Source organism: Oncorhynchus tshawytscha, linkage group LG01 (assembly GCF_018296145.1).
Source record: "Oncorhynchus tshawytscha isolate Ot180627B linkage group LG01, Otsh_v2.0, whole genome shotgun sequence".
Lineage (NCBI taxonomy): Eukaryota > Metazoa > Chordata > Actinopteri > Salmoniformes > Salmonidae > Oncorhynchus > Oncorhynchus tshawytscha.
The window spans coordinates 36,382,966-36,527,144 of record NC_056429.1 but is presented as its reverse complement, the minus strand read 5'-3'; the positions used below and the strand labels follow the sequence as shown (position 1 = coordinate 36,527,144).

At 42.0% G+C, this 144,179-nt stretch overlaps 2 protein-coding genes across 5 annotated transcripts in view; one reads left to right on the top strand and one right to left on the bottom strand.

The window, feature by feature from the left end:
- Positions 1-49,367: 49,367 nt before the first annotated feature.
- Positions 49,368-118,937, bottom strand: LOC112250079 (myosin light chain kinase family member 4-like). Of its 3 annotated transcripts, XM_024419945.2 has the most exons (15): positions 118,611-118,937; positions 100,283-100,577; positions 59,747-59,840; positions 59,180-59,528; positions 58,810-59,036; positions 56,368-56,473; positions 54,855-54,948; positions 54,124-54,233; positions 53,725-53,866; positions 52,908-52,978; positions 52,092-52,220; positions 51,723-51,875; positions 51,513-51,591; positions 51,297-51,347; positions 49,368-51,166 (listed from the first exon to the last, which is right to left on the bottom strand). In XM_024419945.2, exons 1-15 carry the CDS (start codon positions 118,664-118,666, stop codon positions 51,104-51,106), a joined length of 2,019 nt encoding a protein of 672 aa, XP_024275713.1. In that variant the 5' UTR covers positions 118,667-118,937; the 3' UTR covers positions 49,368-51,103. The 3 variants fall into 3 exon arrangements, with proteins under 3 accessions (XP_024275713.1, XP_024270892.1, XP_024275720.1); XM_024415124.2 differs by lacking the exons at positions 100,283-100,577; positions 118,611-118,937 and adding an exon at positions 66,157-67,421; XM_024419952.2 differs by lacking the exons at positions 100,283-100,577; positions 118,611-118,937 and adding an exon at positions 81,650-81,990 and having other exon boundaries at positions 49,369-51,166.
- Positions 118,938-137,834: 18,897 nt separating this feature from the next.
- LOC112250068 (leukocyte elastase inhibitor-like) overlaps positions 137,835-144,179 on the top strand; it is an 11,449-nt gene continuing 5,104 nt past the window's right edge. Inside the window, exons 1-6 of one of the 2 annotated variants that reach the window (XM_024419922.2) lie at positions 137,835-138,037; positions 139,776-139,954; positions 141,048-141,185; positions 141,448-141,565; positions 142,870-143,012; positions 143,317-143,484. In XM_024419922.2, coding sequence (XP_024275690.1) covers positions 137,935-138,037; positions 139,776-139,954; positions 141,048-141,185; positions 141,448-141,565; positions 142,870-143,012; positions 143,317-143,484 — 849 coding nt within the window. In that variant the 5' untranslated portion in view covers positions 137,835-137,934. Of the gene's footprint in view, positions 138,038-139,771; positions 139,955-141,047; positions 141,186-141,447; positions 141,566-142,869; positions 143,013-143,316; positions 143,485-144,179 lie in introns of both variants that reach the window. The other variant, XM_024419928.2, reaches the window with a different exon arrangement.

The following is a 144,179-nucleotide window of genomic DNA, read 5'->3' as shown; positions in this document are numbered from 1 at the left end:
TCATTACAATGAACGAGTAAGTTTGCAGCAATCGTTAAATTGCCCAATAATACGCCCACACACCCACAATGGAACAAAGCCGTTTTAACTAAGAAAGATTACACAAGAGTTACAACACTGGTTTTACCATTTACCATTTACTATTATACAATTTACTATTATACAGTATTGTAGCTTAATTAATATACACCAATTCTCTCTCTCTCTCTCTCTCTTGTTTTTTTGAGAAATACTCACTGATCCAAAGAGGTGAGATCATAGGTCATTACAATGAACAAGTAAGAATGCAGCAATCCCTAAATTACCCGATAATACACATACGCACGCCCATGCCCGCCCACAAAGGAAGAAAGCATTTTTAACTAAGAAAGATTATACAACAATTACAACAATGATTTACTATTTTACAGTTGTATTGCAGCTTAGATTTTAGATTTAAGATTTAAGCCATGCAGTAGTAGGGCTCAGTTAGCTCATGTGCTGAGTGTTAGTATCATGATGTAGCCACAGCCCACACTCAGAAGGAAAACCCAAAACAAACTAGAAAACTACACAAACAACCCATTATGCCTCCTCAGTAAAGGAAGCCTTGGTGTGTATTGTATTTATGATAGTGTGTATAAAGTGTGTCAGCTTCAATGAGAGAGAGAGAGAGAGAGAGAGAGAGAGAGAGAGAGAGAGAGAGAGAGAGAGAGAGAGAGAGAGAGAGAGAGAGAGAGAGAGAGAGAGAGAGAGAGAGAGAGAGAGAGAGAGAAAGGAACAGAAGTTAGGCCTTGAGGTCACAGATTAGCAACAATGTTTACACTTCTCCCAAACAAGCTTGTGCCACTGTGTGTGCATGTTAATGAATGAATGAGTCTCTACTGATGATAGACAAGGATGCTATCAATATACTAATCTGTTCCATACTGCATGCCATGCTATGCATACAGAACAGGTATCAACCCAGCTGACAGTGTAAACTTCTCCTTAAATCACACACCTACTATTTTTAGAATTAAAATTAAAATGTACACAACAATCAAGCACTGCCCTCCTCCATTTGCTGTGTGTGTGTGTGTGTGTGTGTGTGTGTGTGTGTGTGTGTGTGTGTGTGTGTGTGTGTGTGTGTGTGTGTGTGTGTGTGTGTGTGTGTGTGTGTGTGTGTGTGTGTGTGTGTGTGTGTGCGTGTGCAATAAAGCCCTGTGTGTGTACTCATCTCTATATCCCTGAGTAGACAGAGAGTAAGCGCTGTATAAACACCTTTGTGTGTGTGTGTACACAATCTGACAATGCCTGTAAACTCTATGTCAACTGCCTTGTGTAAATAGAGCACTCATTGTGTAAACTCTTTTGGAGTTTAGTATGTTGGTTCTGTGTGTTTCTTGATGCTAGGTGTGAACATAAGCTCTCTAACTGAAAGAAACGTTGGCAAAGTTCGCATCAACCCTTGTGGATTGCTATGATAACTGACAGCCAAAACACACACAAAAAAAACATACACACGTATGCAGACAACCATTATGCGCAACCTAAATGTTACGTGAAGTGTTGCATTGGCATGCATGCACACATATCAAACAGTCACAGCATTGAAATCTATCAAAAGTGAAAGTTGGAAGTTCAGTGAGTTTGACAGATAAACTTAATACCGACTCGTCTCTGCATGTGAAAGGCCAGGACATCACATGCTCTATGAACATGCTGTATATCATCAACGATAACACCACCAGAAACCAGAAACATCACCAATAACTCCAGCCTCAAGGCACTTCCTGTGAAACTGTTTATCATTTCCAGAGTCAAAATGTCATGCGGGATAAGAATGTAGCAACAGCCTCCATGATGCATTTTCCTAATAGCTGGTTACTGTGGGGAATGTGGGCTCTCCTCAATATGCCTCCACTGTGTCCCTGCTACAATACTAATTAAAGATGGTGGGGAGGCTGAGTGGGGAGGTGTTTATCCAGACGACAAACACTGGCTCTCCCATACTAGCGTGCGACGCTAACACACTAGGCTACGCTAAATCACTTCACACTCCTCACTAAGAGAGGGGGAGAGAATGCTGACACTTCAGGAAACTAATATTCCCTGACCAACATACATACCTTCCCAAAAGTTCTCATTCTCTCTCTCTTTCACTTGCTTTGTCTCTCTCTCAAATCTTAATCTGCATAATTTAACAGTAGACATTGACTGAGAATCAAGCACCCTGAGAAGTAGTAGTACCCTCCCTGAAATCCCTCCTCATTCCTTTCCATCTATTCTAGCAGAGCGGTATGGTGCCATCTGACATCCTGGAGGCCCTAACATACTCTATTCTCAGACAGACCACCACAGCATACTATTCTACCACACTGTAGCACTCACATATATAATAATGAAGTGCATTGAAAGGCTGGCCATAGCACACATCCACTCCATCATCCCAGACACCCTGGATCCACTCATTTCCAACAGACGACGCAATATCAATTGCACTAAACACTGCCCTCTCCCACCTAGAAAAGAGGGATACCTATGTGAGGATGCTGGTCATTGACTACAGCTTAGTGTTCAGCTCCATAGTGCCTTCCAAGGTGGTCAACATGCTTGAGACCCTGGGACTGAACAACTCCCTCTGCAACTGGATCCTGAACTTCCTGACAAGCCGACCCCAGGTGGTAAGAGTAGGCAACAACACCTCAGCCATACTGACCCTCAGCACGGGGCCCCCCCTGGGGTGTGTGCTTAGCCCCCTCCTGTACTCCCTGTTCACCCATGACTGTGGCCACGCACGACTCCAAGTCCATCATCACATTTGCTGATGACACGATGATGGTAGGCCTGATCACCAATGACGATGAGACAGCCTACAGGGTGGAGGTCAGAGACCTGGCAGTGAGGACTTAACATAGTCCTCTCACGCCAGCACAGTCGTGGAAAGGCAGTGCCTCTTCTCCCTTAGGAGGCTGGAACGATTTGGCATGGCCCCTCAGATTCTAATGGAACTTTTACAGCTGCACCATCAAGAGTATCCTGGTTGTATCACACGTCTGGAATGGCAACTGCACCGCTCTCAACTGGTAGGCGCTACAGAGAGTGAAGCTCACCCGCATCACTGGGGGTGAGCTTCCAGCCATCCAGGACCCACGTGCCAGGCGGTGTCTTAGAAAGGCCAAAAAATTGCCAATGAAGACATGGACTGTTCTCCATGCTCCCGTCAGGTGCATCAAGACCCAAAACAGCTGCCATCCCCTGGCCATAAAACTGTTAAATGGTTAACAGCTACTGCTTCCCCTCACACCTACGCTGGTGAAAAAAGTTAGATTTATTACTACCATTACGCTGCTGTTCATTGATTATTGATTGCCATTAACATTATTATCTATTTATCACTTTCTCCTAATCCATGCCTACTGTACATTTACATATCTAACTCAATACTGGCATTGAACCTGTATATAGCTTCCTCTCTTATTTCTAATATTTATTTTTTATTTTTTTATAATTAGTTATACCTTTTTATATTGAATACTGCACTGTTGGGTAGGGCATGCAAGTTAAGTATTTCACTGTACTTGTGCATGTGACAAATACAACTTGAAACTCCTCTCTGAGACTTTTGAATATTTGTCTATTGAACCTGTTATGGTCCAACAGAAATGTCATAAGAGGAACCAAGTGTCTGTATATGTAATAGGTGCAGGGGGGTCAGCATTAATCTCTATCCTACGGTCCCTGTACTGTACACGCAGTATTGTCAAGGGAGGCCTTGGTGGCTCACGGCTGCCATCTATCTGTCACAGCAGGAACTACAGCCATTGGGGCAGCCCCTGATTCTCTACCGTGTTCACCAACTGCTGAGTCTGATTATTTATATTTTTTATAATTATTTTATTTGGGACATAAAAGACTGTAAAAACACCAGCAAATCAAATGAATAAAAATGTGGAATTTATTCCGAATTATTCGCACGCATAATAGAGAGATGTACACTGAGTGTATAAAACATAAAGAACACCTGCTTTTTCCATGACATAGACTGACCAGGTGAATCCAGATGAAAGCTATGATCCCTTATTGATGTCACTTGTTAAATCCACTTCAATCAGTATAGATGACAGGTTAAAGAAGGATTTTTAAACCTTAAGACAGTTGAGACATGGATTGCGTTTGTGCCATTCAGAGGGTGAAAGGGCAAGACAAACAATTTAAGTGCCTTTGAACTTACTACTTTCCATAGAGAATAAAACAGATACAAATTGGTTAAGATCGGATAAGACTATTTCATTTCTTTTCATGCTTTCTTCTTATTTCTGTTTTGTTTCATATTTTTGGTTTAAACACTGTGTAAATCATTTCCTTTCATGCTTTCGTTTTGTTTGTCTTCTTTGTTTTTTGTTTGGGCACTGTGCAAATAAATCCATCCCATAGAGTAGTACTACAAAACATCTCCCCTCATTCCAAAATACTGAGCACGGAAAGAGACAGACTTGCTCATCTTGGCATGAAGCTGTCTATTCTTCATTTAAAGTTCACTTTCACTTCAAATTAGGCAGCCAAGTCCGCTATAATCCCCAACCTTTCAAAACATGCCTCTAGGCCTGCCTGTCTGCCTGTCTGCCTGCCTGTCTGCCTGCCTGCCTGTCTGCCTGTCTGTCTGTCTGTCTGTTTGTCTGCCTGCCTGTCTGTTTATCTGTTTAGAGGCTTAGCTAGACTGAATGACAGAGTGAATAGACCGCCAGGGCAACTCTGGCCTATCTCTCTTGTTGTTCAATGTGAGCTCTGGAGTTGGGTAAAACTTCACTCTCTTTGCCTCTTTCTCTATTGGGCATAATCACCATGATCCAAATCTCCCGTGGGCAGATTCTGTGTGTAGACAGAGATAATCTGCCAGGACTGAATTGGATGCGTGAGATCCAAACAACATAAATTCGTTTTTTGGGGGTTTTCGTCATTGGTTATTTGGGCGTGACGGGAGTGCTGATAGTTTTCTTTCGCGAGAGTGGACTTTGTTTTTGCTGGAACTCTCAATTTCTAACACATATGAACACAGAAGGTAATCATGCAGCTGACCAAATTACCCAAGATTTGACTTCTGGGTAAACAGAGATTACCAAAATCCTGTTATAATCCAATTATTTAGACACAAAATAGTGCTATTTTACACACATAATATACACACACAGACACGCAATGACTCATCAGAGATAGAAAATAAACTTCATCACTTCACTGGGAATGTGCTGATTTGAGTCCAGATGAGACACGCACACACACACATGCCCACTTGCACAGGACACACACACACACACACACACACACACACACACACACACACACACACACACACACACACACACACACACACACACACACACACACACACACATACACATACACACACATATACGGAGAGTGCCACTGGAGGGGCTGGTTGGATGGTGGTAATGTAAACACTAATCAGAGTGAGGTTAAACTCAGCCAATGGGATGTTGAGGAGAACACACTCTTCACATTAAGCATGAGCTCTCATATAAAGCAGCTCGCACAATCACACACCACCACACCACACTATGCCCCAGGGCATGTCCTCTATAATCTCGGTGATTTGGTTTGGTGTAGTGAGGGGGGCTTTGTGAATATTCTATCTTTTCCCACAAGAATTCCACATCTGCTGGAGATGGCTAGAATTGCATAGGAGTGGGGCAGAGGTCTGAGGCACTGCATCTCAGTGCTAGAGATGTCACTACAGACCCTGGTTCAGTTCCAAGCTGAATCACAACCGGCTGTGATTTGGAGTCCCATAGGGTGGCGCACAATTGCCCCAGCATCGTCCGGGTTTGGCCAGGGTAGGCCGTCATTGTAAATAATATTTTTTTCTAAACTGACTTACCTAGTTGAAATAAAGGTTAAATAAATAATAGTCTGGGAGAATAAACATCTGCTGTTAGTCAATATCTGAGGTCTAACCCCAACATTCTCAGAGAGCCCAAAGGTGTTCCAAAAGACATACTAGGGGAGTTAGTAATGGCCAATCATACAGCAATTCTATAAGAGGTAACTGTACTGCATAATTGAATAGTACAATTAGAGAAACAGGGAAATGTGTAGGCGGATTAGGAGCTGTTTCTCTGTGATTAAACAAGGAGGTTGTTTGGCTCCTAAACCCTACTGTCTCTTCCAGGCCTCCTCCTTAGGGTGCATATTAGGATGCAGACGTCAAGAACAAAACAAAGCAAGTTATTCCCCAAATCACAGATAATAGAGCCGACAAATACTCTCTTCAACGCACTGGGAATACCAAAGCATGGGATTCAGTATACTGTTCACACAGAACCACATTCTGCCAACACACAATAGAGTACAGTACTTTCTACCACATGGTATTGCCAACACAGACATCACATTACACAATATGACTACTCACTATCAACAGTCAATACGCCAAAACCATGAATACACACAAAGACAGACACACACGCAAAACCAACAATAGACCGGGCTTTTTGAGAACCCTCCCAGGTTCTAGGGAAACAAGCTTAGTAAACCACTGGCGTGGGAGTTACTGTACAGTCAGGCCGGATGTGGGAAAAAGGGAAAGAACAAGGGATAAAGGAGGAGAGGAGGAGAGAAACTCAGGAGAAAGGAGGATGTTGAAAACACTTTCCTCTCCTGTAGGAGTTGAAATAGCCATTCTAAAAATAATGAAGCTAAGTATGAAACCCTGTCTATTTATGGAGTTCATGAATGGTATCAGTATGAGCTGTGGATTTTCTCAGCTGACTGAATGTGAGACCTGGCCTGAATCAGACACACCACATACTATACCCTCATTGGAGTGGAATAAATATCTCTCCGGGAAGAAGAAAGGCGGGGATGTATGTTTCATGATTAACAACGCATAATGTAATTGTGATAATATACAGGAACTCAAGTCCTTTTATTCACCCGACCTAGAATACCTCACAATCGACCGTATTATCTCCCAATATAATTTTCTTTGGTTATAGTCATGTCAGTGTATATCACGACAGCCCACAATGAACTTCACTGGACTTTATGCAAACTGGAAACCACATATCATGAGGCCGCATTTATTGTAGCTGGGGATTTAAAAAAAGTAAATTTGATGAAAAGGCTGCTTGATGTTCTATCAACACATTGACTGTAGAACTCGTGCTGCTAAAACACTTGACCCGCTGCTACTCCAACTTCCGGGATGCCTACAAGGCCCTCCCCCGCTCTCCCTCGGCAAATCTGATCACGACTCGATTTTGCTCCTCGCTTCTTATAGGCAGAAACTCAAATAGGAAGTACCTATGCTAAGGAATATTCAACGCTGGTCTGACCAATCAGAATCCACGCTTCAAGATTGATCAATTGGACTGGGATATGTTCCGTGTAGCTTCCGAGAGTAATATTAACGAATATACTGATACGGTGACTGAGTTTATCAAGTGTATAGAAGTGTATAGGAGACTATTAAAACCTACCCTAACCAGAAACCGTGGATAGACTGCAGTATTCGTGCAAAACTGAAAGCGAGAACCACCACATTTAACCACGGCAAGGTGACTGGGAATATGGCAGAATACAAACAGTTATGGCAGAATACAAACTGTGTAGTTATTCCCTCTGCAAGGCAATCAAACAGGCAAAACGTTAGTATAAAAACAAAGTGGAGTCACAATTCAACGGCTCAGCCACAAGAAGTATGTGGCAGGGTCTACAGACAATCACAGACTACAAAAGGAAAACCAGCCACATCGCAGACACCGATGTCTTGCCTCCGGACAAGCTAAACACCTTCTTAGCCTGCTTTGAGGATAACACAGTGCTTCAGATGGCCTCCATTGTTCCTGTACGCAAAGGTAACTGAACTAAATGTCTACTGCCCCGTAGAACTCACTTCTGTCATCATGAAGTGCTTTGAGAGACTAGTCAAGGATCATATCACCCCACCTTACATGTAACCCTAGACCCTTTCTGCCCCAATTGATCCACAGTGTCAGTGTACACATCACTGACAAACTGAAATGGTCCACCCACACAGACAGTGTTGTGAAGAAGTTGCAACAGCGCATCTTCAACCTCAGGAGGCTGGAGAAATTTGGCTTGGCACCTAAAGCCCTCACAAACTTCTACAGATGCACAACTGAGAGCATCCTGTCGGGCTGTATCACCACCTGGTACGGCAACTGCACCACCCGCAACCTCTGCAAGGGCCGCGGCTTTTGTTGAGCGATGGGTAACGATGCTTTGTGGGTGTCAGTTGTTTATGTGTGCAGAGGGTCCCTGGTTTGAGCCCAGGTTGGGGCGAGGAGAGGGATGGAACTATACTGTTACATTGGTACCGTGACCCAGATCATTGGTTGCTGCGGAAATGGAGGAGGTCAAAAGGGGGCTGAGTGTAACTGATGTGAAATGGCTAGCTAGTTAGCGGTGGTGCGAGCTAATAGCGTTTCAATCGGTGACGTCACTTTCTCTGAGACCTTGAAGTAGTGGGTCCCCTTGCTCTGCCAGGGCCGAGGCTTTTGTGGAGCGATGGGTAACGATGCTTCGTGGGTGTCAGTTGTTGATGTGTGCAGAGGGTCCCTGGTTCGAGCCCAGGTTGGGGCGAGGAGAAGGACAGAAGCTATACTGTTACACTAGCAACATCAAGCTAGCTAAATAGAACAAATTAGCTAGCGACTGCAAGCTAGCAGTCTTCGGGTATTTGGGTATGGTGTAAGAAAGATGTTTTCCTCCCTTGTGTGACCGGAGGAGTGGAAACGTCTCTACTGTTTCCTACCAGTAATCTCGATGGCCCAGCCATTAGCCAGATAGCCAGTGACTCAGGAGTCTAGGATGGCATAGGCTCACTGGTGAAGGAACTAATAAATACAGAAAATACTCTGTATATGCACCATATTTGGTCCAGGAAGGATCGTCCCACGTAGGAGGTTGAGAGCAAAGTCATGGTCTTCAGGACCACAGAGAGGATGTGGTGGTGAGGGTCAAGAGTGGGAGAGACACAGAGGCTAGTCTTCTCTCTCTATGTGTCTCTAGCTGTGTCCAGATGACAAGCATAGGAGTGAAAGCAATATAACGGGTAACGGGGTACAGTGTGCTTTTCTCTCAGCCTCGTTCACTTTCTCTCTTTCTCTCCCATACACAAACAGAGACCCCCACACACACCACAGGCACAGTGTATACACACTTCACTTTATTTCCCACACATACAGTCACAGAGAGAGTGGTTCTTTGTGTTGTCCGGATCCCAGTGAGGCTGCAGAGGCAGACAGGAGGTGGAGGCATTACACAGGGATCTCCTGGGATCCACTGGAGGAGATTGCCAACAAAAGGGACATTGTGTCACAGACACAAACACAGACACACACACACATCCAAGAACCACAGCATCCTGCCTCATCCCCCCCCAATATCCTCTAAAGCACCGATTCCCAATGTTTATGTTCTTATCTACACATGTAGCAGTCAATACAAACTGAAGAAATCTGAGTTATAGTAAATCTAATTCACAAAGGGAATTTGAATGCACCACGTCAAAATTCAGGCCTATTTGTACTGTGCTCGAACAAACGTGAGGAATGTTTCAGCATGTTTTACCAAAGACTACAGCAGAGAACATCCTCTTCCTACCCTCTTCCTACCCTCTTCCTACCCCACGCTGAACACACACTTATTACACATAGAATGAGTCCATGCAACTTATGTGACTTTTTAAGCACATTTTTACCAGTGAAGTGGGATGATTACTTATTGACTTAAGAAATTTCAGCTTTTCATTCATAAATCATTTGTACAAATGTCTAAAAAGTTAATTCCACTTTGGCATTATGAGGTGTTGTGTGTAGGCCTGTGACACAAATCTCATTTTAACACATTTCAAATTCAGGCTATAACACAACAAAATCTGGAAAAAGTCCATTCCTTTCTGAAGGCACTGTTTATAGGGATATGGGAGATGGGGAAGGATCATTTTTGGAGATGGTATTGGACCTAATGAATCAAGACTGAAACAGGAAAATTATTGTCTTCTGAACAGTAGCCCCCACTATGGCTACTTTGATTATACCAATCTTTTCAGTTTGTCTCTAGTTTTTGGTGTTGATGCTGTCTCATTCACTGTAATACTGACTTTTTTTTAAAAATTGAATGGTGGAAAATGCCATTATTGTGTTTATATTGAGATAAAAGTCACATAAAAAAAACAGACATTGAGTTTGGCTTTATAGCGCCAGCTGTGTGTAGATACTTTTAAGGTGAAGAGCCGTTTTCCTCTCTGTGATCTCTCTGACAAGCTTTCAGATTTCAGTTATTTCAAATTCTCAGAACACTCAGACAGAGGTGATTGGTGAAACCTGACAGCTGTTGATGATGTTACTATCAGCCATTTTATCTTCAGTTACTGTAACAAACACACACACAAAAATTGTGCTCTTTTCATTTGGTTCATGGATTTGACCTACGGACTGTGTATTATCATCATAAACAGTATCTATTAATTATGTGAATCAGATCGGTGAGTATCTCTAGTCTTTGCCCAGATCAGAAAAAACTCCATTGAGAAATGTTTCAATGTATCCAGTGCTTGAATCCAGTCTTAAAGGGATACTTTGGGAATTTGGCAATTAAGTCCTTTATCTACTCCCCCTCATGGATACCGTTTGTATTTGTCTTACATCCAGTATGAAGGAATTTAGAGGTAGTTTCCCGAGCCAATGTTAACTAGCGTTAGCGCAATGACTATAAGTCTATGGTATCTACTAGCATTCGAGCAGTTACCAGGACTTCCAGTCATTGCGCTAATGCTAGTTATCAATTGCACTAACGCTAGTTAGTAACTTCCTTCAAACTGCAGGCATAGACAAATAAATGTTATCCACAAGTTCATCTGACTCTGGGGAAGTAGTTAAAGTGCCTCATTGCAAGTATCATTGAATTATCCCTTCAATGTAAATGACAAGATTCGCTCACCACATTACCGGAACATCAAGCCCGAATGGCCACCCAAATGATCTTCCCGCAAGCATAGTATCATCATTATAACCAACTTAAACTGTCGAGCTTTTACTCAGGAGTGAGCCCAGAGCCACGTCAAGGTAGGATATCTATTATCTAAAGACACAATTCTATACAGTAGACTTTATTTACACTATGGCCATGAATGTTTGAAATCCAAAGACCAGGGAGGTGTTCCATTGCTGCGCAAAGAAGGGCACCTATTGGTAGATGTGTATAAAAACTGACATTGTATATTTGAGCATGGTGAAGTTTTTAATTAGACTTTGGATGGTGTTTCATAAACACAGTCACTACAAAGATACAGGTGTCCGTCCTTCCTAACTCAGTTGCCGGAGAGGAAGGAAACCGCTCAGGGATTTCACCGTGAGGCCAATGGTGACTTAAAAACAGTTACAGAGTTGGCTGTGACAGGAGTGGCTGTGACAGGAGAAAACTGAGGCTGGATTAACAACTCCATAATACCAACCTAAATTCCAGAGTAAAAAGAAGGAAACCTGTACAGAATTTAAAAAATGCAAAACACTTATCCTGTTTGCAGTTCAGGCACTAAAGTAAAACTTCAGAAAATGTGGTGAGGAAATTCACTTTATGTCCTGAATACAGTGTTATGTTTGGGACAAATCCAACACATCACTGAGTACCACTCTTTATATTTTCAAGCATGGTGGTGGCTGCATCATGTTATGGGTATGCTTGTCAATGGCAAGGACTAGGGAGGTTTTATGATAAAAAATAAATGGAATAGAGCTAAGCACAGGCAAAATCGTAGAGGAAGACCTGGTTCAGTTGGCTTTCCAACAGACACTGCTTACCAAGACAGCATTGAATATTCCTGAGTGGCCTAGTTACAGTTTTGACTTAAATCAGCTTGAAATTATATGGCAAGACTTGTGTCTGTCTAGCAATGATCCACAACCAACTTGTGGACATTTTTAATATAATAATGTGCAAATATTTTACAATCCAGGTGTGCAAAGCTTTTAAAAGATTTAAAAGACTCACTGCTGCCAAAGGGGATTCCAACATGTATTGATTGAGGGGTGTGAACACTTAGGTAAATGTCGTATTTCTGTACTTCATTTTCAATTGATTTGCCCCACCCCCTAAAAAAACATATTTTCACTTTGTCATTATTGGGTATTGTGTGTAGATGGGTAAGATTTTTTAAAAATCCATTTAGAATTCAGGCATGGACTTTACAAAGTGTCAAAAGTGTTCCACACGGACGCTGGCCCATGTTGACTCCAGTGCTTCCCACAGTTATGTCAAGTTGGCTGGATGTCCTTTGGGTGGTGGACCATTCTTGATACATACGGGAAACTGAGCGTGAAAAACCCAGCAGCGCTGCAGTTCTTGACACAAACCGGTGCGCCTGTCACCTACTACCATATCCCGTTCAAAGGCACTTACATTTTTGTCTTGCCCGTTCACTCTCTGAATGGCACACATACACAATCCATGCCTCAATTGGCTTAATACTTAAAAATCTGTATTTAACCTGTTCATCTATACTCATCAAGTGACATAAATAAGGGCTCATAGCTTCACCTGGATTTACCTGGTCAGGCTATACCATGGAAAGAGCAGGTGTTCTTAATGTTTTGTATACTCAGTGTATATGTGAAGGTTGGGGTGTTGGCTTTGGGGAAGGTCTGGTGTTCTGGGGCTGCATAAGAAGCACTGTTGTGAATGAGATAACTGGGGACCACTTTACTGAGAGGACACTGTGTCCTGACCTCCCTTCCTTTATTCACTCTCCACTTCCTGCCTGCCTGTCCACCCCTCTATCATCCCCCCTCCCAACGAGTCCCCAGTCTGAAGCCTGGAGCAGAGCCACCTTCTGTGGTGCCTGAAGGCACTTCCTGTCCACTGTGGGGGCAGCAGGGCTGGTATGACAGGGGCGAGTCTTTTCTTTCGAGCACTGATTGTGCAGACGTCGGCTATTTAGAAGAAGGTTTTACTTGCAATGACGGGGATACTGTATGTGGTCTTTAACCTCCCATCTGCTAAATGACTTATGTAAATGTAAAAAAAACACCCAGGGGAAATGAATTCATTAGCATGGAGAGTGTGTGGGTATTTGTGTCTGTGTGATTGATATAAATGAATTTTAAGAAGTCACAGAAGTCTCATTATATCACCACAAGAGTGTTAGCTACATACTCATATACAGCACCCTGTAAAAATGTGTGGCCATGTTGACTTTCTGACGGAGCTGTGCTTCTGTGTAGCAGCAGAGGGTGAAAGTGATGGATGACCTCACTCAGGGTCGTATAATACAGTGTTCATTTCGTCAACAAAAATTGTCACTGCCGATTACCGACATTAGTATATAAATGACTAAACCCCCCCAAAAAAACTATAACTAAGGGAAGGATGTGGCACACCCAACACACACAACCTAGACTACATCAGCTGCAATGAGTGTGGGCAGAAGGGATAACCAGTCACCACCAGTACAACTAGTTAGATACCCTTTGCCTGGTTAAGAAACACAAGCTGCTTTATGAAATTAAAAACAATAGCAGCATTAAATGTAATAGTAAAACAACAGTCTAGCTATGCCTTTTCTCCCTTGAATATATCCTTTTTTTGAATTTGTAGTCTCGCTCAACCCTCGCACTTTCCCTACTGCATTTCATAGCCAGTGGTCTAACTGCATTCTGCCCCCTATCCATTTTTTAAAAAGCTTTTGGTGCCAGAGAGAAGGACACAAGAATGTAGTCAAGACGACTACCTTGATTAAGCCTCCTCCATGTACAGTATATCTCAGTAGGTCAGGATTTGTATACCTCCATATATCCACTAGTTATAATGTGTCCATGATGGCCGTAATTTGTGTATGAGGGTGATACTTTGTAGTGTGATTTTCTCAACGGTCCATTGAGGTACTTAAAACCTTATTATAATCTCCCACCATAATAATTGTTGCTTGTGAGCTTGATATATATGTGTGTGTGTGTGTGTGTGTGTGTGTGTGTGTGTGTGTGTGTGTGTGTGTGTGTGTGTGTATATATATATATTTTTTTTTTAAATTGTGGAATGTGGATCATCATTATTTGGACTGCATAGATGAACTAGATCAATCTGTTTATGATCCAATGACAGTCATGTTACCTCATTAGCTAGCTATAGCTAATAACCTGGTGCACGTTCAGCAGGAGGCAATGTTTTGGAACGTTAAGATAGCATATTTCTATGTAGAACAAACATGTTGAAGAAGGAAGAACATTTAATCATTTTTCTGCAACTGAACGTGGCCATGGTAACATTGCCAATAGCTTACAGTGCATTGCAAAAGTATTCACCCCCCTTGGCAATAGTCCAAATTGGTGAAGTGAAATTTTAAAAATTACTTGTTTCAAAAAATTCAAAAAATTCAAACGGAAAAGTGGTGCGCGCATGTGTATTCACCCCCTTTGCTATGAAGCCCATAAATAAGATCTGGTGCAACCAAGTACCTTCAGAAGTCACGTAATAAGTTTAATAAAGTCCACCTGTGTGCAATCTAAGTGTCACAGTTTCTGTCACATGATCTCAGGATATATACACCTGTTCTGGGTTATAAAAAAATATCAGAAACTTTAAACATCCCACGGAGCACCATTAAATCCATTATTAAAACATTTAAGGAATATGGCACCACAACAAACCTGCCAAGAGAGGCCCTCCCACCAAAACTCACAGACCAGGCAAGGAGAGGCAACAAGAGAGGCAACACAGAGGCAACAAAGAGACCAAAGATAACGCTGAAGGAGCTGCAAAGCTCCACAGCGGAGATTGGAGTAACTGTCTGTAGGAGCACTTTAAGCCGTACACTCCACAGAGCTGGGCTTTACTGAAGGGTGTCAAGAAAAAAGCCATTGCTTAAAGAAAATAATAAGCAAACACGAGTGATGTTCGCCAAAAGGCATGTGGGAGATTCCCCAAACATATGGAAGAATGCACTCTGGTTAGATGAGACGAAAATTGAGCTTTTTAGCCATCAAGGAAAACACTATGTCTGGCACAATCCCAACACCTTGATGGAATTATGGATGGCGCTAAATACAGGGAAATTCCTGAGAGAAACCTGTTTCAGTCTTCAAGATATTTGGGACTGGGCCGGAGGTTCACCTTCCAGCAGGACAATGACACGAAGAATACTGCTAAAGCAACACTTGAGTAGTTTAAGGGGAAACATTTAAATGCCTTGGAATGGCCTAGTCAAAACCCAGACCTCAATCCATTTGAGAGTCTGTGGTATGACTTAAAGATTGCTGTATACCAGCAAAACACATCCAACTTGAAGGAGCTGGAGCAGTTTTGCCTTGAAGAATGGGGAAAAAAACCCAGTGGCTAGATGTGCCAAGCTTATAAAGACATACCCCAAGAGACGTGCAGCTGCAATTGCTGCAAAAGGTGGCTCTAAAAAGTATTAACTTTGGGGGGTGAATAGTTATGCACCCTCAAGTTTTCAGTTTTATGTCTTATTTCTTGTTTGTTTCACAAGAAAAAGTATTTTGCATCTTCAAAGTGGTAGGCATGTTGTGTAAATCAAATGATACAAACCCCCCAAAATCAATTTTAATTCCGGGTTGTAAGGCAACAAAATAGGAAAAATGCCAAGGGGGTTGAATACTTTCGCAAGCCACTGTAAACGCAAACACTTGGTGGCATAGAAAGAAAGGAACATGTATAGCAAACAATTTATTGTTTAAAACCCTCTTCACAACATTATATCTGACTGGGTAAATAACTTTATTTTGAGTTAATGTGGACCCAGTGACTCAAACTTGAGCACATGGACCAGGACTTGAGCACTGGGACTCGGACTTCAGCCATAGGGACTCGTGACTCGACTCAACCATTGACGACTCTGACTCAAACACAGGGGTTTGGTGCTCCATTCGGACTTGAGGTTTAGTGACTAGACTACATCACTGGGCAAAACAGTCATCGGCTCCCGATCAAAGTCATTAGCCCCCATTCTGCTTTTGGACATCAATGTGGCTGCTGTGACTGTGAAACGTTGATAAAGTGCAACCCATACTACCTTGCGGCTTATCTCTCTCCCTGGCCCAGGAAGGATCATTCACATACTGTAGGAGGTTGAGAGCAAAGTCATGGTCTCTAGGACCACAGAGACTCAGTCTCTCAGTCTCTCAGTCTCTCAGTCTGTCTCTGTCTCTTAGTCTCTCTCTCTCTCGGAATTTACATGGCCAGATAACTGTTATATATTCTTATATATGTTTGTCATATTTCTGCTGGTGGGAAGATAAAAAATATGTTGGTGGAACAAGGCTATGTACTGTATGTTTGTGAAAATGAAAGTCAGTTATTTATGTTTACTATACTGTAGGTTAATGAGGCAATACAAATGTGATGTGACTAAAACAAAAAAAACAAAAAAATGTCCCACTGTTTTCATAATTTTGACAATAACTAGACTAAATCCACATTCAAATGAATTTTTTGTAACTAAGACCTAATTATATTTTAGTCAAAATGACTAAGACCAGACTAAATCTAAAAAAGAGTGTCAAAGTTCATTCACAGTGGTATAACAGCACTTTCCTGGTTAACACCGCTGGACCTCGATGGACTTCAAGCTAATTCTTTCTGCAACCTTCTAACAGTGTAATTATTATATTTCATATACAGTATACCATCACAAAAATAGTAATTTGTTTGTATTTATTATTAAGGCCTTAGGTAACATTAGAATATTTATTTGATTTGATTTCAAATAACACAATAGCATTTTCATTAGTTTATGTTACTGTAGGCTATATGTAAAAAAAATATATATATATATTTTAAGAAAGAAATGCCAAAATTCAAGTGTTCAGTCAATTTTATTCGTGGAGTGCCTTTGTTACAACTATGAAACAGAAAGCATATGTGTTAAAACACAGTAACAGCTTATTTTTATAACAATTAAAATACCCCAATCACCAAGAAGAACGGTCAAAAGACATGTGGTCAAATGATGAAAACAGCAGTAGCCTAAACATCATTACAAGCACCAAGTGGCCTTGATAAATAGTGACACAAAACCAATAATGGCACTATAATGAATATAAGTGTTGATATGACAGCAGTTAAAAATAGTCAAATATTGTCAGCTCATATATTGTGTGCATCATCACACAATGGCATCAGTTGGATTTCATTTAGCTATTATTCCTTGTCAAAACAGTTGACATCATTTTCATAACTTTCACTTGCTTGACACACTTTGACACACATTTGTTAGTGTCATGACTTTGGCCTGGGGGTAGGTTTATGACAGTCATAAATACCTATTTTCCACTTTTTCCTCTGTCTACCCTACTGATGTTACATTTGCAAACCCCTTGGTTAACATAGAGATTCTGGGAACATCAGAAGGTGGGGGGAAATTAACTATATTCTGGTAATTCGACCAATTGAACATATGCGGTGGTACTTAATGAATATGATGTCAGTTCGGTTGTCATCTGAGACATTCTCATCAATGATAAGATGACATAAACTCTACAGTGGAAAGTCTACACATCAGAGTTATCGGATTCACATGGAATTGTTGTTCAATTTAAATGTTTGAATATGAAATTATTCGTGATGGGATGAAATGTGATTTTAGCTTCTAATGTTCTAATGTTCTACGTTTAAACTCAGACAAAACAGACATGCTAGTTCTAGTTCTAGGTCCCAAGAAACAAAGAGATATTCAGTTGAATCATACAATTAATATTGATGGTTGTCTCAAATAAAACTGTGATGGACCTCGGCGTTACTCTGGACCCTGATCTCTCTTTTAACGAACATATCAAGACTGTTTCAATGACAGCTTTTTTTCCATCTATGAAACATTGCAAAAATCTGAAACTTTCTGTCCAAAAATTATGCCAAAAAATGTATCCATGTATCCTTTGTCACTTCTAGGTTAGACTACTGCAATGCTCTACTTTCCTGGCTACCCAGATAAAGTGCTAAATAAACTTCAGTTAATGCTAAACACATCTGCTAGAATCTTGAACCAAAAAATGTGATCATATTATTCCAGTGCCAGCCTCTCTACACTGGCTTCCTGTTAAGGCAAAGGCTGCTTTCAAGGTTTTACTGCTAACCTACAAAGCATTACATGGGCTTGCTCCTACCTCTCTTTCCGATTTTGTCCTGCTGTACAGAACAAGACGCAGTCCTCCTTACTGTCCCTAGAATTTCTAAACAAACAGCTGGAGGCAGGGCTTTCTATTTAGAGCTCAATTTTTATGGAATGGTCTGCCTATCCATGTGAGAGACAGACTCGGTCTCGACCTTTAAGTCTTTATTGAAGACTCATCTCTTCAGTAGGTCCTATCATTGAGTGTAGTCTGGCCCAGGAGTGTGAAGGAGAATGGAAAGGCACTGGAGAAACGAAATGCCCTTGCTGTCTCTGCCTGACTGGTTCCCCTCTCTCCACTGGGATTCTCTGTCTCAAACCCTGTTACAGGAGCTAAGTCACTGGCTTTCTGGTGCTCTTCCATGCCATCCCTAGGAGGGGTGCGTCACTTGATTGGGTTGAGTCATTGACGTGATCTTCCTGTCCGGGTTGATGCCCCCCCTTGGGTTTGTGCCGTGGGGGAGATCTTTGTGGGCTATACTCGGCCTTGTCTCAGTGGTTGAAGACATCCCTCTAGTGGTGTGGGAGCTGTGCTTTGGCAAAGTGGGTGGGGTTATAACCTGCCTGTTTGGCCCTGTCCGAGGGTATAGTCGGACAGGGCCACAGTATCTTCCAACCTCTCCTGGCTCAGCCTCCAGTATTTATGCTGCAATAGTTTATGTGTCGGGGGGCTAGGGTCAGTCTGTTGTATCTGGAGTGTTTCTCCTGTCTTATCCGGTGTCCTGTGTGAATTTAAGTATGCTCTCTCTAATTCTCTCTTTTTCTCTCTCTCTCTCTCTCTCTCTCTTTCTTTCTTTCTTTCTTTCGGAGGACCTGAGCCCTAGGACCATGCCTCAGGACTACCTGGCCTGATGACTCCTGTCATCAGCTGTCCCCAGTCCACCTGGTTGTGCTGCTGCTCCAGTTTCAACTGGAACCCTGACCTGTTCACCGGACATGCTACCTGTCCCAGACCTGCTGTTTTCAACTCTCTAGAGACAGCAGGAGTGGTAGATACTCTGAATGATGGGCCGACCAACCAGTGCTCCTGCACATTAGCTAACCGGGCTATCTGCATTGTGTCCCGCACCCACCACCCACCAACCCCTCTTTAACACTACTGCTACTCTCTGTTCATCATATATGAATTGTCACTTTAACCATGTCTACATGTACATACTACCTCAATCAGCCTGACTAACCGGTGTCCGTATGTAGCCTCGCTACTTTTATAGCCTCGCTGCTGTCTTTTTACTGTTGTTTTATTTCTTTACTTGCCTATTGTTCACCTAATATTTTTTTGCACTATTAGTTAGAGCCTGTAAGTACGCATTGCACTGTAAGGTCTACTACACCTGTTGTATTCGGCGCACATGACAAATAAACTTTGATTTGATTTGATTGGCTAACTGACATTTACTCCTGAGGTGCTGACCTGTTGCACCCTCTACAACCACTGTGATTATTATTATTTGACCCTGCTGGTCATCTATGAACATTTGAACATCTTGGCCATGTTCTGTTATAATCTCCACCCAGCACAGCCAGAAGAGGACTGGCCACCCCTCATAGCCTGGTTCCTCTCTAGGTTTCTCCCTAGGTTCTGGCCTTTCTAGGGAGTTTTTCCTAGCCACCGTGCTTCTACACCTGCATTGCTTGCTGTTTGGGGTTTTAGGCTGGGTTTCTGTACAGCACTTTGTGACTTCAGCTGAAGGGCTTTATAAATAGATTTGATTGATTGATTCACCAACCCTGCCATGACTAACAAGGTGAAAAGGACGACAGAAAGGACCACTCTTTTACTGAAACACGTTCCTGTGGGCGTTGTGTGTGTGTGTGTACATGTGTGTGTGTGTACATGTGTGTGTGTGTGTCTGTACATGTGTGTGTGTGTGTGTGTGTGTGTGTGTGTGTGTGTGTGTGTGTGTGTGTGTGTGTGTGTGTGTGTGTGTGTGTGTGTGTGTGTGTGTGTGTGCGTGCGTGCGTGCGTGCGTGCGTGTGTGTGTGTGTGTGTGTGTGTGTGTGTGTGTGCATGCATGTGCACACAGGTTCATGACTGTGTGTTTGGGAGTGTATGTGCACCCTCTCAATAAGGTCTTGTTCCCTCTCAACCATGTAGCCTAATTTCTCTTCTCTTTTTCCCCCCTCGGTCTTTTCCAACCGCACATTGTGGAACATTCCAAACTAGTCATGGCATTACCTTTCCCCAACCTCCACCCCATTCCCCTCCACCACCCCAACAGTTCTTCTCCAGGTCTGGGGGTGATTTGGCCACAGACCTCCAGTTCTCCAGACCAGAAGGGGAACAAGGGAGACAGAAAGTGGGAAGAGACACATATTTTAGTCTACCAACCAAAGCCAAGCCATGTTCGAGTAACCTGGTCCCAGATCAGTTTGTGCTGTTTAGCCAACTCCTAATGACAACTCCTAAGCCATGTTCAGAACCCTGACCCTGTTAAAGCCTTGGCCTGTAGAAGAGATCTGACCATTATGCTGAGTGTCTGCTGTGGGCTATGCCTATTGGATGTGTTGCCTGTCTGCACCCTACTGGCACGGGGGTGAGGGGTATATGAGGCAACGGCCTGATATAGACTCCATGGGAGAATGGACAGTATGAGGAGCTCTGACCTAAGCGTAGAATTAGAATGAATGTACCGGTCAAACTGCCAAGGTCAGAGGTTCCAAGGCTGTTGTAACGGTTGTCGTCTGGAGGAAGAGAGGAGGACCAAAGCGCAGCGTGGTAAGTGTTCATCGTTATTTTAATAAACTGAACACTAAATACAACAAGGAACAAAAGAAACAACCGAAACAGCTCCGTCAGGTGCAAAACACACTAAACAGAAAATAACTACCCACAAAACCCATGTGGGCAAGAGCTACCTAAGTATGGAGTATGGTTCTCAATCCGAGACAACGACAGACAGCTGTCCCTAATTGAGAACCATACCAGGCCAAAAACAAAGAAATACAAAAACATAGAAAAAAGAACATAGAACGCCCACCCAAAAAGCCTCTCTATGGCCAGGGCGTGACAGCTGTGCTATTCATTTCTATGGTCCACCACTCTAGTCAGAGGGATGTCTAGCTCATTCTACCATACTGTCCAAAGAGAGCCATATGAACCCTCATACTCATTGTGGGCCACCATAGTCCAGAATGAACCAGTATGGTAGAATAGAGTTCAGTTCAGTGAGGGTTCAGTGAGGTTGCAAGTGCGTAAATCCATTTGAATTCAATCACCATATTGACAGCATCCCTTTTGATTTGAACAAAACCTTCCATACACTTTAGCATTTTAGCATTTAGCACACATAGAAGTGCTCAGAAAGTGACTTTTTGGACCTGAATGCCAAAATATTCAGTAGATAAAAGTGCTCAAAGTGGATGCCTTTTGCATACACCACCATATCATGAGACATCCAGGTCTTCATCACTGGAAAAGATAACTGGTTGCAATTTACCTAATTTAAAAGCTTACAAACAGATTTGTTAAAACTATTTAATATTATCAACAAAAAAACAAAAAAAGATCCGTTTTACCATTAACGTAAATTATCTAAAAACGTGTTAACTCCGATTATTTTCCTATTCGCATATGTTGTGCGCATTTTTAGATAATTGAAGTTAAAGGTTGAAATACAGTAGTTTGAGAACTCTGTGAGCTTTCAAATCAAATCAAATTATTTTCCAGTGATGGGGTGGTGTATTCAAAATGTGTCAGCGTTGAGTACCTTTATCTACTGAATATTTTGGCATTCAGGTCCAAAACGTCACTTTCTGACAACTTCTTCCGTAGGCTAACATGTACGGAAAGTTTTGTTTAAAACAAAGGGATGGTGTCAAAAAGTGATTGAATTCAAATTGATTTAACCAAGTGGCTCTGGTCACCATAGAGCTGGAATATGAGGGACTAGCTATATTAGCCCCCCTCTTGGGTAAGGAGGGTTCAGTTAGGCTCAGGAAGTTGACTCTGGAGGTGGCTCTGTCTCTTCGGTTCTTTCTCTAGCTCTCTGGAGGGTGGATGGTGGAACTGAAGAACGACTGACACCAGCCTGACTGAGTCGGTCTTGGTACCAAGAGAGAGGTTAACACTGCCAGCCTGGTACTACACCATGTAGCCTCTCCCTCCCTGTTCAATGAGGCCCCGTCAAAAGTAGTGCACTATATATGGAATAGGGGGCCATTTGGGACATACCCCATAACTCCGTAACCTCACGGCATTCAAACCTCCGGCCCCTGGGTCCTGTCATATTTTCCTGCCCCAGTGCCAGGGTCAAACCTTGACGTGCCAAATTAATTATTGGAAAAAAACATAAAGACTTGGTTTTCTTTTTGAAAACAAGAGGCTCTTTTGAGGCTGTTTCAGCCCATAAACCCTGGCCTCACCTCTCTGTTTCCTGTTACGGGGAGCCAGGGGAGGGTGGGGAGACACAAACATGCATGCATGCACAAATCCAGGCACACGCACACAGACACAAGGACACACACACACATGCTTCAGCAACTAAACTAAACAACAATTCCATTGGTCAGAGAGGTGACAGGTCAGGGCTAAAGGGATTGGAGCATCTGACTGGTCTGTCACTGATATCTTTCCTTCCGGATTTGAAACTAAGGGAACAACAGATATGTATCTGTGGTAAGTCTGATTAGTTCATTACAATACAGTACATTCTGTTCTCAGGGTGCAGTGTGTGAGATACACATGCAGTAGGAGTCAGAGTCATGTAGAACACACCTGTATCAGACAGGTCCAGGTGAGATATATAGTGCCTCACCTCAAACTACACACCAGAGAAAGCAGCCAGCCAATCACAAGCCCCAGGTGTATGCTACTACGCACGTACAGTGACAATGAGACAATAATACATGTGAATGCTGAACTGAGGCTATTTTAGCACAGGGGGAGAGTAGACCTGCCAGATGTACTTTCCATGGTCCTCTGGCAGTGGAATCGAGGTCTACATCCCAAATGACAAACTATTCCCTACATAGTGCACTGCTTTTGACCAGAGCAATATGGACCCTGGTCAATAGTCGTGCAATATACTGTATATGAAATAGGGTGTAATTTGGGAGGAATCCTCACTTTCTAGTCGAGGACCAGGGGTATATAGTACATACCTGAACCTGATGATGTGTTATACACATTCTACTGTCCAACAATGGGATACAGAGGAACACGTTTCCCTCTACAGACACACACAGAAGCAGAAGCACATGTTCTATAGGGACAAGTTGTGAAGACGCGTGCCTGTGTGTGTTGTCCCACCAAAGATTCAACAGACCACCTAGCTTAACGAACAATCTCTGCCCTAACGAACAACGCCGAGGCTTGCTACACCAATCCAAATGTATGAAGTATGTTTGCTATGTTAGCTCATCAGAAACACCCCCAAGTCCATCATTAGATCCAATAATCAGAACCATCATCATCACCACTTTGTATGGTTTCAGTTAGTGAAAGCATTGACTTGGCATCGATGGGCATAGTGAAGGCATAGTGAGTCAATCAATCAATCAATCAATCAAATGTTTTTATAAAGCCCTTCTTACATCAGCTGATGTCACAAAACCCCAAACAGCAAGCAGTGCAGTGGAAACCTTTGGTAAGAACAGACAGAACATGCTACATTGTCTTCTAAAGGTTTCATATTATGGTAAAGCAATCCTTACTCCCATCTCCCGACATTCTTTCCAATAAGGTATCCAGTATCCACAACACTGCTTACATCTCAGTCTAGTGTTACTGTTGTACTGTGGGAAAATGTGACGTATTAGCAAGACACAGTGATTGTGTTTATTATTCCTATATAAGCATGGCCATGCCTCAGTAGAGAGAGAGAGAGAGAGAGAGAGAGAGAGAGAGAGGGGGGTGAAGAAGAACAATATGTGACAGAGCAGAACATTTGGGATGATAGACATAATAAGCGATGTGCCATAGAAAGCTAATCTGGCGTCCCCTGCTGGTCTAAAATTGAAATGACAGGGTATTATTGCATGGCATGCTCTGTGACTGGATTTTATTTCAAGTCGAGGGTATTTATTCACATGATATTTGTCTTTATGCTTGAGTGACACATATATTGGGGATGTAGAAGAACAATCTGTACAGAGACAGCTGAAATGTGTGTGTGTGTGTGTGTGTGTGTGTGTGTGTGTGTGTGTGTGTGTGTGTGTGTGTGTGTGTGTGTGTGTGTGTGTGTGTGTGTGTGTGTGTGTGTGTGTGTGTGTGTGTGTGTGTGTGGGTGTGTATTAAAAATGCGATGCTTGTGTGTTTCAGAGTGTGTATGTACTGAGCGTGCTTATTTGTCAGTGTGTATAAATTAATCAATTTAATGTGCTTTCTTTAGACCACAGAGAGGATTCCAAACACACAACTGGGCGTAATTAGAGCTGATAGAGTTTAATGAAGCCGCAATCAGAGACCACAGAATACATACAAACACATATACAGCGTAGCACACAGACACACACACACACACACACACACACACACACACACACACACACACAAGCTCAAAACCACACAGACACACAATAACACACACACAGACTAAAATAACATTATAAGTATACAGTATTCTCTTGCAGTGAGCACTCGTAATCTAACCCTCTCCTTTAGCCCACACCAAGCATGTCACTATAAAAAAAAGTGAATGACTGAGCATGTGCAGAATCCCTCACATATTCCAATGTGAGCTCTGAGGGGATTTCCTGTCCACACAGGAAATACATCACTTTACGTCTTCTCACAGTGGAGAGTGACATCGCACATACACACAGCTACTGTTCACACACACGTTTGTTTTACTATACTTGTAAGGAACAAAAAATGTATTCCCATTCAAATTCCTATTTTCCCTAACCCCTAACCCTAAACCCTAACCTTAACCCTAAAACTAAACCTTAACCCTAACTCTTAACCTTGACCCCTAAGCCTAAAATATCATTTTTCCTTGTGGGGACCGGCTAAATGTCCCCACTTGTCTGAATGTTCCTTGTTTTACTATCCTTGTGAGGACTTCTGGTCCCCACAAGCATAATAAAACCAAACCACACACACAGAGGGCTCTATTTGAACAAAAACCTAAGCACTGGCAGTAGCGCTATAGGTCAGGGGTTGTGTTAGAATTTTTTGTTTTGTGTTCACAGACATAAATATGAGTGCAAAAGCTGGCGGTGGCATGAAAGCGCTGGGTTTGATGAATAAAGTTTTGGGTGTGAGGAGGACTTGGCCACTCACTGGCCAATCAATGTGTCCCATGGCTTAATACTACATGCGTTTGTCTCAAGTTCTGTAGGTTATTGACGGTCTTTGCGTTGTCATCAACTCATATTCGGTTGCTGGCACTGAATATTCTCTTCCTGGTCCATTGTGGTTTGAGTTTATTAAATCAGAGTATCTGTGGTTCCAGATTTTTTTGGAACCCGACTTGCTGTTGCTAAAAATACGATGATTTCTGCACATGCGGGATCCACTCCCCTTCCTCCTTTCAGCTGTTGCTCCCATGCTCAGTCTCTCTGTGACTTTACTGCTGCATTGAACAATGTGGTTATTTGTCTGTTGTAATAGTAGGCTATTGCAAACATAAGCGCAACACAAACAGGTTGTCTAGCAATTTGATGTTCTTTTTTCAGGAGGGGAGTTACATGCAGCTATTTAGGAATGCTATATGTAGCCTACACAGCATGTTTTTTAAGGACACACCTCAAATATTGCCCCCCCACCCACCTCAGCGCAAGTGAGCTGATGTTAGGCAGGTAAATTGCCAAACCTGGCATTAGGGCTAGAAAATGCCAGTGCACCAGTTTTTTAATGACCAAATTGCAAAGTAATGTGCATTTGACACTTGCGGGGCTCTTTAGCGGCAGCCGAAAATAGAGCCTACAGAATCTACTACTGTTCACACACACAGTCTCTCTTATTTACAGTATACCTCTACTTTACAGGAGGTTGGTGGCACCCTAATCGGGAGGAGAACGGGCTCGTGGTAATTACTGGATCAGTGGAATGGTATCAAATACATGCTTTCCAGATGTTTAATGCCATTCCATTTGCTCTGTTCCGGTCATTATTATCGGTCATTATTATGAGCTGTTCTCCCCTCAGCAGCCTCCTGTGATCTACTTCTGTTATATTACAGCTCAGATTCATGGCAGTAGGATATAGGAGCAGACACATATAGGGGCATTAGCTCATACTTGATTAGCTTAGCACTAGACTCACTACCATAGTAGTCTCACAGGGAAAATATCTGTCTGGGAGAGACTAGCGCCAGATTCACACTATACGGCCGACCCGAACCGTACTGTGCTGGCTCTGATGTTTTATTTTTACATCAAAAAGGGCTCGTAGGGCATTTAAGTCCTGAATGACACCTGACAGACAGCTCTGTCTCCAAGGCTCCATGCCGGCCCCAAGACCAGAGACAATTACATGCAAGGAACAACACAACTGCAGGGTTGCTTAGCAAGCTGACCTAGCTAGCTAGTCTTTTGAGCTAGCTACTGTAGATAGATACTCAGCTAGGTAGTCCTGTTAGGTAGCTAGCTAGTTATCTATGCTGGAGGTTAGAATTATACACATATCAGTTATGGGACACTTCATGTTTTGTGGATAGTACTTAAATGCGAGCTCCTTTGTTGACAGGCTGATCAGATGAAATTTCAACCACAGAGCTTGATCCTTACAAAAAAAGATTGCAGTTTTGAAACTGCAATAAAAGTAACTGCACTCTGGCTGCAATCTGTTTTCATAAGGGGATTCAATAGCAGTCTCATGGTCTGATAAATCAGGATGCTGCATTGGTGCCTGTTTCATGAGCAACGTTTCTTGCAAGCCTATTATCTCTCAAAGTGCCTTATAGGCTGATGCATATGATCCAGCTCTGCGGCATGCTATTGAATGTGCTCAGCCTGTCAGGAATGGAGCTCACCCACTCTGTAAATTGTAATATTATCCACAAAACAAGACATGTCTCTTGTAATTATACACATATCAGTTAAGCAAGCTAACAACCAGCATACATAATTTGCTAGCTTGCTAGCTAACCAACAAGATGACCTAGCTAACTAACTAGTTAGCTAGCTAACAAGAATAGCTAGCCAAGTTAGCATGTTAAGCAGCCCTGCAGTTGCCGCTGTTCATGAGATTTGCTCTGGTCTTGTGGTCGGCATGCAGCCTAGGAGGCAGGGCTATGTCATGCCTCATTCAGGGCTGAAATGCCCCACAAGCGTAAAAAGGTGATGCTATAACTTTCCACCAATATGAAGTTAAGGTTTAGCCTCTCTGGATCGGCTCCAAACAGAACCTTTTTTCTTATTTATTGAGTCCTGTTGGATCTCCAGATAGATCTCATCCCAAGGCAGAATCAGCCTTGGAGGGGTGATCAGGAGCGATTACGAGCAACGGAGGAGAGATCACAGAGGATATGTGCACGGATTCTTAGTTTTATGATTATTATTCCTGGCATTCCAACAACTCTGTCTCCCTTGTGTGACCACTACTGAATGCAGTCTGTGGAACGGAGGGAGGGGGGAGCGGATAGGAGCAGTGTGCAGTGTAGAACTCCAACAAAGAGTTAAGGAGAGAGGTTGTAGGTTGCACATCAAATAGGTTGGGGGTGTATCAAAACACAGTGTTGTTTTCCTAGCAAGACCAGTTAAAGAGAGCAGTGTAGTGGAGTAATACCCTAAACCAAAATAAAGGCCCATTTTACTGCTGACCAGAGAAGAGGGGGGGGGGGGCTGAATCAGGCCTTTTAAGTCCTCACCTTCCTCCCCCTCCCTGTCCTGATACTAAGACAGCCAGCAGAGAACAGAGCACAGAGTGGTCCCCCAGCTCTTTGACTCCTGCAGCTCAACCAACCACAGTAAGAGGATCCTGAGGCCACCACAAGACAAGCAGCCTAATGTATCTGCCCAGTCACTATTTTTTAACGGTAGTTGGCCTGGCGATTTATGGTATCCCCTCTACCTATCGCCACACTGGTGTTAGAGAGCCACCCCCTGAGTCTGAGATGGTATATCCAGATGGTATATTCCTGTATGGAAATTCAACAGCAGGGTCTAGGGGCCTCAACATTCTACTGCTTTGTTAGGGGGGAGATATATCAAAGAGACAGAAGGGCAAAATAAAAAAAATTTATAACACTGGAGAGAGGGAGAGGGAAGAGGGAGAGGGAGAGAGACAGTGGGGGGGCAAGGGAGAATGCCACAGGAGTAATCTGGTGTTCCGAGCAGAGGGTGGCATGTGAGAGGTTGGAAATTACTTTTCAATATCAGGGAATGGTTAATGGGATGGCTCTGTCTCCAGGGAGGGCTTCTAGGAAGGAATATCTGGGCCAGATAACATGTTAGTTTGTTCTCTCTCTCTCTCTCCCTCTCTCTCTCTCTCTCTGCTAATAATCCATCCGCAACTACCCGACTATATGTGAGGCTCACACCCGACCTTAACCAATAAATATAGAAAATGTGCTGTAGGCTACAGTCAGAGAAGACGTAACCATTTTTGGGGGGTGCCTAATTTAGATATTCTGCTTATAATATCCAACATCTTGCCCTAAGAACTGCAGGGGCCTTCGACTCTACAAGGTGCCAAAAGTGTTCGACAGGAATGCAGGCCCATGTTGACTCCAATGCTTTCCACAGTTGTGTCAAGTTGACTGGATGTACACTACAGTTCAAAAGTTTGAGGTCACTTAGAAATGTCTTTATTTCTGAAAGAAAGCACATTTTTTCTCCATTAAAATAATATCAAATTGATCATAAATACAGTGTAGACATTGTTAATGTTGTAAATTACTATTGTAGCTGGAAATGGCTGATTTTTAATGGAATATCTACATAGGAGTACAAAGGCCCATATTCAGCAAACATCACTCCTGTGTTCCAATGGCACATTGTGTTAGCTAATCCAAGTTTATCATTTTAAAAGGCTAATTGATCATTAGAAAACCATTTTGCAATTATGTTAGCAGAGCTGAAAATTGTTGTACTGATTCATTTTTAAAGAATCAATAAAACTGTCCTTCTTTAGACTTGTTGAGTATCTGGAGAATCAGCATTTGTGGGTTCGATTACAGGCTCAAGATGGCCAGAAACAAAAAACTTTATTTTGAAACTCGTCAGTCTATTCTTGTTCTGAGAAAGGAATGCTATTCCATGCGAGAAATTGCCAAGAAACTGAATATCTCGTACAACGCTGTGTACTACTCCCTTCACATAACAGGGCAAACTGGCTCTAACCAGAGCTTCTTTCGTGGAGCATAGATCTTTAAAGATTTTCTGTGCAAAATGTCCAAATTACATCCATTTGACTGATTGTAAGGGAGTGTGTAATTGGCATGCTGACTGCAGGAATGTCCACCAGAGCTGTTGCCAGAGAATTTGATGTTTAGATAATTTGGCAGTATTTCCAACCAGCCTCACACGTGTATGGTATTGTGCGGGCGAATGGTTTGCTGATGTCAACGTTGAGAACAGAATGTCCCATTGTGGTGGTGCGGTTATGGTATAGGCAGGCAGGCAGGCAGGCAGGCATAACTTAGGGATAGTGGCATGTGTCAAGATCACAGATTTTAGAGAAACAAAAAATGTCGGTACATATAAGTGTCTTATATCGGCTGAAAGCTTAATTTCTTATTAATATAACTGCACTGTCCAATTTACAGTAGCTATTAGTGCAAAATAATGCCATACTATTGTTTGAGGAGAGCTCAAAACAACAAAACACTTCTTTCAATGTGATAGGTTTGATAAATTCACCTCTGAAGGTGAAATGTGAACTAACACTCTGAAATCTTGCTCTGATTTATCTTCCAAAGGGTCCCAGAGATAACATGAAGTTTTTATTTTATTTTATTTTTTTATTTCACCTTTATTTAACCAGGTAGGCTAGTTGAGAACAAGTTCTCATTTGCAACTGCGACCTGGCCAAGATAAAGCATAGCAGTGTGAACAGACAACACAGAGTTACACATGGAGTAAACAATTAACAAGTCAATAACACAGTAGAAAAAAAAGGGAAAAAAAGTGTCGTTTTCTTAGATAAAATCCTTTCTCATATCCTAAAAAGGTCCATATAGCATGCATGATCGATTTGGTATTTCCACTCGTTCAATTTGCAAAGAAAGGAATCTGTGAAAATCGAACCCTAAACGTTGTTTCAACCAGTCAAATCATGTTTGTATTTATTCCTCAGAGATCCTAGAATGTAACCAGACTTCACTATATCATTAAGGGTGTAGTATATCCTATAGGACACCACATTTGGTCAGAGAGCGATGCCTTCATGGCATGCCGATGACGTGGGCAGTCTTCACCTGATTGATTGTAACTTTGTCAAATAAGCACCAATCGGGATCAAACAAAGCTAGCTAGATAGCAAATGAGCTGGGATTTATGGGAGTATTGGGAAACCCTGTGTCTGTCACAATATATAGCTGCTAACCTTGTGCGACAGCAAGCCTTTCCTTTTGGACAAAAATTGAGAGTTATGAAGTTATGAAAACTGGGTATTTTGCAAATGTTGAACTAATAATATGGCTACTTATACTGGAAAAGCTAAATCAAAGTCCAAGTATACAGATTTGACTAAATTCTTCCAGAAAAATGTAATGTGAATGTATATGTCTCCTTCACGATTTGCCCAAATGTACCTGGGTGACGTCACACTAAATGTCATGCAGTTTGCCCATACTTCTAGTTATCCGTCTGAAATGTTGCACATACACTGCTGCCATCTTGCGGACACCATCAGAATTACAACCAGAGTGAAGGCTACATTTGGGACCTTTCTGTTGCATTTCAAAGGTGGTGGTGGAAAAACAATTGTTGTATTTTTCTTTGTATTTTCTTTAACCAGATATATTGTGTTATATTCTCCAACATTTAATTCACATTTCCACAAACTTCAAAATGTTTGCTTTCAAATGGTACCAAGAATATGCATGTCCTTGCTTCAGGGCCTGAGCTACAGGCAGTTAGATTTGGGTATGTCATTTTAGGTGAAAATTGAAAAAAAGAGGGCTATCCCTAAGGTATGGACAATGAACATAATTTCATGTTATCGATGGCAATTTGAATGCACAGAGATACTGTGATGAGATTCTGAGGCCCATTGGCGTGCCATTCATCCGCCGTTCATCATATTTCAGCATGATAATGCATGGCCCCATGTCGCAAGGACATGTCGCTGACCCTGTACACAATTCCGGGATGCAGAAAAAGTCCCAGTTCTTCAATGGCCTACACACTCACCAGACATGTCACCCATTGAGCATGTTTGGGATGCTCTGGATCAACATGGACGACAGCGTGTTCCAGTTCCCGCCAATATCAAGCAACTTCCCAAAGCCATTGAAGAGGAGTGGGACAACATAACCATTCCAACTCTATACAAAGGATAAGATATATATATCTGTACTCCCAGTCATGTGAAATCAATAGATTAGGGCCTAATGCATTTATTTCAATTGAATGATTTCCTTATATGAACTGTAACTTAGTAAAATCTGTTTTATATATATATATTGCATTTATATTTTTGTCAGTATAGAACACATTGATAATATCATAGACCGTTGCTCCTACACCACTTTGTAGGAGTTTTAAGAACATACATTCATGCCATATGGAATCAAAGGCTGCTTGAAATCTATAAAAAAAAAAGTAAAATATTTCTCCTTTGTGTTTTTTGAACAAGGTGTCTAGGGTACATACAGTGGGGCAAAAAAGTATTTAGTCAGCCACCAATTGTGCAAGTTCTCCCACTTAAAAATATGAGAGAGGCCTGTAATTTGAATCATAGGTACACTTCAACTATTACAGACAAAATGAGAAAAGAAAATCCAGAAAATCACATTGTAGGATTCTTTATGAATTTATTTGCAAATTATGGTGGAAAATAAGTATTTGGTCAATAACAAAAGTTTATCTCAATACTTTGTTACATACCCTTTGTTGGCAATGACAGAGGTCAAACGTTTTCTGTAAGTCTTCACATGGTTTTCACACACTGTTGCTGGTATTTTGGCCCATTCCTCCATGCAGATCTCCTCTAGAGCAGTGATGTTTTGGGTGTACCAATGATGAAAATTACAGGCCTCTCTCATATTTTTAAGTGGGAGAACTTGCACAATTGTTGGCTGACTAAATACTTTTTTGCCCCACTGTATACAGTACCAGTCAAAGTTTGAACATACCTACTCATTCCGGGGTTTTCTACATTGTAGAATAATATTGAAGACATCAAAACAATGAAATAACACCAATGGAATTATGTAGTAACCCAAAAAGTATTAAACAAATCAAAATATATTTAACATTTTAGATTCTTCAAGTAGCCACCCTTTGTCTTGATGACAGCTTTGCACGCTCTTGGCATTCTCTCAGCCAGCTTCATGAGGCAGTCACTTGGAATGCACTTCATTTAACTAGTGTGCCTTGTTAAAAGTTAATTTGCTGAATTTCTTTCCTTCTTAATCAGTGTGAGCCAATCAGTTGTGTTGTGACAAGGTAGGGGTGGTATACAGAAGATAGCCCTATTTGGTAAAAGACCAAGTCCATATTATGGCAGGAACATTTCAAATAAGCAAAGAGAAATGATAGTCCATTATTAATTTAAGACATGAAGGTCAGTCAACGCGTAACATTTCAAGAACTTTGAAAGTTTCTTCAAGTGCAGTTGCAAATACCATCAAGCGCTATGATGAAATTGTCTCTCATGTGGACCGCCATAGGAAAGGAAGACCCAGAGTTACCTCTGCTGCAGAGGATAAGTTCATAAGAGCTACCAGCCTCAGAAATTGCATCCCAAATAAACTCTTCACAGAGTTCAGACATGAACTGTTCAGGGGAGACTGCGTGAATCAGGCCTTCATTGTCAAATTGCTGCAAATAAACCACCACTAAACGACACCTATAAGAAGAATAGATGTGCTTGGGCCAAGAAACACGAGCAATGGACATTAGACTGGTGAAAATCTGCCCTTTGGTCTGATGAGTACAAATTTGATATTTTTGGTTCCAACCTCCATGTCTTTGTGAGACGCAGAGTAGGTGAACGGATGATCTCAGCATGTGCAATTGGGTCCTGAACTTTCTGACGGGCCGCCCCCAGGTGGTGAAGGTAGGAAACAACATCTCCACTTCGCTGACCCTCAACACTGGGGCCCCACAAGGGTGCGTGCTCAGCCTCCTCCTGTGTTCCCAGTTCACCCACGACTGCGTGGCCATTCAATCCTCCAACTCAAGCATCAAGTTTGCAGACGACACAACAGTAGTGGGCTTGATTACCAACGACAAGACAGCCTACAGAGAGGAGGTGAGGGCACTCAGAGTGTGGTGTCAGGAAAACAACCTCTCACTCAACGTCAACAAAACAAAGGAGATGATCATAGAGACTTCAGGAAACAGCAGAGGGATCACCCCACTATCCACATCGAAGGGACAGCAGTAGAAAAGGTGGAAAGTTTTAAGTTCTATGGCGTACACATCACAGACCAACTGAAATGGTCCTCTCACACAGACAGTGTGGTGAAGAAGGCGCAACAGCACCTCTTCAACCTCAGAAGGCTAAAGAAATTTGGCTTGACAAACTTTTACAGATGCACAATTATCACAGCCTGGTTATCGGAAACTGCACCGCCCTCAACCGCAAGGCTATCCAGAGGGTGGTGCGGTCTGCACAACGCATCACCGGGGGAATACTACCTGCCCTCCATGACGCCTACAGCACCCGATGTCACAGGAAAGCCAAAAATATCATCAAGGACATCAACCACCCGAGCCACTGCTTGTTCACACCGCTACCATCCAGAAGGTGAGGTTAGTACAGATGCGTCAAAGCTGGGACTGAGAGACTGAAAAACAGCTTCTACCTCAAGGCCATCATACTTTTAAACAGCAATCAGTAACTCCGAGAGGCTGCTGCCTACATTGAGACTCAATCACTGGCCACTTTAATAAATGGATCACTAGTCACTTTATACAATGCACTCTATGTAATGGCACTTTAATAATGTTTACATATCTTACATTACTCATATCACATGTATGTACTGTATTTTATACCATCTATTGCACATTGCCTATGCGTTTCGGAGGACGCATGGCTTTCGACCTTTGTCTCTCCCGAGCCCGTACGGGAGTTGTAGCGATGAGACAAGATACTAAAAATTGGATACCACAAAATTGTGGAGAAAAAGGGGTAACATTTTTTTTAAACATTTTTTTTTTATAATTATGTTGGGGGCAGTTAATTGTAGAGAAATTGACATCCAATTTTCTGCCAAGAGCTCTGGTGGACATTCCTGCAGTCAGCAAACCAATTGCACGCTTCCTTGAGACTGTGGCATTGTGTTGTGTGACAAAACTGCGCAATTTTGAGCAGACTTTTACTGTACCCAGCGCAAGGTGTTATGATCATGCTGTTAAATCAGCTTCTTGATATGCCACACCTGTCAGGTGGATGGATTATTTTAGCAAAGGAGAAATGCTCACTAACAGGGATTTAAACAAATTTGTGCACAACATTTGAGAGAAATAAGCTTTTTGTTGCGTATGGAAAATGTCTGTGATCTTTTTTTCAGCTCATGAAACATGGGACCAACACTTTACATGTTCCATTTATATTTTTGTTCAGTATATATAGATTCCACAAAGCCTGGTCTCGGCTCCACGCCATTGGTGAAGTTCATCATAAACTTCCTTCACCATGGAGTGGAGTTTGGTCCTCTAGCTGTTAACACGACTAACCACCGAGCCACGGAGATTTGATGAAAAATGTCTGTATGAACATCAAACACTGCTTTTTATTGCTGACCAGCCAATGTCACTAATGTGCCTTGTACAAAAAGCTGAGAGTTTTTTGATGTGGATACGCAGACCTGCAATCAACTGCGGCCCCTCATGATGAGTTCAGATTTTTTGTGGCCCCCACCCCCATAAAAGTTGCCCATCCCTGTTATAGATGGATATCCACTGATCTCCGAAGGCCTTGTAGAGAGAAACCTGCTGGTGAATACACACACACGTATGCACACACACGCACACACACACACAAACACAAACACTTATGGTGACTGTTCTCTAAAGGAGAGCCAAGTGTGTAGCTATGGCCAGTCATCTCACAGGGGATAGCAGCATGTGTGTGTGGCTAAAGTGCATGGATAGACGTAGGCCTACTCTAAATGAGCCAATGAAAGCCAATAGAGCCCAAAACCCCCCACTCTGGGAAGAATAGTAATGCACTGGAAATAATGCAAGTCAGTAAACGTCTTTTTGTTGTGTGTGTGTGTGTGTGTGTGTGTGTGTGTGTGTGTGTGTGTGTGTGTGTGTGTGTGTGTGTGTGTGTGTGTGTGTGTGTGTGTGTGTGTGTGTGTGTGTGTGTGTGTGTGTGTGTGTGTGTGTAATGTGTCCGGTATTCAAATCCTGTAACAGTGTGTTCCCGGATGCGGCCACAGATTCAGAAACCTTGGCAATAGTAATTTCGTCTGACGACCCTCTTCTCGGCAAACCCTCTGGCATAACAATAGTTCCCGGCAGCGTTGAGCATGAGCAAACATCTGGTCAGTTACGGAAACTACCCAGTAAGGGCCAGGCACGGCAATATTGACACAGTGCTTTATTGATCGAGATCAGGTATTCCCAAAATTGGCTACCACCAAGGGGTGCACACAATGCCGTCGGGGGTACGAGCAATTCCGTCGGGGGTACGCCAAATAAAAATGTGATTCTCATTAGTTTTTTTTACTTGTTTGTTTTTATTTCACATTTCCAAACGGAGCTATACATCTGGGTGAGGTTTTTTCTCGCCTGAGTAGCGTTGTTTCACTGCCAAAAATAAAACGAAACCATCTAGTGTTCAGGGAAATAACAGCACAATGTGAAATACAGGTAGCCTCGTCAAATAATGAACATCCAATCACATTAACCGTTACTCTCTCACGGGAATTCCACTAACGGTCCGTAAGTAGCCAAATGTAGCTGCTGCTCATGTTGGTATCTGTACTGATGGCGCAAAAGCCATGACAGGGAGTCATAGTGGAGTGGTAATGCGCGTGCAAGCAGTTGCTCCCGACGCCACTTGGATACACTGCAGCATCCACCAAGAGTCCCTTGCTGCCAAGGGAATGCCAAACAGCTTGAAAGACGTTTTGGACACTACAGTGAAAATGGTTAACTTTGTTAAAGCAAGGGCTTTTGACTCTCGTGTATTTTCTGCACTATGCAATGACATTGGCAGCGACCATGTAACGCTTTTACCACATACAGAAGTGCGCTGGTTATCAAGGGGCAAAGTATTGACACGTTTTTTTGAATTAAGAGACAAGCTTAAAGTTTTCTTTACTGACCATAATTTTCACTTGTCTGACCGGTTGCATGATGACAAGTTTCTCACACAACTGGCCTCTCTGGGTGATGTTTTTTCTCCCCTGTATGAGCGTAATAAACGATTTCAGGGACTCTCTGCAACTATATTCAACATGTGGGACAAAATTGAGGCTATGATTAAGAAGTTGGAGCTCTTCTCTGTCTGCATTAACAAGGACAACACACAGGTCTTTCCATCATTGTATGATTTTTTTGTGTGCAAATGAACTCAAGCTTACAGACAATGTCAAATGTGATGTAGTAAAGCACCTGAGTGAGTTGAGTGCGCAATTACGCACCCACTTTCCCGAAACGGATGAAAAAACAACTGGATTCGTGCCCTGCCTCCTGTCCACTTACAGATATCTGAACAAGAGAGCCTCATCGAAATTGCAACAAGCGGTTCTGTGAAAATTTAATTTAATCAGAAGCCACTGCCAGATTTCTGGATTGAGCTGCGCTCAGAGTATCCTGCCTTGGCACATCGCTCTGATAAGAAACTGATGCCCTTTGAAATCACGTACCTATATGAGATGAAAACTAAATGCAGGCACTGACTGTGTGTGGAAAATTATTTAAGACTGAGACTCCAACACAACCCAACATTGCAGAGTTATGTGCATCCTTTCGTCACACCCTTCCCATTAACCTGTGGTGAGTTATTCATAATGTTTGATGAACAAATAGGGTTTTATATGTAAGATGGCTAAATAAAGAGCAAAATGATTGATTATTATTATTTGTGCCCTGGTCCTATAAAAGCTCTTTGTCACTTCCCACAAGCCGGGTTGTGACAAAAACTCACACTCCTGCTTATGTTTAATAAATGTATAAATGTACAGTGTGTGTGTGGCAGGCTTACAATTATGGCAAAAAACAACAATTGAGAGTATGCTGACTCTGGTGCTAGAGGGGGTCCGCAGATGGAGGTTGAATGTTTGAAGGGGTACGGGACTATAAAAAGTTTGGGAACCACTGATCTAGATCAACACATTCAGAACACATCTAAAGGACAGCAGACGACTGAGTCAACATTGTCTTAACATGGTTCAGATAAGCACTCTCATTTAGCTGAGTGTTTCACCTGTTGTGTACTGCTTAGAGTTGGAGTCGATTCCCTTTCAATTCAAGGTCCAGGGTTTTCCATTCAGGCTTCTTGTCAAGCACTGAGTGTGAAATATACAGGCTTCTTATCAAGCACTGTGTGAAATATACAGGCTTCTTATCAAGCACTGAGTGTGAAATATACAGGCTTCTTATCAAGCACTGAGTGTGAAATATACAGGCTTCTTATCAAGCACTGAGTGTGAAATATACAGGCTTCTTATCAAGCACTGAGTGTGAAATATACAGAGCCTTCAAAAAGTATTTACAACCCTTGACCTGTTCCACATTTTGTTGTGTTACAGCCTACATTTTAAATTGATTACATTTAGCTTTTGTGTCACTGGCCTACACACAATAATGTCAAAATGTAATTATGCTTTTAGAAATGTTTACAAATGAATTCAAAATGAAAAGCTGAAATGTCTGCAGTAAATAAGTAGGGCCTATTCTACCCCTTTGTTATGGCAAGCCTAAATAGGTTCAGGAGTACGTTTGCTTAACAAGTCACATACTAAGTGTCATGGACTCACTCTGTGTGCAATCATAGTGTTTAACGTCATTTTTGAATGACTGCATCATCTCTGAACCCCACACATACAATTATCTGTAAGATCCCTCAGTCAAGCAGTGAATTTCAAGTACAGATTCAACCACAAACACCAGGTTTTCCAATGCCTCGCAAAGAAGGGCACTATTAGCAGATGCTTAAAAGTAAAAAAGATGACATTAAATATCCCTTTGAGCATGGTGAAGTTATTAATTCCACTTTGGATGTTGTATAAATATACCAAGTCGCAACAAAGTTATAGGCATCCTTCCTAACTCAGTTACCAGAGAGGAAGGAAGTGGCTCAGGGATTTCACCATGAGGCCAATGGTGACTTTCAGTATCGGAGTTTAATGGCTCAGATAACTGAGGATGGATCAACAAAATTGTAGTTACCTCCACAATACTAATTGACAGAGTGAAAAGAAGGAAGCCTGAACAGAATACAAATATTCCAAAACATGCATCCTGTTTGCAATAAGCCACTAAAGTAAACTGCAAAAAATGTGGCAAAGAAATTAACTTTATGTCCTGAATCCAAAGTGTTATGTTTGGGGGAAAACACAACACATCACTGAGTACCACTCTTCCTATTTTCAAGCATGATGGTGGCTGCATCATGGGTATGCTTGTCATTGGCAAGGACTAGGGAGTTTTTTATATATATATATATGTATAAAAAGAGACGAAATAGAGCTAAGCACAGGCAAAATCCTGCGATGAAAACCTGATTCAATCTTGCTTTCCAACAGACACTGGGAGACAAATTCACATTTCAGAAGGTCAATAACCTAAAACACAGTGGTGGAAAAGGTGCACTATTGTCATACCCAGCAAAATACTACTTGAGTAAAAGTCCAAAAGTATTTGGTTTTAAAAATACTTAAGTGTCAAAGGTAAATGCAATTGCTAAAATAGCAAATGTAAATGTATAAATAATTTCAAATTCCTTATATTAAGCAAGCCAGACGTTACAATTGTATTGTTTTTTTTAGCTTGCAGATAGCTAGGGGCACACTCCAACACTAAGTTACAAAGCATTTGTGTTAATGAGTCCACCAGATCAGAGGCAGTAGGGATGATCAGGGATGTTCTCTTGATAAGTGGGTGAATTGGACCATTTTCCTGTCCTGCTAAGCAATCAAAATGTAACAAGTACTTTGGGTGTCAGGGGAAATACATGGAGTGAAAAGTACTTTTATTTTCTTTAGGAATGTAGTGAAGTAAAAGTAGTTAAATATATAAATAGTAAAGTACAGATACCCCAAAAAACTACAACAGTAGTACTTTAAAGTATTTTTACACCACTGCTAAAACACAATGCCAAATATGCACTAGAGTTGCTTACCAAGACGACATTAAATGTTCCTGAGTGGCCTAGTTGACTTACATTGGCTTGAAAATCTATGGCCAGACTTGAACATGGCTGTCTAGCAATGATCAACAACCAACATCTTTATCCTCCTCGCAGGGACATTTATTTTGCAGCACAGACTAATCCCATGAGACCATTTCTGCATTCCAAATGGAACCTTTATTACCTGCATACCGGATTCTACAGAAGTGATGCAAATTGGAGGTTGTAAAAAAAAGTATCAGCACACGTCTTGCAGTATGTCAGATAGTTCATCTACTTCTCACACACTTTGCTTGTATTGTATCCTTGAAATATTTTCCTGAACTCCTTACCACCCCACTAAATACGGGCGACAGGTTACATCACCTCATTCTGCATCAGAAAGTAGGCTGGCCCTCTCTTCTTGTAGATCAATGCACTGCTCTCTTTTTTGTTTATAAGGCCCTCTTGTGCAAACTTCCCTCATACCTTACTTGATTGTTAAATTTCAGACATGCGAGTCACCAGACCTTATCACAGGGAAGGCTAACTCTGGAGATCCCTTCCATCTCCACTGAGTTAGGTACATCTGCTTTAATTCCACCTCACATGTGGAATGAACTCCAAAGCACTCCAACATTTGAGAAATTGATGCCCCTAGGGCAGGGGTATTCAACTATTATCCTATAAGGTCTGGAACCTGCTAGTTTTGTGTTCTACCTGATAAGTTTCCCATTTAATTGGAACATTTGGGGTGACAGAAAATACCTTACGGGGCAATCAAATACACTGAGCAAATATCATATCCCTTATTCATCTGAGTAAAATGTGACCCTGTCTGAAAACATCTATTCCCACAGTTAGTCGGTGTCTCGGTCTGTGTCCAAAATGATAACCTATTTAGTGCACTGCTCTGGTCAAAAGTACCACATAGGGAATAGGGTGCAACAGTTTGCAGGATGCAACCTCAGTCTGTCGGTAATATTATGAAAGCGCTCACTCTGACTTCCCCGAGTGCATTGCACAGCGTGATGACCGATACAATTCCATTACACCTAAATGTAAATACCGTCTCATTGGCTTTCCAAATAAAAACCACCTGCCTGGGGTCCTGAGAACCACAGAGGCTGTCCATCCACCCTTTCCGATCAAAAGGGAAAAGCTTAGAGCATTCATTTTTCCTGTGGTTTGATCTTTTCATCTCACTTCCTGCCTGTGTGTGTCTCACTGTGTGTGGCTAGGTATGTGAACCTCACTGTGTGTGTTTCATTGTATATCTGTTGGTATGTGAGTCTCACTGTGTGTGTGTCTTGCTGAGGAGAGGAGAGAAGCCCTTAACACCCTTACACCCTTGTTGTGTGTGTGTGTGTGTGTGTGTGTGTGTGTGTGTGTGTGTGTGTGTGTGTGTGTGTGTGTGTGTGTGTGTGTGTGCGTGCATGTTTGTTTGTGTTTGTAACTGTGTTGGCCACCCAAGTCTTCAGGCAGATAACCGCCCTCAGCTTCCTAACCGCACTCAGCTGCTAAAATATTTACAACCCTCGCCTCATATCAGACATATGATAAACTACTACGTATACTCAAATTTTCAGCTCAAATCAATTCATGCTAACTTTAATGAACAAAATCTCAATAGTTCTAGTGCTAAAAATGCTACACAAGAGGGGGTGCTGCTATTGGTAATGACATGTGACAAGCACGCCCATGTTCTGTGGTGGTCTCTTTCTGTCTCCTTCAGAGAGAATCCCCATGCTCTCTGTTTGTTGTGTTAAGCTCCAGCAAGTCCAGCTGGTTTTGATTCCACTCTCTAAGATCGCAGAGTAAAAGAGTGTGTGTGCACGTGTGTGTGTGTGTGGGGGTAGAGGATCTCTCTTTTTCTCTCGGGTCTCAAATGTAGTTTCTCACCAATTTGGCGTTGGGCCCCTGACAAGTGCTGGGTGTGGTTGTTCTGGGCGGCTGTCACACAGATATCCAGTAAGCCCTGCCCCCTAAAGCCTCAGACTCCTGAGGGCCGATGAGAGAAGAGAGGAGAGGGGAGGGGAGTAGATATGTGCTGTACTGACATGAATGCGCAGTACCCCACTGTGCACTCCACATCATTTCAGCATGGAAATGTGGGTCATATTTGGTAGAGGCGTTGATCAATGAGATTTCATGTTATATTCATTGTCACATACACCGGATAGGTGCAGTAAAATGTGTTATTTTACAGGGTCAGCCATAGTAGTACGGCGCCCCTCGAGCAAATGAGGGTTAAGTGGCTTGCTCAAGGGCACATTGATCGATTTTTCACCTTTTTATTCACCCACTAAAAAAGACAGCGAGAGGAATGTTGAATTTTTTGGTTTAGTTGTCATCAACACGTGTTATCACTGCGCTTTCAACCAATACACTTTGATTTGGATTTGATTTAAAAGCTTAGCAAAGGCCTAGATCAGATCAAGAGTTAACAGACGATAGCCGACACCCGCATAGCTGGTACTTTGGTAGTGTGGGTGGTGTAACAGCTGTCAAATCAGAGCGGCTGCTCGTGTGGTCATTGCCATAAAGCCACGCCCGCCCCAATCCCAGCCACTTGTGTTAAAAGTTCAGAATGAGAAAGTGTAGGCTATATGGAAATAATGATGCTCATATTGGAAGTCATTAAACGAAATAATGAGGATTTCTGTCAGCCTAATCGGGGGTGTAGATTGATGTAGATCTGTTCGAACTTGCAAATAAAATCAAACAAAATTAAATTGTATTTGTCACATGTGCTGAATACAACAGTGAAATGCTTACTTACAAGCCCTTAACCAACAATGCCGTTTTAAGAAAAAATAAGCGTTGGGACAGTATTTACTGAATTAAACTGTAAACAATCAATTTAAATTAAAATGAAAAAAATGATTTTTGGGGGGAAAAATAACAAAAAACTAAAGAGCAACAATAAAATAATAGTAATGAGGCTATATACAGGGGGTACCAGTACAGAGTCAATGTGCGGGGTGACAGGTTAGTCGAGGTAATTGAGGTAATATGTGCATGTAAGTAGAGGTAGAGTAACTATGCATAGTGTTTGGACCATGACATTTTGTTGGTGATGTGGACTCCAAGGAACTTAAAACTCTCAACCTGCTCCACTACAGCCCCATCGATGAGAATAGGGGAGTGCTCGGCCCTCCTTTTCCTGTAGTCCACAATCATCTCCTTTGTCTTGCTCACGTTGAGGTCTCTGACCTCCTCCCATTAGGCTGTCTCATCGTTGTCGGTGAACAGGCCTACCACTGTTGTGTCATCTGCAAACTTAATGATGGTGTTGGATTTGTGCTTGGCCACGCAGTCAAGGGTGAACAGGGAGTACAGGTAGGGACTGTGCACACACCCCCGAGGGGTCCCCGTGTTGAGGATCAGCAAGGCAGATGTGTTGTTGCCTACCCTTACCACCTGGGGGCGGCCAGTCAGGAAGTCCAGGATCCAGTTGCAAAGAGAAGTGTTTAATCCCAGGGTCCTTAGTTTATTGATGAGCTTTGAGGGCACTATGGTGTTGAACGCTGAGCTGTAGTCAATTAATAGATTCTCACGTAGATGTTATTTTTGTCCAGGTGGGAAAAGGCAGTGTGGAGTGCAATAGAGATTGCACCATCTGTGGATCTGTTAGGGCGGTATGCAAATTGCAATTGGTCTAGGGTTTCTGGGATAATGATAATGGTGTAAATAAGGCTGCATGGGATTTCTCTGAATACGACTCCGTGCAGCCAATGCCAATGTCTACATTAGGTATAATGCTGGCAGACTCTCTAAAGCAGTTCCACCTCAGACACCATCAAATCAACAGTTATTCGGGTGTCGGCTTAGCACAGATCTGATACAATCTAACCCAAAGTTCAAATGGGAAGACAATGTCAGATATGTTGTATTTATACAACAACATAATGTTATCGCTGTACTTCATCTAATAGCACAACAAAACCCGGATTGGAGTTGAGATCACATGAAAAGTACATAGTGCAAGTGATCAATGCTGTTTGAGATTCTGTGCATATTATAATAGAAATGGTGGTGATCTCCACAGACCTGCAACTTTTGCATTCTATCTCGAACAGGCATACTTTATATGATTACATAAGAAGACATTATAGTTACAGTAACCTCAAAATGTGAGTGTGTCACTATTTCCAAGGTTGAATAAATACTGTTACATTAGTTTGCAAGATAGCCTTCATTTTAGGCTATTTACTGTATATCACAAGTAGTAATGAATTGTGTTTGGTTGACAACACAACCAACAATCTAAATGTAGAAAATAAGACAAAATCAAATGAAACTTAATTTAAAGTGAATTTAAAGTTTGATTTGATTTAGTATTATTCTTGAACTTAGATTTTTGGTTGAGATGATGATGTGAATCCAACATACCAGACTGGGTCAGTGGCACAGACGGAACTATCCAAGCAGAAGATACATCTCCTTCAAATGTTGACATTTGGTTGTATTGACAACCAAACACAATTCAACATCCAGTTTGTCTACAAAAAAAAATAATAACTAATATGATGGATTGACGTCATATATATATATATACATATTTTTTTTCATCAATCTACACACAATACACCATAATGACAAAGCAAAAACTGTTGATTTTTTTGTTTTTGCTACAAGCTTGGCACACCATGCGTTATAACTGTTTATGCTTTGTCATTATGGGGTATTGTGTGTAGATTGATGAAAAAAAAAATCGAATCCATTTTAGAACAGGGCTGTAACGTAACAAATGTGGAAAAAGTCAAAGGGTCTGAATACTTTCAGAATGCACTGTATGAGTTGTAAAGGATGGTATAACGTTTCATTTGGTCCGTTAAACTGACCCTTTGGAATGACTTCAATAGCAACAGTGAATGTTATTACTATACTAATATTATAGAGTAGTCAGTCACAGATTTCAAAGCTAAGCAAGGCTTGGTTAAAACCTTGGCTGGGAGATCAAATGAATAGCTCTAGAAAGATCAACTCTGCAGTAGGCATTGCTGCCCAGCCTATTGTTTCTTTTTCTGATATTGTATGTAACGTTGAAAATCTGACTTTGTTTCAAAGGTACACATTTAACATACACCTTACTACTATTAACCCATACAACACATTGAATCACATTTTCACTGCAAGACATGTAAAAACAGATCGCACCATAGACAGTTAGTGAGTTTCACGTTTGGGGAAGCTTACAATTTATCCCACTATTTCAACTTATCTGCGTGCCAGTTACGATTATTTTTTATATGCGTATGTCCATGGAACACCCATTTCAATATTAGCGTTTTCTTTTCTCTAAAGTATTAGTGTCTCGTGTAGGTAGTAGGCCTATAACTTCTCTCCTCATCTAAGTAAAATACATAGGCCTAAAGCTGAAAAATTAAAAACAGTATAAAATATTCTGATGATAATGCAGGTTCCTTCAATCACATTAATCTCTCTAAGCCCCTTTCTATCGGCAACATTATATCAATTTAGCAGATTGGGGTGCTCACGCGCTCCCTCAACTGTATCAGGGCTGAGAAACCAGACATATACGCATCAATTTACTTTAGGGGAAGCCAGAATCCGAACAGTGCGCTGTGCACCCGCCAACTTTCCTTTCCAATTCGCAAAGGTCCGAAACCAAAGATCCTTATGTTATGACGAGATTGTTTCTATTTCCACCCTAACAATGTGAGTCATTGTCCCAAAGCCAGGTGACAAGCTTAGGTCTGCATATTATGCCCATAGAAACACATTGGGCTTATTCAGGACAGAATTTGGCGAGAGTGAGAGCTCTAGATTCGCCTCTTCCTCTTTGCTGAAACTGTGGAGAAAAACAGCGCCCCTCTGTCTTACCATATGTAACCCATGTATCTGATGCTTTCTGTCCAGATAAAGTATGACTTGCCATACTCCTTTTGTCCAGACAGCATCAGATACATGGTCTACACATACGGGAGGCGCTGTTTCGCTCACTCGGATGATTTATCTGAGATTGATGCGTCTTTCTGTCGGTGCACACCTCGGTCAAATGATCAATATTTCATAATTTTATTTGGACAAGCAAGGAGGTATGGTAGGGTGGGCCAGGCCCCTAAGGACAGCGAATGAACCCCCCACTACTGTACAAACCGACAATCGGTTTGGTGAGTTTTCTCCTTACCTGTCAGGAGCGACTCCTACCTGGCTGACCTCACGGAAAGTAATGCACACCAGGTGAAACGCAGTGAGAAAGAAGGAGGCATAAAGAAAAAAAGGACAGAGGACAAAAGAAAGGAGTGGTGGTTCTTTTGTCCTACAGACCCTGGAACTAAATGTGAGTGTAGGTACAACATGTGATTTCTTTGGCTTCTCCTGAGTCCTCTTCTCACCCTGAAGCAGCTGCTGTGTGTAAAGCCCCGCTATATCAGGCTCTATGGACCACTACGGACACTCATTATACGTCAATAAACACATCAGGTAGATTTCATTAAAATCAATTAGAGTTCATTTGTTTATGTTTCAAGGGTGACTGATTTCGTTTTTGATGTCGGTAGAAATAGATCAGATTCCACAGTTTAGCTATAGGCATATTGGAACCTCTCACACTGCTGGTTGACCACAGGGTGACCGACCAGCTCTGTTCTATTCTTTGACCTACCAAATACACACACACACTCTCTCTCTCTCTCTCTCTCTCTCCCCTCTCTCTCTACACGATCAAAACACCCCCATCAATCCCGCCATCCCTTCAGAGTTTATTTGTTCAGGTGAGCGTAGTGAAGTGAATATATTGGCTTCTCAGTTGGAGGGCCTAATTACATCTAGAACCTGCTGCTTTCATCTTGCTCTGCGTGACACGCATATCCCGCCGCCGCATCGCTCAGGGCCTGGTTTTAAGGTAAATACCTGGAGGCAGGGCACAAGGAGCACTAGCAGCACACCCATGGTAAGAAGTCAGGTCCTGTGGTCTAATCATGAGCCCACCACAGGCATCAAGCAGAGGTTAGACCTGTAGGTTTGTTGTCTAGGATCATGTACTGTAGGCCTAATAGAAAGTTATAATCTAGCCACCGTCTCACTTTTGTCCTATTGGACCAGCATCTGGTCTGACCAGCCAAGACATTTACCCCTTAGGCCAGGTTTTCCCAAACTCGGTCCTGGGGCCCCCTTGGGTGCACGTTTTGGTTTTTGTCCTAGCACTACACAGATGTGACAAATAACCAGCTTCTCATCAAGCTTTGAATATTTGAACCAGCTGCGTAGTGCTAGGGCAAAAAAACTAAACGTGTACCCAGGAGTGGCCCCAGGACCGAGTTTGGGAAACTATATGTTTCACAATGATTATGTCTGTGGGGTGAATAAAAAAAGGTACCTCTAAATAGGCATTGAAGAAGTAGTGTTAATGGTTTTGTTATAGCCTCTATCCAGAGAATATGTATAGGATCCATAAACAGCCCATCCAACTACCTCATCCCCATACTGTATTTATTTATTTATCTTGCTCCTTTGCACCCCAGTATCTCTACTTGCACATTAATATTCTGCACATCTACCATTCCAGCGTCTAATTGCTATAATGTAATTACTTCGCCACCATGGCCTATTTATTGCCTTACCTCCCTTGTCTTACCTCATTTGCACTCACTGTATATAGATTTTTATTTTTTCTACTGTATTATTGACCGTATGTTTGTTTATTCCATGTGTAACTCTGTTGTTGTATGTGTCGAACTGCTGTGCTTTGTCTTGGCCAGGTCTCAGTTGTAAATGAGAACTTGTTCTCAACTAGCCTACCTGGTTAAATAAAGGCGAAATAAAATACCATTTTAAAAATGTGTTTTCTCCATATTTAGGCAACTTGTCTTACTGTAGCCTATGTCGTCTTCAAAAAGAGATATAAAATACTAGAAATATGGTGTTGATTCACCAGGGACTATCAAAGCAATATGATGTGGACCTTAAACAAATCAAGCATGAGCCGCACTGCTTGAAATATGGGGCTGCCTCAGTCAGTATGAGGGTTGATTGTTGCCGTCTAATACTGCTCTCTGGTGGCCAGTATCAGACATAAACAAAAGTCTCCAAATTATTACTGATTGATATGCCCTGTACAACAGGGATCCCACAGGGACACAAAAGAGGGGACATTTGGTTGTGATTCAGCAGTTTTTCTCTTGTTATTTCAGTCACTCAAATAGCGCATGTCAGCAAAACATTTTTAGATTCATAAATTAGTCTAGCGGCCAGCTATCTGAACTTGGTCAAATTACAAACCATGGGCCCCCATTGCTTTTTTTACTCACTCAAATACCCTATTAAAAACTGTAAACATTTCCCTCAATCCTATGGCAAAATTTGCAAAATTGCAGGAAATGAACTCTAAACCTATATTTTTTCTCTCCGCTGTTAAAAGGGGGATGCTAAAATGTTTTGCTCGCAAGGTGGGGGAAACACAAGTTGCCCATCCCTGCTGTAGAAAATAGGAGGATTCTACAGCCTCACGATTTTCGATAACTCCTTTCAATTAACGTTCTCTATACTGTCAATTAAAGTATTGTTCACATTGTAGAGTAAAACCAGGAATAAATCATGTCAGGATTTGTATTTATTTATCTTTCTACATTTCTATCTAGGTATCATCACAGGAAAACAAACTTGGAAAAACAAATCACATATTTTGTAACAATTCACAATGCTTTTCCACTTTGAAAGGGTATAAAGAGAACAACTTGATATCATGGAGGGCACATCTGACCAAGAAATAATCTGACAATCAATCAATATCTGACCAAAAAATAATCAACCCACTCTCCATAGTTTGAGAATAGCGAGGCAATAATTCACACATTGTTATTTTATTTAGATCTACAGTAGAATTCCTCAAACACTTCAAATGTAATCAGTAGAACACAAATAAATAAATAAACTCTTCTTTTATGTGTTTTATTCTCTCCTGGGTTTTATATACTACTATATACCCTTCTCATGGACGCTAAGCCTTGCGTTTCAAGTAAAACCTGTTTAGGAAACAAGACAACTCATGAACATAAATTCTAACTTCATAGCCTGGTCCCAGCTCAGTTTGTGCTCTTGCCAACTTCATTGCTGTCAGTGTCAAGCTAATAATAATTGACATGACAATGAGTGACAAGAAGTTGGTGTGAGAGCACAAATAGACTGGCACTGGTTGAATCAGCGTTGTTTCCATGTAATTTCAACCCCAAAAATCTATGTGATGATGTTGAATCAACATGTAAAACTATATGGAACAAAAATATAAACGCAACATGCAAAAAATGTCAACAATTTCACTGATTTACAGTTCATATAGGGAAGTAAGTTAATTGAAAATAATAAATTAAACCCTAATCTATGTATTTCACATGACTGGGCAGGGGCGCAGCCATGGGTGGGCCTGGGAGGGCATAGGCCCGCCCACTGGGGAGTCAGGCCCAGCCAATCATACTGCCAAATTCTCTAAAACGACATTGGATGTGGTTATGGTAGAGAAATTAACATTCAGTTCTCTGGCAACAGCTCTGGTGGACATTCCTGCACTCAGCATGCCAATTGCACGCTTCCTCAAAACGTGAGACATCTGTGGCATTGTGTTGTGTGGCAAAACTGCACATTTTAGAGTGGCCATTTACTGTCCCTAACACAAGGTGCACCTGTGTGATAATCTAAGTGGGGGGGACAATAATTATGATTATTATTTTAGAACTTGTTTTCAGTTGGATAAACATTCCTAACAGCCTACCCGACCGTTCGGAGGCGTCTGCATGGTCCTAAATGGGGCGGCAGGGTAGCCTAGTGGTTAGAGCGGTGGACTAGTAACCGGAAGGTTGCAAGTTCAAACCCCTGAGCTGACAAGGTACAAATCTGTCGTTCTGCCCCTGAACAGGCAGTTAACCCACTGTTCCTAGGCCGTCATTGAAAATAAGAATTTGTTCTTAACTGACTTGCCTAGTTAAATAAAGGTAAAAAAAATAAATTTAAAAAAGCACACCGTTGCCTTGTTTAGTATCACATTCCAAGGATAAAACTGGGGGGGGGACAAAAATGCAATTTCAGAATGTGGGGGAGGGACATGTCCCTTGTTTCAGCTCATGAAACGTGGGACCAACACTTTACATGTTGTGTAAATATTTTTGTTCAGTATAATTGAATTTACGTTATCAACATGAGGGCATTTCGTCTTTTTTTCACCCAACTTTTAACATAAATATTTTAACCTAAATAATTATTGAATTCACGTTAGTTGACGACTGAACCAAATGTAAATCAAAACTAGACGTCGAACTGACGAATCTGTGCCCAGTGGATGGCGACTAACTTCAGTGATAAACATGAATTATTCAATCATATAGGTAGTGTTCAGTAGTATGCCTTCATGGAAGGTGAGAGGGCTACTCCAAATGGCCAAAGCAAAGCAGGGTCAAAGGTCATGCCAACAGCATGCAAGCACAGTGGTGGTTTTATAGTAAATTCACACCTGTGGTGCCAGGAGAAAGTAACGTTAGCAGCAATGGGAAGAGCAAATACTAAGGAATAATCTGTTAATGTTCCAATTTCAATCAAATAATACAACAGACTTCAATGGGGCAAATGAAAAAGAAATGGACAGTATTGTCAAATGTAAATAAGAAAGAAAGTACTCCTAACTCTAGAAACTATGCTAGGAAAATACAAGGAAAAGAAATGCTCCCACACCAGACTTCTAATTCAAAACCTCTCAAATAAATAAAAAAGCACTGGCATGACAAGACTTGGTAAACTAGACCTATGATAAGGTATTTCACATCCACAGTATGCTGAAAATGCACATAAATAATATGATGGGGGTTCCGTTTGTACTCGATAGTGATCCATTAAAGTTCAGGGCATGATGCTTATAACATGTGACTGTGCAAAATACCTTTTTTGAATGACACAAAACTATTATGACGGTAGCCATCCTATTAACACATACATTTCTTTATCAAGTAATGTCAAGTTTTAGGTAACCGTTACACCACATTCATTGCATTCAAATACTACATCAATACTGGATACAATTTCTACTAGGGGAAAACGGGCACTCGGTCCGAGGGGCTGTGCATGACGTCCTCTCAGACTAGAAGCCATCCTCCTAAACCTCAGCCCGGGGGCTGCACATGTCCGCTCTGTCCCAACGGGGTTCTTTCAGTTACCCAACTGAAGCTAGGAGAGCAATACACTGGCCCAGAAGGGACATTCAGCTGCTGAACAAACCGTTGTTGGCCACCCCACCTGCAATCCCCCCTTCCCTTGTCATGGCGAAGGTTCCTTCTTCTTGTGCTTGCTGGACTGAATGACCGCATGGTGAACCACGCGCCACTGTGGACATTGTTAGCTGGGTTGTTAGCTGAGAGTCTTTGGTGATGTTGTGGCCAGAGTAACAGAGTGGGAGGGGGCTGGGGTTGGAGGTAGAAATGTAACCCTAAACTTCCTGCCGGCCTCACGCCCTCCCATCTGTGGCGAGAGCTATAGCGAGCCGCGGTGCAAAGATAACAAATGCGAGGATGTGAGGCAGTGCAGAGAGTAATGATCGAGTAGCCATACAGGTACAGCAGTGTTGGTCCAGGTTGGGCCCCACCCCTGGCCCCAGTGTCAACAATAGGCACCTGCCCATGTCATCATAAGGTGCCCACAGGGTCTTGGGAGTCCTTTTGGAGGGGAGACTCATTCTGGATGGGGGACTAAACCAATAGAAAAGAAAGACTGAATAAGCCCCTGATGTTTGGCACCTACAGTATATTTGTGAATATAGATGAAAGGAAAGTCAACAAGGTTTGTGAGCTGGTTGGCTGGGTGGTTTTGAGGGCTTACCGGTCTAGATTTTCGGGGAGGGTGAGGGTGCGTTGAGTGGCACTTATTTTTCTGTAAGAAAATGTACAGTGTGTTTACCATGTTAGTGTACTGTGATACAAATGGGTTAAATGCATCATACCAAACAAATCTCAAGGATGGAAAGTAGTGTGTGTGTGTGTGTGTGTGTGTGTGTGTGTGTGTGTGTGTGTGTGTGTGTGTGTGTGTGTGTTTTACCTTCTGATGCAGGCGGTAGTGAAGATTACGGTCCGACAGCCAGGAATGTTTCAGTGACTGTGAGGCACTCATCCTCCAACTAGGGAACACACCCACAAACACACACATGCATGATTGAAACACACACTATCACAGGGATACACAGGTCTACAACTGAATAATAATACAACCTTAGACAGCACACAAAAAGTAACACACAGTAACTTTTACCTATTGCTCTTGATCAGCAGGCGCGCAATGAAGTCTTTGGCCTCCTCAGAGATGTCGGTGAACTCCTCCTCCTCAAAGTTCCACTGACAGGCAAGGATGTTGTTCAGTGTCTCGTTGTCATCGTCACCAAGGAATGGAGACAGACCAGTCAGCCTGGAGGCACAGCGAGAGAGGTGAGCCACAGTGATGACATTGAGGATAAGTGATCACAAAAGCTCTGACAAAGGCTAGGAGGCTGAAACGTTAGCTATTAATACCATGCAAGCTCCGTTGCGCGGGAGCTTGTTTCCTTTGAATAGTGTTATTTAGGTGTCAGCACATTGAATTAAAACCATGTCGCTGGAAATGTTATTGTTTATGAGGACTCACAGCATGTATGTGATGACCCCCAGACTCCACATGTCTGTGGGGAATGAGACAAATTCATAGTTGATGACTTCCGGAGCTAGGAATTCCGGCGTTCCAAAATTAACCCTCAACTTTTCCCTGGGCTTATACCTGAGACAGGGATAGAGGAGGGAATGAAGAGAGAAGAGTGTTAATAGGAACATGTCTCAGCCTCCAGTATTTATGCTGCAGTAGTTTATGTGTCGGGAGGCTTGTTATATCTGGAGTACTTCTCCTGTCCTATTCGGTGTCCTGTGTGAATCTAAGTGTGCGTTCTCTAATTCTCTCCTTCTCTCTTTCTTTCTCTCTCTCGGAGGACCTGAGCCCTAGGACCATGCCCCAGGACTACCTGACGTGATGACTCCTTGCTGTCCCCAGTCCACCTGGCCGTGCTGCTGCTCCAGTTTCAACTGTTCTGCCTTATTATTATTCGACCATGCTGGTCATTTATGAACATTTGAACATCTTGGCCATGTTCTGTTATAATCTCCACTCGGCACAGCCAGAAGAGGACTGGCCACCCCACATAGCCTGGTTCCTCTCTAGAATTCTTCCTAGGTTTTGGCCTTTCTAGGGAGTTTTTCCTAGCCACCGTGCTTCTACACCTGCATTGCTTGCTGTTTGGGGTTTTAGGCTGGGTTTCTGTACAGCACTTTGAGATATCAGCTGATGTACGAAGGCTAGGGCCTCTCTTCGAGGGCTATATAAATACATTTGATTTGATTTGAACATGTAGAGAATGCCCCTGAAGAGAGACAGAGAAATAGACCATATATACTGTAGATATTTGTATCTTACCTTCTTGCAAGCCCAAAGTCTATTATTTTGATCTTGTTTGTAGCTCTGCTCACACACAGAATGTTCTCCGGCTAGGAAAGGACACAAAAGAGTGAGACAAAGAAACTAGCTACCTATTCTAAGACAATGACCGAAAGGTGGTGATACAGGCAAGGTCTTCAATAAAGATAAATAGATAGAAGTGCACAGGTGGAGGAGAAAATGGGAAAGAGATGGATCCTCAAAAAGTTCTACAGCTGCACCATCGAGAACATCCTGACCGGTTACATCACCACCTGCTATGGCAACTGCTCGGCATCCGACCGTAAGGCACTACAGAGGGTAGTGTGTACCTCACAGTACATCACTTGGGCCAAGCTTCCTGCCATCCAGAACCTATATACTAGGCGTGTCAGAGGAAGGCCCAAAAAATTGTCAAAGACTCCAGTCACCTAAGTCATAGACTGTTCTCTCTGCTACCGCATGGCAAGCGGTACCGGAAAGCCAAGTTTAGGTCCAAAAAGCTCCTACCCACAAACCCATAAGACTGCTGAACAATTAATCAAATGGCCACCCAGACTATTTACATTTACCCCCCTCCCCCATATATAGCCTCGCTATTGTAAATTTATTGTGTTACTTTTTATTTTATTTAGTACTTCAGTTTATTTAGTAAATATTTTCAAAACTACATTTCTTGAACTGCATTGTTGGTTAATTGGCTCGTAAGTAGGCAGTTCACAGTAACTTCTACACCTGTTGCATTCGGGCGCATGTGACAAATAAAATGGGATTAGATTTGAATAGCAAACAAAGACCTAAAGTGTGTGTCATATACCTTGAGGTCGAGATGTAAGATGTACATCTTGTGCATGTACTGTAATCCCTCACAGATCTGTCTGATGAACAGCACCGTGTCCAGCTCTGTCAGGTTGTAGTTCTCGTCTATGATCCGGTCAAACAGCTCCCCTCCATCCACACTGTGAAGAGGTGAGAAATACAGTCACACACATTCTGGATGGTAGAGCGGAGAGAGATCCCGTCACACACAGGAATATAGACCGGTGATATATGGTGTAGCGCAAAGAGGAGAAACACACACACTTTAGATACTTTATTTGAATCTTCAAAATCACACTACAAACGGAAGGATTCAAACATTTCAAAGGCCACAGATACAAACTCATATATATACCCGTATATATACAGAGAATAAGAGAGAGAGAGGGAGACCCACTATTCCATGACGAGGATGATGTCGTGGTGTGACTCGAAGGCAGCGTAGAGCTGGATCAGGTTGGCGTGATTGAGTTGGTTCATCACCTGGATCTCATTCTTCACCACGTCCTGGGAAACAGGCCAATACTTTAGACACAGACACAGACACAGACAGACAGACAGACAGACGGACGGACGGACAGACAGAGACCCAACGAGGTCTGTTTTTGAGACCTACAGCACCACACAGAAACTTGAGCCAGCTACGGCTTTGAGCCTGGTTAACTACACTTTATGAATATCTGAAATGACAACGTAGCCATTCAGCGATGCACTGCCACAGACATCTGATGGCTATCTCATCTCACATGTCACACTAAGCTGAGATGAGACTGACTCATGTGCCGTGAGTATTAGGGGGGATTAAGCTATATCTATTTAAAAATGTTTCTCTATTCTTTATGGCGTTGTGCTGTTATAAAATATCCTTCCATCTTCATGGAGGGGACATTGGACACATACTGTACAACTGACATAATGGCCCCTTTCCAAATGGCACTGTACTCCCTATGTAGAGCATTGCTTTTGACCAGGGCCCTGATCAAAAGTAGTGCACTAGATAGGGAATGGGGTGTCGTTTGGGACATACGAATTCTTTACGACATATGCCATCGATTTCTGAAATATATACCTGGGAGGCCTCTATTAAAGTATCTGTTTCAGGTCTAATATTTAGATCAAGGTCTTTACCTTCTCTTTCTGGCTCCTGGCTTTGATAATCTTGGCAGCCAGCTTCAGTCCAGAAGAGTTCTCTACGCATTTATGGACTTGTCCAAAACGTCCCCTATGGACCCAAAGTCACAAACAGAGAAACACGTTCATAAATAGTGATGACACCCTGCTCTTCTTGTCTAGGCTAAGGATAGTACAGCAATAACCTTATAGTAATGTTTATTTTCTAAATCAGGCTTTTGGGGTTGTCATTGTAGGGCGTAGGCATGGCAAACACACTCTCTCTCTCTCTGTAATGACGTCAATCAGTAATATCAATTATGTGTCACTATTGCAGCTATCTGGGAGATGTGTTAGCGTGCAGAGCAGTAATCAGCAGATACAGAGCCTGGGTTTAACACTGGCTGACTGGCTGGTTGCATCAGAAAGGCCTGTCTCACTCTCACACACACACACACACACACACACACACACACACACACACACACACACACACACACACTGGCTTTAACACTGGCGGGATGCATCAGAGACCCCTGTCACACACACACACACAGTGGTGTAAAGTCCTTAAGTAAAAAATACTTTAAAGTACTAATTAAGTCATTTTGGGGGGGTATCTGTACTTTACGATTATATTTTTGATTACATGTACTTTTACGTCACTACATTCCTAATGACAATAATGTATTTTTTTACGCCATACATTTTCCCTGACACCCAAAGTACTCGTTAAATTTTGAACGCTTATAAAAAATGCTTCATTTGTAAATTATGTCTGAGTCTGAGTGTGCCCCTGGCTAACCGTAATTTTTTAAAAACAAGAAAATTGTGATGTCTGACATGCATAATATTAAGGAATTTAAATTATTTACACTTTTACTTTTGATACTTAAGTATATTTAAAACCAAATAATTGTATACTTTTACTCAAGTAGTGTACTTGGTGACTTTCACTTCCACTTGAGTTATTTTCTATGAAGGTATCTTAAATGTTTCTCAAGTATGACAATTGGGTACTTTTTCTACCACTGCGTGCGCGTACACACTCTGTCATTGCGTAATAAATGCCCCCTGGGCCGTCTAATCATCTGCCATGGAGAGGGCATTTAAAACAGCTCTGGAAAATACTGTAACTGGCCCCACCACAAGTGTGAGATTTCCCTGATTTCATTCCAACTGGGGGGGGTTGTTTCACATACTGTGGAGTAAAAATACATGGCCTGACTGTGATGTTATGAGAGCTGAGGTTGGGGGTTTCAGTGTAGTGTGTGTTTGAGGGTCTAATCGAACTGTGAGTGTATTATGGATCCCCTGCCTGGGCCTGCCATCCTCTCTCTCTCCATGTCTCTCTCTTTCTCTCTCCCTGTCTCTCTCCATGTCTCTCCCTGTCTCTCTCCATGTCTCTCACTCTCTCTCTCTCTCCATGTTTCTCACTCTCTTTCTCTCTCCATGTCTCTCACTCTCTCTCTCTCTCTCTCTCTCTCTCCCTTTCTCTCTCCATGTCTCTCTCTCTCTCCTCCCAACTCACCCTCCTAGGACCTCCTCTCTGTTAATGGTGTAGAAGGTAGTAACCTGGTGAGGTTTCGGAGTCACGATGCGGTGGTCAAAGGGGGCTGCTGGAGGAGGGCTAGAGTCTGGAGAGAAGAGAGAGAGATGGAGGAAAGGAGAGGTATAAGGGATATCATGGACATGGGGAGAAAGGGTGTGAGGGGACAGAAGTGAGGATAGGGAGGAGCATACAGAAGACACATTCCTTTCTGTTCTTAGTAACCAAACAGATCATATGGCGTAATGCCAGCATTTCATAATCCAATATGCTGTGTCATGTGTGTGAAGTACATACATGCATGGTGTTAAAGGGATACTTGGGGGATTCTGGCAATCCATTTCCAGAGTCAGATGAACTCGTGGATACCATTTTTATACCTCTGCGTGCAGCTTGCAGGAAGTTGCTAACTAGCATTAGTGTATAGTCTGGAAGTCTACAGCTACAGTTGAAGACAGAAGTTTACATACACTTAGGTTGGAGTCATTAAAACTCGTTTTTCAACCACTCCGCAAATTTCTTGTTAACTAACAAACTATAGTTTTGGCAAGTTGGATAGGTCATCTACTTTGTGCATGACACAAGTCATTTTTCCAACAATTGTTTACAGACAGAATATTTCACTTATAATTCACTGTATCACAATTCCAGTGGGTCAGAAGTTGACATACACTAAGTTGACTGTGCCTTTAAACAGAAAATTGTGTCATGGCTTTAGAAGCTTCTGATAGGCTAATTGACATCATTTGAGTCAATTGGAGGTGTACCTGTGGATGTATTTCAAGACCTACCTTCAAACTCAGTGCCTCTTTGCTTGACATCATATGAAAAGCAAAAGAAATCAGCAAAGACCTTAGAAAACAATTGTAGACCTCCACAAGTCTGGTTCATCCTTGGGAGCAATTTCCAAATGCCTGAACATACCACGTTCATCTGTACAAACAATAGTACGCAGGTATAAACACCATGGGACCATGCAGCCATCAAACTGCTCAGGAAGGAGACGTGTTCTGTCTCCTAGAAATGAACATACTTTGGTGCGAAAAGTGCAAATCAATCGCAGAACAACATCAAAGGACCTTGTGAAGATGCTGGAGGAAACAGGTACACAAGTATCTATATTCACAGTAAAAGGAGTCCTATATCAACATAACCTGAAAGGCCACTCAGCAAGAAAGAAGCCACTGCTCCAAAACCACCATAAAAAACGGACTAGTGTATCGTAATTTTTGGAGAAATTTCCTCTGGTCTGATGAAACAAAAATAGAACTGTTTGGCCATAATGACCATTATTGTGTTTGGAGTAAAACGGGGGAAGCTTGCAAGCTGAAGAACACCATCCCAACCGTGAAGCACAGGGGTGGCAGCATCATGTTGTGGGGGTGCTTTGCTACAGGAGGGACTGGTGCACTTCACAAAATAGATGGCATCATGAGGGTGGAAAATTATGTGGCTATATTAAAGCAACATCTCAAGACATCAGTCAACAAGTTAAAGCTTGGTCGCAAATGTGTCTTCCAAATGGACAATGACCCCAAGCATACTTCCAAAGTTGTGGCAAAATAGCTTAAGGACAACAAAGTCAAGTATTGGAGTGGCCATCAAAAACCCTGACCTCAATCCTATAGAACATTTGTGGGCAGATCTGAAAAAGCATGTGCAAGCAAGGAGGCCTATAAACCTGACTCAGCAGCTCTGTCAGGAGAAATGGGACAAAATTCACCCAAATTATTGTGGGAAGCTTGAGGAAGGTTACCCAAAATGTTTGACCCAAGTTAAACAATTTACAATGCAATGCTACCAAATACTGATTGAGTGTATGTAAACTGAGAATGTGATTTAATAAATAGATGCTGAAATAAATCATTCTCACTATTATAATTCTGTTATTTATGACATGTCACATTCTTAAAATAAAGTGGTGATCCTAACTGACCTAAGACAGGAAACTTTTACTAGGATTAAATGTCAGGAATTGTGAAAAACTGAGTTTAAATATATTTGGCTAAGGTGTATGTAAACTTCTGACTTCAACTGTATCTACTAGCATACTAGCATTGGCTATTGAAATGTCCTTTAATTTCCTGTATTCTGGACACAGAGACATAGACATGTTATACACAAGTTCATCTGGCTCTGGGAAAGTACTCAGAAGTATGCCTTTAATGTAATGTGATCTGTGGTGTGAGTGACTGAAAGTTTAATGTCCCTAACTAGAAAGACACTAGTAGTTAGAGTTTCTGAATGTTTATCAGACTGCTTGCCCATCCAGGGTAATATCAAGATACTTAACTTAATTTACAGAAAATATCTCACTACCCTATTTTATTTTAGGAATGTTGCCAGAATGGCAACAAAAGTCCAAATTAGCTTTGTTTTCAAACATTTGCCAGTTTCCCATTCTGAAAAAATGATGAACCTCACCAATGATGTACTCTTTTGGCTGTCCATCATCCACCTCCTCTTCCTTCTCTGTCTTCTCTGCCTCTGATTGGGCAGCCTGAAGCTCTGAACCCTCAGGAACTCCTTCTTCCTCCTCTTCCCCCTCTTTCCTTTCCTCCACTCGACTCTTCTTCAAGTTTTCTTTCACCCAATACTCCTCTTTGATTCCACGTTTACTGCTGGCAGCCACCTCACCTAACTCCGCAGAACTAAATAACGAACAAACATCAAAACAACTATCAATTGTGTTAAGTAAGTAACTGCCAGTAGTTATTTTGGTGAGCGAATACAGAAGTTGAGATTTACAGTCATAGTAATAATGTCATAAGATGGGTTGAGTGTCGAAAGGTACCTTTCTAGAGGTTCTGATGACTCTTTCTCCCCTCCTTCCCCTCTCTTCTCCCCGTCTTCCTCTTGAACGTGCTCCACCTTAATCTTCAGTGCCTCTCCCTCTCTTCCCTCCTCTTCCTCGGGGTCAGATTCACCAAATAAATCCCCCTCCCCTTCCTCTTCTCTGGCCCTCTGCTCTTCCTCCTGCTCAGGGGTTTTCCTCTTCTCCTCCTCCTTCCCCTCTAGCTCTTCCATGTATTGGACAACAGGGATGTGGGGCATGTCCAGAACCACCCCATTACCATGGGAACGCTCGGCATTATGCCTGTTGAGCTTCTCTACCTGGTCTAGAAGGAGGGCCTCTACAGAGTCTGAGGAGGGACAAACAGAGCAGACAACATCATGCTTTGGGGTAGATTCACCCCATCAACATCTTTATTTTCCTGAAACAATAATCCTTACTTTCAAAGAGCAGCCTTCATTGGATGTGTATTACCAAAGAGCACTCCTGCTCTAGTTCATTTACATTTATTTGACTGCTTCATTGTGTTAAAAGTTGAGGTGAAGTTTGTGTGTCTATCTCTGCTACCTGATGCATCTGGAGGCTTCTTCTTCTGGGCTTTCAGGCACTTCAGGCTGAGCTTGGCCTTGTCCTTCCCATCCCTCATCCCGTTGCCCTTCAGCTGACAGGGAGAGAGGAGGAGACATAGAAACATTAAACTCACATAGCAAACCGAAGAAATCCCCATGAAAAGCTGTCCGTTTAAGCTAGAGATATTTGTTGTTTTGCATGGGCTGCGTTTCAATCCCCCACATCCTCCAATGTCGGCCTTCTGCATCTTAGCTAGAAGGTGGCCGAGCTACATCTGTGTTTGTCAGACCAGAAGACATGTCCGAATGGTTTGGCCTACAAACTAATAGGGAAAGGTGAGACTCTCATGGACACTTACATGTCACCTGTTTTGCTCAAGAACACCAACAAGCATCACGGGACTCCTCTGAAGTCGGTGCCGCCGATCTGCCAACTTCTGTTTGTAACGTCCGAACAGTATGGGCTACATACTAATATGACCCCTCTATGGAAAAGGTGAGTCTTGTTTTGCTCTAGAACACCCACCAGCCTCAAGACTCGCCTGAAGGCAGCCTGGTACCACTAAACAAAACATGTGCGAAGTATACAGCACCTTCAGAAAGTATTCACACTTCTTGACTTTTTCCACATTTTGTTGTGTTAAAAAGTAGGATTCAAATGGATTTAATTGCCGTTTTTTTTTGTCGACATTCTATACAAAATACTCTGTAATGTCAAAGTGGACGAAAAATAGGAACATGTGTGAAAAAAATCATGAAACATAAAACACTAATATATCTTGGTTAATGCTATGAAGTATTCAACCCGCTGAGTCAATACATGTTAGATTCACCTTTGGCAGCGATTACAGATGTGGGTCTTTCTGGGTAAGTCTCCAAGAGCTTTCCACACCTGGATTGTGTGGAACATTTCCCCATTTCTATTTTTTGAAATGTTTCAAGCTCTGTCAAATTGGTCATTGCTAGACAACCTTTTTTCAGGTCTTGACATAGATTTTCAAGCAAAGTTAACTATGTGACTGTTTTAAAGTCACCATTGGCCTCATGGTGAAATCCCTGAGTGGTTTCCTTCCTCTCCGGCAACTGAGTTAGGAAGGATGCCTGTATCTTTGCGGTGACTGGGTGTATTGATACACCATCCAAAGTGTAATTAATAACTCAGAACTTCATGCTCAAAGGTATATTCAATGACTGCTTTTTTTTTACCCATCTACCAATAGATGCCCTTCTTTGCGAGGCATTGGACTCCCTGGTTTTTGTGGGTGAAATTCACTGCTCGACTGAGGGACCTTACAGATAATTGTATGTGTGTGTGGTACAGAGATGAGGTAGTCATCAACAAATAATGTTAACCCCTGTTAGTGCACACAGGTTGAGTCCATACAACTTATTATGTGACTGGTTAATGCTATGATAGTGAATATAAAGAGAAGGGAGTGATGGAAAGAAATTTAGAAGGGAAAGATTTGAGACTCCAAAAGTGTTGGCACATTCGTTTGCACCTCCCATTACCAACAATTTGCACATGTGGCCAGGGTGCTTTAATTATCTGTGAAAGCTATTAGTTCAGATTCCATGCATGTATTATATAACAGAGTGTGCATACAGCAGCACATTTCCGTTAGCAACAGTTAAGTTGTATCTTTCACTATTCATAAACAGATGCAGGTGTTTGTAGCCTTTGCTATGGTTGCCATCATAACTGAAGCATGGTTGTCATGTCATGGCGGACAGATCATCTCCTCGACAGGAACAGTAGAGGGCTATCATGTCATCTCAAAGTGTGTGTGTGTGTGTGTGTGTGTGTGTGTGTGTGTGTGTGTGTGTGTGTGTGTGTGTGTGTGTGTGTGTGTGTGTGTGTGTGTGTGTGTGTGTGTGTGTGTGTGTGTGTGTCTAACTAGACTTATGGGGACCAGAAGTCCCCACAAGAACAATTAACAAACAAAAACTGGAAAGAGTTGAGGTTAGGTTTTGAGTTAGGGTTAGAGGTTAGGGGAAATAGTATTTTGAATGGGAATCAATTGTGTGTCCCCACAAGGTTAGTTAAGCAAGCCTGTGTGTATGTTTGTGTGTGTCAAATGTTATTTTATTTTATTCGTCACATGCGGCGAAAAACAACAGGCGTAGACTAGCAGTGAAATGCTTCACTCTGGTCCTCCCCAACCATGCAGAGAGAAAGAAAATAGAGAAATAATAGAAAAGTAAATACGTAATAAAGAAATTTAAAAAATGCAACATGAGTAATGAGAACATGGCTATATACACAGGGTACCAGTCAGTGGTGGTCAGTGCCGTTAAAGATGAGGGAGAAAAATATTTTTTTATGACCATGGCCTTATTTCTATTACAGCATGTTGGATGACTGTCATTCACATTCCATTCACCCAGTTCAATGTAACATCGATAGGTTTAGGCTTCTACGTGATACTCAAATATTTCCTATACCCATCATGGGGTTGCTACAACCTAGCATATGTTGGTGACACACAGGTTGAGAGAAAAATGTGAGGTGGCAGACAGTGACACATTTAATGCAACTTTGCACACTCTTGCCTGCATCTAGCTGATATAGGGTGTAATCACTAGTTGCAGTTGCAAACAAGAGTTTCTATTGGACAAATTCAGGTATGTTTATCCCAATTTCATTCCACTTGCTTCCGTTTAAGAAATGTTTTTCAACAAAATCGGCAGGATGAATAGACCCCTGATCACACATAAGTACAGTTCACTTTCAAAGCAGCCATCTACGCACTCTCCTCCTCTCACCTTTTCCATTCATTTGTGGACTTCAATGCAAAAAACATCAGCGGTCTGGGACTAGGCAACAAAAAAAATCTAACAAAAACCTTGCTAACGTAACCGTACACACAGGCTACATTGTTGTCACCATATTAGTTAAAGTAACGTCATAGTCAACATAGCTAATAGAACTAATGCGTTAGTAAACCCGCTACAATCATGCAGTACAGTGTACAGTCAGTAAGCAGTTTAGCAGTTACACCAGCGGGCCCCGGTGGAAGTAAATTAGTAAAACAAAAGCTTACCTTGACTTGGAAGAGTTCCAGTGTTGGATAGTCATAGCCAGCTAGCTAACCTAGCATCCCGTCTGTTTGAGACGGGTGTTTGAATATTCTAAACTAGCAAGCTGCATTAGATAGCTAAGAAAATTAAAGTGGAAAAAATATTGCTAGCACCTTCTCGCTCTCACGCTCGCTCATCTTCTTAATTTCTGAAGAAATTGATTTGTTCAAAACTATTCAACTATTCTCTCTCTCTGTCTTTGAGTCAACTACTCACCACATTTGATGCACTGCTAGCTAGCTATAGCTTATGCTTTTAGTACTAGATACATTTTCTGATCCTATGATGTCAGTTCATGCTGCAAGATCTCTGATAGGTTGGAGGACGTCATCCGAAAGTTGTCATAATTACTGGGTAAGTTTATGGAATGGGGGGAGAACCATGAGCATCCTAGGTTTTGTATTGAAGTCCATGTACCCAGAGGAGGGCGGAATCTAGCTGTCCTCCAGCTACACCATGGTGCTACCCTACAGAGTGCTGTTGTGGCTACTGTAGACCTTCATTCAGCTCTTTTGTCTTGCTGATGCTGAGGGAGAGGCTGGGATGATGGTGTTGATGTGAGCCCTGACTTTCAAAGCATTTCATGACTACATATGTGATTGCTATGGGGAAATAGTAATTTAGACAGTGTACCATGGCATTCTTGGGAACAGGGACTATGGAGGTCTGCTTGAAACATGTAGGTATTACAGATTTGGTCAGAGAGAGTTTGAAAATGTCAGCGAAGACACTTGCCAGCTGGTCAGCGCATACTCTGAGTACATGTCCTGGTAATCCATCTGGCCCTGCAGCCTTGTGTATGTTAACCTGTTTAAAAGGTCTAACTCACATCGGCAATGAGCGTGATCGCACAGTCACCCTGGAACAGCTGTTGCTCTCATGCATGGTTCAGTGTTTCTTGCTTCAAAGCAAGCATGAAGGCATTTAGCTCGTCTGGTATGCTCACGTCACTGGGCAGCTTGTGTCTGGGTTTGCCTTTGTAATTCGTGATAGTTTGCAAGCCCTGCCACATCTGACAAGAGTCAGAGCCGGTGTAGTAGGATTCAATCTTTGTCCTGTATTGACGCTTTGTCTACATGATGGTTTGTCGGAGCATGTAGCAGGATTTCTTATAAGCTTCTGGATTAGTGTCCCGCCCCTTGAAAGCGTCAGCTCTAGCCTTTAACTCGGTGCTGATGTTACCTGTAATCCATGACTTCTGGTTGGGATATGTATGTATGGTCACTGTGGGGACAACGTCGTCGATGCACTTCTTAATGAAGCTGGTGACTGATGTGGTAAACTCCTCAATGCCATTGGATCAATCTTGGAACATAGTACTTCCGGTTGGAGTTTTTGCTTGTAAGCAGGAATCAAGAAGATAGATTTATGGTCAGATTTGTCAAATGGAGTGTGAGGGAGAGCTCTGTATGTGTTTCTATGTGGAGTAAAGGTGAGCTAGGGTTTTTTGCTTCTAGTTGCACAGGTGACATGTTGGTGGAAATGAAGTAAGACGGATTTCAGTTTTCCGTAATTAAGATCACCGGCCACTAGGAGCACCTCTGGATGAGCATTTTCTTGTTTGCTGATGGCCCTATACCACTCCTTGTATGTGGTTTTAGTGCCAGAATCAGTTTGGGCAGTGAATAAAAAATGGATGAAAACTCTTGGTAAATAGTATGGTCTACAGCTTAACATGAGGTTTTCCAACTCAGGCGAGCAGTACCTCGAGACTTCCTTAATATTAGAGATTGTGCACCAGCTAATGTTAACAAAGAGACACACACCTCCCCCCTTGAGATTACCCGACGCTGCCGTTCTGTCCTGCCGATGCATAGAAAAACCAGGTAGATGTACAGTATATTAAACATGTCCGTGTTCAGCCATGACTCTGAGAAACATAGGATATTACAGTTCTTCACGTCCAGTTGATAGGATAGTCTTGAATGAAGTGTGTTCTGCAGTGAGTGTGTGTATGTTTGCCAATAGAACGGAGGGTGGATGCGGTTTAAGTACTCGCCGATGTAGTTTTGTCAGGGTGCCTTCACATCGACCTCTCTAACGCCGCCTTTTTCTCTTCCGAGTCTTGGGGATTAAGGCCTGGTCCCAGGTGGGTAGTATGTCCTGGGCCTCTGATTCGTTGAAGTAGAATTCTTCATGCAAATCAAGGTTAAAGATAGCTATTCTGATGTCCAGACGCTCTTTTCGGTCATAGTAAACAGTGTTAGAATCATTATGCCCAAAAATAAAAAATCATGGTCAATGCAAAAAAATAAATAAATAGCAGAATTGTTCAGGAGCCCGTAAAACGGTTGCTATCAATTACAGGGGTACATGCCATGTTCCGACAAGAGCTACTGAATCAGCAGAAAGCAGGTATGAATGATACCGGACTCATGTGTGCACATCACGCACACAGACAGAGTACAGTATTGTTCAGTTCACACAAACTTACAGACACACAACGATAAACACACAATGTAAATATTGAAATTAGATGAAATTAAATGAAATTAGCCTGAATACATAAGCACAAAGAAAACAGACACATGGTATACGGTTCGACAATGGTTAAACCTAAAATATGTTGGCTGCTTCTAAAGTGTTAATAAAATCAACACCAGTCATCTAAAAAACCCACGAGCACTCCTGTTGCCTTTAGTTCTAGGTTGGGGCAATATTATCTCAGCCTTGAGAATAGGACTTCCATACAATGGTTGAAGGATAGTTAAATGACTAAGCATGGTTGACATGCACAGTGTAATGCTGGATATGTGGAGATGCCTCCACAAAGCCAACTGTCCAACTGGTAGACTGATGAATCATGAGAAGTCATGTCACACATTCAGAGAGTTATCCCCTAACACAATTATCCTTTATAAATGTCTGGCTCAGTCTCTGACTTCTAGACTCATTCACTGGACACTGAATTTAGCTCACATAATGCTAAGGAACCCTAATATTAACTCTCAGAGACCAATCATTTTTTTCTCATTTCTCAGACACTATAGTCCTCTCCAATGCTGTTAAGACGATATGACCAGGGTTGAATATGGACATTCAAAGTTTTGAGGGGTGATTCAAGCTAGCGAAGCCTCTAATGACGATACAAAGAGGACCAGCAATGGCGTGTGTCAGCCCTGATATTAAGATACAGAACCCTGGCTTCAATATAAAAATGGAGAGAAAAAAAGGGTCAGCACTCACGTGATTATGATTTACAATTGAAGCTTTTAATTAATTCTCTTTCATAGCAACGTGTCTTTATACACCACACACTGGCATGCGTTTCAGCTAACGCCTTCCTCGGGGCGTGTGTGGTGTGTGTAGTGTCCCATACAAACTCACCTTCCTGGCTTGTTTGGCCTTAGCCCCCTTACAGCCTCCAGGCTTATTAAACAGCAGCTCAGCCAGCAGAGAGCTCTTCACCACCTCTCCGATGAAACCGATGACCTGATGCATTCCCTCCACCAGCCTCTCCACTCCCTCCAGTCTCTTCCCCTGCTGCTCCACTCGCTGGCTGGCCTCCTGCACCACCCCCTGGAGCACCCTACAGGCCGCAGCCACCTCCTGGGTCTGACCCTCCACCTCCACCCCCTGGGTCTGGGTCTTACCCTGGGTCTGGCCCAGACTTCCAGCCGACCCCCAGGCCCCGGACCGGAGAGAGGCCACCTCCCTCCCCACGCCCCCCAGGTCCCGGGACAGGCCGTCCAGCCGGGTGATGACGGTCTCCTGGAGGTTAAGCAGACGCTCCATCTGGCTGCTTAGAGAGTCCATGCGGCTTTCAGTCTCAACGCACCATGTAACAATGACCGGAGAAGAGGAGGAGGAGGAGGAGGAAGAGGGTGAGGACTGTGTCTGGGGTTGTTTGTCAGGTCCAGTGGGTGAACGTATCAGCTTTGTCCCGGCCAGTTTCTGACCATGAAGAGGGTTGGGGTCGTACACCTTGGCAAGAGAGTTGACCAGACTGGAGCTCATGGTGGGTTCCGCAGCAGAGCGGTCAACCATGGTCAATGGCTGGTTAAACCGTAATGTAACCACCTGTGTTCTTCACGCTCAGCAGCTACGGTAGGTCTTCCCTGCTCTTCTCAAACACAAGCAAGTTCCATCCTTGGTTAAACAACAGTCAATGGTTGGTTGAAATTAAATGTAACCCTCCTCGTCCTGTACTTCCTCTAAATGGGAACCCAGGGTGATTGTTCCTTTTCCTTATCTTAAACCAGCACCTCTTTCTGAGTCCAGTCCACTAATTACAAGATGATACTCTTTCACTCCTTCACTCAGCAGCTAGCTCGTCTCTTCCCTGCTCTCCTCAAACACAGAAAACTCCCTCTGTGGTTATAGTCCAACCAGAAAACCGTCAGATCGTCCAACCAATTGACTGTTTGACCACTGAACCCTCTTCACAATGGGAATAACGTCCAATAAGTCCAGTTCCAGCTTGTTAATGAAGAACAATGAAATTAAAATAATTTCCCAAAGACAAAAATAGTCAGAGGAGACTGTGAAGAGAGACAGAGAACAGAGAGAGGTGCCAGTATGTCCTCTTTTCTACACAGCTCAACAGAGGTGGAGTTTTATGAATAGAATGGGGCAGAGAGGGTGTCCTCCGAAATACAGTGCAGCCCGCATCTGACGTCAGGACCTCACAGTGGTGAGTGGCTAGTGATGGGCACTAGAGGCTGGGGGTTGAGCACTGGTGGGTGCGGAGGGGGATGCATGGGATATCTGTGTGACATCTGAGATGCTCCAAAAGCTTCCAGTCAGATGTCACGATCCTGAGAATGTTCTTTTGAAACACAAGCCACGTCTAAAAGACAAATCAGCCAACATCCAAAGACAAAAAAATAGAAATACAAACAGCCGCTGCAGTGAAGAGTGAAAAAGCGAGGGACAGTTCAGACCATTTGAACCCTGTTGGTTTGAACACAGGAACTTGATTCTTTAATGGCTTGGTTGGTGTGTAGGTTGTTGCTCTCACATTGTGTGTATGTGTGTGTGTGTGTGTGTGTGTGTGTGTGTGTGTGTGTGTGTGTGTGTGTGTGTGTGTGTGTGTGTGTGTGTGTGTGTGTGTGCTGAATGCATGTGACAGGTGGGAGTGCATGCAAGGCCACTAAGACTCTATTAACTCTTCTGAACCTGTGTTACAAACACAACACATCGGGAGTATTTCTGAACCTCTCCAAATGCCATCCGGTCAGTTCCAGGGTCAAATCTTTCCTGGAGAGCCTGCCTTCCACTGATCTCAGCGCAAGCCTCGAGGCCTAATTCACGTTGACATTAAAAGTTCTCAATTAGCGACTATGATGAGACAAATAGTATAATTGCTGAGTGAATACAAAAATGAATAAGAAACAAGAGGGGTTAAGTAGGTTTCCAACTTCTTTACTGAAAGTGATAGTTCACCCAAATTACAAAATGACATATTGGTTTCCTCAGTTTGTAAGCAGTCTATGGACAAGGTATGACAGTAATCAATGCTTTGGTTTAGTTTCCCTGGCATTGTTTCCACATGCTAACGTTTGAGCATTCGTGGCACAAATCCCACTTTAAGTCAAGGGATGGGTATTAGCATTTTTCGCGTATCATATTCACATGATCTAAAAGTGACTTTGTTAAGCTTCACTGTCAATTTGAGATACTTTTGGATGATTTAGACATGTGCGAAAAATGTCATATCTGTCTTGTGACTACAATCGGATTTGTGCCATAAATGCTAAAATGTTAGCATGTGGTAAAAGTGCCAGGGAAACTAAACCAGGGTTACTCATCAACTAAACCAGAAACTAAACCAGTGTTGCTCATCAAGACCAAGAGACAAAGTCAATACACAATGGTTATTTTAATCTAGATCATCTGTATTCTGCACACCATCCTGTAACACTATACACCATCAGCTATCCCCTCAGTCAACCCACGGTAATAGACTGACTTCACAACATGGGAGGAGGGACTGGGAGCATACCTCAGCCTGAACACAAGGCTACAATAATAGCCTCAGATGAAGAGGAATAGAATTAAGCCGCGCTAGCTAGTCGTGCTAAAATAAAGGTATCTGTTACATTGCATAAAAGGTTCAGACTACACCGTAGGAGATAGCTTAGCATAGCCACTTGCTACATAATTAGAATTCAGTTTCGGGTTACATATAGGAGATAGTGTAGCATAGCTTAGCCACTAGCTACAATACATTAATAGCCATTGTAGATTACTTATCAGGTAGATGACTTGTCTAGAATGTGAAGGTAGAGAAGGAGATACATCCGTAAGAGTGGACAAATTATCAGAATATAAACAAACACACCCCACACACACACAAGCCTAACATCTCCTGTACACTAGCCCCCTCAACCCACAGCCCGTCTCTCAAGCCTGACGTTATGAGTCACTGGCTTGTTTATCTTTGTCACTAGTATGTATCGGTATGTCCTTTCATGGTCACTGGACTGTGTCAGTGACGTTCAGATATGACACGTTCTTCATTCTGAATGACCTCAGAATCTGATTTAGTTGAGAGATTGTTTCCATGTAGAGGTAGCTAGTGAAGTCAGCTTTGTGAGCTGCTCGCTGACCGATGGGCTACACACGAAATTGGCCACTCATGCGGGGGGACACACATTAACACACAAACATAAACACACAACGACCTGTTTCCCAGGATTATATTATGTAACGTTGCTTATGCCTTCAAGACAACTTTTTCGGAAAAGAAGTACCCGTAAGCCGGGTATTCTGGGTAAACGGTGCCCTCTGACCCTGTGGTATGAGCAGTGGGACTGACTTCTCCTCCTAGCCCCGACACATGCATGCACACATGTGCATACACACACAGACCAAGGCCACACTGAGAAGGCCAGGGTGTTAAAATAATAACTCCAGCCATCCTCAGTTACCCCTGGTGAAACTTGAGATACTTAAAAACCAAAACTCATAACAGGATATTATTTAGAAACGTACTGCACATACCTAATTTTACAAACTACCGCCAAGCAGTCCTCAAAGGACAGTCTAATGCAAGTCAGCATACTCTATCCTGGTTCTCACCTGTAATTAAATCTTAAGTGTCAATCAAACAGTAGCTAATTAGCTGGATTAGTCAAGAACCATCACTCATCTTTCGCTCCAACTGGAGTCAGAGAGGGTTACGCAGAATTAGAAGTCAGATTACATTTTAATTGAGTAACTCCTGTCCTTCCTTCCCCGACCACTAGAGATCAGGAGAGACACACAAACTCTCCAGGATGCTACAGAACTGGCCTCGTCAGTCACACCGACTGAATCATTTAAGTACATGGTAATCCATTGGTGTCCCTGGAAATGTTGTTAACTAATCATACATCAGAGGGTTATAGTTGGCTCTGTAGTCAAGTGGTTGAATAAGAATAGACTACAAACATCCCACTGAGTACAGACGTCAACATCTAGTTTTGATTTTACATTTGGTTGAATTTAAATGTGAAATTAACAAAACATGTCACCATGTCATTGGATTTAGGTTAAAAAAAAACAGGGTAAAAAAAAACGATCGAATAACTGCCCTTGCATTAATGACTTTTTGAAATTCCAATCAGTTTTCCACATTGATTCAATGTCATCACGTTGAATTTTTAGGTTGAAATAACGTTGAAACAACATTGATTCAACCAGTTTTTTCCCCAGTGGGTTCGCTTATCCATGTTCACTGATGTCTTCTTGTATATCCATGTCCTCTCTGAATTCTCTCTGTCTCTATCTATCGGTCTGTCTCTTTCAAATCTAGTCGTCTATCCGTCTTTAAAAGCCCAACGCGCTGACAGCCCATAAAGTGGGACTGCAGTAGAATAGCTCTTTAACTACCTACTGTAATTGTGTGTCAGTCAAAAGCTCAATTCAACTGTTTTCTCTCCTCCCTCTCTCCCTGCACTTCCTCCTCCCATCATCCCTCCTCTTTGTCCAGTGATACATGGGTGATGTAAGAAATAGACACTCTTCTGCCCCTTTGACACTCACCTTCCCTTCCCTCCCTCGAAACCCTCAAAATGTCTCCCTAGCTTCTAATCCTCCCACAATCTCGCTCTCCTTCACACTCACTCGGTATGTTTGCCCCTCCTCCATCCCTCCCTTCCCATCTCATCTCGCTATCATTGGCCTTAGGGAGACATGGGATGCGGCTGGGCTGGTCACATGACTCCGGGTTGTTGGGGAGACACACACACACACCCACACACACACACATAGACCACAGGCAAGAGCTACTAAACACACTCACTTTCACACACACGAAACACAACTGGCACAGTTTGCAATCATTATAATTTATTGCATGAGATACTGCAAGACGACATACATAGTAAGCGATAGAGGCACCTGTTTCTATGTGTGTGTGTGTGTATACGATTTCCTGTATGTGCATCTGCACAGGGTGCATCTGTTTGTGCTCTGAGTTCTGACCAAGTGTCAAGCAGCAAGCCAAGTAGGTGCCAGGCTGATCTGCGCTAGTAATGAGTTACACAAACGTCCCATTACCAGACACCAGAGACACACTGGCGTAACACAGTTACTCTGGACCCCCGCAAGCTTGGAGTTCGAGCCCTCCACCCCTCTCCCCCCTCCACAAAGTGTAGACTACCAATCACTGTCTATGGTGAATTGATAATATGGTTTCTTTAGTGCCTGGGCAAGTACAGCTTTTCTTTAGCTAATGGATAAATGTTGATTAACAGGCCTATTTGGTGGTCATATTCTTATGTTAAGCCTAACATTTCACAAAACTACAGTGGCTTGCGAAAGTATTCACCCCCCTTGGCATTTTTTCTTTGTTGCCTTACGGCCTGGAATTAAGACTTGGTTAAAACCAGTGAAGATCAACACAGTAAGACCGCCCTCACACAGTGTAGGAACATCATTTTTTCACATTGAGGTTTATTTTTCCTTATATAGTTAAACCGTATCTTATCTAATAGGGAGCAAATAGATTTCGGACTGTCCAGACAAGAGAACAGATAAGAGTCTCTAGACAAGACTTCAGCCTTAGTCACCAAAACTCTTCCTTGAATGGACAAATCTCTGCCTCACCATGAGTTGAACTTATTTTTCTATAGCTGAGACAACTGGGGAAAGATTAAAGGTTCTTCATTCTCTCCTTTTCTTTTGTAATTTGTATCCCTAAATAAGTCACTGTGCCTTTGACTGGAATACTGCAAGCTTCAGTGATATCAGTACCTTTCAATGCTAAAAATGTCACATCTTTTTCGAATTCAGATTTAAACCTGAGATCTTTGAAAAAGTTGTAAATACATCAAAGGCTGGAGAATGGACTATTTGGACAACCTTGCCTTTCTCCTCTGTCGACTTCAAATCTAGGTGATGCACCATTGGCAACTTTTACTATTTATTATTTAGCTGCTATTTATGAACAACATAAATAAAATACACATCAAATAGCCTAACAATGAGGGAAAAAAGTAGTCAGATTGAGGATAAATTCAGACACTATTTATTGTTGAACTCAGCAAATTTTGTCTGGCTAATAGCCTATGCAAAAGGGATGCATTATTCAAGGTAAATTAAATCGAATTAAATCTAACTTGAGAGACTCCAATGAAGTCCTCAGGAGACTAGATCCAGGTTACGACCCCCACTGTTTTCTATACTGAATATTGCCAAGCCAGACAGTCTTTGCAGAGACATTGTGCTATTTAACACACTATTTAAACTTAGTCTTGAATAATGCAGGCCAAGATATACCAGAGATAAGGAACTGTTTAAAGCCTAAAGAATCAAACACTTCCTAGCGCATATGGAAATGTAAAAATTTTATGAATGACTTTTTGCGCAGGTGTCCAGTACACCAGTACACAGAGAGAGAGAGAGAGAGAGAGAGAGAGAGAGAGAGAGAGAGAGAGAGAGAGAGAGAGAGAGAGAGAGAGAGAGAGAGAGAGAGAGAGAGAGAGAGAGAGAGAGAGAGAGAGAAGAAGCGTGCGAGAGAGAGAGAGAGAGAGAGAGAGAGAGAGAGAGAGAGAGAGAGAGAGAGAGAGAGAGAGAGAGAGAGAGAGAGAGAAGAAGAAGCGCGAGAGAGAGAGAGGGAGAGAGAGAGAGAGAGAGAAAGAGAGAAAAAGTGAAAGAGCAAGTGCGAGAGAGAATCGTGTCATTTTGGGGTCACCATTTTTTTCACAGGACCTTGCAAATACACATGTTCTATGGGCTTAATAGTAAAGACATGTCATTTAACTGTATATATTTTTAAATACCTTTTAATTTAACCAATCATGATGTTTCATCATTTTGTCAAACAAATCAATTCAAAAAGTAGGCTACCTGAGTGTAACACCTGAAAAGGTGCTGAGATTTGGGACTGTCCCGGGATGACAAGTGCAGCAACATTGATATAGTTTTCTTTTAACATGACACAGAGGTGGGGTGTAAACATTTTATTAATGTTTACCACTGTAGCAGTACAAGCTGCAACTTAAACAAATGGGAGAATGGTTCAATTAGCATTATTTAGAGATCCAATGTTTGACCCCCGTAATTCGCACTGGCTGTAGATGAAAACTGACTCTTCATAGAGAGAGTAGAAAAGAGAGAGGCAGACAGAGATCTTCACATCTTCTGGGTAAAAGTGAGAGAAGTCAAGCTTGTCCTTTAAATAATGTATCCGTGGTCACACTGTATTACCGGACACTAATGACACGCATAGACCTCACAGGACCACATGATGACATATTAAGCTGTGTTCTTTCGCCACTGACACATACCAACCACATACCCACTCAGTCTCTCTGACATACACAGACACGCTCTCTCTTTTTTTAACCCTTCAGCTCCTGTCTCTATACTGTAGCTGTTTGCCACCCTTGACAACCCAAATTGGATATCTCGTTCTTAGAATTCAGCCATCTTTTTGTTGGTCACTCTACCTATGACTGTGTCCTTCTTCCTTCCTCGCTCTCATTCATTTCTGAGTAAGCTAAATCAGTCCACCCAATGGGGAGCCAGACCCACCCAATCAGATTGAGCAAAACAATTCAATAAATGTACATCTAATTTATGATTTTTGGGGTATTTGCTGATTCTACCTGGATTATTTTGGAGAGGCTTCCATTAAAGAACACACTGTGTTCAGTTAGACAAGTAGCTCTTTATCTACAATATAACAGGGGGTGTAAAGCCGTAACACATGTTTTTCCAGCAGCAGACTATGATCGATAATGTCAAAAGCCGCACTGAAGTCTAACAAAACAACCCCCACAATCTTTTGATCATCAATTTATCTCATCCAATCATCAGTCATTTTGTGTAAGTGCTGTGCTTGTTGAATGACCTTCCCTATAAGAGAGCTGAAAGACTGTTGTCAATTTTTTTACTGTAAAATAGCATTGTATCTGGTCAAACAGAGTTGGTTACTGGCTGATTGGTTGGCTCTACTATTCTTAGGTAGCGGAATTACTTTTGCTTCCTTCCAGGCCTGAGCACACACACTTTCTAGTAGTAAGATATGGCAAATAGGAGTAGCAATATCGTCCGCTGTTATCAACAGTAATTCTCCATCCAAGTTGTCAGACCCCGCGAGTCTGAGTCAGGCTTATAACTGGGAGCATGTAAACAGTGTGCAGCAACTCCAGTGGCGGTGTTCTGACAACTCTCCATTTGACGTCAATCAATGATTTACTCAAGTTGTGCACACTTACTACCTCTGAATTGGACACAATGTCTTTGTCATGGTTTTGATCCTCACCAGATCTGTAGCTGCACCATAGAGGCAGAACCTTTTTTTTCTTCAGATCTCTCTGAGAGAAAGCTGCGTGTAACTAAATGCAGCCACTGCCACCCTCAGATCACATGGACATAGTTCAGATGAGAGATGGCCAGGTCTTCTTTCCAAGGCCTGTGACATGATCAATCAAACATATCACAGTCTACCCAGCACGTTGTCTCGCCAGGCAGTTTGGACATAGTTGTCTTTCCAACATGGTGTCAGAGCATTTTGTATTATTCTGTACGTAAATCTAAGAAACTCCATTTAGTATGATGTGTTATATTTCGTATGGTACGTACAGTGGGGCAAAATAGTATTTAGTCAGCCACCAATTGTGCAAGTTCTCCCACTTAAAAAGATGAGAGAGGCCTGTAATTTTCATCATAGGTACACTTCAACTATGACAGACAAAATGAGAGAAAAAAATCCAGAAAATCATATTGTAGGATTTTTTATGAATTTATTTGCAAATTATGGTGGAAAATAAGTATTTGGTCAATAACAAAAGTTTATCTCAATACTTTGTTATATACCTTTTGTTGGCAATGACAGAGGTCAAACGTTTTCTGTAAGTGGTGTAAGTGTAAGTACTTTCTATCTCTTCTTGATTTTTAATCTGTTTATACCTTTCCGGAAACCTGCCTCACCCAATGTGATACGGAATCGCTATTATTTTTAATTTTTAGAACACACTCAAGAACCTCCAGAAGCTAACCAGCTAACTTGCTACAAGCTATTTAGTCATTGTTAACTTTTTTTCAACCTGGATAACACTTGCCAGTCCAGCTTCCCTGCCCCATCCACCGCTGCCCCCTGGACACTGATCTCTTGGCTACATAGCTGATGCACTCTGGACTGTCCATTAATCACGGTACTCCATTCTGCTTGTTTATGTTTTATCTGTCAGCCCCGTTGCCTAGTCAACGCCATTTTACCTGCTGTTGTTGTGCTAGCTGATTAGCTGTTGTCTCACCTACTGTTTTAGCTAGCTTTCCCAATTCAACACCTGTGATTACTGTATGCCTCGCTGTATGTCTCTCTCAAATGTCAATATGCCTTGTATACTGTTGCTCAGGTTAGTTATCATTGTTCTAGTTCACAATGGAGCCCCTAGTTCTACTCTTCATACCCCTGATACCTCCTTTGTCCCACCTCCCACACATGCGGTGACCTCACCCATTACAACCAGCATGCCCATGCCCAGAGATACAACCTCTCTCATCATCACCCAGTGCCTGGGCTTACCTCCGCTGTACCCGCACCCCACCATACCCCTGTCTGCGCATTATGCCCTGAATATATTCTACCATGCCCAGAAACCTGCTCCTCTTATTCTCTGTCCCCAACGCTCTAGGCGACCAGTTTTGATAGCCTTTAGCCGCACCCTCATACTACTCCTTCTCTGTTCCGCGGGTGATGTGGAGGTAAACCCAGGCCCTGCATGTCCCCAGGCGCCCTCATTTGTTGACTTCTGTGATCGAAAAAGCCTTGGTTTCATGCATGTCAACATCAGAAGCCTCCTCCCTAAGTTTGTTTTACTCACTGCTCTAGCACACTCTGCTAACCCTGATGTCCTTGCTGTGTCTGAATCCTGGCTCAGGAAGGCCACCAAAAATTCAGAGATTTCCATACCCAGCTATAACATCTTCCGTCAAGATAGAACTGCCAAAGGGGGAGGAGTTGCAGTCTACTGCAGAGATAGCCTGCAAAGTAATGTCATACTTTCCAAGTCCATACCCAAACAGTTCGAACTACTAATTTTGAAAATTACTCTCTCCAGAAATAAGTCTCTCACTGTTGCCGCCTGCTACCGACCCCCCTCAGCTCCCAGCAAAGCCCTGGACACCATTTGTGAATTGATCGCCCCCCATCTAGCCTCAGAGTTTGTTCTGTTAGGTGACCTAAACTGGGATATGCTTAACACCCCGCCAGTCCTACAATCTAAGCTAGATGCCCTCAATCTCACACAAATCATCAAGGAACCCACCAGGTACAACCCTAACTCTGTAAACAAGGGCACCCTCATAGACGTCATCCTGACCAACTGGCCCTCCAAATACACCTCCGCTGTCTTCAACCAGGATCTCAGCGATCACTGCCTCATTGCCTGTATCCGCTACGGAGCCGCAGTCAAACGACCACCCCTCATCACTGTCAAACGCTCCCTAAAACACTTCTGTGAGCAGGCCTTTCTAATCGACCTGGCCCGGGTATCCTGGAAGGACATTGACCTCATCCCGTCAGTTGAGGATGCCTGGTCATTCTTTAAAAGTAACTTCCTCACCATTTTAGATAAGCATGCTCCGTTCAAAAAATGCAGAACTAAGAACAGATACAGTCCTTGGTTCACCCCAGACCTGACTGCCCTCGACCAGCACAAAAACATCCTGTGGCGGACTGCAATAGCATCGAATAGTCCCCGTGATATGCAACTGTTCAGGGAAGTCCGGAACCAATACACGCAGTCAGTCAGGAAAGCTAAGGCCAGCTTCTTCAGGCAGAAGTTTGCATCCTGTAGCTCCAACTCCAAAAAGTTCTGGGACACTGTGAAGTCCATGGAGAACAAGAGCACCTCCTCCCAGCTGCCCACTGCACTGAGGCTAGGTAACACGGTCACCACCGATAAATCCATGATTATCGAAAACTTCAATAAGCATTTCTCAACGGCTGGCCATGCCTTCCGCCTGGCTACTCCAACCTCGGCCAACAGCTCCGCCCCCCCGGCATATCGTCTGAGATCCCCAAGGATTGGAAAGCTGCCGCAGTCATCCCCCTCTTCAAAGGGGGAGACACCCTGGACCCAAACTGTTACAGACCTATATCCATCCTGCCCTGCCTATCTAAGGTCTTCGAAAGCCAAGTCAACAAACAGGTCACTGACCATCTCGAATCCCACCGTACCTTCTCCGCTGTGCAATCTGGTTTCCGAGCCGGTCACGGGTGCACCTCAGCCACACTCAAGGTACTAAACGATATCATAACCGCCATCGATAAAAGACAGTACTGTGCAGCCGTCTTCATTGACCTTGCCAAGGCTTTCGACTCTGTCAATCACCATATTCTTATCGGCAGACTCAGTAGCCTCGGTTTTTCGGATGACTGCCTTGCCTGGTTCACCAATTACTTTGCAGACAGAGTTCAGTGTGTCAAATCGGAGGGCATGCTGTCCGGTCCTCTGGCAGTCTCTATGGGGGTGCCACAGGGTTCAATTCTCGGGCCGACTCTTTTCTCTGTATATATCATTGATGTTGCTCTTGCTGCGGGCGATTCCCTGATCCACCTCTACGCAGACGACACCATTCTATATACTTTCGGCCCGTCATTGGACACTGTGCTATCTAACCTCCAAACAAGCTTCAATGCCATACAACACTCCTTCCGTGGCCTCCAATTGCTCTTAAACGCTAGTAAAACCAAATGCATGCTTTTCAACCGATCGCTGCCTGCACCCGCATGCCCGACTAGCATCACCACCCTGGATGGTTCCGACCTTGAATATGTGGACATCTATAAGTACCTAGGTGTCTGGCTAGACTGCAAACTCTCCTTCCAGACTCATATCAAACATCTCCAATCGAAAATCAAATCAAGAGTCGGCTTTCTATTCCGCAACAAAGCCTCCTTCACTCACGCCGCCAAGCTTACCCTAGTAAAACTGACTATCCTACCGATCCTCGACTTCGGCGATGTCATCTACAAAATGGCTTCCAACACTCTACTCAGCAAACTGGATGCAGTCTATCACAGTGCCATCCGTTTTGTCACTAAAGCACCTTATACCACCCACCACTGCGACTTGTATGCTCTAGTCGGCTGGCCCTCGTTACATATTCGTCGCCAGACCCACTGGCTCCAGGTCATCTACAAGTCCATGCTAGGTAAAGCTCCGCCTTATCTCAGTTCACTGGTCACGATGGCAACACCCATCCGTAGCACGCGCTCCAGCAGGTGTATCTCACTGATCATCCCTAAAGCCAACACCTCATTTGGCCGCCTTTCGTTCCAGTACTCTGCTGCCTGTGACTGGAACGAATTGCAAAAATCGCTGAAGTTGGAGACTTTTATCTCCCTCACCAACTTCAAACATCAGCTATCTGAGCAGCTAACCGATCGCTGCAGCTGTACAGTCTATTGGTAAATAGCCCACCCATTTTCACCTACCTCATCCCCATACTGTTTTTATTTATTAACTTTTCTGCTCTTTTGCACACCAATATCTCTACCTGTACATGACCATCTGATCATTTATCACTCCAGTGTTAATCTGCAAAATTGTAATTATTCGCCTACCTCCTCATGCCTTTTGCACACATTGTATATAGACTCCCCCCTTTGTTTTCTACTGTGTTATTGACTTGTTAATTGTTTATTCCATGTGTAACTCTGTGTTGTCTGCTCACACTGCTATGCTTTATCTTGGCCAGGTCGCAGTTGCAAATGAGAACTTGTTCTCAACTAGCCTACCTGGTTAAATAAAGGTGAAATAAAAATAAAAAATAAAAAAGTATTCACAAGGTTTTCACACACTGTTGCTGGTATTTTTCCTCAATGCAGATCTCCTCTAGGGCAGTGATGTTTTGTGGCTGTTGCTGGGCAACACGGACTTTCAACTCCCTCCAAAGATTTTCTATGGGGTTGAGATCTGTAGACTGGCTAGGCCACTCCAGGATCTTGAAATGCTTCTTACGAAGCCACTCCTTCGTTGCCCAGGGGGGTGTTTGGGATCATTGTCATGCTGAAAGACCCAGCCACGTTTCCTCTTCAATGCCCTTGCTGATGGAAGGAGGTTTTCATTCTTTCCTTTACACGGATCAGTCGTCCTGGTCCCTTTGCAGAAAAACAGCCCCAAAGCATGATGTTTCCACCCCCATGCTTCACAGTAGGTATGGTGTTCTTTGGATGCAACTCAGCATTCTTTGTCCTCCAAACACGACGAGTTGAGTTTTTACCAAAAAGTTATATTTTAGTTTCATTTGACCATATGACATTCTCCCAATCTTCTTCTGGATCATCCAAATGCTCCCTAGCAAACTTCAGACAGGCCTGGACATGTACTGGCTTAAGCAGGAGGATACGTCTGGCACTGCAGGATTTGAGTCCCTGGCGGCGTAGTGTGTTACTAATGGTAGGCTTTGTTACTTTGGTCCCAGCTCTCTGCAGGTCATTCACTAGGTCCCCCCGTGTGGTTCTGGGATTTTTGCTCACCGTTCTTGTGATCATTTTCACCCCACGGGGTGAGATCTTGCGTGGAGCCCCAGATCGAGGGAGATTATCAGTGGCCTTGTATGTCTTCCATTTCCTAATAATTGCTCCCACAGTTGATTTCTTCAAACCAAGCTGGTTACCTATTGCAGATTCAGTCTTCCCAGCCTGGTGCAGGTCTACAATTGTCTTTCTGGTGTCCTTTGACAGCTCTTTGGTCTTGGCCATAGTGGAGTTTAGAGTGTGACTGTTTGAGGTTGTGGACAGGTGTCTTTTATACTGATAACAAGTTCAAACAGGTGCCATTAATACAGGTAACGAGTGGAGGACAGAGGAGCCTCTTAAAGAAGAATACTTATTTTCCACCATAATTTGCAAATAAATTCATTCAAAACCCTACAATGTGATTTTCTGGATTTTTTTTCTAATTTTGTCTGTCATAGTTGAAGTGTACCTATGATGAAAATTACAGGCCTCTCTCATCTTTTTAAGTGGGAGAACTTACACAATTGTTGGCTGACTAAATACTTTTTTGTCCCACTGTATTACTTTGTAGATGTCCATCACCTATTTCGTATGATATGTTACGAATTCAAATTCATATTATACACTAAATGACCAAAAGTATGTGAACACCTGCTCATCAAACATCTCATTCCAAAATCATGGGCATTAATATGGAGTTGGTCCCCTCTTTGCTGCTATACCAGCCTCCACTCTTCTGGGAAGAATTTCCACTAAATGTTGGGACATTGCTGAGGGAACTTGCTTCCATTCAGCAACAAGAGAATTAGTGAAGTTGGGCACTGATGAGGGGGCGATTAGGCTTGGCTTGCCGTCGGCATTCCAATTCATTCAAAAGGTGTTTGATGGGGTTGAGGTCAGGGCTCTGTGCAGGCCAGTCAAGTTCTTCCACACAGATCTCGACAAGCCATTTCTGTGTGGAGCTCGCTTTGTGCCCGGGGCATTGTCATGCTGAAACCTGAAAGGGCCTTCCCCAAACTGTTACCACAAAGTTAGAAGCACATAATCATCTAGAATGTCATTGTACATCCATTTTATATGCCAACCCAACCACCCTCTTTTCATTTTTGCCTTATATAAACATCTGCCTTATGTAACCATACCAAATGTAACATATCATACTAAATGCAGTATCTCGGATTTACATACAGAATAATACAAAATGCTCTGAGACCAGGTTGGTCTTTCCTAGCATTTAGGGCCTAGAATTGTATAAACTGATCCTGCAAAACCAGAGAGCTCCCAATCCAGCATAGTCCTGGATTTTAAAGCATACTCAATTGAGAATCTTCATTTAAAGTCCTTTTTTTGTCCAGGACTAGGCTTATTCTGTGTACAGGAAACCGGTTCTAAGTCTCTTTCACGTAACGACAAAGACTACAAACTATCACTGTCTTTACACATGTCAAGCCATTTGAGTATGCATTTCAAAGTCACTATGGATTAACATGTCTGTTAAGGTGATAATGTGTCATCTTTCAAGACATCACTTCCTCCTACAGGCCAACTGGTACTCTCACTTTCTGTCTCTCTATCCTCTACCATCTTTGAATTATGACAGGATGATGAAAAACATGAAAACAGCCTGTGTAGAACTTGCTTCACTAACAAAGATGTCCAAATCTGATGGGTCAAAAGGTGAACAGAAACTCACCTCCGCAAAAAGATTCTACCAGTCACACCTGCACTACCTGAGCATGCACAAAGCCCCGCAATCATGTACCCTTTTTACTCTATCATGCTGACCTAAACTATACCATTTTATTTTTTACATTGTCCTCCAGCAACAATAGTGGATGCATAAACCAGCCAGCACAGTTCACTTTGGCTCAGCTCAGTAGTATGAATGAACCCATTAAGACAGCAAACTACTAGTACCTGTATGTCTGGGGAGGGTGTTTCCCTGCCCCTCTTCCTCTTGAAGGTGAATAAATTCCAGATCCGTTGCCATAGGAATGATGCCACCAGACACATGCTGCCTACTATCCAAATATCCTTATCCTTCAGAAAGTTCTCCATGGTAACTGCTGCTCTTCCTCTTCCTCCTGCTCCACTTTATAGTCTCAGCTCAGGGCTGGATTATTTCAATCTGTCGCTCTCTTGTCAACGGCGGCGACGATCGGGTCTCGTGGGGCGATCGGCAGAAGGTTGGGGCTGTTGACATGGAAACCACAGCGGGCGCCAGCAGTTACGAAATAGTGAGGCCTATCTTTGTCGCTCTCTGACTGATCTGATCGCACTGTCATTCAGACACTCCCCCCCACTCAGAACAGAACGACAGGCACGTCTCTGTCCAGTCACGCTGTGCCAACCCACCCCCCATTGACCATGTTACCCTGACCCCCGACCCTCCACCCCGCCTGCCAAGGGACCTAAAAGGAGAGAACATGCTGTCTCAGAGACGAGAGGGGGACAGGTGTGTGTGTGCTCCATTGGCTCTGTCCCAAATGGCACCCTATTCCCTGTAGAGTGCATTACTTTTGACCAGAGCCCTTTGGGACGCAACTCATGCCTGGTATCCTTTAACTTTGTCCACAGCACTTCATGCCTGCAGAGTATATTCTCCATACTCTTGCCTACATCCACAAGGCACTAACTATTTCTGTTGTTGTGGAGTCACTTGCTCCTCAGCTCTATATCTTTCTCTCTCTCTGTCTCTCTCACACACACACACACACACACACACACACACACACACACACACACACACACACACACACACACACTCCTGTGTTGGCAAGGTGCTAAGTACATATGTTGTGCACCTCTCTCTCTCTCTCTCACTGACACACACACGCTCAGACAACACATACAGTGCCTTTAGAAAGTATTCATACACCTTGACGTATTCCACATTTTGTTGCGTCAGTCCCGGAATTAAAAATGGATTAAATATACTGTAATCCAAAGAACATAAATAAGACAGCACTCTTCAGCGTGCAAGGCAATGACAATCAAAGTCACAACATTTCAATTGAAGTTAATTTACCAGAGTGCTGTCCAATAGTCTCTGCTCTGACCTGCACTGTCAACTGTGGGACCTTATACAGATAAGCGTGTTTCTTTCTAAATCATGTCCAATCAACTGAATTGGTCACAGGTGGTCTCTAATCAAGTTGTAGAGACATCAAGGATGATCAAAGGAAATTGGATGCACCTGAGCTCAATTTGGAGTGTCACGGCAAAGGGGTGCAAGAATGATTGTCTATTGCACAATATCAAGGGGGGAAGACTTGTGTAAATAAAATAATACAGAATTCTGAACTGCATTGTTGGTTAAGGGCTTGTAATTAAGCATTTCACGGAAAGGTCTACACCTGTTGAATTTGGCGATTATGTAAAATGTGATATTTCTGTATTTAATTTTCAATCATTTTGCAAAAATGTCTAAAAACATGTTTTCACTTTGTCATTGTGGGGTATGAATTCAGGCTGTGAGACTACAAATTGTGGAATTAGTGAAGGTGTATCGATACTTTCTGAAGACACTGTAAAACGGTAAGCAAAGCGATGACTTGGGGGACAGCATATTGAGACAGGTCCACTGTCACTGATATCGCCACCCTATCTGGACTGCGGTCTCTGGCACCTATCTGTCTGGCCAGAGGGGTTGATTTACGGTAAACCGTGCGACGCCACCTCTACACACTGTGAACCAAATCCCAGCGGTGGTCGAAACCTGGTCTCCTGGACCTTTAACAGGCAACAGCAGGTGGGAGAGCATAGAGCAGGTGTGCTCCCCACATGGCACCCTATATCTTATATGGTGCACTATTCCCTATGGGTCCTGGTCAAAAGTAGTGCAGTATATAGGGAATAAGGTTCCATTTGGGATATAACCAGGGGTTAGAGAGCAATACCTCTTCGATGTATACTGGAAAATAATCTGACCTCAGTAAGGAACAGAGGCCTCATTTGTCAAAAGTGCGTGTGCACAAAAAAAATACTCTAAACCTAGCATGTGCCTGTTTTCCCACAAAGGTTGGTATTTATAAATGTGGAACTTGCACATATGCACAACTTCTAGTGGTTGATCAATTGCATTACAAGCATATTGTTCTTTGGGGGGAAATGGAGGTGTTTGATGCATGGGAACAAATATTAGGCAACCATTTATCCACTGCTCCTTCAATAGCCAACCATGCTTGAAAGTAAATAGACTGCTACGGAGGACACTGTCATTTATCTCATAGGCCTAATATTACTGTAGAGCCATAGCCGTGGGAAGTACTGTAGTTTGGGGGTGGAGGGGGCTTTGACTTCATTTATTTTTTTATTTTTTTTCTCCAAAATGCTATTTGGAGAACAGCAACAAACAAAAAAAAGACCCCAGACATCAATTATGACTGCAATATTAGGTTCAAAGGTCTGCAGCATGGCGTGTAAAATGTACTACTCAACCTCATCATACATAGGCTCCATTGACTCATTTACTTGTGGAACAGGCATACAGTGCAACATGAAATAGATGCATAAAACACGGTATCAAGGCCGAATTCAAACACCCACCTCAATGTGAAGGTAACCAGAGCATAAAACAGCTGACTGATTGCAAACGGTGCCAGATAAATCCTACACATGCATTCAAATAAAAGGCATACAAAGGACATACTAAGGCCTACAATCGACAAGGACAAATAAAAACAAACAAATCTGACCAAGGAATTAAGAAAATCACGAAATACAGCTATTTTCAGGTCTCTCCAAAGCCCAGGCTTTGGCTGGGCAGCTCAAGGACATTCAGAGACTTGTTCCGAAGCCACTCCTGCGTTGTCATGGCTGTGTGCATAGGGTCATTGTCATGTTGGAAGGTAAACCCAGTCTGAGGTCCTGAGCACTCTGGAGCAGTTTTTCATCAAGGATCTCTCTGTACTTTGCTCCGTTCAGCTTTCCCTCGATCCTGATTAGCCTCCCAGTGCCTACCGCTGAAAAACATCACCACAGCATAATGCTGCCACCACCATGCCTCACTGTAGGGATGGTGCCAGGTTTCCTCCAGGCGTGATGCTTGGCATTCAGGCCAAATAGTTAAATCTTGGTTTCATCAGACCAGAGAATCTTGTTTCTCATGGTCTGAGAGTCTTTAGGTGCCTTTTGGCAAACTCCAAGTGGGCTGTCATGAGCCTTTTACTGAGGAGTGACTTCTGTCTAGCCACCATGCTGCAGAGATGGGGGTCTGAATATTTTCTGAATGCTCTGTATCTCCCCTGACGTGGGCATGTTTTCAATACCAACTCCTTTTGCCGTACAGTACTCCATGTAAGGCATCCAGACCTTTTGAGAGTTGCACAGTGTGCCTCTTGTAATAAATCAAATCTAGTGAAACATGACTTTTCTGTCATCCATTGTGACATTGTGGGAGGATAACCAACCATCTAATTAATGGCACAGCATTTCTTAGCTGCGATAGGTGCAAGGTTACAATGTCTCTTCTGTCAGTCTCAAGTATCAACATTTCCAAGCAAACAAAAACAGGGAGAATCTGTACACATGCTGAGATGAAAGAACATACTCTTTGCCCAGAATTCAGCCAGCCTTCACGTGAACATAACATATGCAAAAATGTCCCCTTTTGTGTTTTACACCTCCAGCAGAATTACATTTCTGAGTGCATGATATTCAGTATAACTTGCGTATAGTATGTTCTATAGATGGTCTTAAACTGCAGTAATTTATGTCTGAGATGATATGAACATGACCGGGCATTCAAACATATCTGTATCCTTTCATCATCATCAATTGTGTCTCTCAGGTCTTCCTCACATTTTTGGTTCACATGTTTTGTGTCATCAGGAAGAGCCTCTATCAAACCTTGATACATTTTGGAAATCAACTTTAGAGGTCTGTAAGACTGCCTTAAAATAGTTTCAATCTTATATCCAGTGTTTTCTGCACAGAGAGACAAAACTGTGTGACAAAACTGCACATTTAAAAGTGGCCTTTTATTGTCCCCTGCCCAAGGTGCACTTGTTGAATGATAATGCATTTCTTGATATGCCACACCAGCCAGGTGGATGGATTATATTGGCAAAGGAGAAATGCTCAATAACAGGGATGTAAACAAATGTGTGCACAAAATGTGAGATAGATAAGCGTTTTGTGCATATGATACATTTCTGGGATGTTTTATTTCAGCTCATGAATCATGGGACGTGTGAAGTACTTAAGTAAAATACTTTAAAGTACTACTTAAGTTGTTTTTGGGGGGTATCTGTACTTTACTTTACTACTTACATTTTTGACAACTTTTGCTTTTACTCCACTACATTCCTAAAGAAAATAATTTTAAAAAGTACTTGTTACATTTCAAATGCTCAGGCAGGACAGTAATATGGTCCAATTGTCACGCCCTGAACATAGTAAGCTGTTTATTCTCTATGCTGGTTGTGATAGTGACTAGGGTGGGTCATCTAGGTTTTTTGTATGTCTATGTTGGCCTGACATGATTCCAATCAGAGACAGCTGTTTATCGTTGTCTCTGATTAGGGATCATATTTAGGTAGCCTTCTTCCATCAATGTATTTGTGGGCTCTTGTCTACGGACAGTTGTCTGTGTGCACCAGTAGCGTGCTGGTTCGGTTGTGCTGAGTTTCGGTTGTGCTGAGTTTCGATTGTGCTGAGTTTCGATTGTGCTGAGTTTCGGTTGTGCTGAGTTTCGATGTATTAAAAATATTTGGAACTCTACTCACGCTGCGCCTTGGTCTACTCCTTTCAACGAACGTGACACCAATTCACGCACCTATCAATATAACGTGTTGTCATCCCTAGTGCCTCTGTTCCAACGGACTCACTAAATACAAATACTGTGTTTGTAAATAATGTCTGAGTGTTGGAGTGTGCCCCTGGCTGACCATAAATGTAAAAAAATTGTGCTGTCTGGTTTGTTTAGAATAAGGAGTTGTATGTATAGTATTTACCTTAACTTTACTTTTAGTCAAGTATGACAATTGAGTAAAAAAAAAGCGAATAATGCAAGCAGAGCAGAATTAAGCCGATACCCGCTAAAATCCAGGAAAGGGAGTTAAATTCTACAATTTAATAGACCACCAAATGCAGACCTGGCTCTCGAGAAGACAGGCTATGTGCACACTGCCCACACAATGAGGTGGAAACTGAGCTGCACTTCCTAACCTCGTTCCAAATGTATGACCATATTAGAGACACATATTTCCCTCAGATTACTCAGACCCACAAAGAATTCCAAAACCAATCCAATTTTGATCAAATCACTCATCTATTTGGTGAAATACCACAGTATGCAATCACAGCAGTGAGATTTGTGACCTGCTGCCACAAGAAAAGGGCAACCAGTGAATAACAAACACTATTGTAAATTCAACCTATATTTATGTTTATTTATTTTTCCTTTTGTACATCATTACAACACTGTATATAGACATATGACATTTGAAATGTCTTTATTCTTTTGGAGCTTTAGTAAATGTAATGTTAACAGTTTAATCTTTTATTGTTTATTTCACTTTTGTTTAACATCTATTTCACTTGCTTTGGCAATGTAAACATATGTTTCCCATGCCAATAAAGACTCTTAAATTTAAATAGAGAGAGAGAGAGAGAGCAGTCTGATTTAAATAGCCAGGAATCTTGAGTTACACTTACATGCAGCCCAGAGTCTAATTGGAACCTTTCCCTGGGCTCTCATTGGCTGTTGCTTGGGCAAACAGTGGTATAAATAGAAAATGAAAGCAGAGCACAGTTCATTTGCTGCTCAGCCTGCAAAAGAGAACCCACTTCTGCTGTGGTGCACAAACAGCTATTTTGTAAGGAGATTTTACTTGAAATGATATTGATAACTATGCCTACTTTAGTTGTATGCACTGACAAAAATACATCGCTGTGATGAGACCACTTCGTTTGGATATCTGACCTCTTCAAACCCACACTTATATGGGCACATGTAAAAAATATATATATATATATTATATATATATATATAATCAACACAGATACAGTATAGCGGAAACACAATTATGGCATGTTCAGTAGCAGCACATTACTGTGGTTTTCTGGTTAACTATTGTGAAATATTTTACTCCGTCCCTAGACACCACCTTGCGGCTCTAAGTAATTATATGCTGGATTCAGTGCCGTCCTCACCATAGTTCCACTGTAGCGTGTGAGAGGGGCTCTCAATGCAGATTCACAGAGCCATAGCCTCCACTAGTGTTAGAAGTGAGATATTACATCAGCCCGCGTGTGCTGTGTTGCATGTTCGGCCTGTTCCACATAGCAAACGTGCATGTAAACTTGTGAGATCAGGCAGGATCCTGCTACGTCCCAAATTGGTCCATATTCACAACTTTTGACCAGGACCAATCGGGTGCCATTTGGGATGCAAATCCTGCCTGGACTAGAGGAGCTGCTTATTTAAAGCAGCTGGGATCCTACGTCAAACAAGCTGGTGATACTGAAGGTTGTGTAAACGTAGCTCTTAAAAAACAAATAAAGGAGAGACGCACACTCTAGGAGCTCAGATGCAAAAATGTTATGTCCAACGTTTCGACAGACAAGCTGTCTTCATCAGGGTAAATGTAGCTGCCATTTTTCACCAACAGAGGGCAGTACAACACCACAGTAAGAAAGCACCTGTGCCTTTACAGTACAGAATACATAGAGAAATAAATGCACACCAGTGGAGGCTGCTGAGGGGAGGACAGCTCAAAATAATGGCTGGAACGGTGTTTGTATCAGTATCAAACCATGTCTTTGATATATTTGATACCATTCCACCTATTCAGCTCCAGCTATACCACAAGCCCGTCCTCCCCAACTAAGGTGCCACCAACTTCCTGTGATGCACACGTACACAGAAAAACACACACACAAACAAACACATACATAACCACAGGCTAAAAAAAAGCTCTGAATAGGTGAGTGAACACACGGTTTAATGCTTGTCCTCAACAGGGCCACATTTAGGCTGTAATGGTGGTGAGGGTGTAAAGATAGGGGTAATAGTCCCAGTGGTTTTGGCAGAAATCCTTTGATTGGCCGTAAGGCCAGACAGATTACCAGGACGTGTACTCCGAGCATGCGCTGACCAACTGGCAACTGTCTTCATTGACATTTTCAACCTGTCCCTTACTGAGTCTGTAAAACCAACATGTTTTAAGCAGACCAACATAGTCCCTGTGCCCAAGAACACTAAGGTAACCTGCCTAAATGACTACTGACCTGTAGCACTTATGTATGTAGCCATAAAGTGCTTTGAAAGGCTGGTAATGGCTCACATCATCACCATTATCCCAGCAACCCTAGACCCACTCCAATTTGCATACAACAGAACCACAGATGATGCAATCTGTATTGCACTCCTCACTGCCGATTCCAACCTGGACAAAGGAACACTTATGTGAGAATGCTGTTATTAATTGACTACACTCAGCGTTCAACACCATAGTGTCCTCAAAGCTCATCACTAAGCTAAGGACCCTGGGACTAAACACCTCCTTCTGCAACTGGATCCTGGACTTCCTGACGGGCCACCCCCCACAGGGCCCCCTCAGGGGTGTGTGCTCAGTCCCCTCCTGTACTCCCTGTTCACTCATGAATGCATGGCCAGGCATGACTCCAACACCAAATCAAATCAAATCAAATTTATTTATATAGCCCTTCGTACATCAGCTGATATCTCAAAGTGCTGTACAGAAACCCAGCCTTAAACCCCAAACAGCAAGCAATGCAGGTGTAGAAGCACGGTGGCTAGGAAAAACTCCCTAGAAAGGCCAAAACCTAGGAAGAAACCTAGAGAGGAACCAGGCTATGTGGGGTGGCCAGTCCTCTTCTGGCTGTGCCGGGTGGAGATTATAACAGAACATGGCCAAGATGTTCAAATGTTCATAAATGACCAGCATGGTCGTATAATAATAAGGCAGAACAGTTGAAACTGGAGCAGCAGCACGGTCAGGTGGACTGGGGACAGCAAGGAGTCATCATGTCAGGTAGTCCTGGGGTATGGTCCTAGGGCTCAGGTCAGTTGAAACTGGAGCAGCAGCACGGTCAGGTGGACTGGGGACAGCAAGGAGTCATCATGTCAGGTAGTCCTGGGGCATGGTCCTAGGGCTGAGGTCCTCCGAGAGAGAGAGAAAGAGAAAGAGAGAATTAGAGAGAGCATATGTGGGGTGGCCAGTCCTCTTCTGGCTATGCCGGGTGGAGTTATAACAGATTATTTCACCATCATTAAGTTTGCCGATGACACAACAGTGGTATGCCTGATCACCGACAACGATGAGACAGCCTATAGGGAGGATGTCAGAGACCTGGTCGTGTGGTGCCAGGACAACAACCTCTCCCTCAACGTGATCAAGACAAAGGAAATGATTGTGGACTACAGGAAAAGGAGGACCGAGCACCCCCCCATTCTCATTGACGGGGCTGTAGTGGAGCATGTTGAGAGCTTCAAGTTCCTTGGTGTCCACATCCCCAACAAACTATCATGGTCCAAACACACTAACACAGTTGTGAAGAGGGCACGACAAAGCCTATTCCCCCCCAGGAGACTCACGAGATTTGGCATGGGTCCTCAGATCCTCAAAAATGTATACAGCTGCACCATTGAGAGCATCCTGACTGGTTGCATCACTGCCTGGTATGGCAACTGCTTGCCCTCAGACCACAAAGCACTACAGAGGGTAGTGCGTACGGCCCAGTGCATCACTGGGGCCAAGCTTCCTGCCATCCAGGACCTCTAAACCAGGCAGTGTCAGAGGAATGCCCTAAAAATTGTTGAAGACTCCAGCCACCCTAGTCATAGACTGTTCTCTCTGCTACTACACGGCAAGTGGTAACGGAGCACCAAGTCTAGGTCCAAAAGACTTCTTAACAGCTTTAACCCCCAAGCCATAAAACGCCTGAACAGCTAATTAAATAGCTACCCAGACTATTTGCATTGCGCCCCCAGCTAATTAAATAGCTACCCAGACTATATGCATTGCGCCCCCTTATACTCTGCTGCTACTCTCTGTTTATTATCTATGCATAGTCACTTTAACTCTACCTACATGTACATATTACCTCGACTAACCGATGCCCCTGCACATTGACTCTGTACCGGTACCCCATTATATAGCCTCGTTATTGCTATTTTACTGATGCTCATAAATTATTTGTTACTATTATTTTTTAGATTTTACTCATCTATTTTTAACTTAACACTTATTTTTTCTTAAAACTGCAATGTTGGTTAACTTTTTCAGCATACAGGGCAGTGTTCGGAATTTCGATTGGCTGACATGCCCAAAGTAAAATGTCTGTTACTCAAGCCCAGAAGCTAGGATATGCATATGATTGGTAGCATTGGATATAAAATACTCTGAGGTTTCTAAAACTGTTACAATAATACCTGTGAGTATAAAAGAACTGATATGACAGGCAAAAGCCAGAGGAAAATCCATCCAGATTTTTTTTTATGAGGTCACAGGCCATTTCAATGCTAGCCTATGGGATATACAAATAGATAGGACACAGATTGCGGTTCCTATGGCGTCCACCAAATGTCAAGAGTCTTTAGAAGGGGTTTTAGGCTTGTTTCTTGAAAAATGAACAAGTAGTTGTAGTTTTTCCAAGGTGTCTCTCATTAGAAAAGTAGTCTTGGCGCGTGAATGAGATGCGCACTCTTTGTTATTTATCTTCCCTATTGAAGATACTATTCTCTGTCTTAAATATTATTGTTCATTTTGATATTAGAGTACTTGAGGATTAATTAGAAACATAGTTTGACTTGTTTGGATGAACTCTACCTGTAACTTTTTGGATTTGTTTGTATGCAAGTTGAACGAGTGGATTGCTGAGATCATTGGCGTCAACTAAACTTTTTTGGATATAAAGAAGGACTTTATCAAACAAAACGACCATTCATTGTGTAGCTGGGACCCTTGGTATTGCAAACAGAGGAAGATCTTCAAAGGTAAGTGATTTCTGATCCTCAGATAATCGCATGGTATGCTTTCGCCGTAAAGCCTTTTTGAAATCTGACAACGCGGTTGGATTAAGAAGAAGTTAGGCTTTTAATGGTGTAAGACACTTGTATTTTCATGAATGTTTAATATTACGATTTTTATATTTTGAATTTCGTGCTCTGTAATTTCACCGGATGTTGTCGTAGGTGTCCTGTAAGGTCTACTACACCTGTTGTATTTGGCACAAGTGACAAATAATGTTTGATTTGATTTAGTAGGAAACAACTTTGCCAACATTATCATGTCATCAAATGTACTTTAAACAGATGGAAATGTTACAGTATCATGAGCTATGTTGTTGATGTAAATTGAGAAGAGCGTGGGGCCTAGGATTGAGCCTTGGGGTACTCCCTTGGTGACAGGCAGTGGCTGAGACAGCAGATCTAATACATTGCACTCTTTGAGAGAGGTAGTTAGCAAACCAGGCCAAAGACCCCTCAGAGACACCAATACATCTTAGCCAGTCCACAAGAATGGAATGCTCCACTGTATCAAAAGCCTTGGCCAAGTCAATAAAAATAGCAGCACAACATTACTTAGTATCAAGGGCGATGGTGACATCGTTGAGGACCTTTAAGGTTACAGTGACACATCCATAACCTGAGAGGAAACCAGATTGCATACCAACGAGAATACTATAGACAACAAGAAAGCCGGTCAGTTCATTATTGACACTTTTTTCCAACACTTTTGATAAACAGGGCAAAATAGAAATAGGCATATCACAGTTAGGATCAGCTTGATCTCCCCTTTAAATAAATAACTAACTGTGGCTGCCTTCCAAGCAATGGGAACCTCCCCAGAGAGGAGAGACTCTCAAAAGGTCAATCGATAGGCTTGGCGATGATAGGGGCAGCAACCATAAAGAAGAAAGGGTCTAACCATCTGACCAAGATGTTTTTTGGGGCTCAAGTTTAAGGAGCTCCTTTAGCACCACAGACTCAGTGGCCGTCTGCAGGGTGAAACTTTGTTACTTCTTTGGGAACCAGAGTAAACTTTTGGTGCCCAGAGTAAACTGCCTGCTACTCAGGCCCAGAAGCTAGAATATGCATATTTGGATAGAAAACACTCTAAAGTTTCCAAACCTGTTAAAATAATGTCTGTGAGTATAACATAACTCATATGGCAGGCAAAAACCTGCGAAAAATCCAACCAGGAAGTGGGAAATCTGAGGTTTGTAGTTTTTTAAGTGATTGCCCATCCAATATACAGTGTCTATGGGGTCAGATTGCACTTCCTATGGCTTCCACTAGATGTCAACAGTCTTTAGAACGTTGTTTCAGGCTTCTACTATGAATGGGGAACGACTAAGAGCTGTTTGAACCAGGGGTCTGGCTGAAAGACATTAGCTAAGTCTCTCGCGTGGCCGTGAGAGCGAGCTCCGTTCCCTTTCATTTCTAAAGACAAAGGAATTGTCTGTTTGGAATATTATTGAAGATTTATGATAAAAACATCCTAAAGATAGATTATATACATCGTTTGACATGTTTCTATGAACTGTAATGGAACTTTTTTGACTTTTTGTCTGGACTTAGTGCCCACGCCTTGTGCATTTGGATTACTGGACTAAACGCGCAAACAAAAAGGAGGTATTTGGACATAAAGATTAACTTTATCGAACAAAACAAACATTTATTGTCTAACATGGAGACCTGGGAGTTCTATTAGATGAAGTTCATCAAAGGTAAGTGATTCATTTTAAGGGGCAGGGGGAAAAAAGGGAGGAGCATCGGGGCTAGTAGCATTAGAGGAGGTGGGAGATGAGGAAATGTTAGATGGGCAAGGTGGCATGGGTGAGTGAAATAGGAATCCTGACTTAACGAAGTGGTGATTGAAGAACTCAGCTATGTGCTTTTTGTAAGTAACAACCACATCATCAATATTACAGTGACTTGCGAAAGTATTCACCTGCTTAGCATTTTTCCTATTTTGTTGTCTTACAACCTGGAATTAAAATAGATTTCTGGGGGGTTTGTATCATTTGATTTACACAACATGCCTACCACTTTGAAGATGCAAAATACTTTTTCTTGTGAAACAAACAATAAATAAGACTAAACAACGGAATAGTTACGCTCAAGTTTTCACACCTCCAAAGTCAATACTTTGAAGAGCCACCTTTTGCAGCAATTACAGCTGCAAGTCTCTTGGGGTATGTCTCTATAAGCTTAGCCACTGGGATTTTTGCCCATTCAAGGCAAAACTGCTCCAGCTCCTTCAAATTGGATGGGTTCCGCTGGTGCACAGCAATCTTTAAGTCATACCACAGATTCTCAATTGGATTGAGGTCTGGGCATTAACTAGGCCATTTCAATATTCCCCTTAAACCACTCGACGTGTTGCTTTATCAGTATGCTTAGGGTCATTGTCTTGCTGGAAGGTGAACCTCTATCCCAGTCTCAAATATTTGGAAGACTGAAACAGAGTTCCCCTGTATTTAGCGCCATCCATCATTCCTTCAATTCTGACCAGTTTCCAAGTCCCTGCAGATAAAAAATCATCCCCACAGCACCCCCATGCTTCACTGTGGGGATAGATTTCTTGGGGTGATGAGAGGTGCTGGGTTTGTGCTAGACATAGGGTTTTCCTTGATGGCCAAAAAGCTCAATTTTAGACTCATCTGACCATAGTACCTTCTTCCATTTGTTTGGGGAGTCTCCCACATGCCTTTTGGCAAACACCAAACATGTTTGCTAATTTTTTTAGTATTGTCTTTTTTTCTGGCCACTCTTCCGTAAAGTCCAGCTCTGTGGAGTGTAGGGCTTAAAGTGGTCCTATGGACAGATACTCCATGGAGCTTTGCAGCTCCTTCAGGGTTATCTTTGGTCTCTTTGTTGCCTCTGATTAATGCCCTCCTTGCCTGGTCCGTGAGTTTTGGTGGGCGGGTCTCTCTTGGCAGGTTTGTTGTGGTGCCAAATTCTGTCAATTTTTTAATAATGGATTTAATGGTGCTCTGTGGGACATTCAAAGTTTCAGATGTTTTATTATAACCCAACCGTGATCTGTACTTCTACACAACTTTGTCCCTGACCGGTTTGGAGAGCTCCTTGGTCTTCATTGTGTTGCTTGCTTGGTGGTGCCCCTTGCTTAGTGGTTTTGAAGACTCTGGGGCCTTTCAGAACAGGTGTATATATACGGAGATCATGTGACAGATCATGTGACACTTAGATTGCACCCAGGTGTTGTTTATTTAACTAATTATGTGACTTCTGAAGGTAATTGGTTGCACCAGATCTTATTTAGGGGCTTCATAGCGAAGGGGGTGAATACATATGCACGCAGTACTTTTCCATTTCCACTTTTATTTTTTATTTTTTTAAACAAGTTATTCAGTTCATTTCACTTCACCAATTTTGACTATTTTGTGTATGTTCATTACATGAAATCCAAATAATAACCTATTTAAATTACAGGTTGTAATGCAACAAAATAGGAAAAACGCAGAGGGGAATGAGTGATTTTGCAAGACACTGTAAGGGACATGGGCAGCTGTGAGGAGGGTTTATTCTCCAGGTCTTTAATCGTTTTCGTTAGACCCACAGGGAGAACTGCTCCTTAAGGTAACTAACTTTGACCTTCCGGATAGCCTGATTGCATTTATTTGTCATTTGCCTGAACGAGAGCCAGTCAGCCTGAGTATGTGTGTGCCGAGCCTTTCGCCAAATGCAATTCTTGAGGTGGAGTATCTCTGCCAGATCACGGTCGACCCAGGAGCTAAACCTGTTTTTAATTCTCATTTTCTTTATGGGGGTGTTTGTTAACAATACCAGTAAAAATATTTTTTTTAAATGTCCAAGCGTCTTCAACAGAGGAGATCAAGCTGATTCTATACCATTTTACAGAGGCCAGTTCATGTAGGAAGGCTTGCTCATTAAAGTTTTTTAGCAAGCGTCTATGACAAATCAGGACAGGTCATTTCACTGAGCAGCCATCACGAACAAGCTGTAAAAACAGGGATAACTAAGGTCATTACAGAAAACCCCAGACTGATATCTATCAGGATTATTTGGGGTGGCAGGGTAGCCTAGTGGTTAGAGTGTTGGACTAGTAACCAAAAGGTTGCAAGTTCAAATCCCTGAGCTGACAAGGTACAAATCTGTCATTCTGCCCCTGACAGGCAGTTAACCCACTGTTCCTAGGCTGTCATTGAAAATAAGAATTTGTTCTTAACTGACTTGCCTAGTTAAAAAAAATTGTGAGGAGTCAATTGGTAATAATCTGAGAAAAAATGTAGGGGGTCCCATTGCTTTAGGACTTGGTCAGGTATTTCAAACACGTCCCAGTTTAGGTCATCTAGCAGGACAAATTCAGACATAGGGTCAGGAGAGAGCTTAGGGCAGGTTCTGATGGAGGACGATAGCATCCGTCAACAAAGAGCTATTTGAAGTTTAATGCTTAAAACCAGCAAATCAAATTGTTTGGGGACAGACTTGGTGGAGACAAATGAGCACTGAAGGTGGTAAAGATTGCCACAAGATTGCCACCTTTTGAAGATCTGTCTTGCTGAAAAAGGTTATAACCAGAAAAATGTGTATTTAAAACATTCTTCCTTAACCATGTCTCAGTAATGACCGACACATCTGGATTGGAGGTGTGAACCCACACTTTCAATTGATCAATTTTAGGTAATAATCTTCTAGTTTTAACCTGCAGAAAACCCTGCTTTTACGAGAGCAGAAATCAGTAAAGCAGATATCAGAGCACAAGTCAGAATTGGGGCTAGCAACAGTAGATGGGCCAGGGTGTACATGCACGTTTCCAGATATCATCAGAAGTAATACAATCAAGGCACGGCAGAGGACAGGGAGAGCTGAGCAGTGTTGATTTATGACATTTGAATGTTCATTAAATGGCGACAAGATCATATTGCAATTCCATCAGGTAACACGAATACAAAGCCGGCGAGAGGTGGTTAGAATAGGATGGGAGAACAAAAGTCTGTATAACCAATAGAGAGTCAGAGTCCCGAGTGTAGGAACAAACATAGTCTGTCCCATGGTTGGGTAACAAAGAAAGTTCATAGTCAACAAAGCAGGTAGGAGTCATGAAGCAAATAGAAAAATGTCAAAATGCAAAAATTTTTAAATATATAACAACTTGGAGCTAGTCATTGTAAGTTCAGAGTCACTCACCCCAACAGTGCGTACGTGCTGGAGGCGAGCGGAAGCTCGGGAGAGAAGGGGGAGTGTGGTGGAGGTACCTGTGCCAGACATGGGGAGACAGGCCAGGGCAGATGGTGAACAGATCACCAGGTGGAATCCAAACAGCAGTGCAGTAGGCAACGGGAGTACGTGTCACACCCTCTTGGGAGAAGATTTTATTTCTGGAGGCAGATGTTTTGTAGAAAATGCCAGTGGATGGTCTCTGAACAGCGGAAGGGGGCTTCAAAGGCCTCTGGATTTGGGTGGGGCAGGCTGCGAGAGACTACTGCCACTTGTTGGGCCCAAAGGCTTCGACACTCCTCACTTCACACATCAGTGCTAATTGAAGTTGTATATTGTCTGTCCTAGCAAGCCTGGCAGCCTTAAAAGGATCTGACCCTATTTTTAAATTTTAGCCTAAAATGACATACCCATATCTAACTGCCTGTAGCTCAGGACCTAAAGCAAGGATATCTATATTCTTGATACCATTTGAAAGGAACACTTTGACGTTTGTGTAAATGTGACATTAATGTAGGATAATGTAAAACATTAGATCTGGTGAAAGATAATACAAAGGAAAAAACATGTTTCTTTGAAATGCAAGAGAAAGGCCATAATGTATTATTTCAGGTTAGGTACAAATTAGCAGTATATTTGCAAAGTTTTAGACTGATCAAATTGATCATTGCAGTTATTTTCAAGTCTGCCTAATTGGTTTATTGATACATTTTGAAGTTAATAAATGTGAAATCTCCTCAAACAATAGCATGGTATTATTTCACTATAATAACTAGATTGACAGTTAGATTTACACAAATTTAAGCTTTCTGACCATATAAGATATGTCTATGTCCTGGAAAGTTTTCTTGTTACTTGCAATCTCATGCTATACACATTAGCCTACATTAGCTCAACCATCCCGCGCGGAGGAGGGGGGCCACACCGATCCCGTAGAGGAATGTCCTTTACTTAATTTTAAAAAAAAATCTTCTTCTTCTTGGCTTTCAAAATAGCATCAGACCAAACACTACTCACTCAGTTCCTAATATAACAGCAATAATCATAATAGGCAGCCGTAGCCTATATACAGTTGAAGTCGGAGTTTTACATACACCTCATCCAAATACATTTAAACTCAGTTTTTCACATTTCCTGACATTTAATCGTAGAAAGAAAACCCTGTCTTAGGTCAGTTAGGATCACCACTTCATTTTAAGAATTTGAAATGTCAAAATAATAGTAGAGAGAATGATTTATTTCAGCTATTATTTTTTTCATCACATTCCCAGTGGGTCAGAAGATAAAACATACACTCAATTAGTATTTGGTAGCATTGCCTTTAAATTGTTTAACTTGGGTCAAACATTTCGAGTAGCCTTCCACAAGCTTCCCACAATAAGTTGGGTGAATTTTGGCCCATTCCTCCTGACAGAGCTGCTGTAACTGAGTCAGGTTTGAAGGCCTCCTTGCTCGCACACGCTTTTCAGATCTGCCCACACCTTTTCTATGGGATTGAGGTCAGGGCTTTGTGATGGCCACTCCAGTACCTTGACTTTGTAAGCCATTTTGCCACAACTTTGGAAGTATGCTTGGGGTCATTGTCCATTTGGAAGACCCATTTGCGACCAAGCTTTAACTTCCTGACTGATGTGTTGAGATGTTGCTTCGATATATCCACATCATTGTCCTAACTCATGATGCCATCTATTTTGTGAAGGGCACCAGGCCCTCCTGCAGCAAAGCAGCCCAACAACATGATGCTGCCGCCCCCGTGCTTCACGGTTGGGATGGTGTTCTTCGGCTTGCAAGCTTCCCCCTTTTTCCTCCAAACATAACGATGGTCATTATGGCCAAACAGTTCTATTTTTGTTTCATCAGACAAGAGGACATTTCCCCAAAAAGTACAATCTTTGTCCCCATGTGCAGTTGCAAACCGCAGTCTGGCTTTTTTGATGGCGGTTTTGTAGCGACCCACTGGAATTATGATACAGTGAATTATAAGTGAAATAATCTGTCTGTAAACAAATGTTGTAAAAATGATTTGTGTCATGCACAACTTGCCAAAACTTGCCGACTTGCCAAAACTATAGTTTGTTATTAACAAGAAATTTGTGGAGTGGTTGAAAAACGAGTTTTATTAATGACTCCAATTTAAGTGTATGTAAACTTCCAACTTCAACTGTAGACTAGGCTATGGCTGTGAGTCAAAATGCAAGCTGAGTGCAATTCTCTGCTGGGTGTGGGAAATCATATGCGCAATGTATTGTCTGACATCAGTTAAATGATCATTAGCCTATAGTGCCTAACTATTGCCTGTCGTGCCTCCTACTCAGTGGTGTAAAGTACTTAAGTAAAAATACTTTAAAGTACTTCTTAAGAAGTTTTGGGGGGTATCTGTACTTTACATTTTATATTTTTGACAGCTTTTACCCCTGTTATGGCTGCTGTCCCTGTACAGGGATCTTCTTAAGAAGTTTTTGGGGGTATCTGTACTTTACTTTTTATATTTTTGACAACTTTTACCTTTACTTCACTACATTCTGAAAGAAAATTATGTACTTTTTACTCCATTTACTCCATTTTCCCTGACACCCAAAAGTACTCATTACATTTGAAATGCTTAGCAGGACAGGGAACTGGTCCAATTCACACACTTATCAAGAGAAAACCCCTGGTCATCCCTACTGCATCTGATCTGGCGGACTCATTAAATTATGTAAATTAGGTCTAAGTGTTGGAGTGTGCCACTGGCTATCTGTAAAATATACTTTTACTTTTGATACTTAAGTAGATTTTTAGCAATTACACGTTATTTTGATACTTAAGTATATTTTTAACCAAATACTTTTTGACTTTTACTGAAGTATTAATGGGTGACTTTCACTTCAGTCATTTTCTATTAACGTAACTTTACTTTTACTCATGTATTACAATTGTGTACTTTTCCCACCATTGCTCCTACTAGCCCTCCAACACCACTTCCAGCAGCAGCTGGACCAGGACCAAAGCTGCTTAGCTTCAGAGGCAAGCCAGCAGATGAGGGGTACAGGTGAGGATTTGGTTGCAAGACTTACCTGTTGGAGAGGGATAAAGGTGAGGATCGGGGGTGATAGCCTTACTTTTTACAGGACTGTTGGAGCTAGAAACACAAGCATTTCGCTGCACCTGCAATAACATCTGCAAATCTGTGTAGGTGACCAGTAAACTTTGATTTGATACAGTTGAGGAATGGGGTGAAGACCCTACCTGTCGAGGGTAAAGGGTAAGAGGATGGATGGGTATAGGTTAGAGGATGAGTATATAAGAGGGTTAGGGTATGAATGAGGTTTGGGGGTATAGAGAAGAAGATGAGGAGTACAGGTAATGAGTGTTCGGGCGTAAAGGCCTACCTGTTGTGGGTCTCCTTCCAGCTCCACATGCTTCAGCTCCCAGAAGCTCCTCATGGTCTCCACCTTCTCCAGGTGTCTGAAGAACGCCAGACGACCCAGACAAAGGCTGTTGCTATGGTTACGGATCACCTTTAGCCGCTCCATCTTGTCCCCAGCAGGGGAGGAGTTGGAGCAGGGCTGGGACCATAGTAGCCCCGACGTCTGGGTCTGATGGACTTTTCCATATTGCTTCCTGCTTCCTGAGGTCGACTCACTACCACAACCCTCAGAGCACGGAGAAGGCTTCTTATCTGACCTACAACAGCAACGTCAAACAAACAAACAAAATGAGATCAGTTTGAAATAGAATCAAATATTATACTATTTTATTGCTCCTGAGAGGGAATTTGTTTTTCTCATCTGATACTGAATTGCAGATTTACAGGTCCTAATACAGTATCATTCAATCATCCATCAGTTTCCAGCTCTGTTGAAGCAGTCTATATCTGGAGATGGTGGCAGTGCTTTGAAATACCGGTAGCTGTAAAGCTCTCCCTCACTAATCTTGCTAATCCTCCATGCCAGTGGGACAGTTTTACAATCTAACTCTGTTGAGTGATGATACGGAGGAGGAATCTATACTGATACACCCTCTGAATGACACACATACAATTCATGTCTCAATTATGGATTTAACAAGTTACATCAACAAGGGATCATAGCTTTCAGCTGGAATCACCTGGTCAGTCTATGATCATAGTCGGGTGTTGCTAATGTTTTGTACACTCATTGGATGTAACTGCATAGCGGCATTGGTGTTCCCAGTTTTTACAATTACAAAGGTAATCTCAACAAGTGTATATAGCATGACAAGTCCTTTGGGGTGAGTTTCTATAAAGCTTCGAAACACTAAGTTGCATAATTTTTGTCTGTTGCCTATAATAGATGTAAGATGATCTTAGTGCTTTCAGGAAACCCAATTCTGTCTGGTTTTGATGATTTGGGAACTTGACTGTGCCAAACAACAACTTCAAATGATTCTTAATAGTTCCTAAAACTGTATGAGTCTGTGAGACACTTATATCACCAGATCAGCAAGTAGTCAGCAGGCTCAAGTTAGTATTGTGCTGACCCTAATCATACTGCACTGGTGTGGATATTATCTTATTACACTGTCCTCTCCAGCAGGGTTCCAGCAACTACAGGGATTCGTGGCCAAGTCAGAACAGTGCAGCTTGGCTCGGCTCATTAGTGTTCATAAAGGATTTTACAGACGTCATCAAGGGCCAGTGGTCTGCAGGTTCAAGTTAGCACAAGTCCTACCGCCTCCGTCCCATCCTAAACCTCCCCCTCAAGGTCCTATTTCTTCTTCCTCAGAATCAAGGGACTATTTCTCAGTGTTGGATTTCAAGACAATCTCAGTCAGCAATGTTGAAACCACACAGCCTGTCAGGAACACACCTGTTCTTCCTGCCTATTTCTGTCCTGTTCCACACACGGTTTATTTCTCAACATTTAAAGCAACTTCTACATTATATAAGAAGCCACAGGCCTGGATACTATTCCTGCCAGGTTTCTTATAGATTCTGCTGAGCAAATTGAACAAGGCATCTTTCCCAGGGACATGAAACAGACAAAAGCTATACCTCTGTATTAGAAGGGGATAGTCTGGCCCTGGGAATTATAGGCCTGTATCCATCCCCAGTATAACATCAAAGATCCTGGAGAGATTTGTTCATGAGAAAATGTATGAATTATGTCAACAAACAAAGTCTAATGTATGATTTTCAGTCAGGTTTTAGTAGAACATACTCAACTGATTCATGTCTACTACTTGACTGACTACAAGTTCGTTGGTGTCCATGTCACCAACAAAATATCATGGTCCAAACACACCAAGACAGTCTTGAAGAGGGCATGACAACACCTATTCCCCCTCAGGAGACTGAAAAGATTTGGCATGGGACCTAAGATCATCAAAAAGCTATACAGCTGCACCATCGAGAGCATCCTGACTGGTTGCATCGTCAACCTGGTATGGCAACTACTCGATCTCCGACCGCAGGCACGGCAGAGGGTAGTGCGTATGGCCCAGTACATCACTGGGGCCAAGCTTCCTGCCATCCAGGACCTCTATACCAAGCGGTGTCAGAGGAAGGCCCTAAAAATGGCCAAAGACTCCAGCCACCCTAGCCATAGACTGTTCTCTCTGCTACCGCATGACAAGCGGTAACGGAACACCAAGTTTAGGTTTTATCCCCAAGCCATAACACTTCTGAACAGCTAATCAAATGGCTTCCCAGACTATTTGCATTACCCCCCACTCCCATTTTTACACTGCTGCTACTCTCTGTTTATTATCTAAGCATAGTCACTTTACCTCTACCTACATGTACATGTTACCTCAATTACCTTGACTAACCTGTGCCCCCCCCCACATTGACTCTCTACCAGTACCCCCTGTATATAGCCTTATGTTATTTTACTGTTGCTCTTTAATTATTTTTAATTTTTTAATTTTTTACTTCAGTTTATTTTAGTAAATACTTTCTTAACACTTATTTTTCTCACAACAGCATTGTTGATTATGGGATTGTAAGTAAGCATTTTGGCGAATGTGACAAATAACATTTGATTTGATTTGATTCATCTGGAAAGAGATTAATGAAAAAAATCTCTGTGGAATGGTACTGCTTGGCCTACAAAAGGCCTTTGATACAGTTATCCACTGTAGTCCTATTTATCAAGTAGGGAGCAAGTAGTAGAGGTTAATGGTTCACTGTGTCAGGCAAAACCAATGAGTTGTGACATTCCGCAGGGGAGGGTGCTTGGGCCTCTACTGTTTCTACTGTAGATTAACAATATGAAAGATGGTTGTTCTTGCCGTCTTTTCCTTTATGCCGATGACTCTACACCTCTGGTGTCTCACAAAAGTAAAACTATGTTGGAGAGAATACTTAGCGCAGAGCTTACTAAAATTAACAAATGGATTGGAGATAATACGCTATCTCTACACTTAGGTAAATCTGAGGGAATTGTTTTTGCATCCAGACCTAAATTGAGTAGGTCCTCTGAAATCAGAGTAGAGCTAGGGTTGAGGTGCTGACTACTAAAACCTCTGATAGCTCCCTGGGATGTATCCTTGATGGAAGCTTGGGAGGTGTGAGCATCGCCACTAAAGTGCTAGGGAAGGTTAATGCCAGGACTGTTGGTCTAGAAAGTCCAAGCTGCTTGATAAGGACTCCATGAACGTGCTAGCCACTGCCCTCATTCAATGACATTTTGACTACGCTAGTACTTCTATCTAAGCTTATGAAAGGGAAGCTCCAGATAGCCCAGAATAAGCTGACCAGGGTAGTATTAAAGGTGAGTTCACATACCTACATAGGCAGGAGCTGCTTTCAGGAACTTAACTGGCTGCCTGTTGAGGCTAGGGTGTCCCCTAGCCTCAAACCTAGACTGGGTTTGGTTTACAGGACTATTTATGGTTCTGCGCCCAGATATCTAACTGATTTACTTTCCCTGTGTTAGGAATGCACACATTCACAGCACCAGATCAGGTGTTGCTAATGTGTGCTTATACAGGTTCCGGTATAACGCTGGGAAAGGTCATTTATTGGATACTGGAGCCTCAGAGGGGAATGAGTTGCCTCTTCCCATCAAAATGACGTCCTCTCTGGGCAGCTTTAAAAAAATAAAGTATAAAACTGTATTCTGTGCCCATATGAATGACCCCTATGATGTAACTACAATGATGAGATAGATGTTCTTCTTCGTTTTCTGTTTTATTACCTCGCTGTCATACTGTGTTCAACCGTGTTGGATCTTACCTAGCCATCTTGCTTCAAGAGGACCACAAATGGAAATAAGTCCCAGACTTTATTGTGTGTTATCCTCAATGGCTTTACTCATGTGTTCCTGGGTCGCTAGTCTTTTCAGTTCGCTGCAGCTAGCGACTGGAACGAGCTGCAACAAACACTCAAAGTGGACAGTTTTATCTCAATCTCTTCGTGCAGACTCAGTCACGGACACTCTTACTAACAGTTGTAGCTGCTTTGCTTGATGTATTGTTGTCTCTACCTTCTTTGCCCTTTGTGCTGTGGTCTGTGCCCAACAATGTTTGTATCCTGCTTTGTGTTGCTTACCATGTGGTGGTCATGTTGTGTTGCTACCATGCTGTGTTGTCATGTGCTGCTGCCATGCTATGTTGTCGTCTTTATGTAGTGTTGTGTTGTCTCTCTTGTCGTGGTGTGTTTTGTCCTATATTTTTATTTTTAATCCCAGCCCCCATCCCCGCAGGAGGCCTTTTGCCTTTTGGTAGGCCTTCATTGTAAGTAAGAATTTGTTCTTAGCTGACTTGCCTAGCTAAATTAAATGAAATAAAATAAAAATGAATGTATGGCTTTTTCAAGTTATGTGTGCTTGTTTATTTTTTTTCAATGGTCGAATTAGTCAACTAAACCAAAAAAAGTAAGGGACTTTCCAAAATAGGGGAGGGTTGTGTTGTTTTTTATTGGGCACGGGAAAGGGTTGTACGTTTTTTTCACTAGTTCACATTCACTCTTTTGCAGGTTTTACTAGATCATTTCTTCCATCATAGCCACATTTCCTCATCTGCTTGCACCCGCCTCCCTTATATCAAGGTGTTTTGGCACTTGCCTTTGGCACTTGCCTTATGTACGCATTTTCACTCTAACTTTCACTATACCACAGGTCAATATAGTTTACCAATCTAACTGTCTATCCTGCCCTCTATCCACCATTCATAGTGAAAATAGTTGGTAGGTGGATCGTTTGTCCAGATATGCAATAGGCCTACTAGCAGTCATAGCACACATTTTTAAAAAAGCATTCAATGCTACAATTTTCAACATGAATCCACAAGAACAAATTAGGACAAGCTGAGATAGCGGAGAGTGCATGTGCATCTCATGAAAGAAAAGCGAAGACATGAGACAAAAAGCTCCCCTAATGATCTTGCTTAGAGACAATATCATTTTCAAATGACCCTACCTAGACTACCCTATAACACCACAATGTAATGAATAATTGCATTATTGTTTCAAGTGAGTACAAAACTCTACTCTAGGCTTCAGTGAAAATGCAATTTGAATAATGGTGCAAAAGCCCTGTTTATACAGCTGCAAATGGAATGTTTCATTCCATTTGCATTAGTTCGGCCAATAATAATGTGGCCACATATACTACAAGACCAAAGGTATGTGAACACCTGCTCGTTGAACATCTCATTCCACAATCATGGGCATTAATATGGAGTTGGTCTCCCCTTTGCTGCTATAACAGCCTCCACTCTTCTGGGAAGATTTTTCCACTAGATGTTGGAACATTTCTGCAGGGACTTTCTTCCATTCAGCCACAAGAGCATTAGTGAGGTTGGGCGCTGATGTTAGGCGATTAGGCTTGGCTTGCAGTCAACTTTCCAATTCATCCAAAAAGTGTTCGATGTGGTTGAGGTCAGAGCTCTGTGCAGGCCAGTGAAGTTCTTCCACACCGATCTTGCTTTGGGCACGGGGGCGTTGTCATGCTGAAACAGGAAAGGGCCTTCCCCAAACTGTTGCCACAGAGTTGGAAGCACTGTCTAGAATGTATGTATTGTATGATGTAGCGTTAAAAGATTTCCCTTCACTGGAACTAAGGAGCCTAGCCCGAGCCATGAAAAACATACCCATACTATTTTTCCTCCTCCACTAAACTTTTCAATTGGCACTATGCATTCAGACAGGTAGCGTTCTCCCGAGGCGAAAGAAATGCACACCTATTTAGGCAAGGTGCTGACTAGCGGAGTAGAACAGTTAAAAAATAAAGGAGAGCCACACACTCTAGGAGCTCAGATGCAAAAATATTTATGTCCAACGTTTCGACAGACAAGATGTCTTCATCATGGTATATTTTTTTAGGTAGCATTCTCCCGGCTTCTGCCAAATCCAGATTCGTCCATCGGACTGCCAGATGGTGAAGCGTGATTCATCACTCCAGAGAACGTGTTCCCCCTGCTCCACAGTCAAATTGTGGTGAGCTTTACACCACTCCAGCCAACATTGGCATTATGCATGGTGATCTTAGGCTTGTGTGCGGCTGCTCGGCCATGGAAACCCGTTTCATGAAGTTCCCGAAAGACAGTTATTGTGCTGACGTTGCTTCCAGAGACAGTTTGGAACTCGGTAGTGAGTGTTGCAACCGATGACAGACGATTTTTACGCGCTTCAGTACTCGGCGGTCCCGTTCTATAAGCTTGTGTGGCCTACCACTTGGCGGCTGAGCCTTTGTTGCTCCTAAACGTTTCCACTTCACAACAATAGCACTTACAATAGAACATCTTTGGAGGGAGCTGAAAGTCCGTATTGCCCAGCAACAGCCCCGAAACCTGAAGGATCTGGAGAAGGTCTGTATGGAGGAGTGGGCCAAAATCCCTGCTGCAGTGTGTGCAAACCTGGTCAAGAACTACAGGAAATGTATGATCTCTGTAATTGCAAACAAAGGTTTCTGTACCAAATATTAAGTTCTGCTTTTCTGATGTATCAAATACTTATGTCATGCAATAAAATGCTAATTAATTACTTAAAAATCATACAATGTGATTTTCTGGATTTTTGTTTTAGATTCCATTTCTCATAGTTGAATTGTACCTATGATAAAAAATTACAGACCTCTACATGCCTTGTAAGTAGGAAAATCTGCAAAATCGGCAGTGTATCAAATACTTGTTCTCCCCACTGTATAATGTATGTCCCGGCAGGCCAAGTTATTCTGTAAAGTTTAATGTGTGCTCTGCCTGCCTCTTCTCCAATCCGAGCGGCTATTCACCGCGAACCTAGAACCTAATGCTTCAATATATCCTAAATATGTATCATTTAACTTTTTAAATGTATTAGCTTTTATATGTGGCATAAATACAACCAGTCACAATGTTTTAATCTAAATAGGCTACTACAAAGGGCTCCTGTAGGTATGCATACGTTTGTCCAAAATATACTGAAGAAAAATAGAAACACAACATGCAACAATTTCAAACATTTTACTGAGTTCCAGTTCACATAAGGAAATCAGGCCCTAATCTATAGATTTCACATGACTTGGCAGGGGCACAGCCACGGGTAAGCCTGGGAGGGCATAGGCCCACACACTTGGGAGCCAGGGCCCAGCCAATCAGAATGAGTTTTTTCCCACAAAAGGACAGAAATACTCCTCAGCAATTAACTACAAATGAAATAAACATTTTGGGGTGGAATTTTCTTTGCTGGACATGAGACTGTGAAAACACCAGGAAATCAGCTAAAAGTGATTTTAATTTAAGAACATGTTCTGAAGTATTCCTATGCAAAATAGAGAGACGCGTCATTGTAATCAAATGTAAGCAAGGTTTGAAATGATTATGTTTTAGTGAAATATCATATGTATTTGGGCTTTTTGTGGTCAATTTGCAGTCTACAAATTATTCGTAATTATGTTCCGGCACCCCGACCATCCGTTCAAGAACAAAATTGGCCCGTGGCTGAATCTGGTTGATGATCCCTGATCGAAAGAATAAGCTACAGACAAGCCAAAACAAACTTGTTAGAATTGTACTTTAACCCCCTCTCATCTGGAGGTTGAGCATTTATTTGTCTGTATCTCTGTAATGTGTCTGTATACATGTTTCTGTATTTATGCTAACCACAATGGAAATAAGTCCCGACTTTATTTTGCACTTTTAAAATCACTGTGCTGTGTTTATATATGGATTTTTTTACCGACAAATCAAATCAATCCAAACTCTGCAGCGGCCATTTGATTAATGGAAAGATACATCTGTTACAAAACGGCAAAAAGTTTCATGACTGTAGGCCTACCCAGCCTTCGATACTGGGTAGGCCTACAAGGTAGGGAGGGATGCATTTTCTGGTTGTTGAGATTCACATAGTCTATTTACTGTGGTGTTGAAAATGCAAACCTTGATATTGAAGTTCCCGAAGTTGGTATGCTTTGTTTATTGGTTGCGTGGTGCATTGGTACAGAAACCTGTTGGCGGAAAACGTGTTGCATATATTTTACATAATTATAAATATGGCATCAAAATGTGGAAAGTCTGATTTCCCCCTAGCTGATCATTGTCTGCAGCTGCCTCTGATCGTACTGTAATTAATGGAACAGGCAGGGGGAGTGAGGTCGTTTGTGGTGGTCGGTGAACCCTCAACTTCTAGCCCATAGCCCTGCGTTGCATTGACTGTGCCACAAAAACATGCGAAAATGGCAAAGTTGATATCTACGTTTATAAACACAGGGTCGCTACAGTTATTGTTATTTGTGGTCGTAAAACATTATTTTTAGTTTTCTATGGGAGGGAAGGGTGTGCATTTATTTTACGGTACAAGGGGAGGGTAATGTGAAAATATTTTGAAGGTTGGGGAGGAGGGGGCATTTTTTTATGACACCTTGAGTTGGACCGATTTCAAATTGTACCTAACACAAATCAAAATCAAATCATATTGTATTTGTCACATGCGCCGAATACAACAGGTGTATGTAGACCTTACAGTGAAATGCTTACTTACAAGCCCTTAACCAACGATGTGGTTTTAAGAAAAATATGTGTTAAGTAAAAAAATAGATAAGTAAATTTAAAAATGTAAAAAGTAAGTTCAAAATATGTACAAATATCTACACAAAAGCATTACAAGACTATACCAAATCATGTATCTGGACAGTGGTAATTACACATCTCACAAAGAGGAAACGTGTAAACCAATGATAAGTTCCTATCACTATCTCTAGGACTATACAGTAGCTGCCCAGAGACATGGCTGTTAGACTCCTTAGTGGTCCCAGTGCAAGGGTTGTAATACCACGTTTCTGTCTGTGGTGGGTGGGTGAGTGGATGGGTTAGTAGAAAGGAGGAGGGTATAGAGATGCAAAGATAATGGGATAGATTGAGGTGTCAGAATTTGGACCATATGCGGAGGACAGGACTAAAACTGATCTGATGGACTGTGATTGAGAAATGCTATATGGAAGTGTTATAAGCAGGTCATACCTAAGGATAATCTATGTAGCTATTTGATTTTGAATTTTAAGATAAAAAAATATATACATTATTTTGGGCCTTACTTCTGTTTGCCCATATAAACGCATTGAATAACAGATTCACTACATGGAACAACAGATAGCCCCCCCCAAAAAAAATCAAAAGAAAGTTTGTTCTGAAGTGTCTGTCCTATATCTGTGAAATATAAGGATACCTGGGGAGGACAGGTAGCCTAGTGGTTAGAGTGTTGGGCCAGTAACCAGAAGGTTGCTAGATCAAATCCCCAAGGTAAAAAATCTGTCATTCTGCCCCTGAACAAGGCAGTTAACCCACTGTTCCTAAGCTGTCATTGTAAATAAGAATTTTTTCTTTTAACTGACTTGCCTAGTTAAATAAAGGTACAAAAAATATATTTAAGAAAGATCAGGAAACATTTGTTATTTTCTTTACATCTATTTAACTCCTTATTTTTGGCACTGAACAGTCTAAGCCCTGTCTAAACCAGGGGAGGGGGGTTCCACTAAACCATACATATTTTTTGAAGAAGGTCATACCGAAGGATAATCTAGGTATTTGATTTAGAATTGTAAGATCCCTTGAAGTATAACTAAAAATAATATTTCAAAAAATATTTGATGAAACATTTTATTTGGCCTTAGTGCTATTAACCCATACAAACACATTGAATAACAGATTCAATACTTGAAACAACAAATAGCCCCCCCCCAAAAAAAATCTAAAGGAAGTTTGTTCTGAAGTGTATTTCCTATTTCTGAGAGATACAAGAAAGATTAGGAAATATTTGTTCTATTTTTTTTACATCTATTTAACCCCTTATTTTTGGCACTAAACAGTGTCCATATAATGTACTTTCCATTCATTTTTTTTTTCAACTAGTACCGGGGGACCGTTAGACAAGTCTTATGAGGCCTGTGGATAGGGAGCCACTTAGGACGCAGACCAGAACAGACCGCAGAGAACCTCAGGGACCTTAGTGTTTCTCAAGGGCGCTTTGGGTCACCCCACGGAGTTGTGACTGGGGATCACCTGCTTTAAAGAGGGTTATTTTGGGGCATCAGAGGGGCAGAGTGGTGGCAGGTCAAAGGTTGTGGACAGAGGTTAAAGGGGTTAAAGGAAGGCATGCTATCACCAGAAATGGAAAACTCCATTGGTAAATGACAGTTTGTTATAAAGCAGTCTGGGAGAATGTGGGATAGCAACAAAGTGCTAAATATAGGATTGACATACAGAGAAGAAAAATGTGAGACAACGCGGTATTGCGTTTCACAATGTGCGTATGCGTGGTAAATGTTTGTGTGTGTGAGCGAGCGAGAAATAGAGCACGCTGGACGGAGAACAAGAGAAAGAGTCTAGAGACTTTGAAGGGGTCTATGAAGCTCTGTGCATAGCTTAACGATGCACTCCAGGATCTTAAGCACAACAAACACGTATCTGTATTTGTAAACTTAGCAAAAAAAGAAACATGGCTTTTTCAGGACCCTGTCTTTCAAAGACAATTCGTAAAAATCCTTATAACTTCACAGATCTTCATTGTAAAGGGTTTAAACACTGTTTCCCATGCTTGATCAATGAAACATAAACAATTAATGAACATGCACCTGTGGAACGGAGCTTACAGACGGTAGGCAATTAAGGTCACAGTAATGAAAACATAGGACACTAAAGATGCCTTTCTACTGACTGAAAAACACCAAAAAAAAGATGCCCAGGGTCCCTGCTCATCTGCCTTAGGCATGCTGCAAGGAGGCATGAGGACTGCAGATGTGGCCATGGTAATAAATTGTAATATCCGTACTGTGAGACGCCTAAGACAGCGCTACAGGGAGACAGGACAGACAGCTGATCGTCCTCGCAGTGGCAGACCACCTGTAACAACACCTGCACAGGATCGGTACATCCGAACATCACACCTGCGGGACAGGTACAGGATGGCAACAACAACTGCCCGAGTTACACCAGGAACGCACAATCCCTCCATCAGTGCTCAGACTGTCCGCAATAGGCTGAGAGAGGCTGGACTGAGGGCTTGTAGGCCTGTTGTAAGGCAGGTTCTCACCAGACATTACCGACAACAACATTGGCTATGGGCACAAACCCACCGTCGCGGAACCAGACAGGACTGGCAAAAAGTGCTCTTCACTGACGAGTCACGGTTTTGTCTCAACAGGGGTGATGGTCGGATTTGTGTTTATCGTCGAAGGAATGAGTGTTACACCGAGGCCTGTACTCTGGAGCCGGATCGATTTGGAGGTGGAGGGTCCGTCATGGTCTGGGGCGGTGTGTCACAGCATCATCAGACTGAGCGTGTTGTCATTGCAGGTAATCTCAATGCTGTGCGTTACAGGGAAGACATCCTCCTCCCTCATGTGGTACCCTTCCTGCATGCTCATCCTGACATGACCCTCCAGCATGACAATGCCACCAGCCATACTGCTCGTTCTGTGTGTGATTTCCTGCAAGACAGGAATGTTAGTGTTCTGCCATTGCCAGCGAAGAGCCCGGATCTCAATCCCATTGAGCATGTCTGGGACCTGTTGGATCGGAGGGTGAGGGCTAGGGCCATTCCCCCCAGAAATGTCCGGGAACTTGCAGGTGCCTTGGTGGAAGAGTGGGGTAACATCTCACAGCAAGAACTGGCAAATCTGGTGCAGTCCATGAGGAGGAGATGCACTGCAGTACTGAATGCAGCTGGTGGCCATACTTTTGATTTTGACCCCCCCACCCCTTTGTTCAGGGACACATTATTCCATTTCTGTTAGTCACATGTCTCTGGAACTTGTTCCGTTTTTGTCTCAGTTGTAGAACCTTGTTATGTTGATACAAATATTTTTTAATCCAGTTTTGGCCCTGACTGGCTTTTAACCCAGAAACGAATGTGTAGATCTGACTGGCAACTCCTAGACTTTTAGCCCAGAGACTAACGTGTAGATCTGATTAGCAGCTCCCGGGCTCTTAGCCCCAAAACTAATGTGTAGATCTGATTAGCAGCTCCCAGGCTTTTAGCCCAGAGACTAACGTGTAGATCTGATTAGCAGCTCCCAAGCTTTTAGCCCAGAGACTAACGTGTAGATCTGATTAGCAGCTCCCGGGCTTTTAGCCCCAAAACTAACATGTAGATCTGATTAGCAGCTCCCGGGCTCTTAGCCCCAAAACTAATGTGTAGATCTGATTAGCAGCTCCCAAGCTTTTAGCCCAGAGACTAACGTGTAGATCTGATTAGCAGCTCCCGGGCTTTTAGCCCCAAAACTAATGTGTAGATCTGATTAGCAGCTCCCAGGCTTTTAGCCCAGAGACTAACGTGTAGATCTGATTAGCAGCTCCCAGGCTTTTAGCCCAGAGACTAACGTGTAGATCTGATTAGCAGCTCCCAGGATTTTAGCCCAGAGACTAGCGTGTAGATCTGACTGGCAGCTCCCAGGCCTTTAGCCAGAGTCTAATGTGTAGATCTCCAAATACCCCCAGACTAATTGACGACACTATCCAAACATGAACACAGTTTACCAGAAAGATCCCAAAGGAGGCCAAGTAGATTGTGTTTGTCCCTTGTCCCCTGTCTTTAGAGGCCCTCAAAGAGAGGATGTGTGATTGCGTGACGTTATCTCTCTAACTGACACTGTGACAGAGTCCACTTCACTAATTAATAGTAGGTTAATGCCAAATAAATTGAATATAATATGTGAGCTATCAGCAAGTTTATTCTCTCCATTCAAGCCAACAACATTCCTCCACACACACACGCACGCACGCACACACACACACACACACACACACACACACACACACACACGCATGCACGCACACACACACACACGCACACACACAGAGATCAGAGTATCACAGTATCATCACCATTACTTTTACTGAAAGGCTGGACTGGGGGTGTATACAATTACAACACCTAAATGCTCCATAACCTAATCCCAAGTCTATAGGCCTGCATGTATGCGGCAAACAAACATGAAGGCACATGAAACCATCTGAAACCATCTTCAAAGAGTATCTTAAATCATTCCACAGCAAGCCCGAGTGTCCTTATTTTAGTATGCAGCAGATGGACTCACATTCGGCATTACAAAAAATAATCATGATGGAATCTCACATTCAGATCTCCCTGCTGTGAATTTCTGCATGTGTACCTCATCTCTCTGTGCAGACATGTGAAACTGTTGCAGTTGGAGGTGTTGATGTTGTAGTCTGCATTATACTGTAACTGTTATAGCACTCATTTGCTCCATTATTATTTGCAGTACAAGTAATTATATTGATAAAGTAAAAAAGCGAGGTATATTGAACTAAGAAGTGGAGAAGTAGACAATATAGCATCTGTTATCATTGCATTTCAAAGGTTCAATTCAGTAAGGGTTCAGTACTGGCAGTTGAATAATTATTAGCTTCAAATATTCAATGATTTGTGTTGTCATATAATCTTAAAGGTGAATTCCCTAAAATGTATACAAGTGTCTTTCCTGCCAGCGTGGCCTGCTGACTACCTTCAGAGTACCGTGTTACAAACAGCAGAGCCTTCCTGATTGGTTTTTGTTTTTGAGTTGAAATGTAAATGATATAACAAGAGGTCATGCGTGTGATGCAAAAAATATTTGCATCACACGCATGCAAATATTTTTTGGGGGGTTCATAACAAGGTTAATATTCCTCACTAATTGCTATACTGTATGCCAATAGTATTAAAAATCTATTAAATGTTCATTGGGGCACCATTAAATCTACAATAGCTAAACTGTGAATGTTCCTGTGCAGAGTTTATTGTTAGCTATCACCTTGCAGGGGATGAAACCAACACCGTAGGGAAAGAGGTCCCAGCTAGCACATTTGGTTCCTTTGAAGTTGTGGGAATGCATGTTTTTGGTTTCACTTTGGTTGTAGGGACGAAGCCATACATTTGCTGACGGGTAAAACTGAAAGAAAAGATCCCGCACGTCCATCCTAATTTCCCAAGTAAAAATAGCTTTTCAATGACCAAAACATTATAATATTTTTATGCTATTAAAATGTTCAGAAATTAAGAAATTGTACCTTTTCTCTCATCTCTAACTATCAGGAAGCTTGAGTGGACGGGGAGCTTTAAATTCACGAGCTCACCTTGACTGATAAGCTCTTTGAAACGCCGTTGTGGTCGTTGCCAGGTAACACGGTAAACAATGGCCACATGTAATTGAAGACAAGGCAAACAATGGGCGACATGTCACTCCGAGCTTAAATAGTATGCCTCAACAAATGTTCTCCTCAAAATAATCTCATGGCCAACAGAACTGATCATGGACTGTTGGATATCAGGTAAAAAGCAGCAATACACAACTGCATTTCTATTGTTTTGTAACTCATTACAGAATACAGTTCAGTGATACCTTGCTTCATAAGAATTAGTAAAGCCCGGGCCACCTTAAAAACTTAGACATTGAGGGAATGTACATGAAAACAGTATACAATTAGTGTCCTCGACAATATATTGGTGCCTCTGCCATAATTATCATTATAAATGAATGACAATAAATGACAATTTGTTCAGAATTGTATCCATTGATCAGACATTTATTTGATCATTTACAATTGGCCAGCATAGCTGAAATATTGATCAACATTAACACTAATGATAAATAAAGTTGAGAAATAATGGTGAGACATAATTTGACATAAAAATATTTTTAGAGGCATTAAGCCAAATATAGGTACACAGCCACCCTACAGTATGCAGGACCCATTGATTTGTATAATTTGTAACATTCATCTCCCATCCGAATGCTTGGGGGGGAAAAACTATACAAAGAAATATTTTTTACCCTTTATTTAACTAGGCAAGTCAGTTAAGAACAAATTCTTATTTGGCCTAGGAACAGTGAGTTAACTGCCTTGTTCAGAGGCAGAACAACAGATTTGTACTTTGTCAGCTCGGGGATTCAAACTTGCAACCTTTCGGTTACTAGCCCAATGCGCTAACCACTAGGGTACCCTGCTGCCCGTATCATATCATATCACATAAAAGTGAATTACTTAGGCTTTATGAGATGCAACCAACTACAGAGATTGAAGGGGAGAAGAGGGATAGGAGGGGGACCCATATACCCTGCTTCAATCAAGCAGGCTTCAGTCACCCACTTGGCTTCAGTAAACCCCAAAATTTAAGTGGGAGACAAATCCAACGATGGCCTCCTCCTTATCAGGCCTCTCACACTGGGCAGCAGGAGTGACATGCACCCCGAAAATATGAGGAAGTACAAAGTATGTGAGGATGGCTGGGGGGTGGTCAGGAAGGTGACTAGGCCCCCTACTGGAAGTTGGATGATTTGGCATTTTTCAAAGTAGGGGGTTACCTGTTGAACATGTTGTGTGTGTATTATAACTCAGGCTGATCTAAAATCCTGCAGATGCAGCCTTGGACTGATTCATGTAAAAGCCAGAAGTTATTTTTCGATAATGGATTTCATTGTAACTCCGGCCTTTCAAACCAACGTGGACATCCTGGTTAAACTGAATCTTGGCTAAGTCTTTTAAGGACTCTGATGTGTATCTGATTTGTTATAATGTTTTTAGATGATAGAGTTGGCAGAGGAGGGGGTGTCGCCATATACATAAAGAGCTATTTAAATGTGGTGGTATCCATCACAAACTCTGTCCCTAAGCAATTTGAATGTCTAGTCCTAAATGTGGGACTTGGTAAAAATGGCAATCTGAAGCTAGTGGGAATTTATCGCCCTCCCTCTGCCTCCATACTGTATGAGTTCTTAGAAAATAAAATTGTGTGACCTGCCGTCTAACCATGCTCAATCTGACTTACTGATAGTGGATGATCTTAATCTAGATTGGTTGATGCCAGCATTTGATGGGCTGAAAGATATTTGTACCCAGCTAAATCTAACTCAGCTGATAACTCAACTAATTCACCCCAACTTTAAACACGGCTAAATGGACTGATTCTATGTCTGATTGGCAGTCCTTCAGGGATTTGAGAAATAGACGTATATCCCTGGTTAAAAAGTAAATCAACAAATGTCTTGAGTTGTGTCTCAGAGAGTGGTGGTAATCCAGCCAATTTCTGGAGAAGTGGTCAAATATTTGAAACAAAACTCCAACCCCTCATTGCCCCAGCAGGTTTTGACAGCCTGTGGTCCCTAGACAAAAATGGAAAATTGTAACGCTTTTAATAGCCATTTTGCTTCAGCTGGCCACCTATTTATTTTCATTTCAACCCTTTGATGTCTATGATGTATGAAGTGCTGTGTTAAAGATTGATACACGTGATCCCTTCTCACTGCAGCTCTCTTCCCCACTTTGTACAGAACCACTGACCTAGATGTTTAACTTAACAGTTGTTTCTGGTGTTATCCCTAGGATCTGGAAAGCGACACATGCCTTCCCCCTACATAAAGGAGGAAATCCTCCCGACATAGATAACTACTGTCCAATTTCCAAACGATCTTGTCTTTCCAAACTTTTAGAATCCCGGACTATCTCTCAGTTAAGAATGTGCACCAATCCAGTTTTAGACCAGGACATAGTACAGTTTCAGCTGCTACGCTTGTTTTAGATTATGTTTTAAATTGCTTGGATCATAACAATCATTGTGCCGCCTTATTTATAGACCTTTCCAAGGCTTTCGATACCATTGACCATCACATTCTCATCCAAAGGTTGACTGATATAGGCCTGCATCAGGCTTCTTGTAAGCGGTTGGAAAAGTATCTGTCAGACAGGCTATTTGAAGGTAATTAAATAGCATTCTGAGAACATTCTCTCAATGTTGCGAAAAATGTGCTATAGTTATTATTGAAAGTTTTCTTCACACTCAATTTAAAAAATACATTTTTAATTACACTGTTATCTTATCTTAACATCTGTTAACATCTTTGAAGTCTAAGCACAGTAGGACACATGGACATTAGGACACATGATCTTCTGTTCTCTACCCCAGGAATTAGACAACTGCACCGCCAGGATGGAGCTAGCATGCCATGTTTTTTTATGCATACAAAGCTGTTCATTTTAGCACACCTGAACATACTTAACAAGAGAGAGGCTAGAGATAGTTTTGTTGACACTGAGAACGGAACATATATGTTTTTAAATAACATTCTTAGAACCGTTTCTGAATGTTACTAAAGTTCTCTTGTATTTTTTATGCAAAAGGTTCTTCATTTTCTTAGAACGGAATGTATATGTTTTTAAATAACATTCTTAGAACGTTTCCTGAGCGTTTTCTTGTGATTTTTATGGTAAAATTCAAAAGATGGAATTGAAAGCTATTTGATGTTAATATGTAGAGTTCCATTTTCTTTTTACATTTCCAAAATATTACCAAGAACTGCCATAATAGACAGCCATATATTCTCTGGACATTTTGAGAACATCTCTTAAGTTACACAATTTTTGAGCACATTTCCAGAATGTAGTAAAAATATTACCATAAATTGAACTACATCGGAACTTGTGGAATGTTCTGTGGAAGTACTGAAACTCCCACAGAAGAACGTTGTTTCTTAACATTCACGGAATCATTTGAGAACATTACCTAAAATAGAACCATGAGGAAACATGTAGGAAACGTTATGCAGTAGTACTGACTTTAAATAGAACCATGAGGAAACATGTAGGAAACGTTATGCAGTAGTACTGACTTTAAATAGAACCATGAGGAAACATGTAGGAAACGTTATGCAGTAGTACTGACTTTAAATAGAACCATGAGGAAACATGTAGGAAACGTTATGCAGTAGTACTGACTTTAAATAGAACCATGAGGAAACCTGTATGAAATGTTATCCTTAAGTACTGAAAATCCCACAGTACTTTTCTTAAATATTTTAGAAACTTCCCAACGTCAAACCGATTTAAACGAAATGTATCCATGTTGAAACTTTTAAGAAATGTTCTGTTAACGTTAAATGTGCTGAGAATATTCCGAAGACAAGCAACTGTCCTGCATCATTCCAAGAAAGTTGTGGGATGGTTGTATGCAAAATAATCATAGGACAACCACACTCTCACCAAGCTCTAAGAAACCCATGGATTTCAGAACATTATTTGCTAGCTGGGGTGTTAACGTTCATAGCATTGTTATTGTGCATGCATGGGATTGCACAGAACCTCTGTAGAATAACAGAGACCAACACAATAACAACAAAAGCTAACAAGAGGTTCAACCAAAAGGGCTCTAATCTATTTCCATACCAGAATGCAAATATGTTTTTTTAAAGTCAGACTGGCTGAATTATTGTTTTGCATTATCAAAGTCTTCTTTTTACGGTTATCACAGCTCATTTGTAAAAGCAAACTGGATTGAGTGACACTCACCCCTGGTATTTCGGAACATCAGTAATGCCCAAAATCTTCTTCTCCTTCCCTCCCATATCTCATCGATGGAGTTCCTCTTTCTCTTCTGTCCACTGTTTCTGTCCCTCTCTCCTGGGATGAGCAGTGGGCACAGTAAGATAAACTTCCCAGCTCAGTTGAGCACAGGGGTGACGAGTCTGGTAATAGAATAGTATTTGTTCTGTCCCGTTTGTGTGTTTAGTAAGACAACTCGGTGTACAGGGCTGGAGTTAGTGTGATCTGTAGTGGCCCTGAAGGGATAAGAATCAATACTATGGAGGGGGTGAGGAGGAATATAGTGGGATGATGAGGTTGGGGGGTTAGAAGGAGGGGTACAGAGGAGAGGAGGGGCAGGAGAGGTATATAGAGAGAATAGGGGTTAAGAGGGGGAGGAGGGGTATAGAAGCAGGAGGTGGAGAAGGAGTGGTATAGTGGGAGTAGGGGGCAGGAGGCATACAAACTAGAGGAGGGTTTATATATCTGCACCCCTCCAGGACCACAGGAACAGGTGGGAGTGAGGAAGTGTTCCAGGGAATGTGGCTTGTTATAATGGAATGCCTGGAATGCTGTAGCGACATGTGTCTCCCAACGGGGGAGAGGGGGACAAGGCGGGGGGGGTAAGGGAGAATGAGGAGAGAAGAGCGGAGACGGATGAAAGGGAAATAAGGGTAAGAAAGGGCTGACAACTAGGACTTTGGGGGGTTTAAAGAAGGGACAGAGGATTTTTTATTTATTTTATTTTTATTTCACTTTTATTTAACCAGGTAGGCAAGTTGAGAACAAGTTCTCATTTACAATTGCGACCTGGCCAAGATAAAGCAAAGCAGTTCGACACATACACAACCCAGAGTTACACATGGAGTAAAACAAACATACAGTCAATAATACAGTAGAAAAATATGTCTATATACAATGTGAGCAAATGAGGTGAGATAAGGGAGGTAAAGGCAACAAAGGCCATGGTGGCGAAGTAAATACAATATAGCAAGCAAAACACTGGAATGGTACATTTGCAGTGGAATAATGTGCAAAGTAGAGATAGAAATAATGGGGTGCAAAGGAGCAAAATAAATAAATAAATACAGTAGGGGAAGAGGTAGTTGTTTGGGCTAAATAATAGATGGGCTATGTACAGGTGCAGTAATCTGTGAGCTGCTCTGACAGCTGGTGCTTAAAGCTAGTGAGGGAGATAAGTGTTTCCAGTTTCAGAGATTTTTGTAGTTCGTTCCAGTCACCCCCAGAATTGGTTTTGGGGGTGACCAGAGAGATATACCTGCTGGAGCACGTGCTACAGGTGGGTGCTGCTATGGTAACCAGCGAGCTGAGATAAGAGAGGACTTTACCTAGCAGGGTCTTGTAGATGACCTGGAGCCAGTGGGTTTGGCGACGAGTATGAAGCGAGGGCCAGCCAACGAGAGTGTACAGGTCGCAGTGGTGGTTAGTATATGGGGCTTTGGTGACAAAACGGATGGCACTGTGATAGACTGCATCCAATTTATTGAGTAGGGTATTAGAGGCTATTTTGAAAATGACATCGCCGAAGTCGAGGATCGGTAGGATGGTCAGTTTTACGAGGGTATGTTTGGCAGCATGAGTGAAGGATGCTTTGTTTTGCGAAATAGGAAGCCAATTCTGGGATGGGGGTTTAAAGGCATGAACACAGGGGTAAAGGGAGGAACAACAGAAAGGGGTTAAAAATAGAATAGAAGAATACACTGTAGGTCATTGTTTATGGGTGGAAGATGGCTAACCATAAATATACGCATATAGTTTACCCATAAGGTTTAACAGTCGGTTAACCATAAGGCTATGAGTGGGAAGGCCCTCTCCACCTGTATATTTAGGACTTTTATGGTCCAGCTGAACAACTCGTAACCCCCAAGGGTCACTGGCACTCACTGCTCTAATCCCCCAAGTCTGTTCTTCTATATGGGTTGTTCCACAAAAACTGTTTCTACAAGAGTTTCTATTGGATAAATGCAGGTAGGTTCCTACCTCTTTTGTTCTGTTTGCTCTAATTTCTTCTGTTTGGTTCTTAAAACGGTAAATGGTTTCCGTTGCAAAACATAATGAATACACCCCTGTTGACGCTGAGAATGGAATGAATATGTTTTTAAATAACATTCTTAGAACGTTTTCTGAACGTTACTAAAGTTTTCTTGTGGTTTCTATGGAACTTTTTCTCCATGTTCTGAGAACGGAATTGAGAGCTGATTGATGTTAATGTGTAGAATTCTTGTTTTTTATTACATTCCCAGAATATTGCCAAGAAATTACATAAAGGAGAACTGTGTAGTCTCTGAACGTTCTGAGACCATTGCTTAAGTCACACATTGTTTCATTGTTTCTTACATTCCCAGAATAAAAAATATGTAAAATAGGACCTTAAATAGAACCACATGGGAACTTGTGTGGAATGTTCTGTGGAAGTACTGAAATTCCCACAGAAGACTATTGTCTCTTAACGTTCTCTGAACAATTTGAGAACGTGACTTTAAATAGAACCATGAGAAAACCTGTAGGAAACATTATGCTGAAGTACCCACATAAGAACGTTTGTTTCTTAACGTTCTCTGAACTATTTGAGAACACTCCCAATGTCACATCTGTTGGAGAACGAAGCTAGAGCATTACCAAAACATTTATTACATTTAACCATGTTTCAACTTTTAGGAAACGTTTCGTTAAAGTAACGAAATTCCAAGAATCATATAGTTCTCGGAACATTTGGTACTAGCTGGATTGCTAGCTGGATTGCTAATGTCCCTCCATCAACCCTGTGTCACTTCTTTGAAGATTTGAACCCACTTAACCCCAACATTTCTCCAAGTTTTTCACAATCATTTTAAAGCCATGGTTATTTGGTTTCTTTGACAAGGTCATTTCTGAAGATGATTATTTATTTAATGTGATTAGTGTTTCATTTACGTCTGGCCCTCATTTTAAGGTTAACCTTTGAACGTGAGCTGAACTCTTTTTAATATGGAAAAAGTACTCCTTCTAAAAGGTTTTTTCAGAAGAAACACTGAACATCTAATAGTCAAATCATAGCGTAAAAGCAGGTGAGCTGGTTCTACTATTTTAGGAAATGTTCTGGTGTTTTGTGGTAGAAAACTGAGCCAGTCGAGGATAACACGTCAACCGTGTTACTCATAGATAGACAGGCTAGAAATGTTGTAACAACGTAAAAAAATATATGTTTTGTGAAGATTCAATTCAATTGCCACTCCCTGTTGCACACAACAAGCATCCATTCCTCCTGTCACAAGGGGATTTAAATCGTCGACCCTATTATGGTCAACCCTGTTACTTTATTTATATATTTTATATAATAGGCACTTACTTTAGTCTGTTTTTTATTTAACCGCTTGAGATGGGAAAACACGATTTTTATGAAGTTGAACATGTGCTTTTACAGGTGCCCTGAAGCCAAAGGCAAAACAAATTTAAAAAATTGTACGACAGTATCAAGTTTTAATGACTTAGTATCTCATTTAAATGACTTAGTAAACAAATAAAGATTCAAAAACACTTTGAAATTTGACGTTTGGAGAAATGTGGATAAACGTCAGAATCTGAAGTCAAATTGGTAAAACCGTGAAATAACCATGGTCCACTTACATTCTGTGGCATTCAATAGCAGCCCTATCAAAAAAACTATCAATGAATAATCATATCAATGGATGGAGTCAGTGAATATATGGCTGCAACAACGGTCTGAGAAGCATAACTGCATAACCAATGAGGCCTAATTAGAAAAAACAACAAGTAAGTTGTTCAAACGACTTAGTATCTCGTTGGAACGATTTATCTCTTTCGAATGACTTAGTAGTTCAAACGAGATACTAAGTCGTTCAAACAAAATACCAAGTATTTGCCTTGGGCTTCAGGGTATGATAGAATGTTAAACTGAGGTTAAATCAACATTTTTTACCAAGTTACACTTCTGAAAAGGCACCTAGTAGAGGAACGGCCCATGTATTCTCCCTTTACCTCTACTCGATATCCCCTCCTTCGCTCTTGCTCTCCTCTCACATACCTGTCTCCCTTTCTAAACATCTGTTCTATCTACTCTCTCTTTAGCCCAGCTCTGTCTTTCCCTCTCTCTTTCACGCTGCGCTCCCCTCACTCTTCATGCCTCTTTTCTCTATCACTCTCTTTCTCGCTCTCTGTTTTCATAACACTATGAGCAATGGTCTTTTTGACCAATCAGATCAGCTCTAAAACAAATCATTATGTGATAAGATCTGATGTGATTAGTCAAAAGACCAATTAGTGGAAAAAAAGATTTGAATTGGTCTGCCTGTGTAGACAATGTTCCTTAGGTCATTTTCCCATGATGTGCAAGGAATGTTTCCAAGAGACCATTCCCTTAATGTCAAATAGAACTTACCCAGAACGATGTTACCATGTTCTCAGAACTTAAGATATGAACGTTATAGACACATTTCATAGGAACTTTGCATGAACATTCATGTTCCAGTTGTCTGTGGGTTGGGAAAATATTCCACCAATGTCACACCAAACATACACAGAACCTGGTTCTCATGTTCTCAGAATATAAGATATTCATATTCTAGACACGTTTCATGGGAACGTTGCAAGAACATTCATGTGTCTAGTTTTCTTATGGTTTGGGGAATATACAATCAAAAGTCACACCAAACATACACAGAACATGGTTCTCATGTTCTCAGAATATGAGATACTAATGTTCTAGACACGTTTCATGGGAACGTTGCAAAAACATTCCTGTGTCTATGGACGTTTACAGCACAGGACGTTCTGTATTGGTCCACTGGAGGTTTTTGTCTAGTTCCCGGGCTTGTTCCGAAAATGTCCCTAAAGATGTTCTTAGGAAGTTGCCTGATGGTCCCAAAGAAGAAGAAAAGCCCTGATTGGTGAACCAGACATTGCTCGTCCTAATATGTATTTATTTATTAATTCCATTCTTTTACTTTAAGATGTGTGTGTATTGTTGTAATTTGTTAGATACTACTGCACAGTTGGAGCTAGGAACACAAGCATTTCGCAACACCCGCAATAATGTCTGCTAAATATGTGTATGTGACCAATAAAATTGGATTTGAGTAATCCATTCACAGCACTTTATCTGTTGGCATGGTTAGGGACACCCACACACAATTCTTTCATCTGACATACATTATTTGGCACACATGATTCCATTGTTCATTTATACAGTGATGATTATTATTCAACATGTCTACTCCTGGGATTTGAACTCACAACCTCTTGGTTCACAGCATTCCGAGCTTCCTGTTAATGTATTGCTACACTTTGCACTTTGAAATAAATCTCAGCTCTGTTAAGATTACACTCAAGAAAAAGTATTTTATTTATCATAGTGATTAAGAAGTAGCATTAAAACATATGAAAATGCCCCACCAAAATTAGGCAACTACTGTATATAGAAAACCCTAAAATTGCTGTACTAAGTAAATTAGATAAATGATGAGAAAATAGTCAGATTAACTGATACCTGATGCAGACATGGTGGCGTAGCAGGAAGATCAGATTACTGTGAAACTAGAGTTGTGAATAATAATTACTGTATAAATAAACATGCATAATGGAATCACGTATGTAAGTTGAAACATTGTGCAGTATGTTGAGAGCACTGTGTGTGGGGGTGAGCTGTAAATGGATCAGTGGTTCACCAATCAGTGTCACGTTCTGACCTTAGTTCCTTTGTTATGTCTTTGTTTTAGTATGGTCAGGGCGTGAGTTGGGTGGGTTGTCTATGTTCGTTTTTCTATCATTTGGGATTTCTGTGTTCGGCCTAGTATGGTTCTCAATCAGAGGCAGCTGTCAATCGTTGTCCCTGATTGAGAATCATACTTAGGTAGCCTGGTTTCACTTTTGAGTTGGGGGTGTTTGTCTTCCGTGTCAGTGCTTGTTGCCACACGGGACTGTTTAGTTTATTCACGTTTATTGTTTTGTTCCAGTGTCTAGAACATTCACGTCTTATATTCTGAAACCATATTCTGTGTGACGTTGAACTATTCTCCTAACCCTCAGAAAACTGGAATATTCTTGCAATGGTCCATTGAAACGTGTAGAATATTAATACTGAATATTCCGAGAAGATAGTAACCATGGTCTGTGTAAGTTTTGTTTGACATTTAGGGAATGGTCTCTTGGAAACAGTCCTTGGTAATGACCTAATGAGACTCTTAAGGGAACGTTCTCTAAAGTTGTGGGAACGTTTGTTTTTGGCTGGGATAGTAGTCCCCTAAGGTGTCAAGTTTATCATAGGCTGCACTGCCTGAATTTGGCCTGAATTACATATCTATGTATGATAGGGAGGATACGTCTTATGTTTGAATAGTTTATTTTCCAAAACTCAATATAGACACATTTTTCACGTTTGTGTTTTTTCATAAGAAATGAATGCTTAATGTGTCTGTAAAATATTATATATATATTTTTTCTATTATTAGATTTTAGATGTGCATTAAAATGGGGTTTGCTACAAGATGCTATGTATCTATTGTTTAGCTGGAATGGAATGTTCTCCTGTGTATTTTACATACAGATCTCATATTACTGTATTGATACATTTTTTTAGATATTTATTTTTAAATATTGATGTCACAAATGACTAATTTGCATAGTCACATTTGACTGTGTAAAACCTTGCTACTTTTTTCTTTGAGAGTGAGGTGGATATATAGTGTTTTGCAACAAAACATGATTGTTTGTCTCTCTGAAATTAAACCATCTAGTGATAGGTTTCAAACAAATACAGTGGGGCAAAAAAGTATTTTGTTTTTTGTTTGAGGTTGTGGACAGGTGTCTTTTATACTGATAACAAGTTCAAACAGGTGCCATTAATACAGGTAACGAGTGGAGGACAGAGGAGCCTCTTAAAGAAGAAGTTACAGGTCTGTGAGAGCCAGAAATCTTGCTTGTTTGTAGGTGACCAAATACTTATTTTCCACCATAATTTGCAAATAAATTCATTAAAAATCCTACAATGTGATTTTCTGGATTTTTTTTCTCGTTTTGTCTGTCATAGTTGAAGTGTACCTATGATGAAAATTACAGGCCTCTCTCATCTGACTAAATACTTTTTTGCCCCACTGTACATGTCTGTCATTTAACAACCCCATGACATGTTCTGTAAACAAATGGGATAAAACTCTTCGGGCTCTATTCAATCCACATTGCGGAAGTTAAGGCTATACAGAGTGATTGAAATTTTAAGGCAAGGTTTCCTCTTTAGCGGAGATTTTCTATTGAGGAAGCTATAATGATTCAGCTTTACAGATTTAATAGAGCCTTTCATTTTTATTGAATGATACGTCTTGTGTTTTCAAGTTTGTCTTCTAAATCCTTTTGAAGTCAAGTCCTAACGGGCTGCTATGACAGATGGGTTACATTTCTCTGGAGAACTTACTGTAAATGATACAGGTCATCATAGAACACTAATTGGAGAGAGTCCTATAACCTTGTTGTCCAGCTCTGAGATAGCAATTCTCTTTGTTTTCTGAAGGCCCACTCCTCTTGTATTTTCTGTTTATTGGATAGGATAGCTGAAGAGGAAAGATAGTGGCAAGAGGTGTTGAAATAGCAGTAGGCTGTAGGTTTAAAACCCATGATGCAGTATTCCAGAGATAGCAGCTTAAGACTGCTAGACCGACCTAGGCCACAGCAAATATGTAAAGGCAAGAGGCACCAGCAGCAGAAGACATTGTGGCCTTCAAAGGGATGGTCTGTCCTGGGCTGTGTAGCCTACAATTAGTTAGAGCAATTTATAGATCTCCATATAAACTGTACGGTATTCTGGAAGCATGCATAGCCTGAGATGGTGTGTAAACTGCGATAGATAAATCACTACATTTGAATGATTATACTGAGTGTGTGTGTGTGTGTGTGTGTGTGTGTGTGTGTGTGTGTGTGCGTGTGTGTCTGTGTGTTGACAGATGATAAACAGTATAACCTGACACAGTTTACTAGCAGTTTAATAGGACAGATTCCTGTGGGATCCCTCAGAAGGTCACAGCTGTTTGTGTGTGCGTGTGTGTCTGTGTACGTGCGTGCGTGCGTGCGTGCGTATGTGTGTGTGCGCCCATGCGCATGTGTGCGCGTGTGTTGGATACACTGGGCTGAGTCTGAGCATGAAAGCTGTCTGACCATCATGTGTAATCTTTTGTGCATGCATGCAGGGACTAGGGTTTTCTGCTTCCACAAATGCCAAAATTCCAGCCTCCATCGTTTCCCAAAGAAATGTACACACAGCACCTTAACCCTATTCAGCAAATAAATATGACAAGTTCCGGCCCTAGGACACATATGCCAGATGTGGCACACTGCCCGTTGCCTCAATCTCTTCATATCTTTCCTGTCATCTCTACTGTGTGTGTGTGTGTGTGTGTGTGTGTGTGTGTGTGTGTGTGTGTGTGTGTGTGTGTGTGTGTGTGTGTGTGTGTGTGTGTGTGTGTGTGTGTGTGTGTGTGTGTGTGTGTGTGTGTGTGTAAACGTCCTGTGTTAGAGGACGTTGGTAGATAAATAACTAAAACAAGGTAGAATCCCTTGTGCTTTCCATGGTAAGCTGGCTTCCTGACAGGCCTGAACTGTATGTAACTCAGAAGGTTCATGGATAAGCCATACTAGCAATGAGGACTGTTTTAAAAGGTCAAACATTAGCCTGTTGAATTTTCACTTATATTCCTAGTAACATACTAGACTGATCGCAGATGTTTTGGTAATGTCACTCCTTGTCACAAGTGCAGACAGTGTAAAACAGAACTGGGATCAGGCTAGCAACATACACTACATCTATCAGGAGCTGATTAACTAGCCGTCCCCCATTATCAGTATGCATCATTTGAGAAAACATACACCGTAATCACATATTACAAATCAAAAAGTGTTTCCGGGTATTTTCCAAACTGTACGTACACATTTTGTGAAATTTGAGCAGGAGGTAAGCTGTAATTTCTCAAATTTGTGTGCCGATCGCTGCATACTCCTGATCACGCACTGACACAAGTATTTCCGGGATTGGACACTCCCAATTACAAATTAACAAGGATTTCTGGGATCGTGCACACCGATTATTGTGCATTAACGTTTTTTGTTTTTTTGGTGTGTAAACTGCGTTACACTCGCGTTTGGAAAGAGGAGACATCATAGTGTCATGTCAGTACAAACTTGACCAACTAGCTATTACAACTCATGTTGAGGTGGGGATATTATAATTTCAGTGTCAGTTTACTTTTTAGTCGTTTAGCAGACGCTCTTATCCAGAACGATTTACAGTTAGTGCATTAATCTTAAAATAGCTAGTTGGGACAACCACACATCACAGGCAGAGTAAGTACACTTTTCCTCAATAAAGTAGTTATCAGCAAAGTCAGAGCTAAAAAGGGATTGGGTCAAGTGAAAGTGTTGGGGGGGGGGGTCGTGGAGAGGAAGGAAATTATTTAAAATACTCTTTGAAGAGGTAGGGTTTCTACTGTCCTAGCTTCAGGGGGGAAGCTGGTTCCACCATTGGGGTGCCAGGACCGAGAAGAGCTTGGACTGTCTTGACTGAGTGGGAGCTACCTTCCCGTAACTGTGGGAAGGCCAAGAGACTAGAGGTGGCAGAATGGAGTGCTCATGTTGGGGTGTAGGGTTTGAGCATAACCTGAAGGTAGGGAGGGGCAGTTCCTCTTGCTGCTCCATAATCAATCACCATGGTCTTGCAGTGGATGCGAGCTTCGGCTGGAAGCCAGTGGAGTGTGCGGAAGAACAGGGTGACATGGGTGATCTCGGGAAGGGCTGCAGCATTCTGAACAAGTTGCTGGGGTTTGATGGCACAAGGGGGGAGCCCAGCCAACAGTGAATTGCAGTAGTCCAGGCAGGAGATGACAAGTGCCTGGATTAGGACCTGTGCCGTTTTCTGTGTGTGGTAGGGTTGCCCTCAACAGATGTTGTAAAGCATGAGTCACTGCTTTGATTTTGCAGAGAATGACAGGGTGTTGTCCAGGGTCACGCCACAGTTCTTTGCACTCTTAGTGGGCGACACTCTGGAGTTGTCAACCATGATGGAAAGGTCTTTGAGTGTGCAGGATTTCCCCGGGAGGAAGAGGCAGCTCTGGCTTATCAAGGTTGAGTTCAAGGTGGTGGTTTGACATCCAAGAGGAGATATCTGCCAGGCACGCAGTGATCCCCTTCCCCTTTTGAAACCCAGGTGGCGACATGCATCACTGCGTTTCACCACCTGGGTGTCAGAAGGGGGGAAGGAGAAAAGTAGTTGAGTGTCATCTGCATAGCAATAATAGAAGAGACAACGTGAGGATATGGCGGAGCCAAGTGACTTGGTGTGTAGAGAGAAGAGGAGAGGGCCTTGAACCACAATAACATACATTTTTAGAGGGCCTTAAAAAAAATCAAGCCTGTCCTCAATAGCTGTGATTTTAATGAGAAGACTTCAACAAGACTTTCAACAAAGTCGACTATGAAGGACTTTAACTTCTTGGCGCACCCATCCCGTTAGCGGGATCATTTTCGTCAACATCCGCGCATTTTAATTTCACTGGTAGAATCGGGAAGTTTCGACTTTCTGTGTTTTCGGCTGCTCATTGAACCACAAAGTCCAGCATTTATAGCTAATGCAGATACCGCCCCGCTAGGTAGATGGGTCTGCCCAAAAACTTGCATGATGGCGTTGTTTACTTCGGACAACCAGCACACAGTAATCTCAGAACTTCTCTAGGCAAGATTTGTTTGAAAACATTTGTTTTTGACTAATGTTTCTCATCATGCCCATGTGGTGTTCCGTGTCTGGCTGTGCTAATTGCAAACAAGTGTGAAAATGAGTTATCTTTCACTGTTCTACCTACCAGAGATTCATCCCGATGCTGCCACAGTGTAATGCTTACATTGACCAAAGATTAGAGGGATTTTCAGGGTGAACTGATTTTTATTTATTTAACCAGGCAAGTCAGTTAAGAACAAATTCTTATTTACAATGATGGCCTACCCCGGACAGCGCTGGGCCAATTGTGCGCTGTCCTGTGGGACTCCCAATCGTGGCCGGTTGTGATACAGCCTGGAATTGAGCCTGGAATTGAACCAGGCAAGTCAGTTAAGAACAAATTCTTATTTACAATGATGGCCTACCCCAGACAGCGCTGGGCCAATTGTGCGCTGTCCTGTGGGACTCCCAATCGCGGCCGGTCTTTAGTGACACCTCTAGCACTGAGATGCAGTGCCTTACACTGCTGCGCCACTCGGGACCCCCATCCAATGGATGGGGAATTCATTTGGACGATAGCAGAGAAGTATTGCGAAACCCTATTTTTTTCCTTCACAACAAAACATAAGATTCTTGTTTAGGGATAACATAACATTCGCTAGCATGCCAGCCTAGCTGGACTAGGTAAATTAGCTAGCTAGCTAACATTACAGTCCTGTATTGAACTCTGAAAGCCATCAGCTAAATCAAATAGCTAGCTAGCTATCTTTTGGATACACACTGTCAATCAATTTTGCCTATGCCATGGTAGTCACTGCTAGACTGGTACCTTCAGTAGAGTAAACATGTTTGTTTGTTCGTTCTATTTTTTACTAACATTAGCTAACATAAGCTAGCTAACATTAGCATATAAGAGTAGCTCAATCTAGTAGCCATCTATTCCACCCTGGTTTGGAAAACACTCTGTTACTAAAAATATAATTGTCGAAATAGCTTACTCACGCTCTGTTCGTGTGTTGGTAGCAATGATGAATGTGTATAAATCATCTATGATTGGTTAGTTAGTTCTCAGCTGGCTAGCAGTGTGGACTCCAAGAAAAGTAGCTGCTGCTTTTGCTTAATAAATACCAATACCACAGCGTACCTAATCAAAAGGGGACCATCGTGCTCTCCCAGAAACTTGGCTGGTGACCATAGAGTACCTTCCAGACCATGTAATCAATTTAGTCTATCCATTTTCTCTTTTTACCTTTTCTCTTTGTAAAACTCTGGTAATCTGGAGTCCTTCCACAGTGCCCTGCTGAAAAATACACCAAAGCGGCAGAATTTGGGGTACAAGAGCATGACGGAGGGGACAAACCTTGCGATTATGGAGCACAACAAGATTGTGATCTAAAAACCAGCAAGGGACCCTGAAAGGTATAAAATCAAGATTAGAACAATAATGACACAGCCACCTCATTCTTCTCTCTGCATATTCTCAAAACACAATACAAAGACACGTCTACAAAACAAGACCATACGCCACAAGCACAAACAGTCTCAGCTTTCACAAGCCACCATGCCAAACACCACTGCCAGTGTATTGAAACCGGATAAAGGACTATGGCTGTGTTTACACAGGCAGCCCAATTCTGATATCATTTTCACTAATTGGTTCTGAAAAAGATCTGATGTGATTGGTCAAAAGACCAATTAATGGAAAATATATAGAATTGGGCTGCCTGCGTAAACACAGCCATAAACGCAGACAGTGTGGCTCAGCATAAGACCATATAGAACACCATTGATAGAAAATATCCATATTTATTTCATATTTGAAACTTGTCTACCCTTTATGGAATCACAGAAAATATAAATAAGCTGTACAGGGCTCTTTAGCATCAAACAGATGGTAGATATTCAGATATGTCTAAATAATGTATATTTGTCAAAATCTAAAATACAGGGGAGTATACACTATTTAATGCTAACTCAAAAGAGAACTGGGTATTCAACAAGAATGTTATGTGGTAAAACTAACATCAGTGTTGTAAAGTAGTTAAGTAAAAATAATTTAAAGTACTACTGAAGTTGTTTTTTTGAATATCTGTCCTTTACTTTACTATTCATATTTTTGACAACTTCTACTTGTCAAAAATAATCAATGTTTTAATCCATACATTTTTCTTGACACCCAAAAGTACATGTTACATTTTGAATGCTTAGCAGGACATGAATATGGACCAATTCACATACTTATCAAGACAGCATTCCTGGTCGTCCCTACTGTCTCTGATCTGGAGGATTCACATAACACAAATGCTTCATTTGTCAATTATCTCTGAGTGTTGGAAAATTGTGCCAACTGGTTTGCTTAATATATGGAATTTTAAATTATTTATACTTTTACTTTTGATACCTAAACATATTTAGGCATTTACATTGACGTTTAATAATTAAGTATATTTAAAACCAAATATTTTTTTACTTTTACTCAAGTAGTATTTTACTGGGTGACTTCAGTTGTACTTGAGTCATTTTCAGTGGCGATTTTAGCATGTAAATCTTGGTGGGACAAACTCCCCAAATTGTTAATAGATGCATGCCAGAAAAGCCACAAAACAAAACAACGCAACACAACGCTAAACAATACATTCATTGGACTATAACAGTGACCACAAACTGTTAGGGACAAACAGCAGTCCCAACAACTTACCAATGTTACACCTGGCTATCAGCTGAGCCTTGTCTGGCAGTGAAACAGTTCATTCAGCCTCATTTACTGTCTTTAAAAAAAACATAGCTGATATGGCTGACTTTCTTAAACAAATGTGGTTTCTACTGACAATTGAGAAGTACAAACTGTGATATAAGGGGACGATGAGTGCATAAGAAGAAATCCATCATTTTGATTAAGACATTAATGAGCAAGCTAGGACAGACAATATAGCTAGGACAGTCAACATAACTATTTGTTAAGCACTATAGAAATGTACAGCGAGAGAATTCAGAACATAGGCCGTTCTTACCGTATTCTCCCTGTATACCAAGTCAGCACCATATAATAAATAAAGGGGGTACAGTTTAAGTCGGAAGTTTCCATACACCTCAGCCAACTACATTTAAACTCAGTTTTTCACCATTCCTGACATTTAATCCTAGTAAAACTCCCTGTCTTAGGTCAGTTAGGATCACCACTTTATTTTAAGAATGTGAAATGTCAGAATAATAAGAGAGAGAATTATTTATTTAAACTTTTATTTCTTTCATCACATTCCCAGTGGGTCAGAAGTTTACATACACTCAATTAGTATTTGGTAGCATTACCTTTAAATAGTTTAACTTGGGTCAAACGTTTAGGGTAGCCTTCCAAAAGCTTCCCACAATAAGTTGGGTAAATTTTGGCCCATTCCTCCTGACAGAGCTGGTGTAACTGAGTCTGGTTTGTAGACCCCTTGCTTGGACGCGCTTTTTCAGTTCTGCCAAACACATTTTCTATAGGCTTGAGGTCAGGGCTTTGTGATGGCCACCCCAATACCTTAACTTTGTTGTCCTGAAGCCATTTTGCCACAACTTTGGAAGTATGCTTGGGGTCATTGTCCATTTGGAAGACCCATTTGCAACCAAGCTTTAACTTCCTGACTGATGTCTTGAGATGTTGCTTCAATATATCCACAGAATTTTCCTCCCTCATGATGCCATCTATTTTGTGAAGTGCACCAGTGCCTCCTGCAGCAAAGCACCCCCACAACATGATGCTGCCACCCCCGTGCTTCACGGTTGGGATGGTGTTCTTCGGCTTGCAAGCCTCCCCCTTTTCCCTCCAAACATAACAATGGTCATTATGGCCAAACAGTTATATTTTTGTTTCATCAGAACAGAGGACATTTCTCCCAAAAGTATGATCTTTGTCCCCATTTGCAGTTGCAAACCATAGTCTGGATTTCTTTTGGTGGTTTTGGAGCAGTGGCTTCTTCCTTGCTGAGCGGCCTTTCGGGTTATGCCGATATAGGGCTCGTTTTTACTGTGGATATAGATACTTTTGTACATGTTTCCTCCAGCATCTTCACAAGGTCCTTTGCTGCTGTTCTGGGATTGATTAGCACTTTTCGCACTAAAGTACGTTCATCTCTAGGAGATAGAACACGTCTCCTTCCTGAGCGGTATGACAGCTGCATGGTCCCATGGTGTTTATATTTGCGTACTATTGTTTGTACAGATGAACATGGTACCTTCAGCCATTTGGAAATTGCTCCCAAGGATGAACCAGACTTGTGGAGATCTACAATTTTTTGGGCTGATTTCTTTTGATGTTCCCATGATGTCAAGCAAAGAGGCACTGAGTTTGAAGGTAGGTCTTGAAATACATCCACAGGTACACCTCCAATTGACTCAAATTATGTCAATTAGCCTATCAGAAGCCATGACATCATTTTCTGTCTAAAGGCACAGTCAGCTTACTGTATGAAAACTTCTGACCCACTGGATGTGTGATACAGTGATATTCTGTCTGTAAACAATTGTTAGAAAAATGACTTGTGTCATGCAAAAAGTAGATGTCCTAACCGACTTGCCAAAACTATAGTTTGTTTAACAAGAAATTTGTGGAGTGGTTGAAAAACTAGTTTTAATAACTCCAACCTAAGTGTATGTAAACTTCCAACTTCAACTGTGTTTTTGTCCTGGGAAATGTTCATGTGACTTACAACCTCATGCTAATCACTTTAGCCTTCATTTGCTTAACCTTCCTGTGGGAAGGGACACCGTTTTTTTCCTTCGAATCCTAGTCGCACCTCATGTAGCCTAGCCCATAGGCTTAAATGTTTTCATAAGGTTTGTATTGTCACAACTAAAGTGGCCAAATAACTTCTTAAAATGTAGCACATTAATCTGCTTTACAAGGGGTGTAGGATTTAACTGGCATACACAAGCAGAGGTGAGTTTCAAGTTTGAGAGAGATCATTTTCACCATAGAAATGCACCTTTATAATAAAAGCATTACATGCATAATTACATTTGCGTTCACTTTTGATAATGGTGTTTTCCGCTGATGGAACATTCACGCTTATAGCCTACTACCATGTGCGCATTGACGCGCTTACAGTGTGAATAAGTAGCCTAATAGTGTGTCAACATTTTAAGCGAAACAATCTGATCTGTTGCGTCAGCCACATTGCGTAAAAAAAGTATTTTGATGCTCGTGGTTGTATTAATTTGGGATCTATCGCATCCCACTGTTGTCCCAGAATATGTTTGGAATATTTATTTATCGCACGGAATAGAATAGGTCGACCTTTGTACTCTGGTGGATAGTAGATTGACATAGGCTTTTGCTGTTCGTTAGGCCGACTCATCTTGTTATGCTGATGAAAATTATATGTGGACAATTCTTCCAATATCTTCAATATGCACTTCGGAATTGGATAAGGCCACGTGCAGTTGCGTCCCGGATGTGTCTGTCATCACTTGTTGCATGTGAGAAAGACCCAATCATGTGATAGAGCACAGCACTCAGGGAGAAGGGCACAACCTCCACTGGACGCAAAAGGTATGGATTTTTTTAGGGTGCTTTACGATACGCGAAGTGAATGCCGCCGTGAAATTCTACGCATTATCAAGTGCTTGTCAACTTGTGAATGAGTGACTGATGTACATGTACAGCCTGCACAAAAAACAAAGTAGAGTTCATGCCTTTCAAGCGACTTTTTTCAAATAATCATTAGTCACATCATGCAGCCTTACAGTGTATTAAAAATCTAAACATATAGCCCAACATTTGTAGAACAACTAAAGTTACATTTAGTAACTCTAAATTAAGCATATAGGAATACCTATTACTTTGTTCACCGCTCAACAAAGAATAGCCGCATGGACGCGCACTCAAATATTTTAGATTTTTTTTCAGCTTTGTTTAATTGTATTCTTCATACTAGAAAATAATGCCACGGAATTGTAAGCAAATATTGTCAGCTAAATTAACTAGTGTAGCCCACAGCCATTTGGCATAGCCAGATCAGGACCCAACATAAGGACAACTCAAGAGTATGCTATTCTGTTGTTCTGATATAGACTACATTTTCTGCATATCATGCTTTTTTAGACCTGTCTGTCAAAAATAAATAATGGATTTATTGCGACGATGTAGGCTATATTACATGGATTTATTACTTTTTAATATGTAGATGTTCCAAATATGTGGAAGCCAGGAGATGCTAAATGTGTTTATGTTAGTTAACGGTCAATTACCATGAGAACGACAGTTATTTGCTTGACAATCACCGGCTGACGAAATTTTGTGGTCCCACAGCCCTATCTCTAAATGTCCTTGAGTGGCCCAGCCAGAGGCCGGACTTGAAACCGATTGAACATCTCAGGAGAGACACATAATGGCCCATAATGACAAAGGAAAAAAACGTTTTTTTTTAAACATTTTTGCTATATAAAAAAAAGAAAATCACATTTACATAAGTATTCAGATCCTTTACTCAGTACTTTGTTGAAGCACCTTTGGCAGTGATTACAGCTTAGAGTCATCTTCGGTATGACACTACAAGCTTGGTACACCTGTATTTGGGGAGTTTCTCCCATTTTTCTCTGCAGATCCTCACAAACTTTGTCAGGTTGGATGAGGAGCGTTGCTCCACAGCTATTTTCAGGTCTCTCCAGAGATGTCCGGGCTCTGGCTGGGCCACTCAAGAACATTCAGGGACTTGCCCCGAAGCCACTCCTACGTTGTCATGACTGTGTGATTAGGGTCATTGTCCTGTTGGAAGGTGAACCTTCGCCCCAGTCTGAGGTCCTGAGCGCTCTGGATAAGGTTTTCATCAAGGATCTCCCTGTACTATGCTCTGTTCATCTTTCCCTTGATTCTGACTAGTCTCCCAGTCCCTGCCTCTGAAAAACATCCCCACAGCATGATGCTGCCACCACCATGCTTCACTGTAGGGATGGTGTCAGGTTTCCTCCAGACATGATGCTTGGCATTCAGGCCAAAGAGTTCAATCTTGGTTTCATCAGACCAGAGTATCATGTTTTTCATGGTCTGGGAGTCCTTTAGGTGCGTTTCGAAAACTCGATATGGTCTGTCATGTGCTTTTTACTGAGTGGCTTCCGTCTAGCCATAAAAGCCTGATTGGTGGAGTGCTGCAGAGATGCCAGGCTATGTCACAGACGGCCATGACCGGGAGACCCAAGGGGCGGCGCACAATTGGCCCAGCATCGTCCGAGTTAGTGCAGGGTTTGGCAGGCTGGGATTTCCTTGTCCTTGTGGCAGGCCGGGTGCCTGCAAGCTGACTTTGGTCGCCAGCTAGACAGTGTTTCCTCTGACACAGTGCGGCTGACTTCCGGGTTAAGCGAGCAGTGTGTCGAGAAGCAGTGGAAGGTTCGTGTTTTGGAGGACGTATGGCTCTCAACCTTCGCCTCTCCCGAGTCCTTAGAGGAGTTGCAGTGATGGGACAAGACTGTAACTACAAATTGGATATCACAAAATTGTGGAGAAAAAGGGTTAAAAGTTTTTTAAATTTTTATAAATAAAACATTTGATGGAGGCCACTGTGTTCTTGGGGAGCTTCAATGCTACAATCATACCATCCGGTCTCAGAGCTCTATGGACAATTTCTTCACCCTCATGGTTTAGTTTTTGCTCTGACGTGCACTATGGGCTAACTAACTAACTATGGGCTGTTTAACTATTGAACTAACTATTCATTGTATTCTCATGCGTGAAGGTGCTGGAATTATTAGGGAATTAAGTCAAGGTCAGAAAGCGTCAGGTTTTCCCAACCCTCTCCTCGGCCCCCCCAGACATTCCCCCCAAAAATGTAACGCTAAACTGACACACCTTATTCAATAAATCAACTAATCATCAAGCTTTTGACTAACTGAATCAGGTGTGGCAGTTTCTGTCCCGCTGTCTGTATGTCCCCTTTCTGTCTGTCGGTTCCCTCATTTTGGTACTGTGGAGGGGCGCACGGGTGACCTCAGCCAAGAGAGAGAGAGAGAGGGGCGGAAAGGAAGGGCGGGGCGAGGTATTGATAGTGAGAATCAGTCATGTTTGTTCTGCATTGGTCACCATGGATTACCCCATTTGGAGTGACTGATAAGGCCGTCATTGTAAATAAGAATTTGTTCTTAACTGTCTTGCCTAGTTAAATAAAGGTTAGATATTTTTTTAAGTAAAAAATAAGAAAGAAAAGGGTGAAAACCAAAACGGGACTGAGACAGAAACTCACCCACCTGCTACATGTTGAAGAAGACAGGAATGTATCCGAGAGAACAAAAGTCACCTGGCTTAATATTGATGGGAAATTCAAGGTGTGACTGGTAATGGCGTCTGTCTGCTCTGACTCTGCTTTGAAGTTGTGTATGTGTTAATCATTAAAGTCATCCTGAAATGTGGGTTCCCTGCTTGGACATCCTATATCTTAGTAGGGCAGGTACGGCAGAGGAACCAAAGTCCAGCAGGTAGGAGCTTAGTGAACTCAGTCTTACTGACAATATCAATAGGCGAACTGACTTACGCAAAGTGGATAGGCCTGTATATTCAGTCCCCACCCAGTTTTATGGCTCGGTAGAGCAGTGCATAGCCTATATTAAAGGACGTACAGAGATGACTTGGGCATGAGGCAAATTTCCGGGCTTATTTGCAGTTCTCTGTTGTTTTGTTTCTCTTTCACTGGAACAGTGCATGTCGGAGCTTTTCACACACAGAGAAGCAGAACGGGTAAGTGACAAATATTAGTCTTCCTAATCCCAAGCACACTACAGTAGCATGATTTGTAGGCCTACACTTGTAGCCTACATGCATTTAGCTTTTAGCTGTTGAATATACGGTGCCTTCGGAAAGTATTCAGATCCCTTGACTTTTTCCACATTTTGTTACGTTACAGCTCAATTCTAAAATTGATTAAGTTTAAAAATAATAATAATAATCCTCAGCAATCTACACACAATACCCCATAATGAAAAAAGCGAAAACAGGTTGTTAGACATTTTTGCAAATGTATGAAAAATGAAAAACAGAAATACCGATGCGTAAGTATTCAGACCCTTTGCTATGAGACTTGAAATTGAGCTCAGGTGCATTCTGTTTCCATTGATCACTCTTGTGAGGCTGTGTGCTGCCAGGACAACAACCTCTCCCTCAACGTGATCAAGACAAAGGAGATGATTGTGAAAAACAGGAAAAAGAGGACCGAGCACGCCCCCATTCTCCCACGATGGGGCTGCAGTGGAGCAGGTTGAGAGCTTCAAGTTTCTTGGTGTCCACATCATCAACAAACTAACATGGTACAAGCACACCAAGACAGTCGTAAAGCGGGCACAACAAAACCTATTCCCCCTCAGGAGATGGGTCCTCAGATCTCCTGAGGTTCTACAGCTGCATCATCGAGAGCATCCTGAATGGTTGCATCACTGCCTGGTATGGCAACTGCTCGGCCTCCGACCGCAAGGCACTACAGAGGGTAGTGCGAACGGCCCAGTACATCACTGGGGCCAAGCGTCCTGCCATCCATGACCTCTATACCAGGCGGTGTCAGAGGAAGAACCCTAAAAATTGTCAAAGACTCCAGCCACCCTCGTCATAGACTGTTCTCTCTGCTACCGCACGGCAAGTGGTACCGGAGTGCCAAGTCTAGGTCCAAAAGGCTTCTTAACAGCTTCAACCCCAAAGCCATAAGACTCCTGAACATCTAGTCAAATGGCTACCCAGACTATTTGCATTGCTCCCCCCCCCCTACCCTCTTCACACCACTGCCACTCTCTGTTGTCATCTATGCATAGTCACTTTAATAACTCTGCCTACATGTACATACTACCTCAACTAACCGGTGCCCCCACACATTGACTCTGTACCAGCACCCCCCTGTATATATTGTTATTTTTTACTGCTGCTCTTTAATTACTTGTTACTTTTATCTATATATATCTATATATATATTTTTTAATCTACACTGTTGGTTAGGGGCCCGTAAGTAAGCATTTCACTGTAAGGTTGTATCTACACCTGTTGTATTCTGCGCATGTGACTAATAACATTTGATTTGATTTGAGATGCTTCTACAACTTGAATGGAGTTCACCAGTGGTATATTCCATTGACTGGACATGATTTAGAAAGGCACACACCTGTAGCAATTGGTATGTGAGGGTGCAAGAACACTGGGTTAAAATGAACAATAACATTCTGCCATGGAATCTATTTCTCTATTGTCAATGTCATTGAGTAGCCTATACAGTGTAGGCCCAAACTAGAGTGAATTGGATCAGAATTCATGCAGGATCAATGATAACTTGATTTCCAAAATTAAATAGACTAGTGATGGGGAGATGTGTGGAGTAGATTTTGGTCACATAAGATGCTCCAAAACGTCATATTGTCACATTCAAATCAGTGTAGATCTGATGATCTGATTAGTCTGCATATGTCAAACAATACTGTAATGTCCTTTCTTCAGACAGATCAGTCATCAGCCATGGCTTCTATCAGCAGCTCTAACACAGCCTTTGCCTTGGAGCTGTACCGCACTCTGGGTCAGACCAACACAGGGAATGTCTTCATCTCCCCCTTCAGTATCAGCTCAGCTCTGGCCATGGTCTACCTGGGAGCTAAAGGAGACACAGCTACTCAGATGGCAAAGGTAACGCACACATACTCAGATACACAGACATGGGCAAACGCACACACACACACAGATACGCACTGAGAGAGATAGACACACATACACACCCTTAAAGTAGGCTACATGTAACGTAGATCGAAGACATGACTAACTCTGACTATTGCTACTCAACTTGTACTTTGGAACGTACCACAGCAGTATCTACGTCAGTATCACTGTCCAGCTAGTTACCATGGGGAGGGCTATAAACCCACAGGTTACTTTTTCCCAAATGGCACCCTATTCCCTATATAGTGCACTACTTTTGACCAGGGCCCATAGGGCTATAGGCAGGGAATAATAGGGTGCCATATGGGACGTATTTCCATTTACAGTAGCATATTACACCATAACAATTTCTATGTGTGCGAGATGTACACTGCACTTTATCTGCACACAGTCCAAGCTTGATTTAGTCACCTTTATTCATTTCATCATCATAACCCAAAGGGTTGCAAAGGGAGGGTATATTACCGATAACTTTCTAAGTTTACCAGTAAACTACCAGAATTTAGGAAACTTGGGTATGATTTAGACATTTTAATAATGTAAAATATATACATTAATAAAAAATAAGAGGATTTTAAAATGTTTTTTAAAAAATGACAAAGCTGTAAAATATGATTCTAAATATAGAATACTTGTTGAGTAGCGTTCATTCGTATTTAATGAGGAGTTCAGCATTAAATATTTTTATACTCTTATTTATTTTGCTATGTCAACATGTCTTTGTTGTAAATGTTTTGGCACTTAACTGGTGGCAGTTGTGAAAAAAGTTGAAAATGATTCCATTAGAATTTGTTTTTTAAATTAATTACGCTATTTTCTCATAGTTAATCCATTAGAAACTCATGGACAACATGGACACAGATATAAAAATGAATATTTTGAACGAATACATTTTTTAGAAGTTATTCAAGTATACAGTATTTACCAAAGTTACCATCAATTGCAATAGATTAACTGTAAATGACCACAAATTCTGGTGACTTTGGCAAATGATTAGTTGTTTTGCAACCCTAACCACCATTATCATCACTTTAACCATCTTTCCTCTCTGAATTCTCCCCAGGTTCTGTCATTCAACTTGACTAAAGACGTCCACACAGATTTCCAGACACTCAATGGAGATATCAACTCTCCCTCTGCATCTTACATCCTGAAACTGGCCAATCGCCTGTATGGAGAGAAGACCTGCAACTTCCTGACTGTGAGTTTCACTATAAACTATACTTTTCATGCAAGTAGCAAGTAACAACCACACTACCACTTTACAGGCTACTAATCTATACAATCTTTTCACATTTACGGATATGCTGAGGTAATAATTACATACCCAATGTTCTCTAGTAATACTAGTCCTGTGCGAATAGGGCTTTATTGAAACAGACAGACTGGCTGTGTTATTACTGTCCCCAGAAGTTCTACCGTGTTTCCCTATATGCTAATTGAACTGTTTCACTCTGCTGTAGGAGTTTTTAGAATCCACCCACAAGTTCTACCATGCAGACATGAAGGCAGTGGATTTCCTCGGCGCAGCAGAGGAGGCCAGAGGAGAGATCAATGGCTGGGTGGAGCAGCAGACAGCGAGTATGATCATTCAACATATCAATCAATCATTCAGTTAATCAATCACATACAGTAACAAGTTGGGACACACCTACTCATTCCAGGGGGTATCTTATTTTTTCTGTTTTCTACATTGGAGAATAATAGTGAAGACATCAAAACTATGAAATTACACATATGGAATCATGTAGTAACCAAAAAAGTGTTAAACAAAATATTTTAGATTTCAGATTCTTCAAAGTAGCCACCGTTTGCCTTGATTTGCAGCGATACGCCATCCCATCTGGTTTGCTCTTAGTGGGACTATCATTTGTTTTTCAAAAGGACAATGACCCCAAACACACCTCCAGGCAGTGTAAGGGCTATTTGACCAAGGAGAGTGATGGAGTGCTGCATCAGATGACCTGGCCTCCACAATCACATGACCTCAACCCAATTGAGATGGTTTGGGATGAGTTGGACCACAGAGTGAAGTAAAATCAGCCAGCAAGTGCTCCTCATGTGTGGGAACTCCTTCAAGACTGTTGGAAAAGAATGCCAAGAGTGTGCAAAGCTGTCATCAAAGCAATGGGTGGCTACTTTGAAGAATCTAAAATCTAAAATATAGTTAGATTTGTTTAACACTTTTTTGGTTAATACATGATTCTATATGTACTATTTCATAGTGTTGATGTCTTCACTATTACTCTACAATGTAGACAATAGTAAAAATAAAGAAAAACCCTTGAATGAGTAGGTGTGTCCAAACTTTGGACTGGTACTGTATAGTGTCTAAATTGGGAAATATGTAGTGCAATACAGGGAGGAAAAAACACAACATAAATACAACAACATTAGATTAGATTAAAGAAGCAGCTAATGGGGATCCATGATAAATACAAATACAAATATATGAACGTTTGAACATCTTGAAGAACAATCTAGCCTTGGCCATGTACAGCCAGAAGAGAACTGGCCACCCCCTCAAAGCCTGGTTCCTCTCTGGGTTTCTTCCTAGATTCCTGCCTTTCTAGGCTGTTTTTCCTGCCACCATGCTTCTACATCTGCAATGCTTGCTGTTTAGGGTGTTAGGCTGGGTTTCTGTATAAGCACTTTGTGACATCTGCTGATGTAAAATGGGCTTTATAAATACATTTGATTGATTGAACCATCAGATCTGTAACTAGGATCAGCTAACATGGAACTCAACATAAGATGAATAAATGTGTCTTTGCTTAAATGACATTAGAACCATATGGTACTTCTTGTTTTAGAGTTGCTTTTGGTTTAGATTGTTTCATTTTGTGTGTGTACGTGCATGTGTGTTTGTATGTTTGCGTTTACAGACAAAATCAAAGATCTGCTGAAGCCGGGGACAGTCAGTGCTATGACAAGGTTGGCTCTAGTCAACGCCATCTACTTCAAAGGAAACTGGCTGAATCGATTTGACCAAAAAGACACCAAAGAGATGCCCTTCAAACTAAACCAGGTCAATATTGTCACTAATATTTAGATAGATATCTATGCTGAGTAATTCAACAATGGAATTATAATATAATTATATACTACACTACTAGAAGATATGATGAAAATGTATATTAAACCAAAAAGGATTCAAAAGCTCACTTTAAATGGGCCTTATTTATAGCAATGGTACAGGCAAAGATTTGACATGCGTGTGACATCCAAGAGACAAAACAAACCTTCAGGTTACACTGTATAGGCCTATTGTGAATTATATGGTGGTCAGATGAACTCATTCTCCTTGTCTGTTATATTCTGTGATTTATCAGAATGAAAGCAAGCCAGTTCAGATGATGCACCAGATGAAGAAGTTCCCCTTTAACTACGTCCCAGACTATAACCTCCAGATCGTGGAGCTTCCGTATGTGGACGAGGAGCTCAGTATGTTTGTCCTGCTACCTGAGGAGGCCACTGATGGATCTGATCCCCTAGTGAAGGTATACACAACCTCCTGTATCCTTTTCACACTACTGAAGCAACCCTTACTAATGAGCCATGTTACAAATCCCGCAAAGTGGGTTAACCCTATTGGCTCGATGCGTAGGGGAGGTTTGCCTTTCATGCCAGCAACCCGGGTTCGCTTCGCTGTCCCTCTGTTCAATACACTACAAAACCTCCTATAGTTAAAGTGGTACTTCACCCAAATTACAAAATTACATTGGTTTCCTTACCATGAAAACAGACTATGGTCAAGGTACAGTGGTTCTTCCTTTGAAAGTTGTGTCATACTGCATCACAGCTTGTGGGGTGCCACAGAATTCTATGGCACGTTATTTAAGTGTCAGCCATTGTTGCCATTAATGCTAGTTTGACCACCAGAGGGCATCTTTGAGAAGTTAAGTTATTGAAATGACATGGCGCTGTAGACTCGAGTCATTAAGAGCTGTTATAGCGTAACTTACTTATTGGCATACAGGCCTACTTCAATATACAGTATATCAATCAATCATTAGTTAATTTGTGCGTGTCATCACGTCTTACATGTCTTTAAATGCATTCAAGCATTTTAGTTATAACTTGAAATAACGAAGGGAGCCATGAATATTTAAATAATGAATAAACCTAAACATGTCGGCTAAAGCGATTGAATTTAGGAATGCATTTGACGGTTTTTAATATTAAGAAAATATGG

What these genes read in the sequence shown, in the direction of transcription:
- LOC112250079 (XM_024415124.2), bottom strand. Translation starts at nt 66,816, where the DNA reads ATGGTTGACCGCTCTGCTGCGGAACCCACCATGAGCTCCAGTCTGGTC. An exon ending in TCTTACATCTCGACCTCAAG is followed by an intron (nt 52,979 to 53,724) that starts GTATATGACACA and finishes GTCCTTTCCTAG; the next exon opens with CCGGAGAACATTCTGTGTGT. An exon ending in GGGGTCATCACATACATGCT is followed by an intron (nt 51,876 to 52,091) that starts GTGAGTCCTCAT and finishes CTGTGCCTCCAG; the next exon opens with GCTGACTGGTCTGTCTCCAT.